The 113,987-nt window shown below is 43.6% G+C and overlaps 2 protein-coding genes and 1 pseudogene across 3 annotated transcripts; all 3 read left to right on the top strand.

Annotated features, from left to right (window-relative positions):
- The first annotated feature begins 9,365 nt into the window (after positions 1-9,365).
- Positions 9,366-23,445, top strand: LOC147684569 (PHD finger protein 10-like; annotated as a pseudogene).
- On the top strand, positions 18,279-102,058 carry LOC147684567 (metalloproteinase inhibitor 1-like). 2 transcript variants are annotated; one of them, XM_086940414.1, is made up of 6 exons: positions 18,279-18,396; positions 74,175-74,344; positions 88,373-88,446; positions 95,370-95,484; positions 98,619-98,740; positions 101,535-102,058. In XM_086940414.1, exons 2-6 carry the CDS (start codon positions 74,218-74,220, stop codon positions 101,682-101,684), a joined length of 588 nt encoding a protein of 195 aa, XP_086796540.1. In that variant the 5' UTR covers positions 18,279-18,396; positions 74,175-74,217; the 3' UTR covers positions 101,685-102,058. The 2 variants fall into 2 exon arrangements, with proteins under 2 accessions (XP_086796540.1, XP_086796539.1); XM_086940413.1 differs by lacking the exon at positions 18,279-18,396 and adding an exon at positions 69,963-70,162.
- On the top strand, positions 25,663-58,293 carry LOC147684568 (metalloproteinase inhibitor 1-like). The gene is made up of 5 exons (XM_086940409.1): positions 25,663-25,825; positions 40,516-40,604; positions 51,708-51,822; positions 54,990-55,111; positions 57,778-58,293. Exons 1-5 carry the CDS (start codon positions 25,693-25,695, stop codon positions 57,925-57,927), a joined length of 609 nt encoding a protein of 202 aa, XP_086796535.1. The 5' UTR covers positions 25,663-25,692; the 3' UTR covers positions 57,928-58,293.
- Positions 102,059-113,987: the final 11,929 nt, after the last annotated feature.

Here is a 113,987-nt window from a genome sequence, read left to right as displayed (position 1 = left end):
TAGGATTTTGTCTTAAATCTGTCTTAAGTCTGTCTTAAGACAAACTTAAGACAAAATCCTAACTTCTGTGAATACCAAAAGTGGTAAGTTTAGGATTTTGTCTTAAGTTAGTTCTGTGAATCGGGCCTATTTATTCGCTAGCTGGAGAGCCTTATCTAAGTCAAAATCAGGGTCCCCTAAATTCGTCATCCATGATGATTCAACTTTATCCGTGTTGAGTCTGTTAGGGCTTTATAAATTATTTTAATCCGAGCTACGCCTCCCAGCAGATACTGGATTATTTTAATTTTCCCGCCTCGATGGATACCTGGTCTCATCCCATACATTGTTTGGTGAATCTGGAGGTACTTAAATGTGTGGCTAGAGGGAATACCAAATTTAGCTTGAATATCAGTAAAAGTGAGTAGTTTCCCTGTGCCCTTATCAAAGATGTCCCCCATTGTTCTGATTCCTTGTTGTTCCCAGATAGCCCCCATCCTATCACAGCTGAATTGAGAAAAAACTTTAGAGTCCCATAGTGGCGTATAATAGTTTATTTTAGGAATTAATAATGCCTTCTGAAAAGCTTTCCAAGTTTTGCAAATACCATCCATAATTTTATATTTTGTTCTATTACAATACCCTCTTTCTGTTCGGCGTAACAGCAGCCCTTGCGTATCGCCACCCACTAGTAGTTCGAAAATAGAAGGGGGATCTAAGGGCTGAGTGTGGTTAGGAGAGGTATCAAATAATATAGCTATCTGGCTCATAAGGCATGCCCATTGGTAGAATCTGATATTAGGGGCTGCCAAGCCACCCCTCTCTTGCGAAAGTGATAGGTATGTTAGGGACCTTCTAATTTTGCCATAGGACCATAGAAAATTTGAGAATACTGCTTCTATACCTTTTATCCACCCCTCACCAACCGGAAGCGGAATTGAGCGAAAAAGGTAGAGAATTTTTGGTGAGTAGGTATTCCTATATTGATTGATAAAGGCAATGCGAGTACAACAAAATATAGTAGGGATGATGTTGGTTTCAATTGAGACACTGCTATCCACGGACAAAAAAGAGAGCTTGGATTAGGACCAAACTAAAATCTGGTTATGCATCAGATTGCAAGATCTCATGGGATTTGTAGCTCTTTAGAATTTTAAGTTGATGCATTGTGTCATCATCACTAACCTAACTAACCAACCTATTCCAATGTGTATATATCAATTCCAGAGGGCATATTTGTAGAACTCTGTGCAACAATGAGCTTGGTTTAAAGTTTTTCATATTTATTCCCATTATGGAACTGTGAGCATGGGGTCACCTGGCATTGATGGAGACCTGTGTGTCTTTGTTTGTACACAAATGTTAGGTGTAGTGTGGTGTTATGTTGTGGTATTATGACAAACCTCCTATAGTACCCAGTGAGGCCCAAGAATACTCTGACCTCAGTCTGGATTTTGGGGGGCAGCCACTCCATGATGGTTTCTATCTTGGCCATGGATTGGTTGCACCTTTAACCCGTCCCACTAAGTGTTCCAAAATTACACACAGACCCCTGCCATATCCGGCACTTACTGCCTGTTACAGAGCCTGTAGCACTTCCTGGTAATGAAAAAGGAGGTCCTTCTAGCTACTACTGAAGTCAGCTATGTCATCTAGATAGACAGCAGAGAAGACCTTCATGCCGACAAGGACCTGGATTACCAGCCTCTGGAAGATGCAGGAGCATTCTTTAATCCAAAGGGAATCACCCAAAACTGATTGTTGCCCTCTGGAGTGGAGAAGGCTGACCTCTCCTTGACTCCTTCAGTTAAGGCGATCTGCCAGTACCCTGATGGTAGATCAAAGGTACTGAGATACCTAGCAGCCCCTAACACTTGATCAGCTCATCAGGCTAGGGGGGTGGGGTGAACATCTGTCTTAGTCACTAAATGTAGCCCTCTGTATTCTACACAGAATCTCAGTTCAGGTGTAGTGCCTGGTGGGTCACCTTTTGGTACCACATAACTGGACCAGGGGTTACTAGAAGGTTTTTTCATCCTCAACTCCTGCATTTTGGATACTTCAGCCTTAATGCTGTAGCTCAACCTATCTGACAATCTTTAGGATGTATTCTTAACAGGGAGGTTGTCTTCAATGTCCACATCATGGGAACACAGAAGGAAAGTCCCAGGGATACGGGAGAGCAGAGAAGAGTACTGTTCCAACACTTGGTGGCAGCCTCTCTGTTCTTCAGGAGTTAGAGTGGGTCAAGGTATTGGCTTCCTGCAGGTCGCGCTGCTTTTTAACTACCTGTTTTCTATTTGCTTTGATATTATTTAATTGTCCCTTGTTTTTAGGCGTTTGCATCTGGGAATAGCCCCTAGCCCTCTTACCTGCATATAAAAGTGTTAAAGCACCGCCGTTCGGCGGGTCCGGGTCCCGGGGTTGGGTCGGTGGGCGCCATCTTGCCTTGGGCTGTGTAGATTTTTACACGGGCGCCATCTTGGAGCGTCTCTTCGCTCGTGGTGCCATTCGACTCGCCTATTTAAGGCGGACTTAGATTTTGCCATTTGGTCAAGGTATTGGCTTCCTGCAGGTCGCGCTGCGGTCGCGCTGCTTTTTAACTACCTGTTTTCTATTTGTTTTGATATTATTTAATTGTCCCTTGTTTTTAGGCGTTTGCATCTGGGAATAGCCCCTAGCCCTCTTACCTGCATATAAAAGTGTTAAAGCACCGCCGTTCGGCGGGTCCGGGTCCCGGGGTTGGGTCGGTGGGCGCCATCTTGCCTTGGGCTGTGTAGATTTTTACACGGGCGCCATCTTGGAGCGTCTCTTCGCTCGCGGTGCCATTCGACTCGCCTATTTAAGGCAGACTTAGATTTTGCCATTTGGTCAAGGTATTGGCTTCCTGCAGGTCGCGCTGCGGTCGCGCTGCTTTTTAACTACCTGTTTTCTATTTGCTTTGATATTATTTAATTGTCCCTTGTTTTTAGGCGTTTGCATCTGGGAATAGCCCCTAGCCCTCTTACCTGCATATAAAAGTGTTAAAGCACGGGGTTGGGTCGGTGGGCGCCATCTTGCCTTGGGCTGTGTAGATTTTTACACGGGCGCCATCTTGGAGCGTCTCTTCGCTAGTGGTGCCATTCGACTCGCCTATTTAAAGTCGTCCTTTCCCGTGCAGTGGGACGCCGTTGCTTAGCCGGAGTCGTGCCTGAGTCCTGCCCGTCTGCGCCCGTCCGCGCTAAGGACGCGCAGGACTCAGCGGGCACCTGTTGTTTCTGAGTGGTGGTCCCGGCACTCCCTGTCATGTTTGTGTACTCAAGCGAAACTCTGCGGGACATAGGACGCTCGACTGTATGGCTGAGATACCCGCCACCCCCTCTCAACACAATCCCCAAGGATGGGAAACCGGAAACGGTTCTGAACTTTTGGAAGGCGGGAGGGAGTGACCCTCCCGGCCGTATTTATTAAAATATGAAACAAAATCAAAACATTAAAATAACAGTTTCATATTATGTACAATTTCATTTCCACATTCCGATGTTTGGCTAACCTTAACAGATCTCTAATACAAAGATTCTCCTAGCCGATCTAACATCCTACAAAACATTTGACTTGAAATTGTACATCCTAACGTTAAGGGCCAACGGCAAGGTCGTAACCGGTGTCAGATCCCTAAACCAGAAATACAACCCTCACTTGTGAGAGGACCAACCGCACAGAGGCGTACCTCAAGTGCATCTACCAATTTCCCTTGGACTTGACGGGGGCCCCAATGAACTCGACGCCATTTAACGCTCGTCCGAGGACTTGTGTGAGGTGTCTAAGAGGTAGCGTAAACCCCCTCCCGAACCCCACACAACTTACCCATCTGCCGTCGCAGATGTCCTGGCCCCGGGAAATTCCCCAGGAGGGCCCGTAGCCCCTCCTATCCAGGAAGGGGCCTTGACCACCTTTCCTTTCCTTCCGGCGGCCTATCCTTAGACGGGACCGCCTCCCCGTTGAGGGGCCAATGGCCACCTCCCCCGAGCGCTCCCATCCGTAATGGGTGACGCCCCCCCATAGGGATCTTCCAATTACTGCTCACCGATCATGACCTTACCGCCACAGGCCGGATAGTTGACCGGCTATCCGGACCCCCCACAACAACTCCTGCCTAAAGGTCATGTTATAAACTCTTTAACCAAGCTATGAGGTCTCCTATGAGTAACTCATTCCCCACCCGGGACAAATGAACACCGTCCCCCAAATACATACTGTCCCCTTTGATACAACCATGCGAAACAGAATGCAGTGTACTTGAACGAAACAATCTACTCACTTTGTTATTTATTTTCCTTACTGAATGATTCAGAGCAGAAACAGAAATAGCCCCCCGCCACACTTTTCGTGGGATCATGTGGGACCATGCAATTGTGCACCCTGGAACTCTTCTTGCCAACCAACTTACTGTAGAAAGCATTGCCTCAAGAAGAAGTCGTCTACCAGTGGCCACCAAATCGTTGCCCCCAAGATGGACTATGATTATAGACGGCGGTGACCTTGTCCGCCCTAACAAACCCTCGAAAAAGGATTGAAACTGGTCAATACAGAGCCCGCCCTTTCCGTAGAAGGACACACTGTACCCGTATTCCCCAGCCACGTGAATCATGTCACCTGCTTTGAATACGTCCGCGGCACGCCTCACGTATGAGTGGCCCACGACCCACACCTCCTTTTTCACAGCCGGTGATGTCTGACCGCTGGTCCCCAGGTGTCGGGTCGACTGCACAGTCCGCCCCGCCTCGTAGGCTTGCGCAACTGAAAACCAAACAAAAAACAAGAAGCGTGAGTACATCATTACAGCTTCATAACATGTGCAACCGCACATACCTTTTATAACAGTTCGAGGACCAACGCCCCACACGTTTTACTTCTTCCACACTCAGACCCCTGGCTGTAGCCTCTGTAGCAGCCCCTATCCGAAAGGAATGGGTCCCAAACTCGCCGGGGTTCAAGCCCGCGGCCGAAATCGACATCGCAAGCACCCGCTGGAACTGAAACCTTGTCAGTGGGGTGGTGTCAGCGTGTCTCAAAAAGGTCCCCCCCCATGATGCCACTCTCTGCGCTAAATATTCCTCTACGCAAACCACAGGGCACATGGGGGACCCGGGAATCCTCTGTATGATTATGCAGTCCCCAAACGCACCCTGATCGGTTTTGGACCTGACAAACGAGACAGTCATTGTCTCTCCCTTGACCTGAACGTGCTCTCGGCACAGTCCCCCCATCGTATCCCGCTTGTTCCTCGCCACTAGTTCGCTTACCCGCATAGCCCCATGGAATGCTAGCGCAAAAGCGGCTCGGAATAACACTGTCTCATACTGTGATGAACACGTTGCAGGGAGTACGGATAATAACAGGGCCAACCTATCCAGACCTATCGGGCGCCTCTCATCTGCCTTGCGACCCTCAAGGCGTTGCCACCCCCGTAGCGCTTTCTGGACTACGAAAGACGCTGTCGGGTCCTGGATCCCATGAGCCCTTGCCATAAAGGAAATGGCGGCCCGATGCCTCTGGGCCGTAGCTACTGATTTGCCTGCCTGATGTAAAGACAGCAAAAATTTAACGACAAGCTCCTCCTGGCCCCAAAGCTCCCCCCTAGCAGAACCCAAAAAGGACCAATAGGAACGGAACGCCCCTTCGTATGCCTTCCTTGTCCTGGGCGCTAAACTCTCTCCCACGAGGTTTTGTAGTTCGGGGCACCGAGAGACCAGAGAGCTTCGGGAAAGGGTGCTGCCACCGGGTCCGCTGCGGGCAGAAAACCCCAAAAGGCCTGCATACGGAAACGAGAAAGCGCATCAGCCGCTTGGTTCAATACCCCCGGGACATGTCTTGCCCTAAAGAGCACATTCAACTGCATGCACAATAACACAATTTCTTTAAGCAGTCTCAGCATCCATTTGCAACGTGCTGCCTGACTATTGATACTCTCCACCACGGTCATGTTGTCAGACCAAAACACCACAGACTGATCCCGGAACCCCTCAGGCCAAGTTTTCAGGGCCACCAAAATAGGGAAAAGTTCGAGAAAAGCAATGTTCCTCGTCAATCCGCACTCATGCCACCATGACGGCCATTTTTGAGCCGTCCATTGTGTGCCGAATATGGCGCCAAAACCTATACTCCCCGCCGAATCTGTCCACAGCCCCAGCTCCTCAGAGGACACCGCCGGTTTTATCCAGACAATTCGACCATTGAAATCCGCCAGAAATGCCAACCAAATGCGCATGTCCTGGCGAACCTCTGCCGAGAGCCTCGTGCGGTGATGACCCTCCTTCAGGCCGACCATGGCTTGTGCAATCGAGCGGGAAAAGGGGCGGGCCATCGGCATTACTCTCAGGGCAAAATTCAACTGGCCCACCACTTGTTGTAATTGATGCAGTTTTACTTTAGTCTCACTGATACATGTTTCAAGGGATGCCCTGAATTTTTTCACCTTTTCTTTTGGTAGTCGAAAACAACCCTCTACCGAGTCGAGCTCGATCCCCAGAAACTCGAGGGAAGTTGAGGGACCCACGGTCTTACCTGGCGCCAATGGCACACCAAATTGGTTCATCAAGACACAAAATTCATTTAAAGCCTGTCCACATTCTGGATCCCCGGCTGCCCCCAAGAACAAAAAGTCATCGAGATAATGCATAACATGTTGAAAACCCATCTTCTTTGTGAAGACCCATTGCAAAAAACAACTGAACATTTCAAAATAGGCACAAGATATAGAACATCCCATTGGCATACATCTGTCCATGTAATAGCGACCCTGAAACCTAAAACCAAGGAGACGCTGATCGTCTGGGTGTACCGGGAGCAACCGGAACGCTGACTCGATATCTGATTTTGCCATCAGCGCCCCGGGCCCCAGGCGATTCAACATGGCGACGGCCTCATCGAAAGATGCGTACCGCACCGAACACACTTCCGGGTCTATCGCATCATTCACAGAAAGACCACGTGGGGCTGACAAGTTATGTATCAGCCGAAATTCACCCGGGTCCTTCTTGGGGACCACCCCTAGAGGGGAACAAACAAAATTATCAACCGGTGGCAAGTCAAATGGACCGGCGACACGACCTCGAGTCACCTCCTTCCCAATCTTTGCCTGTACCACAGCCGAATGCTGTAAGACCGATAGTTGATTCGTGCAGTTAGCTACACCCTGAAAATCCCCCACTGGGATGCGGAAACCATATGAAAACCCGTTCCGCAACACCCCAGCGGAAGCATGATCCGGGTATTCACTGAGCCAAGGAATCATTGCCATGGTATCAATCGGAGTAGGTAAAGTCGCCCCTCGGACTATTTCAGACCTGTTTGGCGCTTCCCTTACCACCGTTATCACCCGTTTTGGCTCTGCACATGGACTCAGGATGGGCTGGCTGCCCACACCCCCCACATTCATGTCTGAACTTGCATGACCCCTGGGGCCTCGTACATTTACCTCTGTTAAAATTCCAACAGATCCCCCTTTTACCTGCGTTGCCACTCGGCTTCGAGTGGTACTCGCTACCTGCACACGTCCGAAAGGGTGTCCCAGAGTATTGGCGGGAAGATTCACCCCCGCTACTCCCTGACAATGGCACTTTTAACATTCCAGTACTCTCCATTTTTTGCCATGACACGGAGTCGTAACAATCCCAAGTCAGAACTGGGTCGTGTTCCTTAGCTTTTCTAAAAATATTGTCATAGCAGAACCACTGATTGCCCCCATACGCTACGGAATACTCCATGATACGCGATTGATAAATAGGCAACTCGGTCAGCAACTCGGGCCTGCGCTCACCCATGATGGAGGTAAAAATGCCCCACGCTCTGCCCCAAGTACCAATGTTTTCGTCAACTTTAAAGGCGGCCATTTTTGCGCGCCAAACACTCGGATGCATGAGCTCTTTTTGGCTCTTAACATGCTCCATCTCGTAATGGTCGGTAAGCAAAGAAAAAATATTAACATACTTATTCGCCCAAATCTTTTCCTTAATTTCCAGTGGAACATGTTGAGCCACCTTCTCCCTTCGTGAAGGTACAGACCCTTCCCCCGCGATCGGCAATGGCCGCTTACCTGAACCAGAAGCTGCATTTGCCGCCGAACCTGGGCCTGTTGCATTTACCCCCGCCGGAACTGGCGGGGTAACAGAAGATGGTGCCTTCCCAGCCTCCCTAGATTCCCGCAGTTGTCTCATTACTGCCCGGGCGTCGTCAGCCGTGGTGCCCTCGCTATCTTTTCCCAACCACGCTGCCAATTGTGCCGCTAACTCGGGAGGCATATCTCCCCCGGTCACGGGGGTGACCACCACGGGGATCGGATTCCCCTCCTTCGGCACCGGGGTTGGCTCCTCAAGTGGGGTATCAGGAACCGGGGTTTCCCCCCCAAGCGCCCCCCTTCTGGACCTCTTGCCTCTCCCACCGGGGACTACTCCCGGCAAAGGCCGTTTCGGTCCTCCCTCCCCGTTCTTAGCCGCCATCTGCTTCTTCAAATCGGCTACCTCCTTCATGAGCATGCGGAGCATCTGATCGGTACTGACCCGCTTTCCGACTTTCTTAGGCATTCTCAGACGGGATATCTGTAAGACAAAAAGAAAGATTACAACGCTCAAAATTGGCTCTTCGTTCCGTCTCGAGCTCACGTGCAGCGGGGAGGTGCAGCTTCAGAGCACAGGAACAAGAAGATGCTTTCTTGGCTTGTTGCTTCTTTTATCCGTCTTCAGGGCGGGCGTCAACCCGCCCCGCCCGCCTCCGAGGGCGTGGCCGAGTGCGTCAGTGTCTAGGACAACCCACTCCAGGGCGGGAAAAGGCGCGCCCCGGCTACGCCGCTTCGGGCATACCAGCCGAGACTCGCCTCCCGCCCAAGATGGCTTCCCGGGGGGATCGTGGTACTCCACCATACGTTCGGGGGGACCGAATGGTCGCCCCTTTCCATAAGTTGCAGTCTTCCTCCTATACATCCTTTGGTTGGCCCTTATCATTGCGCTTGCGGCAGGTGGACTTTGGATCCTCCAACCTCGATCGTACAGGAAAATCCTACGGTTGCTCCTCGTAGCAATCGCCCTGAGCATGCCCTTCGCATCTTCAGTCTTAATGCCAGGTCTCTGGTGCAGCATCATCAGGCCGTGTTTGACCTGATACGGGCGGAGGCCCCGGACATCGTGGCCATCACAGAGACGTGGCTGAAGGATGACGATGCTGCTATTATCAATCTGGCATTCCCCTCGGACTTTTCTGTCTTTACCCTTAATCGTTCTACTAGGGGAGGGGGCATTGCTCTGGCCATGCGTTCCAGCTTCACTTGTAGCTGGTCTGGGCTGACCATTGCGGGGTGTGAAAGTGCGGTGTTTAAGATTCTGGTCACCTCACATTTTTCACTCTCGGGGATGGTGGTCTATCGCCCACCTGGTAGCGATGTGGCGTTTAGAGCTGCCTTCCCTGACGTGGTCAGCTCTTTGGCGGTAGGCTGTCCCAACTTTTCCATCCTGGGAGACCTTAACTTACACTTTGATAATCTTAACACCCCTACGGTAAGCGGTCTTCTTGCTGACCTGGAGGCCCTTCGGCTTGTGCAATTGGTTCAGCAGCCTACTCACACAGGCGGCCATACTTTGGATCCGTTTTTTACCAACTTGGCAGACGCTTCTGTCACCGCCGTTACACCCCTTGGCTGGACGGACCACTCCTTGGTTGCCATCTGTACCCCCTTGCCGGGAATGATTACTACTCCCCCTGCGAAGTTGGTCGTGAGGCGGCATTGGAGTAAATTAGGGCTAGAGGACTTACATCGCGTCCTCGCCGCTGAGCCTTTAGAACCTTTGGTAGCTGTTGACACTGGCTACGATAGGTTCTGCTCCTGGATCTCCAAGGCGCTTGACGCCCTTATTCCTATCACCGCCCGTAAAATCAGCTCCAGGGACTCAAGTCCGTGGTACGATGGCGCCTTACGTACACTCAAGGGTAGTTGTAGGCGAGCGGAGAGGGCTTGGCGGAAGGCGTACGATAACGGGAAAAAAGCTATTTATCTCGCCTCCGTCAAAACTTACCATCGGGCTGTTTGCCGAGCGCGGGCAGCTTACTACGCTGCTGAATTCGGTAACAGCTCTAACCCCTCCAAAACCATCTTCAAAGTGATGAAGGATCTTCTAGCAAAGCGAGCCTGTGCCCCGACGACTGGCTCTACCGCTCACTGTGAGGCTCTTGCTCTGTTTTTTTTGGAAAAGGTCCAAAACATCTATAAGACGTTCCCTTATACAGGGCCTCCAGTTGAGTCTCCGATCAACATCTATGGAGACGCCTCTTTGCACGTGCTGCCCCCATTGACATCTGAGGGGTTTGACCTCCTGGCTCAGCAGATTAAATCGGGGTACCCCGCTGATCCGCTCAGACCGACTTTTTTTAGAGATCTGTCGTTCGTGGGCCGGGCCGTGGTACACTCCTTGATTAATATCTCGTTGGAGTCAGGCATGGTACCCGCTAGCTGGAAGCGGGCGGTGGTTTCCCCCATCTTAAAGAAACCTTCCCTGGATCCAGAGAAACCAGAAAACTATCGGCCTATCTCCTTGCTCCCGTGGCCGACCAAAGTGTTGGAGGCCCATGTCAACAAAGTTCTCTCGGCCCACCTCATCCATGCTAACATCTTGGATCCCACTCAGAATGGGTTCCGTGCTGGGCACAGCACGGAGACCGCCCTTCTCTCCATGGCTGAACATCTTCGCATGGTGATGGATGCGGGGCAGACAGCGGCGCTCGTTTTATTAGATCTGAGCGCCGCGTTTGATACTGTCTCACATCCCATCCTGCTGCATCACCTGGAGGAGATCGGGCTGAGTGGTTCGGCCCTCCAGTGGTTCCGGTCTTTCCTAGACGATCGTTTCTTTAGCGTTGCCATCCCACCGTTCCAGTCCCAATTCCATCCTTTGAAACAGGGGGTACCGCAAGGCTCCTCGCTGAGTCCCACGTTGTTTAATCTTTACGTGAGACCGCTGGCTGAGGTCGTCAAGCAATGGGGCATGACCATGGTCTCATATGCCGACGACACTCAGCTAGCGGTTACGATCAGCGGGGATGCGGACCGGGATGCCCCCAGGTTTCAGAGTGGACTTAGGGCGGTGGCGAGCTGGATGAAGAACAACTGTCTCCAGTTCAACGCAAAGAAAACGGAGATCATGATCGTCGGTAGGAGGTCGGAACTATGGGGGGACAGGTGGTGGCCTGCGGAGCTGGGGCCGGCCCCCATTCCGGTCACAGAATTAAAGAACCTAGGAGTATGGATGGATCCCTCCCTCAGTTTTGTGGGCCATACGAAGAGAACCGCGGCCTGTTGCTTTGGTATACTACGGTCGCTGCGTCCCGTCTTGAAGTTCTTTGACCATCGCACCAGGCAGCTGATAGTCCAGGCTACAGTGTTATCTCGCCTGGACTATGCCAGCTCGCTTCTGGTAGGGGCCAATGTGGTGGAGGTTACCCGCCTCCAACGCGTTCAGAATGCCGCGGCGAGAGCCATTGTTGGCTTACCCCGAACATGTTCCGTCTCCGGCACTTTGAGTCCTCTGCATTGGTTGCCTATCAGGGCAAGAATCCAGTTTAAAGTGCTGTGCCTGGCGTTCAAGATTTTGAGGGGTGGGAGTCCTCAAATTCTTGCGGACCTTTTGTCCTGGTATGTGCCTACCCGGTCCCTGAGATCTTTGGGTCAAGCTCTTACGGTGATCCCCCGATACAGGCTGTGTCGGGTCGGTGGCCGCTCTTTCCGGGTCAGAGCGGCTGAGCTCTGGAACTCTCTCCCTGTGGAGATGCGGTTGCTTGCTGATCTTTTAGCTTTCCGTAAAGTTTTAAAAACTTTTCTGTTTGAATAAATTGCTTTTGTCTCCTCTTCTGTTTTGTTCCCTGTAGGTGTTGCTTATTACTTGCCATGCGCCAGGACGCCCCTTAGCTGGGGCAGCTGTGCGCAATACAAAAGTTCGTAACATAACATAACATAACACTGACCCATCCTTCTCCTTGATGTCTGTTGGATTTGTCCTTTTTGGCAGGTTTACCCCTAAACATTTTGCCTGTCTCCTAGCCTTTTCCCTGTGTGGTGGTCGTGGTTTTAGGCCTCTAGGCACTTTAGCACTGTGGCCCAGTGTAAGGTGCATGCGCTCTGTGTTACATTTAGTAAGGTTGGCCTGCCCTCCCATAGGAATGCATAGGGATTTCCTGGTCAGTGTGTGTCAGTGGTAATTCCTGTTACGAGAGGAGCAGTGTGGTCAAGTCTGGTATGTAGGAAATTGTGTGAATAAATGCTGCGCAATGGTGTGGGCAGATTTATTGTGGTTATTTTAGAAATGCCACTTTTAGACGTTGGCATTTCTGTGGGCTATGTGTCTGCCTGCCTGATGTGAAATGCATGTCTGGATTTTGAGTGACAGGGGATGGTGAGGTGTGGTTGGCTCTAGGAGGGACAGGATGAGTCGGTGCTAGGCTGAATGGGACATCAACATTTTAAGTTCTGGGAGGAGAAGTCCCTGGCCCCTGAATAGGTGTGTGCTGCCCTAGTGAATGCTGGCTTCGCCCCCCTGTGGTGTGTCTGATGACGAGCCCCCACCTAACAATAGGGAAGAGGAGCCTGGTAAACAGAGTGCTCCAAAACCAGTTGCATCGGTTTCCCAAGCCCTGTACTGTGACACAAGGAAAATGTCTTATAAATGATGGGGCTGTGGCCCCATGAAAGTGTGGTGTTGTTCCTGTGCTTGTTCTGATGCTGGGGGCTGCCGCTGCTGGGCTCCAGGAGGAACCGCCACAAGGGACTGCCTCCCTGCTGGAGGGCCCTGTGTGCTGGCCTGCCTGAGCCCAGCCTTGTGCCCCCTGATCTTTGCCCAGGACCTGGCGCCTCGTGTAGCGCTTCTGTTGTGGATTTGCATAACTAGGCTGTGACCTGGATCTTCCCCTCTACAGCGTGGGGAGTGGGTGCCCACCCTGTGTTTTTGCCAGGCTCTAGCGGGAGCCCACCCGCTGTTTTGTGCCTCCATGACGCGGGGACCTACCCCACTTTGTGCATAACTGGGCAGCGGGTGCCCACCCCGCAGTGTGTTCTTTGCAGGAGCCCAACCCGCATTTTTAAATTGCTGAATTCTTAAAAACCGAGCGGGTGCCCACCCCGCATCGGTGCCTTTAGAGCAGGTGCCTACCCTGCATGGGGTGCTTCGCGGGAGCCCACCCCGCACTTTGAATTTACTTTGAAAGCCGCCGCTCCGGGAGCGACCCGGAAGCCAGGTGGCCGTGCCTGGTTGTGGGTGGGGCCGCGAAACAAAAGCAGGAAGCCCGGAACCTTGCGGGCTTCACATCTAAGTCCCGGGTCCCCAAGGGGGAGGCCCGGGAGAAGTGAGGAGAGGCCCGGGCCAGAGGATGACATGCGAGCTGGCACTTGGTTGTCAGTGGGGCTCCCATGTCTGAATAGAGCCCTGCGTGCTGCTTCAGTCTTTCTTCTTTCCTGTGGAGGCATTGGTGCTGTCAAGGCAGAGCCGCCCAGGTCCTGTGTACCTCACCGGGAGACTCGCTCTGTGTGCTGAGCCTATCCGGAGACTATCCGGAGACCGAGTAGTGTGAGAGCGGCCCGGTGGGGGCCCTTCGTACGAGACCGCACGTGGCCACCAGAGGAGACCGGTGAGTGAGGCTAAGTGCCAGTGTTTGGGTAATCTTCACAGTGTCACTGCAGTCGCGTGCTGCTGCAACCCTTTGGCCATTTCCTTGTTCATTTCTGAGCCCCGGATGGGACTCCAACGTGCCCATTGTCGGGGCTGATTCCAGCAGCACCGCACCAGCGTGGGCAGCTGCAATGTTTTGGCGGCAGGGGGCGCGGTTGAGTAGGCGCAATTAAGTGCCAGTACTTCACAAATGGGAGTCTAGAGGGAAAGACAAACAGAACTAGGACGCCCTCCACTCTGAAAGCTAATAAACACAACAGTCCTAATTCTCATGGCAATATTCATTTGTTGGACTGTAAACATCCATGGTCGGAATTCGTTATCCACGGGATCTCTTTAGTCTAAAGAAAATCCTGAGATGTTTCAATCTATTGCCTCTTTAAAATGACAACCTCTCTGATTGATACAAACAAGACAGCACAGACAAAAAATGTGTGACAAAGCGAGATGGCACCTCACGGGCGCACCACCAATGGGAACCCTTGGTTGGTACTCACCAGGATGGCCCTGTTCTCATCATTGGTGCCATCAAGCTAAAACCAAAAAGACGTGCCTCGACCCTCAAAAAATAAAAGGACAGTGAATGGTGCAGTGGACACAACTTATATGTGACAAAACTAACAACATATAACATATTACATATAAGTCACTGAGCAACTGGGGCCTTAACTTTTTATTCTCATTCCCTTCTCTGTTGCAAAACAGTGAGCACACATATACTAAAAAAGAAGAGAGAAAATACTACCAATCGATTCACTCTCTACTTACAGCCTGTAAGGCCCCAGTTGCTCAGTGACTTATATGTAATATGTTATATGTTGTTAGTTTTGTCACATATAAGTTGTGTCCACTGCACCATTCACTGTCCTTTTATTTTTTGAGGGTCGAGGCACGTCTTTTTGGTTTTAGCTTGATGGCACCAATGATGAGAACAGGGCCATCCTGGTGAGTACCAACCAGGGGTCCCATTGGTGGTGCGCCCGTGAGGTGCCATCTCGCTTTGTCACACATTTTTTGTCTGTGCTGTCTTGTTTGTATCAATCAGAGAGGTTGTCATTTTAAAGAGGCAATAGATTGAAACATCTCAGGATTTTCTTTAGACTAAAGAGATCCCGTGGATAACGAATTCCGACCATGGATGTTTACAGTCCAACAAATGAATATTGCCATGAGAATTAGGACTGTTGTGTTTATTAGCAATTAAGTGCCAGTGCCTGTACCTTTGGTGTTGACCTCAGCTGCCTTGTGAGAGCGCAGGTAGTCGCAACGTGGGGAGCATTTCATTTTTCATTTAAGAGACAGGAGTGAGATACACTCCTTGGCCCCAGCGATTTGCGCCCTTCTCCTCGCTGCATTGGCAGCTATGCCCTGACTCTGGGACATAGGGCATTTGAGCCCCTGAGAAGGACAGTAGGATAGGGGGACTGATAGGTTTGTAGGGCGCCAGACCCTAATGTGATTTAGGTAGGTGTGCAGGAAATGTAATTCAGGTACTGTATTTATGCACCGTCAGTTATGCCTCTACTGATGTTTATGATTATGGGGTTTTGCATACTATGATTTATGTGTATGATAATGCTTAGTACAGTGTTTGCCAGTAATTACTGGTTGGGTTCTACGTTTATGATATGTCTTACTTTTACTATTTTTACTAAGTGATGATTCTGACAGTGATCCATGTGGCCCTGTCATGTGTATATTATCCTCTGTTAATATTGCCTGTGCCAGTTGGCATAGTGTAAATGTGTGATTATGCTTCTAATGTAATTATGACAATACAAAGGCTATTTTTATATAACCTTGTGTGGAGTTCCTTTCGTAGTGTGCCTAGGGTGTTGCTGCTGTGTGTGAGTGCTGCGCAAGCGCTTTACACATTGCCTCCTGGATAAGCCTGACTGCTCGTGCCAAGCTACCAAGGGGGTGAGCAGGGGTTATCTTTGGCATGTAAATCCCTTGCCCTGACTAGAGAGGTGGTTTCTGCCTGGCTTTGGCGCAAGCCTTAGCCAACCAGAAATCCCATTTTTAACAGTGTCCAAGAGGTCAAGCATAGATTTGCTCTCTTCTTCCTCTTCTCCATCTGTTACCAACATCTTGGTGAGCCCAGACCTCTCAAAGTGTGGTTGTAGGTGATTTACATGCAACACCATGTGGGGTTGCCTAGCGGTCTCGAGGTCCAACAGGTATATGGCCTAATCCTTTCTTTCAATCACCTCATAGGGCACATTCCAGCGATCCTGGAGGGCCTTGGGCTCTACCGGCTCCAACACCCACACTTTCTGACCAGGTTGAAACTCCAAAGTGTGCAGAATTTTTGTCATCCCATTCCTTCATGACATCCTGGCTGGCTTTAGGTTCCTAGAAGCTTGCTTCCATAACTTAACCATTTTGCTTATGAAGGCCAACATATAGCTCACTACATCCTGGAGTACCTTTCTGGGAGCTTGCTCCTACCATTCTTTCACCAAGCTCAGAGGTCCGCTGTCTGCATGCCCATGCAGCAATTCAAATGGGATGAAACCCACTCCTTTTGTGACACCTCTCTGTAAGCAAACAACAGGCATGGTAAGTTGATATCCCACTTTTTCCTCAAGGCCTCAACCAGGCCTCTGATAATGCCTTTCAGGGTCTTGTGGAACCTCTCAAGAAACCCATTGATTTGTGGATGGTAAGGGGTGGAGAACTTGTAGACTACCCCATACTTCTTCCAAATTGACGGCATATTGGCCAAAATTAGGTTTGTGCCCTTGTCAGACACAACTTCCTTGGGGAAGCCCACCTTGTAAAAATCCCCATCAAGCCCTATGATGCTGTTGGTGTAGTCTTGATCCTCTGAGGGATTGCCCTGGGTACCTAGGGCCCGATTCACAGAACTAACTTAAGACAAAATCCTAAACTTACTACTTTTGGTATTCACAGAAGTTAGGATTTTGTCTTAAGTTTGTCTTAAGACAGACTTAAGACAGACTTAAGTTAGGATTTTGTCTTAAGTCTGTCTTAAGTCTGTCTTAAGACAAACTTAAGACAAAATCCTAACTTCTGTGAATGCCAAAAATAGTAAGTTTAGGATTTTGTCTTAAGTTAGTTCTGTGAATCGGGCCCCTAGTGGCGTGGCATTATCCACCAGAACTAGGATAAACCTGTTGACTGAAGCAGTCTGGGGATCCATAGGTCCTAAAATGTCGATGGCCATCCGTTCAAAGTGGGTGCTTTTGAACACACAGGCAACCATCTTATAATGGCCATTTTACAAGCACTTTGTCAAAAACTGTTCGAAAATGGCAGTCCATGTTTCCCCATGCAGGCATGGACAGCAAGCCTAAAATGCCTTTGGCAATAGATCTGAGCCAACAAGATCTGTTGGCTCTGCTAATGCATGTTTCATTTTACTTTCAGTTTTTTTAAATTGTACTTTTTCCTGGGGATGTTCCATTTAATTTGCCTTATTTTTTTCTTTTCATAAATTATTACTTATCTTTGTTATTATCTTTTTAATCGCTGTTTCCAGAAAGTATTATCTGCAGCCTTCTCTACCCAAGGTCGGACTGGCCATACTGGGCATTTGGTGTTTCCCAGGAGGCTGGAAGGGTGGAGGTCCACTTTTGAAGCTGGGGCCCAGTTTTGTAGCAGTGCAGCAGTTTTAAAAGCACTGCAGAATTGCTCCTATATCCTACAGTTTTCAGGCAACCATAAAAGTGCTAACTCTCATGTTTAATGTACTTGCTGGAGAGAGATCGGAGTTTTGTCTAGTGGTAGTCTTGACTCATCTAAGGTTGTTCAGAGGATTAATATGCCTGCTGCAAAGAGAGTGTACTATGGAGATCACAAACAATATTTTATGTGCATAGCTCAGTGGTTTACCGCTTTTGTCACAGATATTCTTTTGTTACTGTGCAAACCATAACTTACAATCCTAATCTAGGTTAGATAGTTATGTATTTTTTGCCAGTCTTTCATTATCCTAATTGTGCTAATAAGGTTTGTTTGGGTAGAAATAAATTCTTATTAGTAGAGTCCACCCTAGCCACTGTGTTATGTTCTGAAACCTGAGTTTGTGCTTCCCCAGACCAAGCAAGATTTTCACATGTATGATTCATTGCCTCTGTATGTGTGTGTGGTGTAATATGCTCCGACAGCCTATGCGGGGTGCTGTGAAACAAATGAAATACATGTGAGAGGGGGGCTATGGAGAGATGAGAGGCACTGTTGGAGGGTGACAGTGAGGGAATCATTGAAGAGCCCAGAATAAAGATTGCTGTATCCTGGTGCACTGTAAGGTCATCATAACACTATGCTTTAAAAGTGAAAACGATTGAATATATAATGAAAAGGTGCTGTAGAATGCACAATTTTTTTCAACTTTTCCTAGGGGGAGAACCCCCCAAACGCCTTGTAGTGGTCAGGCTAGCTTGCTGCGCTGGCTCCCTATGCACTGTATGGGGGCTGGACTGACAGCATTTGACAGGGCTGCTTTGGGTTCCCAGTCTGTCACTACCTTGCAGTCTTCCCATTCTATTGCTTGCTCTAACTTTGATATGTGTCATATGGGAGGAGCAGCATGTTGATGTCTGCCAGCCAGCCTCTCCCACTGGAACACGTTTAGCCTGCCTGCTCATCGCTGACTGTCTTATAAAAGCGCACTAGACTCATTTAAAACCCAATCAGCTCTCGAAAGGACGCAAAAGCTTTTGCACCATCGGACATCAAGGTGGTAGAGCCGAGCTTGAAGAAACAGGTAAGGTAGGTCTATATAAATATTAAGTGCATAGATACACCAGTAAACTTCTTGAATGAAGCAAGGAAAGCTATAAAATGTCAGACAGAGTTTATATATGTATTGTAGCTTCTCGCCACTCCACCCCTATTCCCTGCCAGCCACTACTGTTGAAAGGGAGTGGTTAATTAGTAAGCATAAAAGTTTAGAAGCTCAAAATGGTTCTTAGGTGCCCTCTACTGGTGTTCCTGAATGCCAGGGTTGCTTACACGAAGACTGATACTGGCTAGTTTTCATGCCATCTCTTGACTCCTCCCACCACCCTACACTTCCTGTCCTTTATCTCACTCTTGCGGAGTCTTTTTCATCACTGTTTCTCCATTTGTCATTGAGCACCTCTTTATATTCCTTCTTCTACCTCCTTTTTCTTCCTTTCCCCCTATTTCTCTGTGAACCCGGGTCTCCAAACTTGAGAACAGGACATGACGTTTTCTGGTGATAGAACCTCCATTGCGTCTGTCAATGGAAATCATCTCCTGACACCAGGGGGGAGGGCCTGTAAAAGGGAGGACATTGAGCTGCCTGTTCTATTTAGGGCCAACTGTGTAATGTATTTTTACATGTCCATTCAGTAAAACCCTGGTGGTGAGAAACCATAAAAAAATTATTCCTACTCACTGAAAGAAAATTCCCAGGGTGTGGGGTAATTTTTTTTTCTTTCAAAAACAAACTCCTGCTTTTGGAGTTTGTTTCTGAAGAACAAAAAATTGAAAAAGTTTGGTCAAAACTGATGGCCGCCATTCATCAGCGTTTTGTTCATTGAAAGAAACCGCTGTGATTGTGCTTCCTTTCAATGTTTAGAGATAATGCTGGGATGGGGGCTGTCTTTTAATATGGTGGAAGGTATCCCCTCATAGTGATGGGGGTAAATTCCTCCGCCATCCTGATGGACTATACTCTGTCCATCAATTTAACAATCAGTCACTTAGTGTGACTTGCAGGATATAATGTACTCAGCTAGGTATGTGTAGGAATTACAGCTGTGCAAGCTGTATGTCTGTGGACTTACTCAAGACCAGGCAGAATATTAACCCCTTCGATGCTCATGACGAGCTCAGCTCGTCATGAGGCACGGTTGAGCTGTGCTGATGACGAGCTGAGCTTGTGATGAACAATGGTAATCAAAGGTTCCCAGCACAGGAGGGGATAACCATCAGCAGCGATGGTGTTAAACGATGACAGTGGTGTCGTGTCTTGGCAAAAGTGTGTATGATGCTTTACCTTCCGGTCGTGTTTTCTGCCATTGCACAGATGAATATACATCACAAGTAGTAATTGTGCAAAGGGATGGGAGTTTTTTTTAAAGCAGTATGGGGCAGATGCCAGCTCTGATGCAATATCAGGTTCTTCAGATTGAAAGATCGAACATCTGATAACAGTTCTGGAAACATTATGGAAACATTATGGCAGCTGATGCAAACAGTGGGTGTGTATAGGGTAAACATGTTTGACACACTGTTATTAATATACTATTTTGCATAAGATTTCTCCTTCTTGTAACGCACGAGCATAATATGTAAGGAAGCCGCTTAGATTATAATATTAGTGAATAGACAAATATATCATCTAATGTTTCTAGAAAACTCCTGTGTGCCGCCCTGTTATCAGTAATCAGGTACATCTAAGATTTGTCTCCTTTGTCGCGCATCGGAAGGATCTGTTAGAAAGTCTATTATATTATAACATTAGGTATATTGACGATTTCTCTTAGTAAAACATGGTTATGGTAGGAGTCCTCTTATATGACAAAATTAGGTAATATTTCAAAAACAGAGAACCCTGTAGAATTAATATAACAACTCTGCTGTGTCAGAAAAAAAACAATGTTTTTCTTGTGAAATCCTCACCCACCAGGGTTACCCCTTGGTGGCATGCTTCATCATTGGTCCCATGGTGATCTGCTGCGTATCGGGGCGTGGTACGACCTACGGTCTACGTGGGAGCACTTGTTGGTCTTTATGTGATGATAAAGAAGATCTTGATTTGAAAAGGTAGAGCGAGTGGAGAAAGGTTCTGAATTATGCATGCATAAAAAGACCGGGCCGCTCTATCTGGAATGGCCATTTTATCTCGGCACAGGTTGGGTTCCATAGGGGTATATTTTCTTTATAGAGGATATTAGGAAAAAACAGACGGTATATGTAAACACATTTGAATGTCATTATATCACCATTTCTTGTCTTTCTTACAGTCAAGGTTGTAAAAACAACAATGAAGGAAAAATTAAGGCAAAAAATCTAATACTCGTGAAAATATCACAGACCAAATGTTCAAAATGAAAAAATGAAAAAAACAGGGGGGCATATTACCAATGGTGGCGATAAGCAATTATCGCTGCTTTAGCGGCTGTTTTCAGCCGCTAAGTGGTGATAATTCTATTGCTCTATTATCAAGCTGGCACTAACAGCAGTTAGCGACAGCTTTTAGGCGATAGCGAGCGGTTTGGGGCCCGCTTTGCATGTCAGCGATATTTATCGCTAATGACATGCAAAGTGGGCCTACCCAACTAACGTCGCTATCGCCTATTAGCAAGGTAGGCGCAGCGATGGAAATATTTGCGCTAAGCGCAAATATCTCCATAAACTAACACCTGCTCAGGTCAGTTCTTAGCCATGTTATCCAATGGGAGGTGGATAACATGACTAAGAGCATTTAGTCACTAATGCGTGTATATCGCTGTATTCTCAGCGATATTCACGCTATCGCCGGAAAAGTTATCGCTTTGGAGATAAACGTTGCTAATAGCACGTTATCTCAGCTATAATTTCCGGCAATGCTCAGCGATTAAAATATCCTCGCTAAGCCTATTTAGCGATAAATATCGAAACTTGTTGGTAATATGCTCCAGGGTTTTTTGGCCTATCATAACAATGCATTCACTACTGTCATTGTATTAAGTGAAACTGCTCTACAGTATATTGTCATTCAAGCCATTTATATGTTTTGAACTTGAACACCCAACGTTGTTCTCTTTATAGCAGCTTTCTTTATGAATGTATTGTGCCCTTTACTTGTTCTAGGATCACACACTGGTAATCGAGTACTGTGTAATGTGAGGGCATCTTTGTAGTTGCGCGCCCACACCTGAAATTGCTGCGGTGTTTGCATATTCTTGTTTTATCTTCCTCGTTGTCTGATAGAATATAAATCTCATAGGGCCCGATTCACAGAACTAACTTAAGACAAAATCCTAAACTTACTACTTTTGGTATTCACAGAAGTTAGGATTTTGTCTTAAGTTTGTCTTAAGACAGACTTAAGACAGACTTAAAACAAAATCCTAACTTAAGTCTGTCTTAATTTTGTTTTAAGACAAACTTAAGACAAAATCCTAACTTCTGTGAAAACCAAAAGTAGTAAGTTTAGGATTTTGTCTTAAGTTAGTTCTGTGAATCGGGCCCAGAGAATATAAATGGCCTCCTGATGAAACGGGAGAATATTACGTGCTTCAGGAGCAAACCAGTGAATATGTGGGTGTGACCTCCTTCATCCAGATTTAGAGCGACGAGATCGCTCCCACAAGGAGAAGATCTACCTGAGAGAAATGAAGGTCATCAGAAACACAGTGTACTTTAGGTCTGTCAGCTTTGTGAAGTGATGAAGCAATTGATCTAATGATTAAAGAATACCCAACCAAGCATGCATAATGTTCAGTTATCCTGCAGGAGAAAGAACGACAACCAATCACTGATCACTACAAAGAACTTGCAAATGCAACACCAGAATACTCAGAGGGTAGAACCCAGCAAAGTTCCAGAATCCATTAAGAAAGCTGCAAAAAAAGCTGCAGAGTTTAATAGCAATTTAAATCGAGGGAGAATGGAAGAAAGACGTGGCAATTTTGATTTACAAACACATGGTATTCAAGTCTCTCAAGGAAAATACAAAGTTTTACCATCAGAGAGAACGAAAGTTGGTCTTACCCAGTGTCTTTAATTCCAGGGCAGTTCCAAGAATATTACAAACTAGGGGGCATAATATCAAGACCCGAGTTAAAATTATTGCCGGTTTAGCGGCAGGAAACTGCTGCTAAAGCGGCCATAATGGGCTTCATAATATGCCCTTGTGAATTCCAATAGAAGCCCATGTTCATACCAGAACATGGGCTTCTATGGGAATTCAAAAGGGCATATTATCAAGATCATTATAGCCGGTTTAACGGCAGTTTCCTGCCGCTAAACCTGCGATAATTTTAACGCTGTTTTTGATAATATGCCCCTATATTCTCTAGATGAGCTTTGTTACCTGCCTATAAAACAGCCCTATATGAGCCACCTCTCGACCCGCTGGCCCGAACTTCTGGCTTTAGACAGCGAGGGAGATTCAGCTGATGGAGAGGAGGGTCACGGTGACGCCCAAAAAAAATAAAAGCCCCTTCAGGCAACTCCTCCGGCCATGCGTCGGAAGGTGAAAACGTGACTGACAACCAGGAGGAATCTTTCCAGGGAAAACCAAAAGCAAAGAGGGGTCCAAACGTTCTGCTTTGTCGAAATCTGTTCCTGGGTACAAGCTGAAAGTCAGCCCAAATGCCCTGTGTGGAATTTGTCTGAAGGGTAAAGAGCAGCCACGGTCCGTGCAGGTAACAGCGGCGGGGCATGGGGCCGGATGGGGGGGAATTTTGAGGGGCGATGCAGAGGGAAAATTAAATAAATAATACATTTTCCCTCATTTTCGTCCATCAGATTACCCCCCACCAGGCTCCACCGCCCCATCGCTGAAAAATAGAGAAAGGAAAGTCTGAAGCATAATTCAAACAGCGGGCATCCTTCGTGTTTGGATATGTCTTCAGAATATGTGTCTGTTATTAAAAAGTATCGTTGGCAATGTATGGAATGTAAAACGTGCATCATATGTGGCCACCCTCATCATGAAGAAGAGATGATGTTCTGTGACACTTTCTGCGTGGGCCTTGGTGCTATTCCCTCAGGCCGCTGGATTTGTGATTGCTGTCAAAATGGTCCACCGATCCCCAAAAAAGGCAGAAAACCAAAAAACAGCAAAGAAGGATGATGGGACATTTTTAACAATTAATCAAGCTTTACACAACAATGGTGCTAAAAGACCAATCAGTTTCTGTATGTGGTGCAATATGATAACTATGACACTTTTTCACATTTCTACAGCAAATAAAAAAATTAAATTCCACGGGAAAAAAAATCTTCCTCGTCGTCATGCCTACATAATGTAGATTGCATGGGCAAGTTATTAGGTATACACCATTTTAGGTATTGCAATTTGTCTGGTTCCTAAGCTGTCAAATCACATTATTGTTGAAAACAATTGTTTTTGTTGCTCTTGTTAGATGGCATACACTGTATGTACCACAAGGTCATACCGATTAGAGGCAGGAATTAAATAGATATACCTACTAGCCAGGTATTTCTAAATGTATACCCTAATTCAGCACCTTTATTCACTCCCTCTACCTTTTCATATTAACACCTTTTTTATCATTTCATAAAGACCAACCAGGGCTCCCATGTAGACAGTATGTCGTACGATGCCCCGATCAGCAGCAGATTGAGATGGACCCGATGATGAAGCGTGCCACCAAGGGGTAACCCTGGTGGGCGAGGGTAACGCAAGATAAACATTGCTTTTTTTGACACAGTAAAGTTGTTATTAATTCTACTGGGTTCTCTGCTTTTGATATAATACATTTGACTAAGGAGGACGAACCCAGGACAATCCTCTTTCTCCCCCTCTTTTCCTTTGCTAAGATTTGGTAATACACCAATATATCTTATGTTAGTAGGAAACTCCTGTGTGCCACCCTGTTATCAGTAAAGAGGTATATCTAAGATTTCTCTACTTTGTAAAGAAGAGGTATGGTCTGTTAGGAAATCTCTTAAATTATAATGTTATGTATTAGGGTTATGTAAGTTTTCTGTTTGTAAAACATGGGTATGATTAGCTAATATGATGAGGTAACACACAAATATATCTCATGTTAGTAGGAAACTCCTGTATGTCACTCTGTTATCAGTAAAGAGATATATCTAAGATAAGATTTTTGTTCTTTGTAAAACATGAGTATGGTTTATTACATTATAACATTAGGTTATGCACAAATACATCTAATGTTCATCGTAAATTACTGTGAGCCACTGTTTTACCAGTAAAGAGGGATATTTAAGATTTCTCATCTTTGTCACATGTGGGTACCTCCCCATAGTCAACGTCATGCAGTAAAAGATTAGGTCATATCATGCAGAGTTACTCCTATTGCAATACCTGTACACAATCCATACCATTCCTCCTTATCACGATAGGGGTGGGTTCAAGTGCAGATTGCAGACCATCAACTCATATGGAGAGATGGAATGAAATGTGTCCTTAATCCACCTCTGGTTCTCCTTTAGCAGACCCGGCTCAACAAAATGTTGCCACCTGAAGGGTATCTGGTAGGGAACAGAAGTGTCCACTGCCTGCATTGAAACCCCATACTCCATTGTTATGGAATATATGAAGAATGGACTATAGATTTACACTCCAACTTCTCCAAAGGGGAAACCAATTTAAATCTAAGCATTAACATATGTGTGCCCCTTAAAACCAACTACACATCAATGCTGTTCCCATGTGGGAAATGTATATCGAGGCGAGGGCCTGATAGCATCAGCAGGGCCACCTATCCATCCCTTTGAGGTTCATGAGAGCCAATACATATATGAGCATTGGGTGCATGCACTGTTTTTTTACTTGTGGCTAGCTAGGCTGGAAATGTGAGTGCACATCAGCAGTTGCCACCTGGCCCTTCTTCTGCCTGCATGTTCCTTATGAAAATTGGGACCTGTTGGCTTTGAAACTTTAGCTGCACACTTGCAATGGACAACAGCCTAAAGAATTGGGCCATCAGCTCCTCAGCAGTTCCTACACTTAAGCGGCATACCTACTGGTCTTTTGTATCAGAACTAGATGCTTTTCTTGAAGTTGAGCTTCATCTTGTGCAGCATTAAGTGATCATGAACAGCTTTTAACAAAAAATTACCTTTGTCAGGGACAACAAAGGCTCCTATAAATCTGGCTAGATTCGTTGTGTTTGCAGTGGAAGCCCAGATCAAAGAAGAACATTAGGACATTTCAGGATCAGCGTCACTCCTAAATAAAAGACAGCATTGCTATGTTGCTGTGATGCAGTAAAGGGGTTAAGCTTGACGCCCATACCCAACCTCAACTGTTCAAAATTAAATTGATGTTGCCTATTTTTTTCTCTCCATTAGAACATTCCCAGCAGAGGTACAACCACTGACCTTCATGAAAACCATGCACACCAAGAAGTATATATCCTTTATGGCAGCTCTGCTGTTTATGGAGATCTCTAGCCCTGTTGACGCTTGCTCATGTCTTTCATTTAGTCTACAGACCGCGGTCTGCAATGCAAAAGCTGGTGAGTATGCAAAGAAATGAAAAACATATATTTGTTTCCTTTTTTATTGAGATGTTTCCTTTTTATGTCTCGCATTAGCCAAGACCTTTTGAATATACTAAAATTATATATTATATATATTTACATATAGGGGCTTACAGCTAGCCATCTATTGGTTTGTTGTGTCATTCATACTTTCCTTCTACCCACTGCAGCATACTGCATGGGACAATGGGTCAGCCCACATCAACCAATGACAAACTGCACTGTGAGTAACAGCAGACAGCCCTATCACAAAGAGCACATGAAGTAGTTCTCTTCAGTGCCAGGAACGACTATGACAATTAGTGTTCATTTAGGTGAATATATATATATATATATATATATATATATATATATATATATATATATATATATATATATATATATATATATAATTTTTATTAAAAGTTTTTAGCCCAAACTATAAACTAATACAAGAGGACAACATTTAAGTAAAAAATACAGCACTGTATGCTGAAATTAGGAATCTGTTCATAATAAAATGTATACAGTACTCTGCATCTCTAGATATACCTTTGTTTAAAGGAACCACAAAATGGAGCAAGTAGATTGGCTTCGTAGTGTAGGCAACTGAAGTGTAAAACTTATAAAGTCGTTTGATAATCAACAAAAATCTGATTTGGTGCACATAACACCATTTTGTATTATACATTCATTATTTCACTTCAAAAGATCAATCTTATTTAGTAATCGAGTTAGCACAATGAATAGAATACAAGCATATATATACAGTGTGAAGTGCAAAGTATTAGAGATCATTTTAAAATTAAAAGCTAGAGATATAAAAGGGAAAAAAAGGAAGAAAAAAATTTATCATCACAATATCCCATCAAAACAAAATTACAAAGATATAATATCATTGCTAATAAACATAAACGTTTTGCAAGACATCAGCAGGTTGTATCAAATATCCATTGTGGCAATAAAGAGTTATGGAGGTTTAGGAACCTCTTCAATCCTAAGGTTATGCAGGCAAGTAGATTTTGCAGCGGAATCCAAGATAATCTTATCTGATAACCAAAGCAGATCTCTTGTAATAGCCAGAGTAATTGGATTGACATATGCTCTATATAGTCTGTGATCATAACAGACACCATACCTCTGAGCCGGGAAGATCCGTTAGTATGGTTTTTACATGCTTTTGTAATCTGTGGAAATGCAACTGCCTAAAGTAAATCTAGCAAATGAACAGTATCTGAGTGAGACGACCAATCTTATGAAATACTCCCAAGAAACATATTGGTGACAGTAAAGTGTGTGTGTGTGTATGTGTGTAAGATATTATTTATCTGTTTCCAGACTTGTTGCTAAAATTGATGTGTAGGAGGGCATTCAAATAACATCTGTTTAAGGTTGGATGAAGTATTATTGCAGGACCAACAGGAGGGGGTAGTGTAGGATTAATTTTATGAAGACTAGAAGGAGGGATCAAGAGTCTATTGTAGATAAAAATTAGGTTTGGATGGTGTTAGATGCTCTAGAGAATTTCCTTATTTTGATCCAAATTTTGTACCAAGTATATATTTATACCTCTATAAATGTATACATTTCATACAGTAATACTCTTAATTTCCATGTTGATGAGTCTTATTTAACATGTAGTATGATCTCATAAAAGTCTTGTAGAGAGCACTGTGAAAAATCCTGTAGGGCTAATGTCATGGCACTGCAAAGGGTAGATTGTCATATTTCATAGTCCACTGGAAAGCTGGAAGGAGGGGTCGATTCTGTGAGAGATGGTCTTCGAAGAATGTTGAGAAGAGCTCTCATATATGGTTGCACGATGGAACAACGCAGGGAACTACATCGCATGCCATAACCATGTAATTTTAACCTTTAATTTTTTACAACTAATTTGCCTTTACAATGTATGCCATTACCACGCATTGTGTGTATATATATATATGTATAGATATATATATATATATATATATATGTGTATTACCTACTGGCGGTCGCCAGTAGGTAGATATAGTTAGGACCTAGTTTCCATAGGAAATCCGCAACATTCTATTTGGAATAACTTTTACGCCGGTCAACGATCTTTGCGAAATTCTCTAAGAAGATGGGGCGCTCTGCTTCGCTCCTATCCTGGAAGTTTCGGGGTGATTCGTCAAGCGGAGGCTGAGAAAAAAGGGGGTCCCAAAACGTGTTTTCGCCATGCAATTTTCCATAGGGACCTTTAGACACGGCTACAGCCCGAACTGCTGAACGGAATTACACCAAATTTGACAAAAAGGTAGAGCTTGGTTCGCAGATTAAGCTTAATTTTAAATGGTGTAAATCCGTGCAGTAGTTCCTAAGAAAATCAAAAGTAAAATCATAGATATATCTATGGATGAAATACGGTTCCGAGGACTATACGCGTACCATTATGAGAACAAGCTACATGCTAACCAGGAAGTGTTGGCAGCTATCTTGTGTCTCAGTAGAAAACTGAAAAACAAGTGCGCAAAAGGCACAAAGGTGGCAGGGTAGAATCCCCCTGACCCCCTAGGCCTGCTCAGGGAGTTCCACAAGGACCCCCAAGGCCAAAAAAACATTTGTTTTTTAAATCGCGGGATCCTGATACATTTGTATTTAGCCTCGGGAGGGCCAAATCCGAGGGGCAATGTGGGTAATTACAATGGGGGCCTATAGGGGCCCCCCGGCCCCAGGGAACACCACCCCCGGGGCTTCTTTTTTATTAAAATAATGGGGGCCCAGAGGGAGCCCCCAGCCCTGGGGACCGCCACCCCCTGGGCTTAAACATTATGTATGCGCGGGGCTAATGGCCCCCCACACCCCCAGGGACTTCTTTAAAAAAAAAAATGTTTAAACTTGGGTGGGGTAGCTCAAGTCTCCCCACACGCCCAGGGACCGCCACCTCCCTGGGGCATTACATTTTTCAATTGGGGGTCCGTGACGGACCCCCAGCCCTGGGGACCACCACCCCGGGGCTTTTAAATGTTGGGAGGGGGGCCGTGCGCCCCCCCTCCTGGAGCCTTGTGGTGGCCCTGGGAACCGCCACCCCCCAGGGCCGACTCCTGCAGTGTCCCGGGGAGCCTACCCCAGGACACTGAAGTTTGCTATGGTAGGGCAGGAGAAAAACACCGGGATCGGGGTGGAGGCCACGCCCCCTCCCTGCACCACTCTGCAAACACGCCCCCCTGGCGCATTTGCAGAGGGGGAGGTAATTCCCCTTGAATACTTGGGGTCCCTGGGGGTCAACTAGCCCACCAGGAACCTCCAGTATGTGCCAGGGGGGCTGCGTTCCAGAGAGGTGTAATGAAGCCACGCCCCTTTTTACACCTCCTCTGCAACACAGCCCCCTGGCGCATACTGGAGGTTCCTGGTGGGCTAGTTGGCCCCCAGGGACCCCCAGTATTCAAGGGGATTTATTTCCCCCTCTGGAGACGTGCCAGGGGGAAGTTGGCCCCCAGGGACCCACAGTATTTAAGTGGATTTAGTTCCCCCTCTGGAATTGTGCCAGGGTGCTGCGTTGCAGAGAGGTGTAATGAGGCCATGCCCCTTTTTACACGTCTCTGCAACACAGCCCCCTGGCGCATACTGGAGGTTCCTGGTGGGCTAGTTGGCCCCCAGGGACCCCCAGTATTCAAGGGGATTTAGTTCCCCCTCTGGAAATGTGCCAGGGGGCTGCGTTGCAGAGAGGTATAATGAGGCCACACCCCTTTTTCCACCTCTCTGCAACGCAGCCCCCTGACGCATACTGGAGGTTCCTGGTGGGCTAGTTGGCCCCCAGGGACCCCCAGAATTCAAGGGGATTTATTTCCCCCTCTGGAGACGTGCCAGGGGGAAGCGGTGCAGAGAGGTGTAATGAGGCCACGCCCCTTTTTACACCTCTCTGCAACGCAGCCCCCTGGCGCATACTGGAGGTTCCTGGTGGGCTAGTTGGCCCCCAGGGACCCCCAGTATTCAAGGGGATTTAGTTCCCCCTCTGGAAACGTGCCAGGGGGCTGCGTTGCAGAGAGGTATAATGAGGCCACACCCCTTTTTACACCTCTCTGCAACGCAGCCCCCTGGCGCATACTGGAGGTTCCTGGTGGGCTAGTTGGCCCCCAGGGACCCCCAGTATTCAAGGGGATTTATTTCCCCCTCTGGAAACGAGCCAAGGTGCTGCATTGCAGAGAGGTGTAATGAAGCCACACCCCTATTTACACCTCTCTGCAACGCAGCCCCCTGGTGCATACTTGAGCTTCCTGGCGGACTAGGTGGCCCCCAGGGACCCCCAGTATTCAAGGGGATTTAGTTCACCCCCTGGAAACACGCCAGGGGGCTGTGTTGCAGAGAGGTGTAATGAGGCTAAGCCTCTTTTTACACCTCTGTGCAACGCAGCCCCCTGGCGCATACTGGAGGTTCCGGGTGGGCTAGTTGGCCCCCAGGGACCCCCAGTATCGAAGGAGATTTAATTCCCACTTTGGAAACGCACGAGGGGGCTGCGTTGCAGAGAGGTGTAATGAGGTCATGCCCCTTTTTACACCTCTCTGTAACACAGCCCCCTGGCACACACTTCAGGTTCCTGGTGGGCTAGTTGGCCCCCAGGGACCCCCAGTATGCAAGGGAACTTAATCCCCCAACTTAGAATAGGCTATGGGGCGCGTTTGCACAGTGGAGAAGGTAGGGGGCGGGGCTTGTGGTGATATGTGTGCAAACATGCCCTGTGGCTCGTTTTAATTTGGGGAATTAATTCCTCTTCAATCCAGATGTCCCCTAGGGGCCAACTAGTCCACCAGGTTCCTCCAGTAAGCGCCACGGAGCTGCTTTGCAGAGTGTTATAAAAAGGGGGCGTGACCTCTGAACACCTCCCTGCAACACAGCTCCCTGGCGCATACTGGAGGTACCTGGTGGGTTAGTTGGCCCACAGGGGACCTCAGGATTGAAGAGGAATTCATTCCCCAACTTAAAACGCGCCACAGGGCATGTTTGGACACATGTCACCTCAGGCCCTGCCCCTTCCTTCACTATTGAGCAAAATATTCCTGTAAAATCAGCCGAACTACGAATTCTGATTTACTCATCTGTTATCACGAGATACCTCGGTGCTGCATCTCTGAGCCCAGTAGGGACCCTGAAAAGTGAATCTAAGCGTACTTACCAGTAACTTGTATTTCCTTCCATAGGAATCTATTGTGTGGTTTTCAACAGAAAAGTTTCTAAGTGTCTATTTTTGAACCGTACAAATATTCCTGAAAAAATCAGCCGAACTACGAATTCCGATTTACTCACCTGTTATCAGGAGGGACATCAGTGCTGCATCTTTCAGCCGACTACTGATCCTGAAAAATTATTCTAACCATACTTACAGTAACTTGAATTTTCTTCCATAGGCTAACATTGACTGGTTTCACTTGGAAATTCTTCTAAGTGGGGAGTTTTGGAACTTTAAAATATTCACCTAAAATCATCGGAACTACGAATTCCGATTTACTCACCTGTTATCAGGAGAGAACCCAGTGCTGCATCTTTTAGCCCAGCACTGACCCTGAAAAGTAATTCTAACCGTACTTACATTGCCTGGTTTTCACCGAAAAGTTTGTGTCTATTTTCACAAACTAAAAATGTTCCTTAAAAATCGCCTGTATGACTTAAACCCATATGGCCGGGATGCCCGCCACCCCCTCCCAACACCAATTCCCAATGGGAGTAGACAGACACAGGTTTGAACTTTTGGAAGGCGGGGGGGAGTTACCCCCCCCCGGACGTATTTATTAAAATATGAAACAAAATGTAAAACATTAAATAAAAGTTTCATGAATTATGTACAATTTTACATTTATTACATTTCGATGAAGACATGTTCTTTGGCTAACCTTAACAGATGTCTAATACAAAGGTTTCCTAGCCGAGTCTAGCATCCTGAAAATGCATACATTCTAAATAAAAATTGTACATCCTAGCATTAAGGGCCAACGGCAAGGTCTTAACCGGTGTCAGATCCCTACTACCAAAATCCCGCCCTCACGGTGTGAGTGGCGCATGCGCAGAGGACTTTACCCTCACTGCCAACTGTAACTTCCCTTGTCGTGGGGGCCCCCTTTTCACTCGACGCCATCTTAAAGGTCGTCCGAGTTCCCGTGTGAGGTATCTGTAGGAAGGACAGCGTGGACTCCCCCCCATCCCCACACTCTCTATCCGCCGTCGCGGATATCCGGCCCCCGGGAAATTCGTAGGAGGGGCATCTAGCCGCCTCCGCCCTGGGAGGGGCCTATGGCCGTCTCCCCCTAGGCGACCCATCCTGAGTGGGTGCCGCCTCCCCGTGGAAGGGGCCAATGGCCGCCTCCCCCCGGGCGCTCCCATCCATTCTGGGTGGCGCCCCCCTCTAGGGACCTTGAAATTACTGCTCACCGATCATGACCTTACCGCCCGACCAAAAAATAAATACGACAGTTGTTTTACCTACTAAGGGAAGAAAAAATTCTGACATAGCCTTGATGAGTCATCAACTTAATTTCCCTACAAAGGGAAACATTATCCTAAAAGCAGAAGCCACATCATTATATGAAACGTTCCCTTACTTCTCTACAAAGGGAAAAAGGCCTATACATTTCTATCTAATCAAACTTTATTTAAACAAACATTGCCATAAGGGGCTGGTGGGTGGGTCAAAATTGCCGCTTGTTCCGTCGAGGGCTCACGAGCAACGAGTTGGTGCAGCCTTCAGAGCACAGGAACAAGAGGACGCTTCTTCGGATTCCCGCTCTATTTACTCATCTGCGGGAGGGCGGGGACCCTCCTCCGGTATGCCTACTGGGCGTGGTCTTCCGTGCGGGTGTCTAGGACAACCCCTCCTGGGCGGGAAAGGGCGCGCCCCGGCTACGCCACTTCGGGCATACCAGCCGAGCCACGCCTCCCGCCCAAAATGGTTTCCCGGGGGGATCGGGGCACCCAACCATACGTTCGGGGGGACCGAGTGGTCGCCCCTTTCCATATGGCCGGGATGCCCGCCACCCCCTCCCAACACCAATTCCCAATGGGAGTAGACAGACACAGGTTTGAACTTTTGGAAGGCGGGGGGGGAGTTACCCCCCCGGCCGTATTTATTAAAATATGAAACAAAATTTAAAACATTAAATAAAAGTTTCATGAATTATGTACAATTTTACATTTCTTACATTTCGATGAAGACATGTTCTTTGGCTAACCTTAACAGATCTCTAATACAAAGGTTTCCTAGCCGAGTCTAGCATCCTGAAAATGCATACATTCTAAATTAAAATTGTACATCCTAGCATTAAGGGCCAACGGCAAGGTCTTAACCGGTGTCAGATCCCTACTACCAAAATCCCGCCCTCACGGTGTGAGTGGTGCATGCGCAGAGGACTTTACCCTCATTGCCAACTGTAACTTCGCTTGTCATGGGGGCCCCCTTTTCACTCGACGCCATCTTAAAGGTCGTCCGAGTTCCCGTGTGAGGTATCTGTAGGAAGGACAGCGCGGACTCCCCCCCATCCCCACACTCTCTATCCGCCGTCGCGGATATCCGGCCCCCGGGAAATTCGTAGGAGGGGCATCTAGCCGCCTCCCCCCTGGGAGGGGCCTATGGCTGTCTCCCCCTAGGCGACCCATCCTTAGTGGGTGCCGCCTCCCCGTGGAAGGGGCCAATGGCCGCCTCCCCCCGGGCGCTCCCATCCATTCTGGGTGGCGCCCCCCTCTAGGGACCTTGAAATTACTGCTCACCGATCATGACCTTACCGCCACAGGCCGGATAGTTGACCGACTATCTGGCCCCCCCACTCCTCCTAAAGGTCATGCTTCCTCAAACCCATTAGCCATGCTATGAAGTCTCCTATGAGTAAATCATTTCCCTCCCTGGACAGGTGAACCCCATCATTCAGATACATGTGATCACCCCGAATACACCCGTGAGGAATGCTATGCAACTGCGTGGAGCGAAACAATTTCCCAATTTTATTGTTAACCCTTTTCACAGAGTGGTTCAACGCTGACACTGAAATGCCCCCCCGCCAACTCTTCCTGGGGATCATGTGGGACCAGGCAATCGTGCACCCCGGGACTTTTTTAGCCAACCAGCTAACTGCCGACAGGATGTGTTCTAATAACACTCGTCTTCCCAGTGTCACCAAGTCATTGCCTCCTAGGTGTACTATGACTACAGATGGCGGTGACCTTTGCCGCCCTAAAAGACCCTCAAAAAACGATTGAAATTGGTCAAAACAGAGCCCGCCCTTCCCATGGAAGGTCACTCTGTACCCGTATTCCCCAGATGCGTGAGTCGCGTCACCTGCCTTGAATACGTCCCCGGCGCGCCTCACATATGAGTGGCCCACGACCCATACCACTCTCTCTCCAGTGGGTGATCCTCGACCGCTGGTCTCCTGATGCTGGGTTGACTTCCAATTCCGCCCCGCGTGACAGGCTCGCGAAACTGTAATTCAAACAAAAGACAAGAAGCGTGAGTGCATGTCAATTGATCTTTACAACATGTGCAATCGCACATACCTTTTGAAGCAATTCGAGGACCAATGGCCTAGCTGTTTTACTTCCTCCGCACTCTGACCCCGGGCTGTAGCCTCAGTAGCAGCCCCTATCCTAAATGAGTGGGTCCCAAAATCGCACGGGTCCATGCCCGCGGCAGCGATTGACAGTGCTAGCACCCTCTGAAACTGAAATCTCGTCAGTGGGGTGCCATCCTTGTGCCTAAGCAAGCTCCCCCCCCATGTAGCTGCCTCAATGCCAAATATTCCTCTAAACACTTTAACGGACAAGTGGGGGACCCTCGTGCGCGCTGCACGATAACACTATCACCCATAGCTCCCTGGTCAGTCTTGGACCTGGCTATCAAGATTACCATCGAATCACCCCTTATTTGGACGTGATCCCTGCCCAGGCCTCCCTCTATATCCTTCTTGTTCCTTGCGACAAGTTCGCTCACCCGCATAGCCCCATGGAATGCCAAGGCGAAAGCTGCCCGGAACAGAACTGCTTCGAAAAGGGAGGAGCACGTCTCATCTAGCTTTGCTAAAAGTAGAGACAATCTGTCTAAACCAATCGGGCGCCTCGTATCCTGCTTGCGACCCTCGAGGCGTTGCCAGCCGCGGAGTGTCTTCCTAACCAAAAAGGAATCCGTCGGGTCTCTTATGCCATGCACCTGTGCCATGAACGAAATGGCCGCCCTATGTCTATTGGCCGTTGCCGCTGATCGGCCTTCTCTGTGCAGCGCAACCAGGAACCCCAGGAAGGATTCCTCCTGACCCCAGCTCTGTCTCCCTGATGGACCCAAAAATGTGCAGTAGGAACGAAACGCTCCTTCGTGTGCCTTCCTTGTTCTGGGAGCTAAGCTGGCTGCCACGAGGTCTTGTAATCCGGGGCACCGATTAGCCATAGTGCTTCGGGGAACGGTGCCGCCACTAGGTCCGCTGTGGGTAGATAGCCCCTGAAAGCCTGCATGTGTGAACGAGAGAGTGCATCAGCTGCATAATTCAGTACGCCTGGCACATGTTTTGCCCTGAACTGTACGTTCAATCTCATGCAACGTAATACAATTTCTTTCAATAATCTCAAGATCCACTTGCAGCGGGCTGCCTGCTGGTTAATGCACTCAACCACAGTCATATTATCAGACCAAAACACCACCGAGCGGTCCCTGAAGTCGTCTGGCCATGCCATCAGAGCAACCCAAATGGGGAATAGCTCCAAGAACCCAATGTTACCTGTCAGACCGCTGGAGTGCCACCACGTCGGCCATACTTGCGCCGACCATCGGTTACCAAAGATGGCGCCAAATCCCACGCTCCCAGCTGAGTCAGTCCACAGACCTAGTTCATCCGAAGATGCTGGTGGCTTGTTCCACACAACTCGACCGTTGAAGTCCGCCAGAAATGCCAACCAAATGCGCATATCCTGGCGAACCTCTGCCGACAGTCTCGTACGGTGGTGTCCCTCCTTGAGACCAACCATAGCTTGTGCAATAGAGCGTGAGAAGGGGCGGGCCATTGGTATCACCCTTAAGGCAAAGTTAAGCTGACCCACTGTTTGCTGTAACTGGTGCAGGGTCACTTTCTCCTTGCCCAGGCATTGTGTCAAGGAAGCCCTAAACTTGGCCACCTTTTCCATCGGTAAACGGAAACATCCTTCCACAGAATCGAGCTCAATTCCCAGAAACTCCAGTGAAGTAGATGGTCCAACCGTCTTACCTGGTGCCAATGGGACTCCGAACTCCCGCATGAGGATGCAGAAGTCCAGTAGCGCCTGCGCACTTTTCGTATCGCCGGCTGCTCCCAAAAACAGGAAGTCATCCAGATAGTGCATAACATGCCTATGCCCTGTGGCCTCGGTGAATGCCCACTCTAAAAAACAGCTGAACATTTCAAAATAGGCACAAGAAATGGAGCAACCCATAGGCATGCATTTATCCATGTAATAACTCCCCTGAAATGCAAAATCTAGCAAGCGCTGATCTCGCGGGTGTACCGGAAGCAACCGGAATGCTGATTCGATGTCCGATTTCTCCATCAGCGCTCCGGGGCCCAGGTGATTTAACATGGCCACGGCATCATCGAACGATGCGTACCGCACCGAACAAATATCTGGGTCAATGGCTTCGTTCACCGAAGAACCCCTTGGGGCAGACAAGTTGTGAATGAGTCTAAACTCCCCTGGGTCTTTCTTCGGGACCACCCCTAGCGGGGAACACACGAAATCCGCCACCGGCGGGCGATGAAAAGGCCCCGCCACCCGCCCCAAGCTGACTTCTTTGGAATTTTCCTTGCAGCTGCGCTTGGGTTATGTTGGACAGATAACTGATTTTTACAAAAGGAGTCCCCCCGAAAATCCCCCGCCGGGATGTTGAAGCCATATAGGAATCCATTCCTCAACACCCCGGCGGATACATGATCAGGGTATTTGTTCAACTAAGGAGTCAGAGCCATGATATCGACAGGTGTAGGCAATCGGTTACAAAGCATCACCTCACTCTTGCTTAGACCCCCCTTTTCCTCCCGTTCCGCTGTTTTTAGATCTACAGCTACTCTCCGGGTGTGAGGAGTTCCCACAGCCCGCATACGCATGCCTGAACCTACATGTTCCCTGGGGCCTGCTACAGTATCCTCTATTGAAGCACCAACAAACCCCCCGCTTGCCGCCATTCCCGCCGGCCTTGGGCTGATATTCCCCACCGGCGCCCGCTCGAAAGGGCACCGCGGGCTTTTGGCGAGCTGACCCCGACCCGCTCCCGCCCGGCGAGGATGTACCTGCCGCCCCAGGCAAGAGCTGCTTGTGCCATGACACCGAGTCGAGGCAATCCCTGGTCAAAGTAGCATCAAACTCTTTCGCTTTTTGGAATTTCATATCGTAACCTTTCCACTCGTCCCCCTCATACATGGTATAAAAATCCATAATCCTATTCTGATAACAGGTCAACTCGGTCATGACTTCAGGCTTTCGTTCCCCCATGACTGCCGTAAATATCGAAAAGGCCTTTACCCAATTTGCTACCGTCTCATCGACCCTAAATTCCGCCATCTTGGCCCACCATACACTGGGGTGCCATAAATCCTTCTGGGATTTTGCATATTCCATCTCGCGATGGTCAGTCAACAATGAAAACATATTCACATATTTCTCCCCCATATCAGTTCCTTTGTGACCGCAGGGATGTGCTGGGCCACCCTTTCGCGCTTTGAAGGTAATGAACCCTCCCCTGCCATTGGCAATGTGTGCTTACCAGGTTCGACCGTCGTGTCTGTCGCCTTTTCCTGGCTAACCGCAGGTCCTCCCGGCGCCACCTGTGGGGGAACAAGAGGAACATTCGCCGTCGCGGCCTCTCTCGACTGCCATAACTGCTCAATTATTAGTCTAGCCTCCTCGGCCGGTTCCCCCGCGGCCACTGCCCCCCCCGCTTTCTTCTTGAGCCATGGCAACACTGCCGCTAACTGGATGGCCAGTTCCGGGGGCATCTCCTCATCATTAACAGGAGTAATTACAACCGGGATCGGTAAACCTATATCTGGGTTTGGTACCGGGCTGTCCGCCGGTGTGATGGGGGCGACTGGGGGTACCTCAGGAACCGGATCTTCCCCAGAAACCGCCCTCCTCTTAACACACTTCCCCCTACCCTCAGGGACGACTCCCGGCAAGGCCGGGCCTATTACCTTCTTAGGACGGCCTGAGCTGTTCTGGGCCGCTAACTGTTTTTTAACATCGGCCAAACCTCGACCGATTGAGTCGACTTTACCGAGTTTTCGGTCCATGATCGCCATTCGGTTCGACAAGGTGCGCAGTACCTTCTCCAACTCGGAGCTCTTTCCTGCTTTCTTGCCGGCCATAGCTTCGTGTACTCTGCGCTAGTTGATCAACGAGGTCCTGGATCTTTCGTACTCCAAATAACTGAAAGAGAAACAACAAGATTACAAGTTCTCAAAATTACCTCTTGTTCCGTCGAGGGCTCACGAGCAACGAGTTGGTGCAGCCTTCAGAGCACAGGAACAAGAGGACGCTTCTTCGGATTCCCGCTCTATTTATTCATCTGCGGGAGGGCGGGGACCCTCCTCCGGTACGCCTACTGGGTGTGGTCTTCCGTGCGGGTGTCTAGGACAACCCCTCCTGGGCGGGAAAGGGCGCGCCCCGGCTACGCCACTTCGGGCATACCAGCCGAGCCACGCCTCCCGCCCAAAATGGTTTCCGGGGGGGATCGGGGCACCCAACCATACGTTCGGGGGGACCGAGTGGTCGCCCCTTTCCATTCTTTCAACTGTTTACAGGAGATGCATCAGTGCTGGATCCAGGATCCACAACTGAGTAAGAAAAAGTAATGATAACACTACTTAACCTGCTAAGTGAATTTCCTCCCATAGTATAACATTGGTGATTCTATGTGAACACATTTTATGTGTCAACTTTAAAAATACAATAATATTCCTTAAAAATCACTACTGTAACTAAAACCCTTTTAATCAACCGTTTACAGGAGATGTCCAAGGACTGAATCTAGGTTCTAGTCCTGTGGTTAGAAAAGTAATCCATAAAGTGACTAATTGCATTTAACTAGAAAAAAACATTAAGGTCAATGTTGCATTGTGTTTGAAATTGCATTGCCCATTGCAACAACTGTAACTACTGTACTTAAAAGTCTATTGCCTATTTGCAAAGTATTTAAACTAAAGTAATTCATTCTGAGAAAGTATACTTTGTAATGTATTGTATAATGTAAATACAATGTAATTTAAAAAATAAAATATCTAAATATAAATAATTTAAAAAATGTAGTAAATCAGTATAAAAAATACATACCAACTAATACATTTAAAAATTGTCATTTACAAAACTTTCGAAATTCACTGAAAAAATCATAGGTTTCAGGCCTGATATAGTTAATAATTAGCATTTAAAAAAACCTTTAAAATTCACGGAAAAAAACATAGGTTTCCGGCCTGATATAGTTAGGAATTGGCATTTAAAAAACCTTTGAAATTCACTGAAAAAAACCTTAGGTTTCAGGCTTGAAATAGTTAGGAATTAGCATTTAAAAAACCTTAGAAATTCACTGAAAAAAACGTAGGTTTTAGGGGTGTTATAGTTTGCTGGACATTTCACTCGTACAAAACCATTGAAATTCCTCCGATATAGTTAGTTACACTAACTATATCTCGCGCGCCCGCAATCAACTGCTGATGATGTCCTATATTTCATCATTCATGACATGGTCAGTGACAGAAGAAGGATCACTATACAGCCCAACCAGGAGCTTGGAATATGGCCAGTTTAATAGCAGTGAATAAAAAGAGGTTCCAGGAGTTTACTCCATCCTTCGATGTTTTCATTTAGGACCTTCACCGGGATACTATCTTGTCCCTTTGCTGCTGTGTTTCTTGCTTTCCTTATATATAAGGCAATTTGCTTTTCTGAAGGTGACTTTTTCTGCTGATCGATCTCACTGCAGGTTCCAACCATTAAACATTATCCAATGTCAATAGTTGACCGGTTCTTTCCACACAGTTTAGACAGATAAACAGCCTATTCTTTTAGTGGGACTGGTATGGCTGTCGGGGGCATTTTGGTTCAACTGGTTGCTGCAATTATACCACAGAAGGCCTCTGGTGTTCTTTTGGTGCATTGCTTCTTGAAGATCTACCCAATTTCTGTCCATTTTTGTTCTGATATCTTTCATGTGGAGCCTTTTTCGTTTTTCTTTAGGATTGAGATTTCGGCCTTCCCGGCCGGTGAGAAGTTGATAAATTGGAGTCTGATTAACTTATTTAATTTTTCTGAAAGATGATTGACTATGAAGCCTTTCTTTTTAGGGGGACTATTGTTAATAAATGGATGATTCCTCTGTTTAGTACTAGATACTGAGATCAAGGTGCTTTCAAAATAGGAAACTGGATTGGCTCTTTTGTTAATTTGTTCAAGCAACTGGAACTCTATTATCCTGTTAATTTCTTAATTAGTTAGCTTCTGGTTCCCGCTGCTCCAAAATAATTGGTGTGGCTTTTGTTGGATTAATACCTATCCCCTTCCACATGATAGTGACCATGATGAAACTGGCTGTAAACAAAGGTCTGTTTCCAGGAGAAGTATTGTGTGATCTCTACTTTTCCTTAGCCGTTTAAGTAGTAATAAATCCTTAACTAATAAAATGTTTTGTTGACATGGTAATTTGGTGCTGATTGTGTCTTTTTTTTGTCTGACAGTACTCCAAGTTAAATTCTTGGAACCCTCTGAGAGGCCTGGAGCCAGCCCTGCCACCCCAACAAATGGATATAAAATTATAATCACCAAGGTAAATTGTTTTTTGTGTTTTACCTAATTCACAACTTGAGTGAAGGGTGTCACTAATATTTTGTCAGTATAACTTTCATTAGGAGTGGGACAACAAAAGTGGAAGAGTTTGCATACTATGCCATTTTCACCTGCAGAGAGTCAGGAGACCTGTGGTAACCATGCTGCTGATAACTACCCAAAACACTACTGTTTTCTACCTATGAAATACCTGAACTGAACTTCCGCTTGGATGTATTTGAAGAACATATCTCACTGAAAAAGTTTACACTTAAAGAATGAAGCCCCATATTTGACTGAGGTGCACAACGTATTGAACACTTAGGGGCATATTACCAACAACTAGCGATAATTATCGCTATGTTGGCTTAGCAGCAATATTTTTATCGCCGAGCTGCGGCGATTTTTATCGCTTAGGAACCTTGCTATTATCAAGGTTTATCTCCTAAGCGATAAAAATCGGCCGAAATGCATGAATATCGCTGAAAAGTCAGCGATATTCATGCATTACCGAGCTAATGCTCTGAGCCATGTTATCCACCTACCATTGGATAACATGGCTAAGAGCTGCTCAGGGGCAGGTGTTAGCTTTTGGAGATATTCGCACTTAGCGCGAATATCCCCAAAAGTTGGTAATAGGAGATAGCGATGTTAGCGACTGTTTCCAGTCGCTAACATCTTGGCACGCCCACTTTGCATGTCATTAGTGATAAATATCACTGACATGCAAAGCTGGGCCCAAGATGGTCGCTATCTCCTACTAGCTGTCGCTAACTGGTGTTAGCGACAGCTAGGTAATAGGGAGATCATTTTATCTCTGCTTTCTTGTCTTTTAAAGCCAAAAAAGCAGAGATAAACCCCCTTGATAATATGCCCCTTAGTTGCTAGAGTGGAATATTTGTAATCAAAGCATGTCAGGGTCATTGGACGTCATCGTTAACAGCACATATAAGAGGCAGTTAAAAAGCAAATACATCTTGACTTTCAAAAGCAGAGCTATTTGGAAATCCTTCTTTTGAAAATCACAAGACACATGCACCCGCATGGCTGGCAATCTTGCAGTCAGTTTTCTATTAAAGAAACTACTTAACCCGTAGAAAACATGAGATGCAAACATGACTTGCAAGGGGCAGCTGGTGAATCATTAAAATGGTGGGACATTAATGACTTTCAGCTCTACTTTTGGGTGTGGGTGTGTACTCACTCCTAAGAAAATGTCACTACAAAAATACCTGATGGTAATTTCTACAGCACATTATTCACGTAAATTGAAGAACTGTCCAGAAGTTCCAAAGGGACAGTAATAAAATATCGCAATATTTTATGATGTGCTACGCAAACCACAGTCTACCTAGGGTTTATAGGGGCATACCCTTCTCAGGATTGATAGAAAAAGAGTGGATTTTACAGCCCAATGACCCTAAAAAATGGATAAGACCTATATGTATTAGGGACAGTTTTCAAAATGTGATTCCACACGGCCCATCATTAATCAAAAAGTTATACAGCATGTCTCTTTATTTCATTTTTCCATCTTGTACCTTTCAAATAAATTTACAGCCAGTTGTAAAAGACAGTTCTATAACAAATCTAATAATATCGACCAGCAATACTATTTAATTCACTACATAACTATTACTACATTGTCAAAATAATTATTTGAGCACCGTTTATGCCTCCTAATTTACTTACCTGGGCTCACCATGCCATGCAGTAATTACCTCAATGTAGTGGAAGCAATATATATCTGATGCAATGTAACAGGCCTACCATCCTTGTATCATATGTTCATCTTATGACTTAGAATCTTCTTGGAAAGAGTAAGATGTAACAATCAATCCATACAGATTTAGCAATCATATAAGAGTGACACCAGTGATAACTTTTTTGCCGCAGCGTGAATTCGGCCGCGGTGCGGGCAGGGCTAGGGGGTGGATGTGGCGCTCCCTTACTCATGACGGCTCCACACCGTCATGAGTCACGGGTGGAGTGTGCTCATGATGGCATGGAGCCGTCATGACTTCGCCCACTCACTAATTCGCCCGCATAGGCGGGGAATTAGTGCCACGCAGGCGGAGCATGGGCGGAGCGGCAGTTGCATTACGGCTCCACGCCGTCATGAGCACACGCCACCCGCCGCTCATGACTACGTGGAACTGTCATGAGCATGGAAAGGGTCAACAAAACAAATGGGCCTATAAAGCACGAAGCGGAGCGAGTGGGGCAGGAGCGGAGCAGCAGCGATCGCTCCGAGGTTGGCAGACAGGCTCGTTCTCCCGAGGTGAAGGAGGAGAGGGCAGAGGCGTTCAAGATGGCGGGCGGCATTGCGCCGTGGACTCTGCTGACTCTGCTGACGGCGGCCGCCGCTGGAGGTAGGATTGCGTCCTGCGCTACCCCGGCTCGTTGAGGCTCTCGCCGCAGCTACTGGCATTATTTCCTCTACCTTCACTTCGGTGGAGACCCCCACCGAGGGAATCCTCCCAGCGCCTGCCTGACCCTAAGATGGCGGCCGGAGGCGACTTCTGATGGCGATCGCCGCTTCCACTGGCACGCCCCAACTTTTCCCCGGCCTCCTGCTAATCTTGTGGCCCTCTCTGGGACTTTTGGCCTGCCTCCCGACCTGCTGCTGGTTTCCTGTTATTTCCACGCATAAGAATTAAGATGGAAATAATGTGCTGTGGGAATTTATGACCTTGAGAAAAACTTTCAAAACAACGAGGCTTCCTGAAGTCTGTCACGTGACATGACCAGTGCGAGCCGCCTAAATCCAAAATACTAGACTATCACCAAGCGCGGAGAGAAACTTGGAGACAGAGAGCTCACTTGGTTGCTGCTGGGTTTGAGATTTCCGTCATGACTTCAAACAAATTAGTTGTAAAGGGGCAGCTGAAATTCCAGGAGCCTAGTCCCGACAGCTCGACGACTTCGGAGGGCTGGAAGAGGTCCCCCGCTACACGGCGGAGGAGGGCACTGGACATCGAATGCTGTCTTATGTAAAGCGCTTTGATAACCTAATCGTTTCAAGATCCTGAAATGTGCAAAGTAACTGATTCTATGTAAACTGCTGTGATAACATGTAACGGAACTGGTGCTATGTAAAGCGCTCTGATAACCTAATCGGTTCAAGTTCGCGCTATAGAAAACTCTAAAAATAAATAAATAAATAAATTGCTCAATTACAGTGGGCTTTGCTCATGAAAAATATATGGATCTAAACTCATTTTTGTATATTTCACACACAGTCACAGTCATTTGTCTGCAAAAACTGTGCCAGACATGGATTTGCAAGCATCTTACTGTGAAAGTTATGTGACAACTCCAGGGGGAGCATTATTCAAAGCACAGAAAGAAGCCCCCTGTGCAATTTCACATTTTGTCTCTGTGGGAAAATACTTTCCCCATGTAGAAATTCCTTCAATTACATCCCCACCAAATCTGGAGGATATACATTTTCCTTGATGTCTTGGAAGGGGGGGGGGCTACTCCAGCCCTTGGCTACACTAAGGGCCTGATTTAGATTTCGGCAGACAGGTTACTTCGTTACAACAGCGACAGATATCCCATCTGCCGAAATATAAATCTCATAGGATAATATGAGATTTATATTTCACCGGATGGGATATCCATCACCATTGTGACAGAGTAACTCGTCTACCGAAATCTAAATCAGGACCAAAGTCTTCAACTGTTTACGGGAGGCATGGGTTGGAAGGGACTTTGAGAATGCTCCGAAACTCCTGGCTTGCTCCTAAAGTTCCTAGACAAATCTTGCTATAGAATCATAATCAATATAGAAAAAATATTTCATTGTAGATATTTGATTACTCTAAAAAAATTATGTACCTGTTAGTTCTCAAAGGTTATATACATTCTAATGTCATCACTTCATGCATCTTTTCATACCAGTGCTGGATTTGATATCTTATATTGCAGCACCAAAAAACTCAATGTTGTAATTTCAATTGAAATCTGAATTGAAAAAGATTAAGGGTCTGAATTATCTTATGTTATGTTATGTTACAAGAAGTTATTAAGCGCCCAAATACCCATAGGTGTCCCGGCGCTAAGTGCTACAGAAGGTAAGGCCTGGATTAAAAAAAAAATATTAATTGAAGAGCCACAGCGGTATTCGTACAAGTGCCTTGAGAACCTTGCGGGTGAGTAGTGCGCTATACAAGTATCAATTTACTTTTGTATTTATTTTTTGAATGACAATAGAGTAGGACTGGCTTTAATCTGTGAGGGAAAAGAGTTCCACAGCTTAGCTGTGGCAACTATGAAACACCTGCCGCCCCAGTTGGATCTGTAGGTCCTTGGGACAAAAAGAAGGTTAGCACCTGCTGAACGCAGGGATCTGATGGGAGTGTATATCTGAAATGAATTCTTCAAAAATGTTGGCCTCTAAGACCATAATGAATGGCCTTATAGGCAATACAAAGTGCTTTGAATTTTGTACTGCTTCTTATAGGTTGCCAGTGAAGCTGTCTCAGCGCATTAGAGATAGACTTAAAATTCGGAGTGCCCGACAGTATCCTAGCAGTCGCATTCTGCACCAACTGCAGCTTACTAAGAACCATTTCCTGTGCATTGATCAAAAGGCTGTTACAGTAATCAACTTTGGACATAACCAAAGCAGATATAAACCTATAAACTTTCTCCTGACACCGATGGCGATAAACGGAAGCAGTTTTTTAACCATTTTTAGGACATAAAAGGCTGAGGAGACCACTGTGTTAGCATGATATTTAAAAGACAGCTTATCGTCAAGAATAACACCCAGGTTCTTGGCTTTGTGAACGGGATTGGGGGCGATCCCAATTTACCCAGCCACCAGCCTGAAGACCGCCCAGGAGATACATTTCCAAAAACCATTACCTCTGTCTTGGATTATTTTAATTTAAGGCAATGTCTTGACATCCAGGTACTGATGGCCAACATGCCATCATGAAAGCTAGTCGATACAGTGTCCCTGTTTTATGAACGGCAAGCACTAAATGGATGTCATCTGCATATGACATGAGAGCTAATCCAAAAGATTTCACCACACAGGCTAAGCCGATGACGTAAATGTTGAACAGCATCGAACTTATGTAGGATCCCTGCTGGATTCCACATGGAAGTGAACAAATTGGAGAATTGAATTCGCCCAGGCTAACTAGAGGGGTTCGTTTTGATAAAAAATAAGGTTAAAAGGGATTTTGCCTTGTTCTTATTGCCTAGTGCAGAGACACGGTTGATCAGCAAAACATGATCAACTGTGTCAAATGCTGCTGATAAGTCCAGTAACAAGTACTGCTGCACCTGCTTTGTCCAACAAAAACCTAATCTCATCAGTAGCTTTGAAGAGTGCGTTTTCTGTACTGTGGATTTTCCTAAAGCCAAATGGTGGTTCATCCAACAGCTTATTCTCATAAATATATTGGGATTTTTGATCATTCATAATTTTTTGGCAAGTTTAGCAGGCAAAGCGAGACGCAAAACTGGTCGATAACTTTTAGTATCCCCCGGGTCCTAATTAGGTTTTTTAGCAGTGAAAGGATAGAAGCCTTTTTCAATTGAGAGGGATAGATTCCTGGGCTAAACACGAATTTGAAAATATTAGCCAAGTTAATACCTATAAGGTCTGAAATCAGTTTCAGAACCGAGGAGAGACAAGGATCAAACAGAGATCCCGATTTAACCGTGCTTACCAGATTGGTTATCTGTTCAGCGGAAACTGGCCCAGATTCCCTGAAGGCAGAGCTGTATAGCCCCTGACTGTTTAAATCCAGTTGACTCATAACCTCGACAAAGGCATTACAGTCAGAGTAGATCTGTCCCACCTTATCCTGAAAACTGAGGGCTAATGAGTCACAAAACGCTGAGGATGAAACATTTGCATGGCTGCCTGATGGCGCTGCCAATTTAGAGACCAACTGAAACAGGTATTTGGTGGAATCTTGTGCAGTTTCTATTTCCCTTGTATAGTAGGTACTTTCTTCCTTTAGTAAGCGACATTTATAGTTAGCCAGTGCCAACTTGTAGGCAGAATTCTCCTGGCTGTCATACTCTAGGCGCCAGCGCCTCTCTTGTTTCCTGCACAATTGTTTCTCCAGCCTCAAACTCTTAGAGAATCAGGGGGCCGAGGGAGTACTCCTGTTTTTGAAAACTGTTTTATACTGAACTTGTTTAGCAAAGACATTATGGAGCCAGTACGTATATTTTATTGTGGCCAGTTCTGGATCTAGAACAGCTTCTGGCTGTGTATTATATAGATGCTGTTTAAGAAGAGCCTGGTCTATACTACTCCTAGCCTTAAACTATTCTAGGGGGTCTGACCTAGTGTTTGGGGAAGGGGGATGGAGAATACCGATATCAAATAGTACAGCAAGGTGATAAGACCACGTCAGAGGAAGGAACTCCTTTAGCGAGATCTGCTCGTTCTCCGTGAATAGGCCATCAAGCGTGTGACTGGCTGAATGGGTAGGGCTGCTGATTCTTTGATAGAGTCCTATAGAATCTACCTCAGAGGTAAGGGATATCGATTCCTTGTCCTCAGTGGTTTCCAGATGAAAATTAAAGTCCCCTAAAATGGTAAAGCTTGATTCACCAGCGGCGGTTTCCAGTAGGTTTCCTAGAAGTCTCCCCTGGGGCCCCGTGGGCGGCATAGAAGGATCCCCTTAAAAGATTGATGATTGATGATTGGAAAGCGTTATGTTATATTTGAGTGCCTCACATACAATAGAGGGGACCATATCTATCTTTACCATTAAGGTATTTCGGTACATGAGAGTCAAACCTTCCCCTCTTTTTTTTGGTCTATCACAAGCCGGCAGGAGTGGGAATACCAAAGTCTGGGCCCACTGAAGGGTCGGTCCACGTTTACATAATAAATAAGAGACCAAGATGATAGTTATCCAGAAACTCTGCTGTTTCATATTTGTGCTTTCAGGGAGAGCGTAAGTTAATGAGGGCCAGGTGAACCTAATCATTTTCGTTATACTTTTGAGTCTGAATATTACCAGTCACAGTTTGAACCAAGTTCAACTGTACCCAGTCTTGGGCCTCCAGTACAAACCCACCGGTGGAGCAAAGTACTTTGGCCCTCTCTGGGAGGTTTGCTGGATTTAAACAAGCGCAAATGGGCTGAAATGACTTATCATGCTTATTAAAGATGCCCAGTTCCATGTTGGTGGTGCCAACTACACATTGCCCCAATCCTGGAGGGAGAGGAGAGGGGTCCTGGTGCTAGACGAGAACCAACAGTGGATGGGCTTGCCTTTGGCATGCGTTTGGTTCACTGGCTGCACGTCCGCTGCACAATGGCGCCATGCTGCACCTTTAACCCGGAAGGAGACGGAAGAGCCCAGAAGAGCCCAGCAACTAGACCGCCAACCTCCCTGTGTAGAGGAAATGGCGGCAAGAAAAAGGAAACAACCATCTTCCCTCCCTCCACACAAACAGCACAGTAGAGCTGTGGGGGACCAGGGAGATGGAAGAGTCTGTCCAGCTACAAGGAAGCTGCTACGGTCAGTGATTCCCGAAGGAGCAATCATGCTTGGCAGAGAGGTATTCTGAGTACCTGGTACACCAAATCCTAGCTCTGCCTGCTTCATTTACAGATGGATATCCCTTGGGTTTTTCGACAGCAAAGCCCTGATTAGCTCTGTTGAATGAAAGCATCCTCCGACAGCCAATTGAAGTTTGGCCGTCAGAGGGAGGACATTACACTACCCACCCTATTTAGGGTGGACAGTGTGATGTTTTTTTCTGTCCATCACCACCAGTAAAAAGATATGGTTATGGAAAAAATAAATAAAATAATGACTTCCACATCTAAGAAAAAAAACTCCTACGGTGCGAGGGTGAAGTTTTTTTGGAAACAAACATCCTTTTTGAGAGCTTGTTTCTGAAAAACAAAAAAGTTGGAAATGATCGGTGAATGGTCATCAAGACCAATCTATCAAACATTTTGTTCATTGAAAGGAACTGCTGTGGCAGCAGTTCCTTTCAATGTATAGAGATGAACCCTGGACCGGCTGTCAACATTAAATTTGACAGATGGTAGTCTGTCAGGGAGGCAGAGGTAGTGTCCATCAAACTGTACATCATGGCCTAAAACCCTATAAATACGTACATAAACTGAGCAATAAAATTTACGGCTCTGGTGTAATACAACTAGGCAAATTTGTAATAGCTAAAATTACGCAGTTCACTCCAAAAGAGAGTCAAATTTGGGCAAGTCCTGATTCTTTGTATCCAGTCAGCAATGATGACATTTTGACATCTGAAAAGTAATGAACCATAAAATTAACGACTTTGGGAATATAGTGAATCACCTATATTGGATAAAAAATGAGTTTGTCTCAAATAAGCAGCACAAAAATATTTGCAACTCAATTGTAGGATTTCAATCCATAATTTGAGTACTGTCTTGACCGTGTTCTCTCTTTCCCATTTATCACCATTGGATTAGTAAATTTTCATGTGCATCCTGCATGAGACTTTTATACTAATATTCTATATTTTTTATCATGTCTATACAGGTTAAACAAAATTATTATTCGGCACTTCTAAGAAAGATTTTATAATCTATTTAATCTGAAAAAAGAGACCCAATATCAGCACTGTTTCTCAAAATAGCATTTTTAACCTGCTCCCAGTTTTTCCAAGTTATGTCAAAGTAAAAAATGAGGGTAAAGATAACCTTTTCTGATTTCTTGATAACCCCATGATTCAAGATTGCGGCCAAGACATTTATAGTATCCTAATGTAGCTAATGAAACTGTGACTTTCTAATATTATGGGGGGGTACTTTGAGGTTTTAATTAGTGTAGGATAGTCAATAGCGCATTTGCTAATTATAAATTTAATTTGAAAACCATAGTGACCAATAAAGCATGTAATGCCACTATGCTGAGCCAAGATATTTGCAGGAGCAGCACAATAATTTCATTGAAAAGTAGAGTAGACTGATCCACCATATTGTTTATCAATCTGTGTTATAGATAATTTGATATGCTGATGTTAACTCTTCCATATACATTTTGTGAACAATTAGAACTTTTCCCTCCTTTTGAGGAATAATAACTGTGGGGCATATTATCAAGCACAGCGTTAACATTATCACCGGTTTAGCGGCAGGAAACTGCCGGCGATAATGGGCTTGATAATATGCCGTGGAGAAATCCCATAGAAGCCCATGTTCACACCAGAACATGGGCTTCTATGGGAATTCACAAGGGTATATTATCACGCCCATTATCGCCGCTTTAGCAGCAGTTTTCTGCTGCAAAATTGGCGATAATGTTAATTCTGTTTCTTAATAATATGCCCCGAATGACTTTATTGTACACATAGGATGTGTACAAAATTATTTGGAAACCCGAATTTATGACTAATCAAAACGAATGACTGCCAAGTAATTAAACCAAAGGTCTTCTCAGTGTTGACTATAATGAAGTCGCTTTTGATGAATTTGGAGAAGAATAATGGATAGCATGAACAAAACAGTTATACTGGTCATGATTTTTCTAAAAAGCCATTCTGGTCTGGATATATTAATACTTAGGCTGCTTCAATGATTCTGTTTGGAAATAAGATTTTGCAAGTAATTTACATCACCTTTGTCCTTCCCAAAACATACTTTTGTGGGACTGTGTCTTCATAAGTGACACACCCAAAGAAGTGGTGGAAAATACAGATAATTGTAAAATAGCTATATCAGACCGTAGTCCAATGGAAACAAAAAGAAAATAACACTGGATATAGAGCTGCATCTCCTATTCTCATGGAAAATGAACAAAGGGATTCTGAAAGATCCCATGATGAATGCAGAAATAGGAAATGACATGTCTTGTTATCTGAAGGAAAACAGCCCTGTTGTAATTATTGATGGCATTCATTGGGATACTTTGCATGTAGTAATCAGGGGTCTTCTCATTGAAGCTTATTTGCACCTCAATAGAAGAGATTATTGCTGGAAAAGAAATAGAACTGAAGCTGGAAAACTAAAAAGCAGACCAATCCCAGAACGCCTGCAGAAAGTACAAACCCTTTAACACATAATAATCATAGACAAGACAGAACTAACATTTCCGGAGTTCAAGCAAAGTTTCTATGAAAGAGAATCAGCGAATCTCATAGCCAATAAATCCCATGATGGTTAAATCCAGACTAAAATAGATGGACAAGAGAAATGAAATGGAATGAGGTAAGCAAGAAATAAAAAGAAATTAAAGAAAATCTCTAATTACTATTTAGTAGGGTCCAATATTACTAAACAAATTAAGGAATATATTGACAGATTTAATGTTATGAATTAGGAGAAAGAGGTAAGTAGAGTTAATAAGAAATTCAAATTAAACAAAACCAAAGTATCTGACAGATTATGTTCATGGCTTTTAATAGCAACTTTGCAATGCCCCTGCTCATTACATTAGACTAGCTATTTAACTTTAAGATTAACCCCATGGTTACCTTTTCATAGCCTAAAGCAATAATCTTGGTCATCCCAAAATTATAGAAAGACCCAACAAAATGTAGCCCTTATACAGCAATTTCTATGCCTAACATGAATGCCATGTTTTTCACAAGGGTTATTGCATCGCGATTAGACGTATGCAAATGTAAGTTCACATTGCTAAATCACGGTTTATAAGGCGTGGGCAAGGTAGTGATAATATCAAATGAATATTACTTCTTGTAGATAATACAATTAAAAAATAAAAGAAGTGAATAGCAGACTTTGGATGGCAGAAAGGAATTTATTGATGAAGACAGAAGATTTATAGAGGGCATTTTGAAAGTACGACTATTTGGGGATACACTTTTGGAAATGGTAGTGGCTGAATGTTAAGCCTCTGTAGCCAGGGAAAGGGTTTATGAAATAATATAACTAAAATAGTTCAGTTGTCCAAGGTAAAGAGTAAGTGTTGATGTCTGTACTACTCCTTTTTGCCCTCAGCTTGAAACCACTGGCACAATTCATATGTCTCAGTCATCAAACATGGAGAATCAAGATTGGGCAAGAGACATTTATAACTTCTTTGTATGCAAATAATGTGTTAATGGATAAAGTTGATGTGCATATATCTCTCACATTGAAATTCACTTCTCATGCTAGGTACTGAAAGGCCATCAGGAATTGAAGTCAGTGACGTTCATCAGAACAATGAGCGGAACCACCTGCGAGTACCATCACAATCCCAATGGGTATAACAAAGAGTACTTGATCACAGGTCAGGCATCTCTGGTGTGGTTCTGAAGAATTTAGCTTCAAGCCATTTTTGAGAAGTGGCATTATGGGTTTCTGCACCTAATCTATCGCTCTATTCCATAGATAGCCACTCTGAAACCTTTGTACCCATCTTCTACACCCCTGACCACACACATACACTCTCACTATTCATACAAACTTGAAAAAAGTGTGTCAGTGCCAATAATAAACTATATGCTTACTAAAGTTTCAAAACACATGAAACAGGTGTTATTACTGGACTGAATTCCACCTAATTTATCTACTTCAAAATATGAATTAAAGACACAAGGAATCTTAGCTACAATACACTTTCTACTGTTGGGGGCATGCAGTTTATGAGTTGTATCCAAATAATCATTATTTCAGATAACTACTGCTTTTTGTTCCAAAGAGTGGAGAGAACTGTGATGCAGCTAAATAAATGCATTTAACCACCATCCAGAGCCGTACTATGGTGAAATAACTGTTAACTCATTAGTGGAATCGAGGCAAATGTTAGAACTTCAGAAGATTAAGCCAGCAAAATCATAGAGATGTACATAGTAAACTAACCATATCTCAGTCACTGGCTCCCTTCCAATGTATAATGTATAAGGAAAGGAAAAAACTCCACAAAGAAAAGCATGGGAAAAAGTTGCTTAGTGTTATCAGATAGGAAATTAAGAATATATTTTTTTTAATGACCAACTGTGACTGACCCTCTACCGAACAGGGTCAGGGAGAAGTTAGTGGGTGGTCTCATAGAAAGTTTAAAAATAGAGCATTTCCTAATGGTAATATTTGTTAAGGATGGCAAGCTGTCTCTTAAAAAGGCTCCACAAAGTTGGTTATTTGATTAAGGGGCCTAAATGAAACCTCAAATTTCCCACCAAAATAGCTCAATGAAGGTAAAATGCAAATTGACGCTGTCGAGGTGGCATCTGTTTCAAGTAGGCCTGGTAGGCTGGCTCAGTTTTCTAGGAGTAACAACTCTATAGTTTTTCACTAGGTCTGTAGCACTGCTTTCTTGGAAAAAAGCTCTCATATTTGAGGACTTTAGTTAATCATTCACAGTTGTGAGAGAGTTCCCACTCTGCTTTCAAAACAAATCCAAAATCCCAGTTCCAAAAGAGTAAATGGAATTTTTCATTGGAGGATGTCGTGCTCTTTCTTAGGACATATTGCACCTACCAGCTACCGAAGGAAAGTTCAGCACTGACACTCAAACATCTCTGGCAATACCTTAACCCAATTTAGTCCAGCCCTGTGAAACAGCAGAAGAGTGGCGCCACAAGTTCTGGGCCAATCCCCGCCTTTCATTGAGCCCAGGGTGGTGGTTTAACTAAGGAACCAGTCAGTCATTGGTAGTGAGGCCTAGCCATTCCCAATAAAATTCCCAGGCATCCCAGTTACAGTATTTCAGCAGAGGTTAACACTTCATTCTCTGAGTACACCCATCCAGGCATTAACAATTTCACAGTGTTTCATGCATAAACAATCTAACATGGAGACTTCCTTCCTCAACTATGTACAGCTCTCTCACCTCTTTCAAGACCATTATTTTCTCTGCCAGTTCTGCCCACTAAAATACATATGGAATATAATTCTCTGACAATGATTTGGTTCAGGCCACATGCACAGAGTGTCTTGTCTGAGTATTCTAGAGGCACATTTTTTGAATTAGGAAGGTACTACAGAATCTGTTCCCTCAAAAATGCTGTGCTTAAAAACCCCCAGTCTTTCGTTGCTCTTATGTTAGGCATTGTTTTGCCAGTAAGTTCAAATGTGAGCTGTCAGACAGAGCCAACAAGAGATGTGAATGTATTATGACCCCATATGAACAGTGTGTCTTTTGACATGAACTTTACCTGTTTTCAGCAAGAATGTGATTCTTGTCCCAAAATGGCTTTAAGGGTATGATTTATTTAATTGCACCACCTCTTTTGAGCTATATTCAGCTATATAATGACAATAAGGTTTAGATACAACTTTCCCACCCAAAAGTTACAAATTCAAGATTACATTGAATTTTCATGGAGTAAGGGCTTCTTGGAAAAAACATGAAGTCTAAGTGTGGGACAATTATATCCCACACTCCTAATTTCCATTCCGTCTGTATTATAACAGTGACAGGTGGAGTAATTTTGAAGAGAAGACATCAAGTACTGCTAGCTACCTCAAATAAACTCCACTGCGTACATGGATTTATTTAAGTACAGTTACGTAATACTTAGGTTCATATTAACATTTGTGGACCAACAGCAAGATGCACTAATTGTTTAGCAGTCGGGAACCCTGTTTTGTCGCAAAATGTATGTTTTTGCGACAGTTACATTGTTTTTCTTATTTATTAAACTATTTTAGAGATTCATTTCATTTTCCTGAAATGCTCAATTGTTTAAGAAATTGAATTTTAGAAGAGCGTATTTACGGTGTCGCCTACAAATAACAATTTGGACCCTGATCTGTAACCGTAATTCCATTTGCAAACCATTGAAAGGTTACAATCTCCAAAGGGTGGAACTGATACGCAAAAGTGAAGGAGTCCTCTTTGGGAATTGGGGAGGCTGCTTTAGAAGGAATAGGCGGTGGTCCAGGGAACCTCTTCAGTTTCCTTTAAGGTCTTTTGCAGGCCACCATCTGCAAAATGACAGTAGACCTCCTTCTATTTCCCCTGAAAATCTTGGCCGCTTAAAGTTTTGAGGAAACCACAGTGGGTAATGTGAAATTATGGGGAGCCTGACTGTATTTCATAGCTCAGGGAGGGAGGTTTGGGGTAGCTAGTCTACCCGTCTGTAACTCTGACGGGTGAATCTTCAGTTTGGCAGAGAGGGCACTCACTCGCCCTGGTGATGGAATATCCTCTCTGCCAAACTCGAAATTAGCCCTTACGGTAATAAAGAGACTTGATTGTGCTCCACAACTGTTGTTGCCCAATAATCGTTTGCAAGTCCCTCCAGGATGTACAACAATTCACATGTAGAAATAGTCACCTGTAAACATCTAGTGGAGGAGCCCTGTGCTAATAAGTGGAAGCAATGCATAGGGTATTTCCATTGAAATAGTCTTAACTGATATAGTCCCACCTTGAATGTATTCCTTCGAAGACACTGTTTACTGTAATGGATGTTAATGGAAGCTTTCTCATTCTCCACTCTCTCTAACCAGCTTCCAACGACGGTGGGAACCTCACAGTGAGCAGCTGCAGCTATATCGCAAAGTGGAGCGAGATGTCTCCCAAGCAAATCCGGGGCGTCGAGGAAGCCTACTTCAAAGGATGTAACTGTAAAGTGAGTGTACCTCCGGGCATGGGTCCCATCGAGCCTACCAAAGAAATAGAAAAAAGGTGGTCTTGTCATGGGGGCGGGACATGGGGCAAAAAAAGGTAGCGCAAGAGGAAGGTGGAGGGGAACAGAAGCAACTGGATGAAGAGCAAATCAGTGAACGAAATGGACATGAGAATATTCTGCATCAAATGCAAATCTCTTTTCCACCATTATTTGATTATCAATAATGTGGTTCTCTGCACTTGACAAGAGCAATTTACCTATAAGAATTATTCATTTTGTATTAACTGCTGGAATCTGGTTCTGGATTACTCCTATAGTGGACTGAATTTGTCTGTGCTTTTAGAAAATCTTATAGTAATATCTGAGGCAGGCTAAAGTTATAGAGAGCAACGTTTCATGCTTGTATGAATAGTACTCCTGAAATATCTCAATCAGCATAGAAAGCTGAAGTTAATCACTTTATACAGACATCTGTGTAATAATCAAATACATCTTCCTGGTGTGCCTCCTTGTCCATTATTTACACTTAGGATTACATTGTGGGCGCAGAAACATCATGGATGAAATAACATTGATGACAGGATGTACATGGAGCTGTTTGTGACTCATTTAGCCCATGACTAAAAATGGGGGTTAACATGCAAAAAATAGTTTTGCATTCATTGGGTGTGTAAATATGTCTTCTAGGTTTTCTACACTGACATTTATCAAGATGTAAATCAAGTGGGAAAACTGCCCTGGCAAACACTTGAAAGAATGGAATTATCCTCAAAAAATGGTTGTGAAGTGTTTTACCTGTTTTTCCTATTATTCTTCTGTCTTAGTGAACACCAAATACACTACCCTGAATCACATGATGTAAGAACTAAAACTGTATATCACATTCCTCAGTTATTGACAGAGAGAGAAAAATACTTTGTTCGGCCACTAAAGGCCATAAAAACAAACATTTGATAAAAAATACAATAATTAAAAAAAAATGAAAATATGCAGGTAAAAAAACTAAAACAGGCAGGTCAATTGGCTAAAAACCAGCAGTAAACACAAACACGTTTTTTGAAAGCCGTCACTGAGCATTATAGTAAGCATAAAATTCGACAAATAAAGTGCATGAATAGTAAAACATTAACTCAGTAGGTAGACTAAGGAGTTAATATACCGGTCACATGGTGAGACATGTGGTTCCCAAAACACAGTTTACAGATACAGCCTGACTACTGCAAAAACATTTTTTTCCTGTGTCCTATTTCCCCTCGTTAAGAAGCTTGCATCCCCAAAGCAAACCATAGGAGAAGACAGCATTTCAAGATAAAGTATTGCAGGCCTTACTTGAACAAAATGACAATTTCTGAGCAGGGGTAGTTTAAACTTTTGCATAAGGAAACATAAAAATCGCAAAAAAAGATGAAGTGTAGAGTGTCCTGTTCAGAAAAATTGTCACAAGAGCAGGGCTTTGATGCTCCAGGTTTCGTGTAGCCTTTGGGAACAGCTAGTAACCAGGAAACCAGATTCAATTGAAATCTGGTTAACAAAAAGCAATGATACAAGAAGTATGGCTGTACCTGTACGCTCAGGCTCAGTGGGACAAACCTTCTCCCAGTGGGTTTGGTTAACTTGTTACCTTCCCTGACCCCCAGCCTTTTGGCCAGAAACTATTGTCTGATGTCTTTAATAGCTGCCGGGCGCAGGGGCCTAGGGTTAGCATACAGGTCGGGGGACCCATCCATTTAATTTGCTCCCTAATATAATTTAGCCTGGGGATATGTCGGGCCCCCTCATGTGCGATGCAGTCCATGATGACAAGCTGATTTCAAGTGGGGGTGTGACAAGCTCAGATTCTCAACCAGCGCAGCAGTGGGGCAACAGCAATGAGGTCTGAGATATACCCCACACCCAATTCCTCATGTAGTATGTACACCGGGGTGGAGCGGGGAAGCGGCAGCAAGTTTTTGCATATATTTATTTTCTGCCCCGTGGATGTCTCTCTCATCTTTGTAACCCCAGATATCAGATCCCTACATAGCCATAGAAATGCACTTTTCTCAGTACACATTAAGCAAGGTGAGAATTGGCTTAGAGCCCAGCCTTTATGCAAACTCCAGGGTTGCCCAGGCTGCCCCTGCCAGAACCTTCTTTGTGTGCATTCTTTGCGCAGACCAAGACCCTCTATCATCAAACAGCACCCCCAGGTATGAAAAGGTTGATACTTTTGTTAGTTCTGCCTCTTTGCAAAAAAACTTTAACCTGGCAGACTTCCGCGGGCCAATCAACATAGTATGAGTGTTTGAAAAGTTGGTGGGTAGGTCAAGTGAGTCCATAAAATCTATAAAACCATTTAAAGGTTTTTGGAGACCCACAGCAGTTCTCACATTCCTCAGTTATTGAACTTAATTAGCTACTTTTTCCGGAAGCCATGTCCTAGTTTAATGATTTGGTGCCACATGCAGTAAGGATTACTGCTCCGTAACATTATGAGCCTTTTTGATCACCTCATTTAGTAGAGTTGGAGCACAATTTTTTAATTTTTGGACCAGACAGATTTAGTATTGTTGACTATTCCTCAAAAAGTCAATTTTGATGCTACCTTGTTTGAAGTATCTTTATCACCTTGCCTATAAAGTACATTTTAAAACCTTAACACTGCTGGTTTTTATTAACTTCAACAGATTGTGACGTGTTATTCTCAACCTTGTTCCTTGGAACCAAAGACATGCATAATTGAGGAGTACAAAGGTGGCAATGCTGAGAACCAGAAGAAGAACCAGGTCTGCATCCCTAAGAACAGCACCAAATGCATCTGGAAGACAATTGAATAGGATGAGCTGACCAGATAAGCCACCCCCATGTTCATCAACCCGTAGATGGTTAAAGCCCATCACCGCCATCCAACGGGTACAGGACTCATATTCAAAATCTAAGGACAGCGCCTAATTCTGAATAAATTAGTCTGTAGAAACCTGGAGAATTACTGTTCTAGACTGAAATATGCCTGTGTACTTTGTAGAATGTTTGCTATGTTTCTGATCCTTTTAGAATTTGTACACATTTATTGTCCACAGTTTGCATGTCTCTGAAGCCACACCTGTTAGCTATGTACCTTTTTGCTTCATACAGCACTTTGAGGATTGGTTCACACTGTATAAATAACCTAATAAAATAAACTAAGCAAATCTTCTGGAATCAACACAAGCATCACAAATTATAATCAAGCTGTGTAAAAATGCTTAGCCTTGTTTAGAGTTTGGCACACAAGATACACTGACACAAACATGCTGGAGTTTGCTGTCTGTCACTCTGATGGTCTCCACACTCTATTTAGAGTCAGGTGGACCATACTATTTCCAACAGTGGAGCCCCGCCAGCAGAAACCTTACAACAATGCTGCAATGGACATGCTGCCTGTTGGAGCACATGTTCTGAGATACTTCTTTTCTGTTCCGGACTGCAAGGAAAAGCCTGGTATTCCCGGACAGAAAAAAGAAAAATTAACTCCACACCCAGGTAAAAAACTTCCAATGTCAAGGTCAGTAATGTTCTTCTTTTTGTTTGCTAAGCAGCTGCATGAAACATGGTGGCTGCTCATCACAATTACATTGCTTTTAGTGGCACAGCTAAAGTCATACAGGTAGGTGGAGATCTCTTAATCTGGAAGGTAGTAATCTGTCAAGGTGGCAAAAGTTATAACCTTTACCTTCTGCAGGATGGCTGGCCACCTGTGTTATCTCTGAATAAGACCCTAGGACTTTCGCGTTGTCCATTATCTTGTTAAATATTTGTCAAACAACAATTTCCTTTGATATTGATTTTTTAATTGATAATCTAATAGCTTTACACCAAGTGTAGGAGTTGAAGGTTCAAGCTTCACTGTTTTCTCCTTCCCAGCTCAGCCTCTAGCATCCATTATAAATGCATTTTGCAAGATGTAATGCTCCTGGCCCTAAACAGTGCCTGATTCAAGAAAATGACGGTGTCATCAAACTGAATTTATTATTTTTCATAGGCAGAGCCTAATATAACTAATAAAACCCTTCAAAATAATTATACAATACCACCGAATAATCATTACAAATAGCTAATTAGTACAACTTTGAAAAAGTAATTAAAACATGTAAAACCACAATAACAAACATGTAGAGTTGAATGACCCTTGTTAAAAGTTAAAGCTTATTAAACAGTCCTAACTTGAGTACATGAATGCATCTGTTTTAAAAATAGTACCCCGGATAAGTTAACACAGGGTACAGAAAGAGGCATGAATGACATCTTGAAGTTCTACATTACATAGGGGACACAAACAGCCAGACGGGATCTTCCTCACCCACCTTTCCAGCACAGACATTAAAGGCAGACAGTATACTACTTTTCAACATTGGGAAGCAGCAATGGCAATGCTAATAGGCCTTAAGCTGACTGTTAGCGTTTTGGCTTTGCCAGTCCTTGTTTTGTTTTTTCATGGCTTTTGCTAAATGTTATTGTTGGGGAAGCTGCTGAATGCTCAAAAAAACATAAACAGAAGCAAAAATATGTGCTTTAAAGGCACACATTTCCAAAGCAATTTCTGGCACTGAAGGGATCAACTACTATGAGGATGTGCTCCTGATTGAAGGCCAAAATACCGTCACTCACACTGACGTTTTGCCAGCGGCTGAAGTGGGCTAGCCCTTGACCTGAAATGTGAATGACACAACAGCAGACGAATGGATGAAGAGCACTGACTGAAAACCATTATAACTAAGTATATTATGCATAGAATTTTAGTAAAATCAAAAAGTCTTGGCTAACAACAGACCTAAACAGTAGCGCACAGTGACTTTTTTCTAGGATACAGAAGTCATGTTGTTTCCTCTTTAGCATGCTACTTTCATAATAAATCAGCATGTTTCAGAATTTGTTAACAACCGTTTTCCTTATGGCACTTTTCACTTGAATTTCTGTGTTCCAGTTCAACATTTCAGAGAATGAGATTCTTTAAGTTTTAAAGAAACTTTATTGAAAAGAAAAATTGCCATAATGAAACTTACAAAATCATCAATACAGAGAGAAAGCAATAAATTCAAAGAGGGAGAATAGTACAATATAGGAAGAAGAAAAAGAAAGGAAAAAGATGGGGAGGGGAAAGGATAAAGAGCAGTTTATATATGGAAAGAGTTATAAGCATAAAACAAGTAAAGCTTCTGTACAAATCATCACATAATAAGAAGAAAATAGTCTGTTATTAAAAAGGAATAAAGTTATAATAATCATATCATGGGGGTTTAGGGACTTCTTCACGGGAAGGGGTATGTAGTGGTCGAGGTTGAGCAGATATATCCGAAAAGTTAGTAATTGGTAACCACAATAAATCACGTTTGATAGCAAGGTGAATGGGAGAAACATATGCTCTATCCAATTTGTGATTATAGCAAACGCCATACCACCAAGCTTGAAAAGAGACATTTGATGCGTTTTTCCAAGACTTAGTAATCTGTTGAAAGGCCACCGCTAGAAGAAAATCAATAATGGAAATATTAGAAGAAGTGTGGGAAGACCATATGTCAGAGAGGCTACCCAGAAAAATGTGGGTTAGTGAAAACGAAAATTGAGTGGAGAAAATAGAGTTAATTTGATTCCATACTTTGGTCCAAAAAATGTGAATTAGAGGGCAAGTGAAAAGCATGTGCTTGAGGTCGGTATGAGTATTGGGACAGGACCAACATGTAGGAGGGATAGACGGGTCAAAAGCATGCAGTTGAAATGGAGTGATTAAAAGTCTGTTATATACAAAAAATGGTGTCTGAGTAGTATTAGCGGCTCTAGAAGACTTCCTTAATGTATTCCATAAATTATGCCATATTGGGATAGTGAAAGAGACATAAAGATCAGATTCCCAATCCTGTTCTGTTTTAGATTTGTCACGGAGAAGAGGAACATCCTGTAATTGCTTATAAATTTGTGAGGCAGAGGAGGAAGACAAGAGAAAAGGAATAGTAGGAGAAGAAGGGGCAGGAGGGGCGGGAGAAGCGGAAAAAGAATCATAACAAGACTGAACGGCAGTGCGTAATAAGTTATACTTTTTAAGGAATGAAAGAGGAAGAGAAAAACGGGATTGGAGAGATGAAAAGTAAGCCAAAGGCCATCTTGAAAAAGTTGATGAATTCCAAAGAAGACCAAGAGAATGCCAGACTTCCAGAAGAATGTTCTATTTTTGATTTTAATAAGAGGATTCTACCAAATGGAGGATTGTAAGAAACGAGCTCGGTCATCAAGACCATGAACAAAGAGAGGAAGAAAAAGTTTCCTAGAATTTTTAAGAATAGGAAGAGACATCTTCGGAGGAACATGTGCTAAAGAAATCAATTCTTTAAAGGAAAATGGACGAAAAAAGGAGGATTCAAGAGCAACCCACAATGGAAGAGAAGACACATCATCGGTGGAATCCAATCAAAAAGGAGTTGAGTGGGAAAGAAAAAAAGAAGTATGGTAAGAAGAAAAATCTGAAAAATTAACACCACCTAAGAATTTAGGACGCTTGAGTTTTGCAAAAGACATCCTCGCTTTTTTGTGTTGCCATAGAAATTTGGAAAGGATAGAATAAATGGACTTAAAACAAGAATTTGGAATATTGACAGGAAGATTAGATAGGAAAAATAAAATTATCGGAACCAACATCATTTTGATGGAGTCTAATCTACCCCACCAGGATAAAAACAGAGGATGCCATCTGGTTGTGGAGTCTGTTAATGTGGTGAGCAGAATTTTAATGTTTAAAGCAACTGTATCTTTAATAGATGGAGTGAACCAAAGGCCCGGGTATTTTATTTTAGAGGGACTCCAATGGAATGAGGAAAGTAAAAAATCCGCATGAAAACAATACTTATTAAGAGGAAGGATTTCACACTTATCAACGTTGAGTTTATAACCTGAAACTGTGGCATAGGAAGAGACCTTGGATAAAAAAGCTGGAATAGAAGTGAGAGGATGAGAGATAAATAAAAGAATGTCATCCGCGTAAGCAGAGAGTTTTAAATGGGTGTCTCCATAGGGAAAACCGGTAATATCTTTGTTTAATCTAATTCTTGTTAAAAATGGTTCTAAGGCTAAAATAAATAAAAGAGGAGAAAGTTGACAACCTTGACGGACACCTCGAAAAAGAGGGAAAGAAGAAGAAACAAGACCATTAGCAAAAATAAAAGACCTAGGGAAAGAATATAACAGAGAGACATAGGAAATTAATTTAGAACCAAAACCAAACCAGGATAAAGTAGAAAGCATAAATGACCAGTTGACCCTATCAAAAGCTTTCTCTGCGTCCAAAGCGATAGCAGCCAGGGAATGAGAATAGATAGGAGATTTACTAAGCATGTTAAAAAAAAGACGAGTATTATCCGAAAGATGACGACCTTTGATGAAACCACATTGCTCTCTACCAATGAGTTGGGGAAGAATTTTATCTAGACGGAGAGCTAAAATGTTTGCGAAAATGTTGTAATATAAATTAATTAAAGAGATAGGCCTATAATTTTTACATAAAGTGTGATCTTTATTATCTTTGGGAAGAAGACAAATGAGAGCTTCCTGAAAAGAACCTTCTGATTTTTGAGAGGAGATAAAAAACGAAAATAATTGGTGAAGTTTAGGGACTAGAAAAGAAAATAAATGGGAATAAAATTCAATCGAGAATCCTTCTGGACCTGGGGCTTTGCCTTTTTTAAGAACATGAATGGCCTCTAAAATGTCTTTGGGAAGAATGTAATTATCTAGAGTGGAGAAATCGACATCCGACACTAGAGGGGGAGGAATGGAGGAGAGGTAAGTGTCAATATCCGAAGATAAAGGAGGAGATTCTGGGGTATAGAGAGTTTGGTAAAAATGTGTGAATTCTTCCAAGATGTCTTCATCTTTGTGGAGAGTGACATTGGAAGAAGAAACAATCGATTCAATTTTCGTGCGTTCTTTTTTAACTTTAAGGTAATTAGCCAGGACATTACCCGCTTTATTTTGTGCGGAATAGAACTCAGCACTAGATTTAAGTAAGACCAAATTGGCAGAGTTAGTTGATATTTTATTAAATGAAAGTTTGGCATTAAGAAGTTGAGCAAGGACAAAAGGAGAGTTAGAAGAGTAATAATAATGTTCAAGATGTTTGATTTGAGAAGTCAAGGTAGATAAAGATTGATGTGCAAGACAACGTTTCTTGGCAACATAGGAAATAATGAAATCTCTAGAAGCAGCTTTAAAAGTGTCCCATTTTAATTGAGAAGATGTGTGTGGAGATTAATTTTCTGCAAAAAAGGGTGGAGCAAAGTCAAGAAAGGCAGATGTAATCTGTGTGTCTAAAAGAAGGGAATTATTAAATCTCCATCTACGAGTACCCTTAACAGGAGGGAGTAAGTCAAGACCCAAGGAAACAGGAGCGTGGTCAGAGATTAGGATAGAACCAATATCTGAATGAGGCATGAGTTGTGTCAAAGCTTTGGAAATGAATAGGTAATCAATTCGTGATTGGGAGGAGTGTACGGGAGAGAAAAAAGTATACTCTTGTGAGGTAGGGTGGCAAAGCCTCCAAGAATCAACAAGAGAACGTTCTGATATAGTATTTTTAATCTGGGTATGGACTTGAGATGGAGAAAAACCGTCAGTGGACTTTCTATCTAGAAAAGGATCTATGACCATGTTGCAATCCCCACCGAGAATAAAATAATCATCAGTATGTTGCATGGACGTGGAAAGGATTTGAGGCCAAAATAACTTATCTTGTACAGTGGGAGCATATACATTGAAAATAGTTAGAGGAATTTTGTTAACCAATAATGAAACAATTACCCATCTCCCTTCGGTATCAGCCTCTTGAGCAATAAGTTGAACAGTAAGGCGTTTATGACACAAAACTGCAACCCCATTACGCGTACCCGAACCAGGTGAAGCAAAAACATGGCCTACCCAATTACGACGTAACTTTGAAATTTCAATTTCTTTTATATGAATTTCTTGCAATAAAACTATATCTGCTTTCAAAAGAGCTAAATGAGAAAGAACACGTTGTCTCTTAATAGGAGACCCCAAACCTCTAACATTCCATGAAACTACATAAATAGACATCTAGAAACTCATAGCGAAAATCAAAAAATATGAGGAAAATGCAACATTAATAAGAATAGTAACAAAGAAATAACCAAAACAAGGAGAAGCAATACAACTAAAGTAGGAATAAATATAGAGAAGAGAGAAGGAAAAAGCTGAGGCAGAAACGTAAGATAATATAAGATATAGTTGCAAAAAAGTATAATGATAGATGAAAAATAGAAAAGGTGGAAAAAAGAAAGAAGAAAGAGAAAAAAAAGAAGAAGACAAACAAAAGAAAGTGAGAAAGGAGAAGTAGGGAGAAAATAGAACACAACAGAGGAGGATACAAATAGAGCAAAAATCGATGAAAAAATAATACAACAAAAGACAAACCACAAGAAAACGAAAAGAACAGGGGTGGTGGAGCCACATGAGGGAAACGGACCGCCGAACAGGAAACTCCAAGACGGGATCATGAGGAGAAGAACAGCCCTCAGGAGGGAACATATGAGGTACAAGGTGATGAAGGACCACAAAACCGCTACCTAAGAAAGAAGGGAGGGAAAAGGAAGGAGTTAGGTAATAGGACACACCAAAAATGCATTAAACTTCGAATAACACAATCGCCACAAAATGGCAGAACAAATTACCACATAATACAAACAAAGGAAAAGAAACAGAAACGAAATACGACAGATTCATCAAAAAAGAGGCATTGGTCCGTTAAGATTGAGGTACTTCCATGGAATTGCCACTGCAACTATCCAAAAATTGCTGAAGTAATGCAGGATCTTCATACGTGGTCATCTTATTATTATAAGTCACTCTGAAGAGGCAGGGGTGGAACAGCCCATAGCGGGCATTCAAACTACGCAGAGCCGGCCTCATCTCTAAAAATCATTTTCGACTATCCACAGTGACCTTGGCGTACTCCTGAGCAAAAAAGGGATAGAACCATTCCAGGTGAGTTTACCACGTTGTTTCGCTGCATGAAGAACTTTGAGCAATTCCGTGTACTCCAAAAAATACAGGATAACACCTCTAGGTTTTGAAGAAGATGAAGCAGAATGAGAAGGCGGACCAAGACGATGGGCATGCTGAATATTCAGTGGTGGATTGTCGGGGAGACCCAGAAGAGGTGGTAAGAAAGACTGAAAAAAGGATATCAGGTTTGAGCCTTCAAGATTTTCTGCCAGACCGTATATACGTAGATTATTGCGCCTATTACGATTTTCCAATTGCTCAATCTGCTGTTTGAGATGAGATATCTCTTTAGACATGAGAGGGACTTGATTGGTAAGACCTTGAACTAGGTCTACACGACTTTCAAAATCTCCAATTCTCTGTTCAGTAAGCGACCATGAAGACTCCAAGTTTTGCAGGCGAGTATTAGTCTCTTCCATATGTGGCTTAAGAGCACAAATTTCCTCAAGAATGAGCTCCATAGATATTGTGGAAGACGAATTAGTAGGAGATGGCGGGTTAACTTTCACTCGCTTGCCTGAAGGAGCTGTCGATGTCCAGAGTAATTTAACAATTTGCTTCGAACCTGAACGGAAACCAGAAGATGAAGTTGAATTTTTAGACACATTGGAGTCTGTAACATTCTCTTCCATGGGTTCCCGTAAAACATCGAAAGGATTAAAGTCCTCTACGCCTGCTGGTTTAGCTTGAACGGAGCCTCCACGGTTGCCCCGAAACGATGCCATGAAGAGTTTTAGAAATAGAAGCCCTTCAAGGAAATGGTGAAGAGACTCACCCAAAATATGAGGCGATAAATGGGAAATGAAAAGTCAGTCAGCAGAGAGCACGATGAATAAACAAAGTTAAGAGATCAGCGAATTGAAGCAGGTCAAAAATATTCAGTAATAAAAAAGAAAGCCAATGTTACAAAAAGTATATAACACAAATTGCCCGAACCACAAAACCTCCACAAGCTTATTAAGAGGGAAAAGATCAATTTATTGTGATCCCCCTCGACATCCTACTTAGTGTCATTGTTTTTTATCGTTTTCAAGTTATCACAAGCTATATGACAGAAAACAACAATACATTAAATATTTACACACCTATATATACTTTGTACATACATGAAAAACAAATTCTTTACACAGTACAAAAAGAAAAATTATTGCATCAAACATTACAAAAAACTAAGAATACATCACAAACAACATTATAAAAAACATTACAATCAAAAAATGAGAAAAATAGGAAAAACCAATCCTAGGGGGTATTATAAGCAAATAAATGGCTCTTAAACAAATCAATACTGGACCAGCCGGTCCTAGTATCGTAGAGATGACATTATATTTCACCCTATGAAAGTGCCGACGCGTTTCGAGATCAGGTACAGTGTCGCTGATCTCTCATCAGGGCTGTTTTATTCTTTGTATCTGCAGAATGCAAAGAAAATATTTTACTCATCACTCTCAAAACCGAACTTCTTATAAGGCAATGGGCTGAGAAAGAAAATTGATACATACCGAACTTAATTATAAGTAGAGCAGGACATTAAGGCGTAAAGGATTTAAAACCAATTATTTCTGGACGTGGCCAGGCATGACAACCTACAAGAAATTTTAAGATTTTTTTTTTTTTTTCTGCATTGGTAAATCTGGCCAGCTCGTGGTTTCATTACTAAGGCGTCACCCAGTGCTACATAAAGCGTACCTTGCTATTGTCGACTGCCGCCAACCGGCATTCTTATATGTAATCCACCACCATGAAGGTAGGCTCCTAAAACAATAGTGACAAATGTTTTAGCGGTGGGGCTGTTGATTACAATGTTCGCATAGTGCAGGCATTATTAAAATACCGGGAGAGGCAGGAGTCATTTCGCCTACCTTAATGATGTATTTCTATTCCCTTTTTAATTTTTGGAATGTGCTCTCAATTGGCCGTCCTGTGTTGGCGAAAAAACAAAAAAATGAAACAAGCTACCGAGGACCGGTTTCTGGCATTTCAGCCGTCTTCACCCCGACTGTGGTGGCAGAGTTGGCTAAAGAACGGTGATGGATTAAACCCAGATCAGTTGACTGGGGGTGAGTGCTTGTATTGTCAATGCTCCGTCCATCATTTCCTTTGGTTTTTCTTTGTTCGCCATAAGTTGGCAGGGTATGCTCAGACGTGAGTCCCTTGCTCACTTTGCCACTGGATTCAAGCAAGCCGGGCTGAAGACGGCTGAAATGCCAAAAAACGGTCCTCTGTAGCTTGTTTCCGGTCCAGGGAAGGCATGGCTTGGCAGTTCGGGCTGGACTGTCCCCATGAGGCACAGGGTCAGACTGATTTACATATGGCCATGTCTGAACTGGGGTGGCAGAGTGGGCTAAAGTACAGTGATGGATTAAACCCAGATCAGTTGACTGGGGGTGAGTGCTTGTATTGTCAATGCTCCGTCCATCATTTCCTTTGGTTATTCTCAGCACCACACATGGCCATCTACTGGTACTGCAACACCAGCTGACAGAAAATAATGGAGACTGTAAAACTTTCCAATAACCTTTCAGCTCCCCCGCCCTTTGTAGTTTGAACTACTTGGTTTGATTTGCCCTTTGGATTTTATGAAAAGATTGTGGTTATTTTTAGAATCCTGTTTCTCATGCCGTTATATTCTGTAGCCCAGTGTTTAGACCAGTGGGGCAGGAGATAGTATTGTGGACATCTTCCAAGTCAATCTTGACAAATCCTTTATACTGATCTTCTGTGCACATTTGATACCAGGTGTGCATGCATTGGTCCTCTTTAGTAACATAAGCAGAATCTTTCAACTTCAGTTGTGAAGTTGTGTTCTATTCTCGTGTGGCATGATTGTTTATTGAGGATGGAATAGTTTGAAATTGGAAGAAGCATTATGCTATGCCAATTTACATATTTTGGATTAAAATCTATGTTTACTTCTATTTAAAAAGCAAAGGTTACAGGAGTGTTTTAGTTAGATTTTGATTTTACACACAAAACCATAGACATTCAGCAGTAATAGTTATCTCAAGTAACTATAACTCGTGCCCTAAGGTAACTATAACTCGCGCCCCTGCCATGCACAGTTTTCTCATCAATACTTTTACTGCAAATGTTGCAGTGATATAGTCAATGATATATTAGAAGATGTCAAGGAGATGCAATATTTGACATAAACAGCAGCGCATGGTGTGGGTGGGAGTCTCGCCATCTGCTCAATTAGTGAGCAGAGGGCATTACAGCTGCAGACTCCCAGACTCCTAATTAGCGTTAGTTTTGCCTACCCCGGCCAATCCTGGCACTGCTCTCAAGCAATAACAGCTAGGGAGCAGTGTCTGAATTGCCTCAGGACACACCAATGAGCCTCTGCTCCAGCAGTCGGAATATAGCCAATGACTGCATGAGTTTCTTATGAAGCCATGCAGTGATTGACCATTTCTGTACTTAGCTCTTTTCCCTCTTTGTAAGCAGTGCATATGGTAAATCATCATGCAGCAGTGCCCTCTGGTGAATATGTGTGTAGCAAGTTCAACCTGGTACTCACAGTGACTACTGTTGTTACTGATTATCTTATTTCATTTGTATTTATTTTACATAAACAGCCTGTTAATCCATCTTGTTATTCACACCTTACATAATAATTACCAGGAAATTATGCTCCAGAATAATTTCTTGAATCTTTCCTCATATGTCTAGCAAAATGGCAACAGCGCTCCCAGAATTTAAGTCTGCACCGGTATGATGTTAGTCGTAAATTAGAGTCGTAGATAAGCGCAGATATAGCAGGGTTGCGCTGACCCCAGGTGCAAGTGTCTAGCCAAATACCAATATTTTTTTTAATGGAATATGCATGTTTTTTAATTGGATGATTGACTTATGACAACGTTATGATAATTAATAACTGCAAACTAGCTTATTATCAAACTATTGTTTCAGAGCTTCCATCACTCTTCTCTTGGAGTGAAATCCTTCATTAAGTAAAACCAAAGAACACCCTACATCTTCATATGTTTGCCTGTGTTTGTGTGCAGTAATGACTATTTTGCTGTAACTTCTGTTCTGCTTGCCATTCTGCGTTGTACTTCAACAGCTATACTAATGTGCATAGCTCCACTTTACGAGGTGCAACTTGTATGCAGCTCACTAACTGGTTTTGCACTAAGATTAAAACAAGGCCTGATCCAGTTCCTTGGGGGCTTATGTTATGTTCAAGAAGACAAAGCATTGCATGACACAGACGGACCACTTTGAATTGCTACAAAATTGGAGCAAAAATTAAGCGATGGCAGTGTCAAATGGGGCCATTGTCTAAACTAGCATGACAAAACCAATCTAAGACTGCCACCCATGCGTGTACATGAGTGTTAATCAGCAGGCAGCCATTATGGAATGTTTTTTGTCAAGTAGTAACAAAATTAGAAGATTGCTCTGTGTGTGTGCGCCCGCGGGTGCTTGCTTGCTCAGGCATGGAGGACATTTTTTGCTGTTCCAAAATGGCTGCCCATGCATCCACATGCATGCTTCATCGGCCATCTTGAAATGCCTTTGACCATACATTATCCAAAAGCAAACAAATACTGGCAAACTCAATAGATCTGTTCCAACACCTTGAAGGTGAGATCTACTTGCTTTGACAATGCTTGTTTCATTTTACCTTCAGTATTTTTCAAATTCTACCTTACCTTTCCTAGGTTTGTTCCAATTAATTTGTCCTAGTTCACCTGACTGATTTCCTTTGTTGTTATTGTCTTTCATATCTCTTTATCGGGAACATCTCTCTTGCCAGCCTCCAGTATCTTGCTGTTTTCCTGACCTTTTCCATAGTGTATGTTGGATATGTTTCATATAGGAGGAGCAGCAGGTTGATCTCTGCCAGGTGCTTCCAGACAGCCTCTCCCACTGGAAAACGCCTCGCCTGCTTGCTCAATGCTGACTGACTGTCTTATAAAAGGACCTCAGGCTCATTCAAAATCCAGTCAACTCCTGAAACCGCGCAAAGCTTTTGCACCATCAGACTTTGAGGCAGTTGACTCCAGCTTGAAGCAACAGGTGGGGACAGTGTGTATATATATTTTTTAAATTAATACTTTGGTAATGTACTTTACTGTGGATTGATTGACTAGAAAGACAGCTAAACTTCTTGATCAAAGCAAGGACAGCAATCAAATTTGCCAGGCACTTTCTCTCAGAGTGCTTGGACTTTAACGCCTTAACGGCGGCCGCGATTTTGCAGCACTTCCACGAAACGGGCGAGGCAGCGCCGGCCATTGGCCAACGGCAGCACTGAGGAGGTAGTGCTGCTGTCGGCCAATGGCCGGCGGCAGCACGGAAGGGCTTAAGTATATTGCATTTAGAACATGCTGCCTATGAGGAGCCCAATATGGCTTCAACCTTGCCCCCGACAAAGTGATGGGCAAATAACAGCTCTTAGGATCTGAGCAGAGGGCAATAATTCTAAAGGAGAGTACTCGGAGGCTTCTTTAAAGGCGTCTTCCTTCTCTCTCATATATATGTGTGTATATATATATATATATGTGTGTGTGTGTGTGTGTGTAAATATATAAATATCAAGCAAACTCCTTGCGCCTTCTCTCCTCGAAGCGCTTCAGGAACGGAGGACGGACCACAGGGAGGTGCAACAAAATGTATTCTGCTCCCTTACACCACTTTGCCAGCATGACGCGTTTCGATCCCACAGGGATCTTGATCACATGACGCGCTACACAGTGCGAGATTACCTTAAATACTTTTTTTTGTTTTTTAAAGTGACATGTGCATAGAACTTCTCAATGTGCAATCTCATAGACATAGATAAAAAACTTGTGTTGCACGAGGATCTTAAAGGCCAGGTTTGTATAAATTACATATTTAAATATATTTTAAAACCTCCTATTAACCCTTTAAAACAACATATACATTTCAGATGACATTCAGTCCTGTAATATATCAATAGCTGTTGCATTGCTATCGCAGCATTTTGCAAATTCGAAATCTCACATTTTTTATGATACTTGCTGTCGATATATCTATATATGCATATTATATGTATACAAGTGTGTGTGTGTGTGTATATATAAATATATATATAAATATATATATACATATATATATATATATATATATATATATATATATATATATATATATATATATATATATATATATATATATATATATATATATATATATATATATATATATATATATATATATATATATATACTAAAGTCCTATAGGTCATAACAGTCGGCTGTGTACTGCTTCCCACTCTAGCACCAGGACTCAATCCAGGCAGTCAAGATGTTGTGATGCTTCTGAAAGTGGGTCAAACTCATGCAGTTGTATTCGAGTCTAGCAGCAGATTTCCGCACCACCTGCCATTTAACTAAACCGGCAACAACATTTTATATTTAATGTTCTGGTTCTTGAAAGGTGTGGTGACTGGCGCTGCGATGCAGGCGGCTGCTGCACTGCAGGTGAGGTGTGGCCAGTGTGCCTTGGTATAAGGCACTCAGGAGACTGCGGCTTGGTTCTTAGTAGTGGTGGTGCAGGTGGTCCCAAACTGGCCCCATCTGCCCCGCACCCTCATGTATTACTTGCGGCCCACGTGGTACGGGAGACCGCACCACCAGACGTGCAGGATGGCTAACACAGTTAGGAGGACCCCCCTGCGGCACATGGGTGCGTCCTTTAACTAAGTCCCACCAGTATGCCACTAGCGGGACATCACACAATTGATGGTGCATCAGGTGTGGCAATCGTTAGTTTTTCTGGAACGAACCACAGGTTTGGAAGTTTGTTTCTGAAAAACGAAAAAAAGTTAAAAATATTGTTGAACGGACGTGAAATCCAACGACGGCTGTCTAGCAAACACTATATACACTAAAAGGAACCGTCATGAAGGCGCTTCCCTTCAAGGCACAATAACGACCGCAGGGACAGCATTCGTCCCTAATTTTGGCGGAAGGCAGTTTGCCAGGGTGGGGAGGCAATGTCCTCCATCACCCTGACGTCCTCTGTTCCATCCGTAAAATTCACAATCAGACCGCATAATTGTGCATTTGCCGCATTTGCCAGGTAATCCATCATCTGATGCATATTCTGTGTATTTAAACAAAAAAAGTTGGTTTCTGGCTCAGACGGATCAAATGTTACAAAACATATGGAGAGTCGGGTTGCTGCGCACCTGAACGCGTGGCTGGCCATCTTTAGGTTACTTATTGCTGTATTTGGGTGTTAAATGGTTCCTGATATGTTGCCTTGCCCTCTTTTTCAGGTGTAAAATTGACAAACCATTGAAACAAAAATGCCACCAATTAGATTTTTCTTCTCGTATCATTTCTTTAACCCTGCAACATATTTTGTTCCTTCTCCGCCGCATATTTCGAGTGGCGCCACCTACTGGAGAAAAGGCACTGAAGTGGGTGCGTTGAGGTGTGTCTGCAGATGTACTCAGGGCTTGGCAGAATGGGAATGGTGTCTTGCTATAGGCAAAATTGTGGATGACGCATGTTTGCTGCCATTGTTGGGCACACAAGAACCAGTGAACGCAGCAGAAGATGTAAACATGCTGAGGGGAGGAAGTCTTGAAAGAGCAGAGTGAGGCAGGCGGGAGCTCTGAAGCAACATCCGTTCCTGCCGAGTGAAAGCTGGGACACCTGCTGACGACTCTGGAACCTGTTTTGCAACTGGTTTTGTCTTCGCCCTTGGCATCCTCATATGTAAACAGTGGGTGTGCGTAGGACACAGATGTGTTTGTCAACCTGCTATTAATAAATCTGTTTGCTAAGATTTCTCCTCCTTGTAACACAGGGGCATGGCATGTTAGGAAACCTCCTGCATTAGAACATTAGGAAAGAAACAAAATGTATCACATTTAAAAAGGAAACTCTTGTGTGCCACCCTGTTATCAGAAGAAAAAGTATATCTTAGATGTTTTATCTTTGTAACACGTGTCTCCTGCCCGTATTCAATTCTGTGTCGTATAATATTAGGTAACGTCATGCATAGTTTTTTCTCCATTAAGGACAAGGAAGTGTGTGTCTTTATTATTTCACCATACTATGTGGAAGGTTCAGTGCATGTATGAGACAGACCCCAACCTCTTCATTGGTCCAGGGGGTGGTGGCAGGTGCAGATTGCAGGGCATCCAGCAAAATTAAACATTAAATGTGGTCCTAATCCACCCTTATACTCTTATAGCAGATCTTACCTACCAAAAGGGCTGCACTTCTGGATGACGTCATGCTGGCAGGAAACAGAAGAGACCCTGTTCTGCATTGCAATCTCATGCTCCATTTCTATGCTATATATGAATAATGAACTATAGATTCACATTCCAACATCTCCTAAAGTGGTAGACATGCAAATCTAATCTTTGACATATATGGGACCCTAAAGACCTTTACATGTCAGCACTGTTCCCAGGTGTGAAGTGGATATTGGGGTACACCTGACGACGTCAGCAGCCCTCCTCACCAGGACTGATGCATTACGCGACACCGGGTGCATGCATGCTTTGTGACGTATGGATGGCCAAGCTGCAAATGAGAATGCAATAGGCACTCGCTACCTGACCCTTCTCCTACCTGCAGGTCCCCTTCGAGAAGTAGGACCTGTTGCCTTTGAAACTTCAGCTGAACCTTAGCAATGGACTAAAGGGCCTTTGCCGCAAACCACTGGCCATAGATTCATGAATCAGAGCCTCCAACCTCTCAGTAGTATTTAGACTCGAGTTGCATACCTCCAAGCCCCACCTCTCAGACCAGCATGCTGTCCCTGAAGTTGTACTTTAGCCTGTGCAGCCTGAAGTCATTAGAAACAGCTGTCAGCAAGGATGACCACTGTCAGTGACATCAAAGGCACCAGTGAATCTGGCCACCTTGATTACCCCTGCAGTGCAAGCCCACATCACACGAGAACATTAGGACATTTACAATATTCCCTAGAATACTGGGTATTTCGGTGACAGTGCAGTGAAGGGTACCATCTTGCCACCTGTACCCAACCTCAACTGTTCAAGATTTACAATGATGCTCTCCTTTTTTCCTGTCTCTGTTAGAACAGTCCCAAAAGAGGTACAAGCGCTGACCGTCAGGAAATCCATGGATCCCAGAAAGTGTATCTTCCTTGTGGCAGGTCTTCTGTTCCTGGAGATCTCTAGCACTGTTGACGCTTGCAGATGTGTTCCACCAGTTCTACAGAACAGTTACTGCGGTACAGATGTTGCTGGTGAGTTGAAAAAGATCAAAGAAAATTATATTTTTTACTTCTGATTTTTAAGAAATTGTTGCTTTTTGATGTCTGGCATTATTCAAGACCTTTTGATTTTACTTAAATTATATATTTAATATACTTCTATATAGGGGTTGTCAGGCACTCTTTATCCATTCGTCTGCCGTTGTGTCATTTGTATTTTTCTTCTTTTCGCTATACAATGCAGCACCGGACAATGGATCAGACCACTTCAGCCATTGGCTAAGGTCACCGTGAGTGATGGCAGTTTGCTCTTACAAAAGGAGCAGATCCAAACACAATCTAGTTCCCTTCTGTGCTAGGGTCTACTATGTCAAAGTGTCTGTACATTGAGACAAAAAACTTTTTTTTTTTGGTAGAGCTTATTGAACAGCACAGCTGTCTGCTTGTAAAATCCCCATTGTCATCTGTGCCAACTTGATGGAATCTGTTAACTCCACTAGTCCAATTCGGTCTTAGTCTTGGCCATGAGTAGTGTAACAGCTGCTCCTGTTCCAAGCATTTGGAGAGCTGCCCATTAATGAGCTTCTACAATATCTTTGACACCTCAGGTAAAAGAGAATTCTGCCTGAAATTTGCAAGCACTAATTTGATAACAGTAATTTATTCAGAAGCAGGTTGATCACCTTCAAGCTAGCAATCAAAACCCATGGAGGACATGGATCATCAGGTGAACCAGATTTAGAAGAGTTGTTTATACATTCCACTGCTGACTTTTAGCAAACATTTTTTTCCTTTATCTTAAACACTTCATGAGTGTGCATGTCTTTTCCATCTGTCTTGTTTGCTTCTCTTCCCCACCCACTCTTGCATTGCTTTCTCTTGCCTGTAGACAATGCTTAAGTTGTGAACTTATAAATGGTAGGGCCCAAAGTTTTTCTCAGACGTCTGCTGCCGGGGTGCCAAATTCAAAGAATGTGTAATATTGATTACCCCGCATGCCTCTTTAATCTGAGGCATGAGGGGGACATTTGTGAAGACAATGCATGCTCTTCATCACATTCTTGAGAGTATTTTTTTGTTACTCCACTCTCCCATTGTCCTATTTTACATCTTTCCCTACCTCCTTCTTTCATCCTTTTTTATATTTCGTTTCTTGCTCTGGATCAAAGTCTTCGAAGGAAAAAATAAGTGCCAGTGTGCCCCACCTGCAACCTTCAGTTAAGCACTGCTCATATGTTTGTCCCACACCTTCCCTAGCAGTCCACTTTACGAAAGATCTCTAGTTGCTTCTCTGCCCAACCTCCTTGTGCTTTTATGACGCCAACCCTCCCAGTTGTTTCCCCGTGTATCTTCCCCCAACTTTCCCCTAATTGCTCCTCCTTGAACAGACCCTTTTACAAAATTTCTTTTTTTTTACCAGTCCACTGTGAATTGGTGAATAAAAAAGAAATAAAGGCACATGTGCCTACAAAATAGCACATCCACAGCAGCCATATGATCCCTCCTATTTTTAGGCACGCTGCACATCATCAGTGATGGTAAACAGCATGGAAAAAAACATTTGCAAAGCCCACAGTCCCCAAAGGTAAAACTACTGGCTTTGACAGTGATTGCTTTCATGTTGGCGAAAGCTAGAATGCTCCCTCTATGGCAATATGTTTTTAACAACACAAAAAGAGCACTGACAAAAAAAAAGAGGCTGACAACCAATTCTAGACATATAGACTTTGCCAATGCTTCTTTGGTATTGTTAACAAACGGAAGTTCGTTGCTTCTCCAAGGAATAGTAATTTTACAACTGAGGAGACCTGCAGTCGGTGCAGTGACCTCTGCAAATAAAAAGACAGGACAGGCCTATCTTTTTATATGTGGAGCCTCTGCGTCGAGTGCAGAGTCTCGGCAGTGGTAAAATTACTATTAGCAAAATTTAACTCATAGTTTGTGAACACCCAAAAAATAGTAAACTTGCACAAAAGTGTATGTTTACCTTTGTGATTCTGGCCCCTAATTAGAAGGAGTCTCATTGTAATGGCCCGCGGTCCTAAAAGTCCTTCATCAGAGCTCTTTCTTTTCTATTATGAATGAGAGTTGTTCAAAACCCTGGGCTTAGTTTGCGTAGTAGCGCTATGCTTAGCTAAGCAAAGTGCACTTCGCAGTACACTCACTACGCATAGCTACACAAACTGCGTAGTGCGGTAGGGAAATGCTGTTTGCAATGATTGCACAGTGCCGAATGATTGTCCTCACTGTGCAATCATTGCAAACGGCATCATGCACAGTGCAAGCGGTCGTTTTCTGCCGCTCAAGTAGATTGGTACTCGAGCGCCAGCTTTCTCAACGCGGACTGGTGGTTTCTCATCATGAGCGGTCGTGAGCATACGTGACCACTCGCAATGAGAAACCTGACCTCCCCGCATTGGGAATCTCGCCGAGAGGTTTATTTTCCACGCTCGCGATCGGCAACTTGATGGTGCCAATCGCGAACGAGGAAATAGTCTCACCAGGGTGGTGATTTTGCTCGCTCGCGGTCGCCTACTTGACGCTGAGGACCGCGAGCGAGCAAAAAATGCCTGCTACGCATTTTTGCACTGTACTATGAGCGATTTGCGTAGCGCGTAGTTGCGCAAACTACGCACACTCCAGGAGCGTAGCGTAGTATTCCGCCCAGGCCTACTTTTTCAGTGCTTAAGTTGAGCCGTGGTTTCCAGTGCTTTGCACCAGCACTTAAATGTCAACACCGGCCCTTATGACAGACTATCACATGGTGGTTAAGGGTGGGCGGAAAATCCGTTACGCTCGCAGATTTTGTGGATTTTCGGTAAATTCGTGATCCACGAACGCTCGCGCATTTACCGAAAATCCGCAAATTCGCACGCAGCAGATTTTTTTTTCTTGGTGATACAATTTTGCGGCATGCGGTGTAAATTCGCAATTGCGAACATGTAGGTGCGGCGGGCAGCAACAATCTCGCACTAGCGAAATTACAAAATTTGCAATTCTGCACAAAAAATCCACTAGCAAGCAGCCTAGACCTTCTGAAAATGATGATTTTTATCAGAATAACTCCTCAGGTTGACATTTGCCTGACCTTTTTGGGATTTGAGGCCTTTTGACTTTCTTTGGATCACTTTTGGATTAGAAATAAACTTTCACAAGTAAGTTTGTTTGGGGCATTACATTTGCTGTTCTGCAGAAAAACGAGTTTTGCTAAACTGAAAGCACTCAGCAGCAGGTGCAAAAGTTCAAATTCATCATTAGTAGCCATTCCCTGTAGTGCTTCCTGACTGGGGCCCCTCCAGAGTTCAGTTGCTAGTTGCAACAATTGTATGACCCTGCTCTGACCCTCACAGCCAGATCATAGACTAGCTACAAGTAGGCCACAAAGGTCCTGGAAAACAAAATTGCACTGCAACAGAAAGCAAATTACAGATAAGGAAGCAGGTGCCAGACTGGAATTTTAAAAGTGACACATTAATAAATCAACCCCAAATTAATTCATGTCAGTTGAAGCAGGGCAGGTGTGCTTGCTTTTCCCCCCCATAATCTACAGTGATGATGATGAATCAGAGGGTGGCATTGATGTACCAGAGGGTGGCATGGGTGAAACAGAGGGTGGCAGTGTTGAAACAGAGGGTGCTGTGAACCTATGATGATGAACCAGATGTAGAAACAACATAGTCGCGACCGTTGTGTGCCGACAAGTAAGTTTGCAATCGCGAACTGGTACAAAATCCTCGCGAACTGGCAGAAACCCTTGCGAACACAAAAAAAAAAAAGCGGCAAATTCGCGAGAATTCGCGGATTTTGCGGATTGCGAGTTCGCTAATTCGCAAAATTCGCAAACGCAAGATTCGCAAAATTCGCCCATGCTTAATGGTGGTGTTATTTGTCTAATTTAGAGAAGAGCACAAAAACAGTTACTTCAATGTATATTATCAATGATAAATACTTGCTGCTATAGCCATTCCTATTGCTTTGTGAGCCTGGAATAGTCAGAATTAATACACATGTAGAGTGTAGTGGCTAGTAGCTATGTTGGTACTTGCATTGGCAGCGTATGCAGGTGTAATGGATGGTGCAAACTAACTTATTGTTTTACAAACTTAGCACTACCTTTAGCGCAATATCATCATATTCTATAGAGGTCATTATCCAAAGTTCTTTAAGGCTGACTTGCCACAGTAATGAAAATGTTAGGTGGTCAAATTTCACAGACTACTGGAAGAAGGCAAAGGGTTACCCAGATTATGTAAGGAATGTTATTCAAGAAATGATAAGATGACCTCTAAAACATCTTGCTGGATACCTGACAATCAATGTGAGAATCCATGATAATTGTTGCTGTGTACAGGCTGGATGTTTTTCTGTATAGGAAATATGTGCTTGCAATCATTACAGACACATGTTTTGTGAGATTCCTTCTCAGGGTGTGATTCCCTGAAGTAGGGAGCGTCAGGGTATTTTAGTCTGGATCTCTCCAATCCCCAGTCTCTGGGCAGGAATACACTAGGGGCCAGATGTATGACCAACATAATTGCGCCTCACAAATTGCGACTCAATTGCGAATCACAATTTGCGAGGTGCAGTTTGCCATATACAAGAGTGTGTTTAACACTGTTTGCGATTCCCAATGGGGTGGCAAATTGCGAAGCCCATTATTATTAATGAGCCTCTCGCAATTTGCATGCCCATTGGGAATGATAGGCCCTCCCAGGGATTGTGGCCTGCTGGGCTCAGCAGACCACCATGTCTGGGACTGCATTTAAATACTGCTTTTGTAAGGGCAGGTAGAGGTCCCTGGGAAGCCTCCCAGCCCGTACAACTTTTTTTTAGAGATTGTCACAGAGTGGAAGAGGTCACCTGGGAACCCCTTCCAAATTGCGACTGCATTACCACCCACTTGAAGAGGGTGGTAATTTGAGAGTGTTCTGCAACCGCTATTGCGGTCACAAAACATTTGTACATTGATTTACAGATGCAATTAGGAAGGGAACGGCCCTTCCTAATTTCGACTCTCAATTCCTAAATAGCGAGTAGCACATAAATCGCGACTCGCTATTTAGGGATTTGACATAGCTCAAACACATTTTGCATGCGTAAACGGGTCGCAAATCCATTTATGCATGCAAAATAGGGTCGAACATCTGGACCAGAGTGCATGGCTCAACGAAACATAGCTGAGCCAATAGGCATCTAAGGCCAATCAATGGAACGGCAAATCAAGGAAATAATTATGTGATCAAGTTTTAGGACGGTGCCTGAGTGGTCAGCAGCTCCACCGCCACCTCTGTTCTGCAAAAAGGTCTGCATTTTGTTAGGAACTTGGGCTTTGTGTTTCTTCATTTATGCAAGACCCAGAAACAGCAGCTCATATGTGTCGACAGCCTCATTCATTGAAGAACAGTGCAGTGGTATCCATAATATGAGGTAAGGATGCACCAGCCTTGGGGCATAGTTTAAGTTGCAAACAATAACTACATAGAGATCAAAAAAGTACCTTTTTAAGGCATGGACAGCGAGCAAGGAGTCAATGTTCTGTTTACCTAAAGCATTAAAAATCCTAGCATGATTCCTGCCGAAAAGTGGGTCACAATCAATTTCATAGGTTTAGAGAGCTGAGAGATGTTTTAAGTCCCCAGGCAGGAGGAAAGGCATAGTTTCAGGACAGAGGAGAGGAAAATAGCTTATGGATCGCAGACTTCACCTGAGATTGAAGGGGTAAGGAGTGCATGTCTAAGCTTTCTATGTAGTGCCCTCCTAAGACACATGGCGAGATTTGACATAGTTAGGAGGACAGATGTGCACGCATCTCCAGAAAGTATGTTTTGTGAGAAAGTCAGACTTGTTGCCCTGATCACCCTAATTGTTTTGACTGATACTGGTGGTTACTGACTCTGGTTGTGCCTTGGCCTCTCCTAACCAGGGGCAGGCCAGATCTCTCTTTAAAAGGTATATGGTAATTAGGTGCAATTACAATTGTCTCTGACATCCTACCTGTAATTCCCTAATTTATGGTAGAGCATATATGTTTACAGACGTCATTGGATTTACTACATTTAGGTGTGCACTGCTCTGGGGCCTGCTGTCATTTTAAATGCATCCCTGCTTTGCAGGCTACTTTTAAAATAAAACTATGTCCAAATTCTGGACTTAAACGCACTTGCAAAGTCTTAAACTACCTTATTCTGAAATATAAGTCACACGATAACTTGCCAATATTTATTATAAGTAAGCAATAGTTTTAGAACTGCTTTACTAAAGTTACCTCAAATCATTCCTGTAGCAGCCTCTTCTGATGGCCAGCCTTTGACAGGCTGAGCCAAGCTTCCTTGATTGGGTGTGAAGTGGCCTAGGCTGAGAGACAGACCATGTGATGGGAGAAGATCGGCTACTGCAGATGCAAGGACAGAAAGAGTAGCCAAACTGGTCTTCAAGGGGTGAAAGACAGTCCTCAGCAGGACAGATGGTAGCAGGCAGCAGGGTAGCACTGTAGAAAAGCTGTTCTTCCAGAGCAGGAGTTCAGCAGAGTGGCAGGACTTGTAGCAGCACAGCAGTCCATTCTCCTAACAGAGTTCTTCACTGGTCCAGTAGTGTCTGAGTTGGTAGGGTCAGAGTTCCAGTACTTATAGCCAGTTATGCCTTTGAAGTGGGGGAGACTTCCAAGAGACGCCTTTGAAGTGCACAGAATCTCTGCCCTTACTCCCCTGGCTCCAGACTCACTACAGGGAGATGTGCAGCCCAGTGTGTGTGGACAAGACAAAGCCTATTGAGATGTAAGTGAGGCAGTGGTCAGTTCTGCCCCCAAGCAGCCGTTTGATCGCCCATCAATTCACACCTAAACTCCTATTGTGTGTTGCTCGCAAGAGGGAATGCACAAAGCCCAGCTGTTACCCAAGCTGGACATGTATTCAGAAACAGTCAGCAGGCACCAATTGCTAAAGTAAGAAAATGCCAACTTTCTAAAAGTAACACTTTCAGAATTACAATTTACAACCCAACTGCACAATAAGTTGTGATTTTAAATTGTGATTCCAGGGACACCAAATTGGGGGTTCAATCTCTTTCCAATTGGAAATTACACTTATAAAATGTAAAAAGCTAATGCTAATGTTATCCTATGGGAGAGATAGTCCTTGCAGTGGTGAAAAATCAAATGTAGGGGTTTTTCACTGCCAGGGCACGTAAAACTCAAAAGTATATATCCTACTTTTTAAATAATGTTAATGTCCAGTATTTGTAAAGCGTGAACAATTATCCGAAGGTGTCAAGGCGCTGGGGGCCCCTGGGAAGATTAAGCAAGCTATTACCCATAGTCACATGGTGATGGGCTGATCTGCCACTGGTGCCGAGGATCGAACTGTGAACCCCCGGGTTCCGGAGACAGTTGTCCTTGCTGCTGCACCATACCTCTTCCAGAAATACACTGCCCTCTGCCCTTGGGCTGTCCAAGGTCTACCTTAGGGGTGACTTATATGTACTAAAAGGGAAGGTTTAGGCCTGGCAAGGGGATTAACTTGCCAGGTTGACGTGGCAGTTTAACACTGCACACACAGGCTCTCCAGTGGCAGGCCTGAGATATGATTAAGGGCCTACTTAAGTGAGTGCGACCATCAGTGCTGCAAGTCCACTAACAGCATTTGATTTACAGACCATTGACACATGTAGTGCACTTTACAAGGAATTTATAAGTAAAAGCATATAACATTTGGTAATGAACCAATGTTGCTATGTTTAGTGTAGAGAGAGCATGCATGTTAGCTCCGGTTAGTAGTGGTAAAGTGCTCAGTGTCCTAAAGCCAACAAAAATGAGGTCAGTAAAACAGTGGAAGGAAGACAAAAAGTTTGGGGTGACCCTTCAGAGTGGATGATTTTCCAACAACAAGAGAACAAATAGCCAGGAAATGAGCAGTGGTAGTAGCTGAGATGGAACTTCATGCTGACTCCTGACCTAACTGGAGTCTCAAAGGACAGTTTGTTGGCTAAAATAACATCAGAACTACAGGACGGACCAGGAATTAGTCCAATGACTGGAGACACCATCATATGAGAGCATTGGCCTTAACAGGTTTGAAGGGGAATGGGTGTCATCAGACATGATACATCTCAGGGAAAGCTCAAAGAACACATAAAAGGGGAGAGAATGTGGCCTAATGGCTAGGGTGGATGACCTCGGAGCTGGATAACTGGGTTTGAGTCTCGGTAGGGATGCTTAACATTCTCTGATTCTGGGTAAATCACTTAATCTCCCCCTGCCTAACAAAATAAATGATGTGCCCTGGGAAGTCTTTACTGTTATCCGCTCTTGCTGGTGGCGCTATATGTCCCAACACAGGACTGTAGACTTTCCTAAACAACTTGACCCTGGACTTGCTCCTTTACAACACAGAACCCTTGCTTTCGGGAGGGGACTACTTGAAGGTGCCTGATACAGCACTAGACTGATCGACTTGGCCCATATTGAATACTAATGCGATAGGGGATTCCAGAACCCTGTGTAAATTGGCCACAGATAATCAAGTAGGTGAACAGTGGCAGGCACACCGCCTAGAGAATAGAACCTTATTTAGCCATTTAGGCTTATTTGCCCTGCATAACAAAATTGATTTATTCTGCTGAATATTAGAGGCAGGTTGGAGAGTGATGAGACGCACACTGTCGGATCACAATCCCCTCAAACGTTCACTGTTTTGGGCCCACCATGCTCGCCTATACTTATGTTGGTCCAAAATATAGAGGCACTGAAGGATCAAGGTTTCAGGTAGTAGTGGGGATACACATTGACCAATACTTTATCAAAAACGAGCATACTGCCTCCACCTCACAGTGGAATGGGATGCTTTCAAGGTGGTTATCAGAGGCCAATGCCTCAAGGCCACATTTGAGGCAAGTTAAATGACAGTAGAAGATCTTATAGGGAGTGTTTCGGTAGATTTAATCTATAGGGAATGTGGAACACGTCAACACGAGGATGGTGACAAAGCAGGCCGAATATCAGCTTGGCTGCTCCAGTCGGAACAAACTACATCTCCATCAGATTCATCCACACACACCAGGGAGATCTAGACAGCACCCAAGAGGTCATTATTACTGCCTTCTGACCGCCCTGTAGTCTGCCCCAGGGAGACACAAACAATCCCTGGAGGATCACTGCCCCGGCTCACAAAATGCAGATCCTTGATCTTGAGGAACCAACCTTCCTTGAGGAAAATAAACAGATATTTAAACAAATGGTCAGAGGTATGACTGTGGACAACAACGGCTTACGAGTTGAATTTTATGTAGCATACACCTCAAGTATAGCACCGCAGTTGCTATTGGTACTAGAAGTATCACAACTTAGATGTCTACTGCCTGCCCTCCCTTATGAGAGAGTCCTTGCTGGTAGCCCTCCCCAAACCTGGAAGGGACCCCCCTAGAGGTCAGATACTACTGATCACTGTCTTTACTAAACCTCGACTGCAAGATACTGGGAACATTTCTGGTGAACCGGTTCATGTCTATCATATACGTCTCAGGGCAAAAAGCTCAGAACAGCTTCATACAGATGCAATACATTTTGTAACCTATTGAGGCTCGTCATGTTCATGGACTGGGCCATGGTCGAGAAACCAGACCACTCAGTGTTCTCCTTAGACACATGTAAGGCCTTTGATATGCCAAGCTGGCCTTTACTGATGGAAGTTCTCTGCAGAAAAGGGATAGGCCCGGGTAGGATGAGTCTCCTCTATAGGCAGTCATTGGCATGGATCCACACTGAGTAAGTGGTGTCTAACAAAGTAAAAGTCCGTATTGAAAATGGAGTATACCAGGTTGCTGGCTCTCACCACTCGTTTTTGCTCTGAAATGGAGCCCCTAGCAAGCCTTGTATGGGGTTAGAATCTGGACTGGGGTCTGTAAATTGCGAATCGATGTCATATATTCTCACTGCATATCGACAATGCTCATGTGTGCCTCCACAGTGACCACCATAATTTACCACTCTTGATGGCCTCCATGAACGAGTCTGGAGAACTATTGGCCTTCGTATGAACTAGGGTAAATTATGCTTATTCTCTCACCTCTGATTGAAATGCAAATGCGCTTGATACCAATGGTAAAGATGCAATGGTGATATGACACATTAACATATCTGGGCGTTACCATGAGGGGTGCGACCTACTTGATGGTAAACTGGGCAGGGTGGTGGTGACAGTGTGATGCTCAACTCCCATCTGGTGATCCCTGCCTCTATCTCCAAGTGGTAGTGTCGATATCTCCAAAATGCTCATTCTTCCTCATCTGTTATATATTTTCACAGCTCTGCCGGTTGCAATTCGGCAACCATTTTTCAGGGAATTGTGCTCTCTGCTGACATAATTAATATGGGGCTCTGGAAGAAGCAGGGTGGCTCGATCAAGACTCTTCCTGCCACTAGCGGAAGAGAGACTTGCTGGCCCTAACTACGAGCTGTATTTTGCTACATCCCTGTTTCAGTGGCAGATGCGCTGCATAGCCGATACCTGAAATCCGGAACGGGATGACATCCTGACATGATTAGACGACTCTGACATTCTGCAAGGGCTCATGACATGGGGAGGGCTGACATTCCTGGCAATGCACTCATGGTAGTAGGGAAATGGAACTGGGAAACAGATATCAAACCTTATGGCAGGAAGACTCCATATGCACCAGAGATTCTGCTGTGGACCCTCCCTGACAGCTTTTTGACACCATCACAACACAAGATCATGGTGGGAGGTGGTGGTGCACAGCTGGGGAGGCCTGTTTAACAAGGTCCTTTTGATTCCCTTTGAGGAATTGAAAAAAACAATATGACATAGGCCCTACTACACTGAACACAGCAGACCCACCTACAGCTAAACTGCAACACTGTGCTTAGGGAATCAGTGGTCTTGACAGGTCTGAGGGTATTTATCACACACAGGAACCACACCAAAGCCATTACAGTTCTCTAAACAGCAATATTGTAGAAGAGAGACATCTTGATGTCCTATCTGCCACATAGGTGGACAGACAGTCTGCATTTGGAGATCATAGAAGCTAAATGGGGAAAAGTTTAGGAATTGTTCAAATGGTCTTCAGAAATGCAAGACTAACATTCATGCAATTTAATTACTTAATTTATGTGTATTTGACCCCAAAATGCATAGGTCAAATGTATCAGGGTGCGACAAATTACTGCTCGCACTGTGCAAAAACGGAGGTGGATTTCATCCACAAGGTCTGGTACTGTGTAAGGTTGTCTATATACTAGGAAGTTACATACACTCTGACAGACATCACAAACATTGATCCCAAAACACCATTTCCTCTGCCTACTAAGCCCAGTGAGTCGCACAAAAAAGTCTAAAAATCTGTGGAACTTTGTGGACCTGGTTCTAGTCCTGGTGAAATATTGTATAGCAAAGTCTTAGTAGGCACTGGTGGTGCCTTGCGTCTTGGACTAGTTACTTGATGTGGTTACTTAATGTGAATAAATGGACAAGTGCAGAGCTTCTCTCCACCCTCGATGCAGGGGAGATCAGTGGGCACAGTATTGATGTCTGGAATGGGTACTTATAAAAGGTGGAATCTAAAATGGATATACTTCCCCCTTGACTTCTGTGACTTATTGTTAGTACCAGAGGTAATGATGAAGCAGACTGCTATACTCCACACACGGGCGGATCTGTGGACTGCGATCATGTCTCATCATAAAGGATGCCACATTGCTGTCTATCCCCCTCCAGTAATACAAGAGTAAGGGTTACAAGAGGTGGTATTGGTGGCCTTTGGCCTATGTTTATGTGTAACAAACTCAAATTTATTGTTGAAACCCAATAAAAATTGAATGAAAAAAACACATCATAGACGTCTTCACAGCAAAAGGCTGCATTTTCTTACCAATTCACTGAACCCCCCCCCCCCGCCCTGCTGTTCGGTCCCTCAGTAACAAAAACAAAGTTCCAAAGGGGTGCAAATAAAAACACTAATAAACTCAACACCCTTGAGAATGTCTATCCTAAATAGGCATGTATGGCTGAACGACGCGTACTTTTACACCGCGTGCCGTTACAACGCGGTTTTTTCAACGCAAGTCGTTACCACGCTTTGCGTTGGAGGGGGTGCGGACTTAGGAATTTTTTAATTTACTATTCCAACACCAGCCTACGTACAGTAGGGAAGGTGTTGGGTAGTAAATAAAAAAAATCCTTGTCCTGCAGCGCCCTCCAGCGCAAGTCGTGGTAACGACTCGCGTTGAAAAGACCGCGTTGTAACGGCACGGCGGTGTAACAGCCGTGTCGTAAAGGCTGTTCCCCCTAAATAGTCCATTCATGAGGCCATCAATCCAAGGTTTTTGCTGGCAGAGTCAGGAAGTGCTCTGCTACCAGAAACATGATGGTTGGCCTGAATAAAGCACCCTGTCCACCAAACTCTATCTATAGAAGGTCATTATATCTAATATTTAACATAACCTTAACACCTAGCAAGAATCTAGCCTTCCTGGATGTATTTGAAAGCACATCTCCTATTGAAACTATTTTTGAGAAGCATGCATGTTGCATACAGTTCTCTTCCAGTGTTATAAAATTTCTCATGATCAAGGGGAGAGAATTTGAAAGATGGCCATCCAGTGAACAATGTCACAATATATCACACACCCCAAAATAACATCATCAAACAAGACTGCTTATCGTGGTGTTTGTTTAAGATTAGTGCTCCCGGTTTATAGTATTTTTTTTAACCTTTCCATCTGTATTTATCCATATTTATTTTTTTGCCACCTTATTGGTATTATTCCATATTTATGTTTTGTGAACAGATGATCAGATATATCATATATTTCCACATATATTTAACAGATAAAAGTGCACTCATGTTTATGCCTGTCGGCTTTTAGCACAGCACACTGCCAAAAATAATAAAAGAATAAACCCACATTAATAAATTGGCATAACAGCACCAATGTGAGATATACCGTATTTTAAGCAAATGTCATCGAGATTTGTAACTCCCTTGCTGCCAAAATGTACAGCTGTTGGCCCAAAAGTCATCGGCATAGAGAGTCACTCAAAAGAAGCCGTTATCTGTATTTTTCCGCTTTTAAAAGTAAATACAAACAGGAAACAGTCTGTATTTATCTGTAAAAACGGAAACAGGTAGCCCTATTTCAGATGCAGGTCTGGATAAAGAGGACTTTTGGGGCCAGATGTAGGTGGCAAAATACCGGTCGGTAACGGCTGATTTCGGCCGTTACCGCCCGGTATTAGTACTTCCAGATGTAGGGGGCCTGAAAAATACCGATTCTGTATATTTACCGAATCGGTAATTTTACCGAATCGGTAAATTACCGAATCGGTAAATGTACAGAATCGGACATTTGGGATGTAGGTGGCACTGGAAACAGTGCCGCAGGCCCTTAGAAATTCGTTATTTACCATGAAACACAATGGCATGCTTAATAACGAATTTCTGTGTACATGCACATCTGTGCATGTACACCTGCGCCATGTGGCACACATACATGCCCTAAGGGCATGTATGTTTGTCACATTGCACACAAGCCAGAATCAGGGGTGCAACAGGATGTCAAAGTGACACCCTGTCTCCCTTGACAAAACAGTAAAATTACCAAATCGGTATTTACTGATTCGGTAATTGACATTGATTCCTGTGGGCCTCAAGGCCCATAGGAATCAATGGCAATTACCGAATCGGTAAATACCGATTCGGTAATTACCGAATATTACCGATTCGGTAATATTTAAATAATTATTACCTACATGGCATTTACCGAATTGTAAATACCGAATTGGTAAAATTCGGTATTTACGATTCAGTAAATGCCATTTACCTACATATGGCCCTTGGTCCCTTTAGGAGAACCCCTCCTGCACTTGCATACAATCAGGCCAGGTTCTAGTGGCTCTTCCCAAAACCAGAAAGCTAGATGAAATTGGCATCAATCTTTCTTTAGTCTTTCAGGTAGCAATAGATATTTTCCTTGGGATGGTAATACTTCCTTACTTAATAGATATGGGCTTGTAATTTGGTGCTGATTTTTTTTTTTTTGTCTGACAGTTCTACGAGCTACATTCTTGGAACCCTCCCAGGATACGGATGGGGCGAAGGGCTATAAAGTTAAAATCAACCAGGTAATATCTTTTTTTCTGTTTCTCATAATTCACAGCGTGAGTGAAGGGCAATATTTAGACAATATGTCTTGCATTAGGAGAGGGATAACAAAAGACAAGCAACATTTGTATCTCAGATCATTTCCCTGTTCATTAAGCATTAGTAGCCTCCTGGCTGATCACAAAACCAAACACCACTGTTAACATCCAACTGAACCTCTTCACTAATCCTCCACTTGGATGAATTTGAAGAATATATCTAATCAAACATCTTAGAGTTAGAAGAAAGAAACCCTGTAATTGATTGGGGAATACATAGAATGGAAAGTCCCAGTTTCAATGTTGGCAGTCTGGCTGTCCTCTGCCATGGCAACAAAGTAAAATATTCGTTGCCCTGATGGGCGTCCTGATTGCCAAACTTAAAAATGCCCATCGGGCCGATGGACATTACTAGCATTCACGGGAACCGCTGCTAAGGAGGTTTCTGTGAATGCATTGGAACTTTGTACTACGGCATAAAATAAAAAATAGCTATAAAAAGAGTTTTCCCAAATAAGCCCACAAAGGACCGGGAAATATCACAACCAAAATAGAATTCCTTTCTGTGTATTTGAATTTAGGTGCTAGTATATATCATATACAATAACATTAGTTTAGAACAATTTCATCCTCATATCCCCATACAGTGTCTTTAAATCAAAACATAAAATTGTATGTAACTAAATAGTTTTTTTATTTATTAAAAATGTTTTTCTATACTTAGTTAAGCAATTAGAAAAATACACACACCTACCTACTTAGGGATAAAGGGTTTGCCTGGTGGTGATGGACAGTAAAAAACAGCCTGCCGGATTCAAAGCGCTGCATTATGGCAATTTTATTATGTCATTAACAGCAAATAACACAGGCTTTAGCAGAACCAATATATCTTGGCTTTAAAAGGCCGAGCTATTGACTTTGGAAGTGATTTGTGCCACTCGCTAGATGCATGCCCACTCTTGTCTGGTGATCTTGCAATGGGTTTCTAATAAAGAAAACTCATTTTAAGTCGGATACTGATGTACATGCCTGTGTAGACACATGCACAAACATGGGGCATGAAGATTGCATACATATGCAGTGTGATGCATGGTTGCCATCTTTATTCCATTGTTCTGATATGGAGGTTGGCCGCGTTAGAAGAGTTACTTTAAACTGAAAAACAAGTCTGAATAGAGCACAAATAACGAAGCATGTACATTCGTTGCACTTTTCAGTTGCTTGGACTTTATGTTAAATAAAATTGTAAACAAAAAAATTAGATATTTAACATGAAAAGTGGGACAGGGAGAGGGATGGCAGCGAGGTTGTGGCTTTGGGAAGCTGCGGAGCGGGGTGGGGGTTGATTGGAGAGTAACTGGTAGGGAGAAAGGCAGGGGAGAAAGTAGGAAAACATATGTGCTCCAATGGAGTGCTGCTTACTAAATAAACAAACACTGGAAAGGGCAATAGATCTGACCATAGCTGAACAGCTTTACTTTATTGCCACCTCGAAGTTGTTAAAGGCCATGAGGACTAGATTTTGTTTTGAGGTGCGACCTCGATCTTTTATGCTTGGGATAACACACAAGACCACATGACATTAGTGTGCAAGAGCTAGCCTGAGAGGCAAATGAATAATGGGATGGGAGAAGAAAAAGAGAGAGAAAGGGGAAAGGGAGGGAAAGTACAAAGTAGAACCGAGCAAAGGAAAAAGGCGAGGGGGAAGAAAAAGAAAAAAAGCAGGGTAAGAAATTGAACATAAGTGAAAAAAAATAAAGCAGAGGAGAATGGAAGAAGAAGAGGAAAGAAGAGGCAGAGAGAAAGAAAGTGAAAAGAGAGCCGGGAAAAAATGACAAAAGCATAAGGAGGAAAGAGCCAACTCGAAAGGTATACATTGCAAAACACAGAATTAAAAGAACCATGAGAGAAAGTGAAAAATGAATAGGGAGTATAAGAGACAGAACATGTAATGAGGGAAGGGAATATGAGGCAAACAGAAGTATCATACAAAAAGAAAACAAGAGGAATGAGATTCATGTAAATTGTGAAGAGAGGAGAAAGGATGCAAACATGAAGGAACGATTTCTAAACATAAGGAAAATAAGGTACAGAGAAAGAGTGTGAAACAGGAATACTGAGAATGAATGTATTGGCTACTAGCAAGCCTCTGGAGAAGCTTTACAACAATTTCTATTACCTAGCATTGGCAAAGCCAATAGGTCTGGCCTTGGTAAGCTGTTGCAATGACTACTTTTTAAAAAACATTTCTTATTGCAAGCTTATGCCAGACCCATACAAAAAGAATAAAAGATATGCCAGTCAAATGCTCTCTATAAACATTTTAAATAAATGATAACCGTTTCTTATATGTGAAAAGAACAGTAGCGACACCTCATATCAAGCAGGCGTACTTAGAATAGGAATAGAAAGTATTTTTAGCTTTCATGGATGTCAGAGGAAGGTATGGTTCTAATTGGTTTCAGGAAAAGACTGTAATGGTTTTGAATTACGGTAACGTGAAGACATCGTTTAAACACACAAGGATAACAATACAATTCAAAATTTGGCTAAAAAATGAAAAGGAAAAAAACATTGGCAAAATGAACTATTGGCCCACCAGCAGTAACATTGAAATGCATTTCTTTTAGGTGGATGTACACACGTGTGCGAGTGACAAGGACAAATATCGTCACTCACAGTGAGTGACTAACAAGAGCCAATGGGTGAAGTCATTGCTTACTCCATGCTTTATGGTGTGATGGGTGGAAGAAAAATGTAAATGACACTTAAAATTACAAATTAATGAAGAGGACTAATCCATAGTCCCTCAGTGTGTCATGAGGCCTTCAAGACATTCAAAGCTGTCACTAAGCTAGACCTAAAGAATACATACATATACACATGCATAGAAGGGCTTTGGGTCAGTCAATTTATCTGTTAAACTGTCATTCGCGTGTTGCTTCCACTCACCTTTTCAATGTCTTGATGGCCTTGTGTTTCCACTCAGCAAAGCATACAGCAATGGGTAGAATGCAACAGAGTCCTCTGCCCGCTAGTTGGTCTGCCTGCGTCATTTAGTGAAGGGCCGACCTTAAGTTGTCGTTCGTAGGAGCCCTGTTGACGGAACGCTTCCTCAGATGGGCCAGTAGGGTAGGAGCAACCAGAGGAAGGACATTTCAGTACCAGCCTATTTTTACTCTGAGGTGAACCTGTGCCCAAGCTAGAGAGGCAGTATTTTATATATATTTGTATTTCTTTAATTTTAGTATTTTTCTCAGCAATGTCAGTGATAATTCACCCAGCAAGGTGGGTTTAAATGATACAATAGATAAAACCATTGTTCAGAAATTTAATAGGAAAGACTCCTTACTTTACTAAAATGACACGCAGACCCTACCCACTCCTGACTTTGTAGTAATCTTTTCTCAAATAACCATCTGGCAATTGAAAGTCAAAATCTACATAGTTCTATTTCAATCTTAATAATGGAATTATCTGATAATTCTCTGCAATTAAGCAAGATTATTGCTTTCAAAATCTACTAAAACGCTCTACATTAAAAAATGACATTAATCTTGTGTTATGTTACGTTAATAAATTTGTAAAGTGCACTCATACCAAGGTAGGTGTCTTATTGCTAGTGACATGGACCCTAAGCATTGTCAATAGTCAAATACAAAGCTATCCAGACTTCTGTGGAGTACAGGCCAGTTAGTCTAAAGAAAAAAGCCAGGTTTTTAAATCCTTCCTAAATTTCAAAAGGTGTGATTGAGCTCATAGGTGTTTTGGCATTAGATTTCACCATTTTGCTACAAATAAAGCTTCTCCCACCCCAATAGGCTTCTCTTATTCTGGATACTTTGCTGGCAATACTAGACCGCAAAGTACGGAGTTGAGTACCAGTAAACATTTCCTGCGAGAAAAATGGCCTGTCTTGATGTAGTTGCTTGTGACCCCTATAGAGCACTTTGAACTGAATACGTTCCCCAATTGGAAGCCAGTGAAGTTACCTAATGGAATTGGAACCTAAGCAGAATTTTGGTAGATTCAACAGAAAAGAGTCTGAAGTTTATTGAGAAGCAATACTTGGCAGCCTACAAATTGTGCATTGCTATATTCAATTTTTGAGATGACCTGCAGGGCTATTCCTTCTGGATTAGATGAGACTACTACCACTAACTGTGTATCATCAGCATATAAACAAACCGAAAAACCATATGCTCTGATCAGGTGAATAAGAGGGCGTACACATTAAAAAGTGTTGGACTTAAAGAACACCCATGCGGGACCCCACAGAGAAGTTTAAAAGAAGTTGAGGTATATTCTTCCAGCATCACTAATGGTTCTCTATTGCTAAGAAAATATTAGAGCAAGTTGACACCTGCTCTTTTTATGCCAGTCTACACAAAACGGTTGATGAGTGCGAGACGGTCCACCGTATAGAATATGGACGATAAGTCTAATAGGACTACGGTCGCATTCTCTTCTTTATCCACTATGAATGTGATCTTTTTTGTAGCTGCCAGAAGGGCCAATTCTGTGGTATGTCTTGGCCAAAAACAATGTTGTGTGGGATCAAAATCGTTATTAGAGTTTAGAAAAGAAATAACCTCTTTATCCATTGCTTTCTCCAACGTTTTTGCAGGTAATGGTAGGTGAGAGATAGGTCTATAGTTTTGGGGGATTTTACTCCTTATTTTTTTAGAGTCCAGATTGGTTGCCTGTAAAACATTAAAATCTGCTCCAATGATCAGATGGCTGGAACCATGAATATATTTAACAAACAAGGGGCATATTATCAAGGGGGTTTATCTCCGCTTTTTTGGCTTTAAAAGCCAAGAAAGAGGAGATAAAAGTATCTCCCTATTACCTAGCTGTCGCTAACACCAGTTAGCGACAGCTAGTAGGAGATAGCGAGCATCTTGGGCCCCGCTTTGCATGTCAGTGATATTTATCACTAATGACATGCAAAGTGGGCGTGCCAAGATGTTAGCGACTGGAAACAGTCGCTAACATCGCTATCTCTTATTACCAACTTTTGGAGATATTCGCGCTAAGCGCGAATATCTCCAAAAGCTAACACCTGCCCCTGAGCAGTTCTTAGCCATGTTATCCAATGGTAGGTGGATAACATGGCTAAGAGCATTAGCTCAGTAATGCATGAATATTGCTGACTTTTCAGCGATATTCATGCATTATTGCTGATTTTTATCACATTTGCGATAAACCTTGGTAATACCAAGGTTTTTTCTGCTATAAAGATCGCCGCAGCTCGGCGATAATTTTTTATCTCTAACCAAGTAATAGAGATAATTATCGCTATTGCTTGGTAATATGCCCCAAGTTTTGTAGTTGTAAATGCTAATATATATATACGAGGGAGGTTGCGTTGTGGACAGCGAAGCTGGGAATGCATCATCATGCCGGTGGTGTGTTCCAAGGCGCACTTTGGTTCATTCACTCACGGACGCACACTGGTGTGTTACATCACTCCACCCCCCCAGCAACAACTACCAGAGACTCTCGACGGGGGACTATGGGACTTGTAGTTTTTCCCCTAGTATTTGGGAAGCTACTCAGGTGTGCTGCCTTGATGACCTGGGGGCGGTGCGGACTTGAGCAATCAAGTTAAAAAGAGGAGGAACTGCAGCCAGAGTGCATACTTACCCACGGAGGCTTTGAGACGCTGACGACGGAGAAACATCCAGCCAGAAATGCATCCGCCATATGGACACAATAAAGCCTCCCAAAATTTCCCCAAGGGTCTCTATTCTCTTTTTTCACGGAAGGAGTTTTCTTGTATATATATATATATATATATATATATATATATATATATATATATATATATATATATATATATATATATATATATATATATATATATATATATATATATATATATATATATATATATATGCTTACCACCCCTGACATGTTGAAATGCTTTACATGCTGGGCAGGACTCTTCACCGAAACCCAAGGGCAGTGGTTAGCCCATAATTATTGAGATTAGACTTGTGTGCTTAAGCAAACCTTACCATACATTCACTCCAGTTTCTATGAGGTGGATTACATTAATAGGAGTGAGTTGTGATCATCAGTGGGGGCCTGTATGTGTGCTCATGGAGATGGTGCCAACAGCATCACACATATCCAGTACAAATTTTAATTTTTGTTAAATATAGCTCATGGAAATGCAATCTTAATCATGCAAATGCCTAAAAAGCATCCTGCAATCACTACCATCTTGCAAAGGAACAGGACAACCTTCTTTAACTTGGTCTTGCACTGTATTGTGCTTTTACGCATAATGAGGCACGCTTTGCTATACTTCTGACTCACAAGTAACACGCCTCAATGCCTTGCAAAACCAATGGAGCATCATAAAGCTGCGGAGTGCATTTAGCAGCACATTGTGACTGCAAACATAAAACTTGTAAACGCAAGACAAACTTCCTTTAATTAGCAGTGTACCATGTTCAAGGGCTTCTAAGAGGTGGTCAATTACTGGCAATGCCACATGAAGCCTCCTTCTAGTGGAGAATGATAAGAACAATTGGAAGAAGTGAACATCAGGCTTTGGATGCAAAAAGGAATTGGATCATGTAGACTGGAGATTCATGGAGTGGGCTCTTTGGAGGTGTGAGTGTTGGTAAGTGTGTGAATAAAAAGGCTCTGAGGCCAGGGCAAGGGCATATGAAATTACATTGCAACATGTTCAGATGTCCAGGGTAATTAGAACGTGTTGCTGTCTGTTCTGGTACTTTTGCCCTCAAGCCACTGGAACAATACACACGTCTCAATAATCAAATAAAGGTAACTGGACAAAAGACATTTATGATGTTATTGCCTGCAAATGTGTTAATCTATTCAGTTAATGTGCAGATGACCTCAACCTTATTATTCACTTCTCATGCTAGGTACCGAAAGGCGATCAGACAGTGAAGTCAGTGACGTTTATCAATTCGATGAGCGGGAGCAGCTGCGAATACTATCACGATACCGATGGGTTCAACGTTGAGTACTTGATCATAGGTCAGACATCTCTGGTGTGGTGCTGGGGAATGTAGCATTAAGCAGTTTTTTAAGAGGGAACATTTGGACTTTCTACAACTACTCAGTTGGGCTGTTCCCCAGAAACACTCTGAAACCTCTGCACCCATCTTGTACAACCCTGTGCACCCCTGACCACACACCTCTCACGCTCACCCTACATGCACAAAGGTTTGCTAGCACCAGTAATAGCACATGTGTAACACTGAGCTTACTACAGTGTTATTAGTAGACTGAATGACACCCAATGTATTGACTTCAGAAACATGATTTGGAGACACAAGGGGTCTGAGCTGCAATACAGTTCTGTAGTGTAGAGGGCATGTGGTCCAAGAGCTGTCTCATAGCATCAATAATTCAGATAATTCTCTCTTTATGTTACAAAGGGTAAAATATAACAGCTTTGTCGATGCAGCTAAATAAATGTATCTAGCCACCATCCGCAACTTTACTAAGATGTTAATTTTAATATTGTAAACGTCTTATATACAGCTATATGTCAGAACTCGAAAAGATTTGTAGCAGAGAAAATCACAGAATTGAACACAGGGAACAGCTTCTTTTCAGTCACTGTCTGCATTAACCCCTTGCATGCTGATGACGAGCTGGGCTCGTCATGGCGTAGCCTCCTCGCACGCTGATGACGAGCCCAGCTCGTCACGTAACATGCGATTTTAAAAATCTCAGCGTGCGAGCGGAATTCCGCCCGCACGCATGCGGTTAAATGGCAAGTGCTCTAATGCTTGCAAAGATGCACAAGCTGAAATCTCTGCTTTTAAATTTCGCATTCACAGTCCGAAATTCACAAATCCCTATATTCACAACAAAGGCTATGTTTGGTACAATATTCATGTAAAAGCATCATTTACATGGGTTACAATGTGTTCCTCCACCTCAAATGTGTAAGAAAAAACTCTTCTGTTGCAAAGGGAAAGGTGCTGTTGCATTCCTAGTCCTTACTTATAATGCAGACTGCTCTAACAATGTCCTTCTGGGCCACAAGGAACAATACAGTGCTAAGCTAGAGGCTATAGTCTGATCTCTTGACTTATGGCGTGACTAGGATTCTACAGAGATCAAACACTTTGACCCACAATTGCAAACTGGTTCCTCTGAGAAACACCAGATTCATCCTTGGTACCCTGGAAGAAAATAGCTTCTCTAGAGAAAATTAATTCGTAATAACTGGTACATGTACATTTACAGAAATTTGCCTAATGCTGATACCATCATTAGAGAACTTAAGAGACCTAAACTACTTTAGAGAATATCACCAACAACGAATAAGAAAAATTTCACAAATTAAAGAGAATTGGATGTAATATATACAAAATTACAAAGAAAAGCTTAGAAAAAAATTCCCTCAACGTTAAGAATATTTTGAAAAAATTAGACCCACTGCGATTGACCCGCTGGTGAATAGGGTCAGGGAGAAGTTGGCGGGAGGCCCTATTGGAAGTTTTTACCTTTAAACTTTGAAACTTTTCTGATGGTCATATTTTTTTTTACATGGCAAGCTGTCATGTGTAAAGGCTCTGCAAAACCAGCTATTTGGCAAGCAGCCCAGAAGCACATGTTTCCCACTAGAAAATATCATAGAAGGAAAAATTCAAATTGAAGCTGCTGAAGTGGCATTTTTTTCTGGAAAGTTTGGTAGGTTGACCTAATCTTCCAGGAGTAACAACATGTCTATAGTTTTAGCCCAAGTTCGGCAGCACTGCCTTCTCAAAGAAGAGCCCACCGATGTCCAGGACTGGTCTTTTAGACTCCTGTTAACCCCTCACAGTTTTAAGAGAGGCCACTCAACTCAGCTTTCATTTCCTCAAAAATCCAAAATTCCAGTTATAACCGAGACACTGAAATTCATCCTTTGAGGATATTGTCCTCTTTTCTCAGGACAATTTATACATACCAGCTACTGGAGGAAAGTTTGTTACTGACATTCAAACTTATCTTGCAATCCCTAAACCCTATTTAGTCGACAGAAGACTGATGCCAGCAGTCCTGGAGCCACCTATCTCCTTTCAGTGAGCCTCTGACAGATGGTTAAATGATGAAGCAGTCAGCCTTTGGTAGTGAGACCTAGCTAATCCCAAAATGTCTTATCTGATTCTGGAAACGCATCCTCTGATTAAGGAAGGGGCCACAGATTCAGTCCACTCACAGATGTTGTACTTGACAATCACCAATGGTTTCCTCCCTCCGATGTAAGGCATGGTGTTGAGAGTAATTTCAAATGCAAGTTGGCAGAAGGAGCCATCAAGGGAGCAAATGCATTATGATCTCTTATGAAAATTGTCATATGGCATGAACTTAACCTGAGCTAAGGGATTGGTTAGAGAAATCATCAGATCTGCAGAATGACCATTGACACTTGTTCATATTTCCCCTATCTCAGCTGCTGAAAGATTTGAGGAAATCGAAAAACTATAGGGAGCGTGGTCTGGTACTTCATGGCTCAGGCGGGGGGGTGGGGGGGGGGTGTAGCTTATCTGACTAGATGTAATATGAGACATAAGTTGGACTTATGGCTATATAATCCGCAAAGCTAGAGTTGGAGCCCAATAGCATTTCTGAAGTTACAGGAAGAAAATCAGGGTGACTGAACCGAAGTAGTTATATTGTTCCGTTGGCAAAGAAGCTGTTTTTCAAGATGACTGCTCAGTCCTGTCGCTGTGGTGTGTTCAGTGTCTGTATGCTTCTGGAGTGAAGATTCCCTCACACCTTAAGCAGTAGAGCCCACAGCCTGATTTCATTCAAATCATTTTCCCTGGTTGTATGGGTCATCACAAGAGGGAAAATGAATTAAACTTGTGGCAAATAGACGGGATTGCTCCTCACATCTATTGTTGGCCAGCAACTGCATCCAAATTACTGTAGGATATTAGTAGCTGCGCCATGGATCCAGGTTCAGCGAGTGGAGGAGCCCGGCGCTAACCAGTCGAAGCGTTGTATCAGAGAATTTCCATTGAAGCAGTTTTAATTTATTCAATTCCACCTGCAATTAATTGCATGAAGAAACTCTCAGTTCACCTGTTGACACACTGTTAGTGAGAGTGAGTACTCCAATGAATGCTAATGGTAGTTTTTTTCCTTTCTCCACTCTCTCTGACCAGCTTCCTATGACAATGATGTCCTCAGAATGAGTAGCTGCAGCTACAGCTCGCGCTGGACTGCGCTGACTTCCGGGCAAATGAAGGGTGTTAAGGGAGCCTACCAGGAAGGATGTACCTGTAACGTAAGTGTGCCTTGGGTCATGGGTCCTAACCAGGCTACTAAACAAGCATTAAAAAATGGAGTCTTACCAGAGAAGGGACAATAAAGGAGTACAAATAGGAATATGAAGAGGAACCGTATGCTTGGATTGACAGAGAATCAGGGAAAGAGAAAGGACAAAGAGCACAAGACATAGGGCACTCAAGAGAATATATCCTGAATAAAATTCAAATCTCTTTACCTCAATTGTACGAATATCAACAATGTTGTTCTCTGCACTTGACCAGAAGAATTTCCTTGTAGGATTTTTTAAAATTTGAATCATTGATAGAATCTATCTCTGGATCAATTCTACAGTGAGGTGAATTTGTCAGTGCTTTAGAAACAGAAGTCACCTATAAACCCAAAAGGGCCTCCAGGCAAAAATTCTCAACGCGTGCGGTCAGGTTTCTCCTCCCGAAGAAACCTTCTGTTCGCGTTGAGAAAGCTGCCACTCGAGTAGAAAACCTACTCGAGAGGCAGAAAAAAAGCAGCACCACCTTGCGCTGCGCATGGTGCTATTTACAGTTATTTTACAGCATGGAACAAATACCCGGCACTGAGAATCAATGCGAAGAGCATGACCAAACGCACTCCGCCGCTTGCAGAATCCCACGTGGCGTGGCAGAGTCTTTGGGTCCCTCCACACAGGCCTAGTCATTAGAAGAAAACAGCTTTGTCATTCTGACAATTCTTCAGGCAAATGTACTGCATACATAAATAAACTACAAAAAGATATGGGTAGCAATAATCCCAAAACATTCATATAAATTGTAATCTTATATTCAATCGATAGCAGCATCAAATATTTGGTAAAGGAAAAGTGCTTGATGTATAAAGTTAACACACAGTGCTCGTAAAACTCATGTGGGTGGCCCAAGGTGATAGAAATAAAATAAAGTAACAACAAAAAGAAATATTGATCCAGTATTGTGCATAAATTAAATTATAATTTAAAAGTTCATGTATGTATCATTGCACAATAAATATCTTTTTCGGGCGGTATTTTGTTGAGGGCATTCTGATCTTTAGCAATTTATCAGGTCATAATCAGGGCAGCAAGGGCACAAAGCACCTGATTTCCTCATAAAATGGACAAAGGAGGGGAGGGTGATAAGAAAAGGAAAACTGAAAACGGGGAACATGATTAACACCTTCGACGCTCATGACGAGCTCAGCTCGTCATGATTAGTAGGAATTACAGATTTTCAGCACAGGGGGGGAAAACCATAAGCGTTGATGGTGTTAATCCACGGACATGATTAATGGTTTCAAAACTGGGGAGGGCCATATCTATAGTATCCAGAGGATACTGTAATACTTAGAAAATCTCACAGTACCGCCTCAGGCATATTTATTAGAAAAAAGCAAAGCGTAGATGTCAGTATGAATAATATTCCTGCAATGTCTTAATCCACATAGAAAGTTCAAGCCTCATCACTTCATATGGAACTCTGTGTCAATAATCTCAACGGCGTGCCTCTTAGTCTATTATTTACAATTGGGAGTAAATTACGGCTGCAAAAAACAGCATGGAGGAAATAATACTAGTGATGGGAGGCACCTGCAATTTGCAGCACATTTACACCTGGGAGTAAAAAAATGAAGATTCCTAAGCACACACGACTTCTGCATCCATAGGATATATAAACACTACTAAACAGTTTTTTCCACCAGCGGTAACCACAAAAAAAATCTAGTGGGTAACTGCCCCGGCAGACACAAAAGAGCATGGGGCCTCATTTATGAGGCTGTGCGTCACTTTTACGCCGCCGGTGCGTCCCTTTTTGTGATGCACCAGTGGCGTAAAAAATGTGCCTTGTTACGCCATATTTACAAAGTGACGCATCTAGGTAGATGCGTCACTTTGTAAACCCCTGCGCCACATTATACCTGCGCCAGTTATAATGTATGCAAGGGGGGCGCATTGAAGTAAGGAAGGGTCGTAGAAGGGACTCAGTGAAATCTAGGAGATTTCACTGCGTCACTTTTAGGACGCCGTTGCGTCAAAATCTTTCGTCTGCCTCACAGCAGGCGTAAGACTGAGGCAGGCACTTTCACATGGGGCTTGCCCGGTGTGAAAGGACGCATTGCTGGAGTTGCGTCACTTTTGTGACACACTCCAGCAATTCGTCACTTTTGCACTTACAAATAATTCAGAAATACAGACGTATCTGTAACTCCTTGCAACATGATGCGTCATACATTAAATATGACGCATCAGGAATGTCGCAAGGAGTGCGCACTGAGAAGTGACGCATCGCTGCTTTCACGCAGCGATGCGTCATTTCTCATAAATGAGGCCATGGAATTTATGCTCATCTCCAAATGGGAGTACCTGCAAACATGGACATAAAGCGTTTCAACACCTTTTCACAGGTCGAAATTATCTCCTAACACTTTGAAAATGAATCACATGATTTCAGAGCCAGAACTCCATTGCACATTTCTTAGTTATTGAATGCAATTAGCTTTTTTTTCAGGTGGATCTTTAGGTAAATGATCTCAAAAGTCATGTCTTGATTCCATGGTTTGTGGGCACTTGCACTAAATACCAGCTCCGTCTCTTTTGATCACCTCATTTGGTTGACTGAGGACACATTTGTTCCATATTCTAACGAGAAAAAATCATTTTTTAATAATCTAATTAAAGCCAACTTTTCTTGAAGTTTCTTAATCAATTTTGCTATGAAGTACATTATAAAACCTGAACACTGCTGGTGGCTACTTTTGGGCTTGTTGGGTGACCTGACTATTGTTTTTTATGTCTTCAACAGGTAGTGACATGTTTTTATACACCTTGTTCATCGGGGGAAAAAACATGCATACTTGAGCAGTATGAAGGCGGTAATGGTAAGAACCAGATCGAGAACCAGGTCTGCGTCCCTAAGACCGGCACCAAATGCATCTGGAAGACCATTGAGTAGGACGAGCTGACCAGAGAAGCCATCTCGATGTTCAACCACCCATAGATGGTTGAAGCCCTTCTACACCATCCACCTAGTAAATGATTAATAGTCAGGAAACAAAGTGCATCTTTTACATCTGAGTAAAGCAGTCAGTAGAAAGTAGGTGAGCTACTGTTCTGGAGGTCCTCTGTGATATACAGACTTGCAGATTGTTTGCTACATTTCTGATCCTTTCAGTACTTGTACACATTTTCTGTCCACAGTTCACATTGCAAAGTTACCTGCATGTCTCAGTAGTCCAGCTTTTTAGCGATGGATCTTGTTTCATAATGCACTTTGTAACCTGGTCCACACTTTATAAATCTTGCAGTAAAATAAAGCAATTAAAGATGTCTTTTAGAATCAACACAAGAGTCACTCCTTATAATTAATCAACATAGGAATTATGAGTCTTATTGGGAGATTAGCAAACAGGGGACACCAACAAACAGTTAGTGGACCACCCTATCTGTCAAACTGATGGCCCACCCACTTTACATAGAGTCAGGTGGACTGTTATGTTTCCATCAGTGGAGCCCTCATTGGCTCCGTTAGCGGAAACCTTACACCAATGCCCATATGAACATGCTGCCTATTTTGAACAGGCATTTTGAGGTATTTTTATACGGTTCAGCACTGTCAAGAAAAACGTAATGGCCCCAAACAGAAAAAAGAAACAATGGCTTCATGGTATCAGGGTCATTACAGTTTTTTTTATTTATATAGTTTTGTTTTACTAAACGGCTGCATGAAACTTGGTGGCTATTCGCTAAACCTTTCAGGGTGGCAGAAGGTATAACCTTTGCCCTTCTGCCAGATCACAAGCAGCCTGCCATATCTCTATTAAGAACCTAAGTCTTTTACATAGTAAATTGTATTGGTAATTTTTTGCCAAACTGAATTGTCCTTTTCAATGAGGTCATCTCTGTTAATATGACAGCTCTACAACTACCGAAAGAGCAAGAAATATGAAGGTGCACTGTTTTCTCATTCCCTGCTCAGCCTCAAGCACTCCACTGTAACAACATATGCCAATATTTAGGCTTGTGTGGCTATACACAGTACCCCATTAAAACAAATGAAGGTTTCATCATACCTTAATTCATTTAATGGACAGTTCAGTTCATTTTAAACCAGCGGCACGAGACCCTCCGAACAACACATTCTACAAATCTACTCAACAAAACATACCGAACAGTCGTGAGAAATGGGGTTGGTGGTTAAGTCAGGTGTTAACCCTGCTTAAGCAACAGTTACAATTCCTGTCAAGGTGAACCTCAAAAGAATCAAAATGTACCTGTGCCTATCCCTTTTGTAGCTTGGCACATAAGCATTGGGGCTTAACCAAGAGGTAATGTGTAAAATATTACACAAGAAAAACTCCACCTCAATTAAGAAAAGTAGAGTCAATTTTAAAAACAAAATGAGAAAAATCCAATCAACAGAACTAGAGTAATGATTTTTTGAAGTTTAAGGTAAAGGCTAGCACCGTAAAGATCAAAGCCCCAACTACAAACATCCTGTTGCGTGAGAGCTGGTCAAAGTCGAAAAATATGGGCAACCATGCGTGTCAAAGTTGAAAGATATGGGCAACCGCGATTTAGTGCCAGGTGGATATAAGAAGTGGTTTGGGCCAAATTGATTCTTACCTTCGACTTAAAAGAACTTTGATGAAAAATGTTCTGAGAAGCCAAAGTTCAGTAGGGCAAGGTTGCGGGTGCTGTCTGAGAAGGGAGCGTCATTGTTGGGGTGCTGTGAAGATTTCATCTGTGAAGATGGACTTGCCGCAAAGCCAGATCAAATGGCGATGTATCTGAGCAGATAGATGGGCAGTCTGGTTCTGGTCTCCTCTTGAATCTCAAATCAGTTTTTAGCCAAAGCATTTTAAATCCCACGTTTTTGATTTTTGCTATCTGGCCCATGACTGGGTAGCACTTGGATGGGGGTTAGAACTCACTCAGGCTGAGTCTAGGTGCAGGCTCAGATGGTTAAAACCTTTTCTTTCCCTGAGGCTCTTACTGGGAGGCCAGCCAATTAGCCCTTGGAATTCACTCCGCTAGTCTTGGGCTCAAGTGGTGAAACAGGACTCAAACAACAGGCCAGTCACTGAGGCTTCAAGACAAGCTCCAGGCAGCAACGCAGCCCTTCCAGGTGCAGCAAAGGAGTCTTTTGGAGTACACAGCAGGTGCCAGCAGCAGGCAGGCAGTCCTCTGAGTCCTTCTACATGTACATGTATAGAAGGTGTACTGAAAATTGAGTCTAAGTGCCCTATTATTATACTTTGAGCCGTCTTTGATGTAGGAGAAGTTTAAAGAGATTTCCCTTTGAAGTTCTAGTAGTTTCCCACTTCCATAGTTCTGGCTCTAAGCTGGCTGCTTAAACAATGCAGTGATTACAAATCCTTTGTGTGAAGGTAGAGCACAGCCTATTCAGTTGCAAGTGAAGCTGTGCCCAGTACCACCGCCTCATAATGACAATTGATGGTCCCTCCAGGCAAACATAATACCACTATTGGGTGGCTGTCTGGGAGAAATAAACAAAGTCAAACTGACAACTACACCCAGTCATGTGACCTAGTAAGAGGCACCAAATAGTTAGATCAGGGAAATGTCAACTTTCTAAAAGTCATACATATACAACTTGCTCCCCTCACACTTCTTTTCTGCTTGATAATTTGAAGCACACAAATCAGGACTACTTCTGAATATGTGGGTTTATTTAGTTTCACCCTTCACTTTTCAATTTTCAAATACAAAAATTCTTTCATAGCATGTTTGAAAAAGACACGCAACATGTAACACTAAATGACAAATATGCAAAACAAAAATTACAATTTCAACACATCAACAATGAACAAAAATGAAACATATATGCACATTAATTTCATATGGCGGCAATTATTCAAATCATCAAGTTTGGAATGCCGATATCAAAAGATACTCCTTTCTATTTTTGTAGGGTCATTGAAGGACTGAAAAATTTTTGAGAAGAGGGCCAACTGAATACAAATAAATGAATCCAAATCGCAATTAATCCTGTTTCTTTCGTGGCCTTCTTAATGCCGACGCGTTTCGAACCCGTTAAATGAATAAACGGGATCTCGTCAGGGCTTTGTCACTTCTGTATCTTTATATTCTGTGCAAAAAGAGAGAACAACACCTTAGTTCTGTTGTTCTCACCCATTTAAAATCACTACACCTCTGCCTTTGAAGAAATCTGTACCTGTAACTTTATATGTAGCCGGGTTCAAATAGGTTCGACAGCCTTCTTATTTTGCTTCAGTCTCTGGGAACCCTGTAGGGATATTTGTGACTGTTAGAAAGTTGGGGATTGATTGGTGATCTCCCTAGTTAGTGAACGGTGCTTAGAAATCATACCTTTTTCGAGCACCGCTGCTCCTTAAGAAATGTCCTCTCTCCACCTGAATTTCTGTCTTCAGTTTTTTGTTTGTTCTCTCTGGCTTGTGCTCCCTATTTATAAAGAAGTCGGGGTTATTTGTCAAATAAGTGGTCCTTCTTGTTTTTGGAGTTTATGGGTGCTCAAAAAGCATTTACCTTAGAGGGGAGTCCCTTGGCAGCCGTAGGTTTGCTCTCCCGGCGGGGCGATAACGTGTGCCTTCAATCTATTGGAGAGATGGGGGATTAAGTTAATCTGACTTGCGCTCGCGTTTGTTTTGTGGCATGTGGAAGTACCACGGCCGGTACTGACTCCTACCTTTAATCAGAGGAGGGGGGTTGAGGCATCTGGCAGTCTTCAGCGCTCCTGTCGCTCTGAGCTTCCGCGTTGAAGCCGGCGTTCAATGGAAACACCCATCTGGTGATCGGCGTCATGCATTGTTGTCAGTGACGCGGTACGGGCATTGTGGGATATGTAGTTCGGAATGTTTAAAGGCCACATCCATGAAGAATGTTTGCCCTTGTGGGTTGGAATGTTTGGGCATGTTGGTCATACTCCGCCACTTCTGAGCAGTTTCTCCTTATCCTAAGGAGCTGACCATAAGGAAGGTTCGCTCTGAGATTTCCGGGATGGTCAAACATTTTGTGGAGAGATGACCAACAGAGGTTACCCCAAAAAACTCCTCAAGCATTCATATAAACGAGCACGATACACTCCCCGTGAGTGCCTATTAACACAGGATAAGCATAAACCAGAGCTTGAGAAGATGGTATGTGTGACCACATATGGCCCAGATACGCAAAAAGTCAGACAGATGGTCCTGAAGAATTGGCATCTCCTTGAGGAGCTGGAATGCCCCTTCCCGAGGCCAATATTTGCATACAAAAAGAACCAAAGCCTAGGCCAACAACTGGTACGTGCTGATGTGCGAATTCAAAAACCCAAAAGTGATCTGCTCTCCCAATGGGGCCTGAAACCCATATTGGGGAATCATAAATGTGGGAATTGTGTTTCATGCGATACCACGATTGAAGGCACTGAATTCATCCATAAGAACACCAAATGGAAGAATGTAGGTTTTTCCAATTGTCGGACAAGAAATGTTGTATATGCAATTTTATGCCTGTGTGACAAAATTTATATCGGGAAAACAAACCAACAAGTGAATACCCGTATCACACAGCACAGATCTAGTCTTAAAAATAAGGTAGCGAATGCGCCCATGGTGCAGCATTTCACAGAGGGTAATCATCGAGAAACGGAATTCAAATGGACAGTTCTGTACAGCATTAATCAGACCAAATGTCCCCCAGATACTGAAAATGTCCTCTTAACAAAAGAGGCATATCTGATCCTCAAATTTAACAGCACCCAAAGCGGGTCAAATACATTGTCAGAAGTCTCTAGGCTTTAACTCCTTCTTTCTCACAAATCGTAATACTGAAATAGTGCTTCGCGCGAGCCAATACTACAGTGTAAAGTCTGAATAAGAATCCAACCCACAAGGGCAAACATTCTTCATGGATGTGGCCTTTAAACATTCCGAACTACATATCCCTCAACGCCCGTACCGCGTCACTGACAACAATGCATGACTTTTATCACCAGATGGGTGTTTCCATTGAACGCCGGCTTCAACGCGGAAGCTCAGAGCGACAGGAGCGCTGAAGACTGCCAGATGCCTCAACCCCCCTCCTCTGATTAAAGGTAGGAGTCAGTACCGGCCGTGGTACTTCCACATGCCACAAAACAAACGCGAGCGCAAGTCAGATTAACTTAATCCCCCATCTCTCCAATAGATTGAAGGCACACGGTATCGCCCCGCCGGGAGAGCAAACCTACGCCTGCCGAGGGACGCCTCTCTAAGGTAAATGCTTTTTGAGCACCCATAAACTCCAAAAACAAGAAGGACCACTTATTTGACAAATAACTCCGACTTCTTTATAAATAGGGAGCACAAGCCAGAGAGAACAAACAAAAAACTGAAGACAGAAATTCAGGTGGAGAGAGGACATTTCTTAAGGAGCAGCGGTGCTCGAAAAAGGTATGATTTCTAAGCACCGTTCACTAACTAGGGAGATCACCAATCAATCCCCAACTTTCTAACAGTCACAAATATCCCTACAGGGTTCCCAGAGACTGAAGCAAAATAAGAAGGCTGTCGAACCTATTTGAACCCGGCTACATATAAAGTTACAGGTACAGATTTCTTCAAAGGCAGAGGTGTAGTAATTTTAAATGGGTGAGAACAACATAACTAAGGTGTTGTTCTCTCTTTTTGCACAGAATATAAAGATACAGAAGTGACAAAGCCCTGACGAGATCCCGTTTATTCATTTAACGGGTTCGAAACGCGTCGGCATTAAGAAGGCCACGAAAGAAACAGGATTAATTGCGATTTGGATTCATTTATTTGTATTCAGTTGGCCCTCTTCTCAAAAATTTTTCAGTCCTTCAAAGACCCTACAAAAATAGAAAGGAGTATCTTTTGATATCGGCATTCCAAACTTGATGATTTGAATAATTGCCGCCATATGAAATTAATGTGCATATATGTTTCATTGTTGTTGATTGTTGATGTGTTGAAATTGTAATTTTTGTTTTGCATATTTGTCATTTAGTGTTACATGTTGCGTGTCTTTTTCAAACATGCTATGAAATAATTTTTGTATTTGAAAATTGAAAAGTGAAGGGTGAAACTAAATAAACCCACATATTCAGAAGTAGTCCTGATTTATGTGCTTCAAATTATCAAGCAGAAAAGAAGTGTGAGGGGAGCAAGTTGTATATGTATGATTTTGAAAAAGGGTCCAGCCCCCCCACGTCCCGGGACCTAACTCCTTAAGCTTTGAACTTTCTAAAAGTAGCATTTTCAAAATGATAATTTATAGTCTGAATTTAACATGTAAGAAGATTTTTAATACAATTTCTCAGACACCAAGCATGAAATGTTTAGCTGTTCCCAATCAAAAGTTAGCACTAACTAAATGTAATAAGACAAAAAACCATTATCCTATGGGCAGGTAGGCCTCCCAATGCTGAAAAAACAAATTAGGAGTTTTCCAGTACCAGGAAGAGATACATCTTAAAAGTTCAAGTCCAACATTTCAATTACTTTGCACCCTTCACCGAGGGTTATCTAGGGCCTACTTTAGCGGTGAAGTATTTGTGATAAATGGGGAGTTTAAGGCTTGGCAAGGGGGTTATAATGCCAAATCAAACTGACAGCTGAAAACTTTATTCAGACTGAAAAGCCAAACCTGGGAAATGTTTTAAGGAGCTACTTAAGTAGGTGGCTCAATGAGTGCTGCAGGCCCACCGGTTGCATTTAATTTACAGGCACTGAGTATTTGGTATAGTACTCTACAAGGGATTTATAAATAACATAAATATTCCAATCAGGTGTAAGTCAGCATTACTATGTTCAAAGGAAAGAGCACAAGAACTTTACACTTATTAGCAGGCATAAAGTCCTGGAGCCATTCAAGCAATCAATCATGATTTTTATAAAGTGCAACTATTCACCTGTGAGGGTCTCAAGGCGCTGAGTGGGGGTGAGGGGGGTGGAGGGTCTGCTGTTCAGTTGAAGAGCCAGGTCTTGAGGTCCTTCCCGAATTGAGGAAGGGATAGTGATTGCCTGGGATGCAGAGGCATGTATTTCTAGGTCTTCGCAGTGTGATCAGAGGAGGATCTTCCTCCAATCATTGTCTTGTGGATCTGTGGGATAGTGGCCAGTTGGGAAGAGTGGAGATGTCTGGTTAAAGTGTAGAAGGAAAGGTGGTGGTGTAGGTAAGCAGGTCTGGCGTTGTGGAGTACTTTGTACGTGCACATGAGGACCTGAAGGCAATTCTCTTGCTGATAGGTAGCCAAGGAATGTCTCTCACGTGGCGGTGAGGTGGCTGTGGTTTGGGGTGCTTCAGGATGAGTTTGGTAGAGGCGTTTCTGTCCGACATCTTAATGAGCCCGTAAATGTGACAGGTAGAGTGCCAAGTCGACAGTTTGGAAGACCATTGAAAAATCGACGAGGGACCTGATCCGCCAAGATCTAAATCAGGTCCTAAGTGTTTGGGGACCCCCCTTTTTTCTCGGCCCCCTCCACTAGATGGATCATCCCAAAACTCTCAATGAAGGAGCTGAGATGGATGAACTTTTTGGGGGAAAGATTTGTGTAGATTTGGCAAACGTTATTAGCAAACCAAAAAGCGCTCTGTCTATGAAAAACCAGATCTAACTAAAACTACCAAGTGGGAACTTCCACCCGTATATATATATATATATATATATATATATATATATATATATATATATATATATATATATATATATATATATATATATATATATATATATATATATATATATATATATATATATATATATATATATATATATCCTACCAAAGTGCCTCTGAACACAAGGACGCCACTCCGCTGGTGCAGTTTTACAAAACTATTTATTTTCAAGGCTGCATATTGTGTCTGGTTTCTTTTCATCTCCCCCAACGCGTTTCAAAGCTCCTGCTTCTTCCTCATGGGGTCCTAGGCAGCACGTGACAGAATTAACCACAGCTGTCACTTTTATTCACCCAGAGCGTACTCTTCCTGGTGAGGTATGCTGGGGGCTGTAGTCCAATTACTTCCCTTCAATGGGGTCCGTGATGTGCCCTAATTCAATTGCCTTAGAAATACATTTTCAGCCCTCCAGTGGGCTCCAGGCACACAATGCAGCCCTCGATTATGAAAACACCAGCGCTGATTTCAGGCAGAGAAATCCCCGCCTTCAGTCCCGTTACGGAAAGTCCTGCCAGGTGGTGCATCCTCCGCGGCTGAGGCCGCCGCGTAAAACATCCTACCAAAGTGCCTCTGAACACAAGGACGCCACTCCGCTGGTGCAGTTTTACAAAACTATTTATTTTCAAGGCTGCACATTGTGTAGGATGTTTTACGTGGCGGCCTCAGCCGTGGAGGATGCACCACCTGGCAGGACTTTTGTAAAACTGCACCAGCGGAGTGGCGTCCTCTCCTCAAAGTTGGCGGTGTGCGCGCTGCGAAAGCTGCTGGGAAATGTAGTTTTGTTTCCCTCACAGGCCTGGCACCAGAGATGAAACCGGCAATCTGCTATAACCGACAATCAGCTCTGGCACAAACAAGAAGAAATGTTCAAAGGTTCCTGCGCTGCGGGAGCCCTGGCCGCTATTTGAGCCCCTCCTGGCACTCTTCTCAACATTCGCGTCATGTGCACTGTGAAGGCAGCAGGGACCAGAGCCTGGGACCAGAGATGAAACTGGCAATCTACTATAATGGGCAATCCGCAGCATGGATACCATACGCATGTGTCGCCAGTGTCTCCAACCGGCTTTGGGTCCGGGTGCTAGCTGCCTTACACAAGCAGACTGCCAGATTTCTTTACAGTACAGATCCATCATCACCACACGAGCATCATTAGACCTCACCTTCTGCCGGAAGGTGGGCATAAGCAGCAGCTCATTTCAACTGCTGTCTTCAAAATTATGGGGTGCTCCGTCAAGCGGGGGCCAAAAAAGAGAGGGGTTCCCCAAAAGAGTTTACTCCAGTTAATTTTCATAGGAACTTTAGACACGACTACAGCCGAAACTGCTGAACTAAATTATTCAACATTTGTCAGAAAGGTAGCAGGTGGTGCAGAAAGCAACTTTTAAGTTAAATGGTGTAAATGAGTTTAGTAGTTGCTGAGTTATTTAAAGAAATGTCCAGGTGTATACCCAGGGACAGGGAGAATCTGTGACCCCTTCCAATCTCTTGCTGAAATATGATTGGGTGGCAACAATTAAATACAATAAACAAATGGAGAGAGTAAAGGGATTTTTATCCACCTCGGTGGACGGAAGAGTACTCCTGATCCCCTAGGCTCGGTATCAATATAACAAAAAAGGAGGAGTACCACCATAGAAAAAGGCTCAGAGGGCGATTTTTGGTGGGATGAAATTCTAATGAGGAAAAAGAAGAAAGTCCTTCTTTGATTTTAATAAACCCGTCACTCACCGACCTGGTCGGTGACATGCTTCATCATCGGGGCCACCTTGACAGCCGAGTGCCATCAAGGTGTGCTGCGACACCTGGAATACAGTGGAGCGGGTATGTGAGTGATGAATGCAAGAGTAAAAGTATGTGTGTTAAAAATTGTCCTGGTATGGCTTATATATGAAAAATGTATTCTTAAGACTACTGGACAATGATAAAAACAGTGTGTGTCGATACAATAAAAGTTTAATTATGACCAAGTGTATCTGTAATATATGTGCAAGGTCTACATGTTTCAAACCGAATGGAAAATGCCGGTTTTTCTTCAGGACCGGAAAGGAAATGGGTGGTCAGGGTACACTAACGCCCTGCCATACCTGCAATCCTTTGTTCCCTGGTAATAAAATTGGTTACAGGGCAAGAAAAAGGTAACCCGGGGGTGGTTACGTTAATAGCAAAAAGTCTGTAAAGAAAGAGAATGTATAAGTCACAAAAACTCGTTACGTGCCTGCAACGTAGTGAAGTGACGAAATCTGCTCTCTCTGTGAATCATCCCACACTCAATTAATGCGGACTATTCTCTGCAAACACGTCTCCTGGCACAGTACTGGTTGGGGGAAGAAGTTAATATTACTCCTGAGGGACTTTGGCCACCAAGTAGCCCTCCTTGTACCTCCTGTAAGTCATACGCAGTGGAATTTGTGAGCGCTGGTCAGAGGCCCAGGCTCCTTTCTGCACCAGTCTGCAAACGTGACTACTAAAGTTAGAAATTAACATTGAAAAACTTTACATATTCACAGAAAAACCTTAGGTTTCATGGACGTTGTAGAAACTAGCATTTAAAAAACCTTGGAAATTCACTGAAAAAAACATAGGTTTCAGGAACGTTATATTTAGAAATTAGCATTTAAAAAAACCTAAGGATTTCACACAGAAAAATAGGTTTCAGGGACGTTATAGTTAGAAATTCGCATTTAAAAAACCTTGGAAATTCACTGAAAAACCAAAGGTTTCAGGGATGTTTTAGTTAGTTGGACAGTTCATTCATACAAAGCCAGAGAAATTCGGCCGTTATATTTAGTTGAGCTAACTATAACTTGCACCCCCGCAATGAGCTGCTGATGACGTAACATATTACATCACTCATGACATCATCAGTGACATCACTGATGAGATCTCAAATTACATTGACAGCAACAGAGATACAATGTACTCACAATGTTATAACATTATGATGCATCTGTGTACAGTGAAGCAAAGAGGATATTGGGCCAGACAACACAGACCCAGCCACTGAGTTCTAATTTCAGTTTCTCCAAATACAACAAAACAGAAGTAGTTGTGTCACAGTAGTCATGGAAACATTTGTAGACCAAATCTATTGTGGATTTGAAATAAGCATGGACCAACAACAATGTAGGATACAGTCACCATGTGTTGACTGGTGCAGCTGCAAACAATTACCAATCCGTATGCGTCTACGGTCATCTTTCGAGAATGTCATTCGCAGCAAGGCAGCATCTAGCTCCTCAGGCTGCAGTGAGTGTTGCAAAATTATTATCCCATTTTGAATATGTAGATTGTGTCCTGCACAGCAGTAGGAGTATGAAGGAGTGTCAGAGCATAGGATTCAAAAATAGTGTTGGTGTGTCTAGTGCACAGGTCATTGTGCAAAATATGCTACCAGCACGGGTGAGGATCAGTGGCTCACAAACACAATTACCATAGTCATCCTCAAGCCAGGGGATGTGGGTACATCTGAAACACTGCCCAAATATATATGTAAACATCAAGGAGCCATTCAACAAACACATATTATCATCAGGCCCTAGGGCAGTATTTATTAGGCACAATGGGGGCCCTCAAGGACACACACAAGTACTACCCTTGCAAAACAAGATCAGAGGTACCAGAAATTAGAGATTGCAAACACTTATGGAACTGGGTGTACTGTTCCAGTGTCACATGTGTGTTTGCTTATAGTGCAATGAGTTTTCCTCAGCACAGCCAGAGATATCTGGTTGTGCTGAGGCTGTACCCCTACAACGAATACTCTGCCATCTAATTTTCTGTAATCATGACATTGCAAATTTGGCAATCACCACAACCATCCCAGGGCAGTTTACAAGAGTAAGAATGACCAATAACTGAGTACAACTACCTACCAATGGTGATACACCACATATGCCAACACAAAACTCAGACATGGCAAGGCTAGGTGGAGCCAACTTTCCCTGTGATGCCAATAGGTCTTGCAGTTGACAGTGTACTCAAAGTGGCGATTAAAACAATCATTCATGACCATCCCTTGGCAGATAGGAAGCTACAGACAACATATTTTTTTTGTCATATTTGCTCAAGCAACTGTTTCTGACTACTTACATACACAAAATCTACACTACCTGTACATAGCAACATCACCTTAGGCCCTGCATGAACTCTACTTGTACAGGTATGACCCATCTTAAATCCACCTCAAATTACATTCTCAACTTTCCAAACTAACATAAACACAAGCACATCATAAGCCCCCTCTGTTGCAGCTAGATAGACAAACATGGTTGCCACGCAAGCTACAACCTTGTACTCCACCTCTTCAAATCCGATTCTCACAATCTCACACTGGCGCTGCCCTTGTCACATCAACAGCACCACTCTTCATCGCTATGTACACAACAACTCTCACATATATTACATGCACACAATGTACTGTACTCATCACTCCCTCATCAGACATAATACGTAATATGTCAAAAGGACCATGCTTATCACCAGTTGCACCCTCACTAATGTCTTGGACAGCACTCATATCACAACATGCAGCATCACCGCCCAGTCAGACATACACACTTTACACATAACCACATCTCACAAGACACTTACATTT

The sequence above is a fragment of the Lissotriton vulgaris genome, chromosome 10 (assembly GCF_964263255.1).
Source record: "Lissotriton vulgaris chromosome 10, aLisVul1.2, whole genome shotgun sequence".
Classification (NCBI taxonomy): domain Eukaryota; kingdom Metazoa; phylum Chordata; class Amphibia; order Caudata; family Salamandridae; genus Lissotriton; species Lissotriton vulgaris.
This window is presented reverse-complemented; position numbering and strand designations above follow the sequence as displayed.

Coding starts and splice junctions, on each gene's coding strand:
- LOC147684568 (XM_086940409.1), top strand. CDS start 25,693: ATGAAAACCATGCACACCAAGAAGTATATATCCTTTATGGCAGCTCTG. Junction 40,605..51,707: donor ATAAAATTATAATCACCAAG/GTAAATTGTTTT, acceptor TTCTCATGCTAG/GTACTGAAAGGCCATCAGGA. Junction 51,823..54,989: donor CAAAGAGTACTTGATCACAG/GTCAGGCATCTC, acceptor CTCTCTAACCAG/CTTCCAACGACGGTGGGAAC.
- LOC147684567 (XM_086940414.1), top strand. CDS start 74,218: ATGGATCCCAGAAAGTGTATCTTCCTTGTGGCAGGTCTTCTGTTCCTG. Junction 74,345..88,372: donor CTGCGGTACAGATGTTGCTG/GTGAGTTGAAAA, acceptor TTTGTCTGACAG/TTCTACGAGCTACATTCTTG. Junction 95,485..98,618: donor CGTTGAGTACTTGATCATAG/GTCAGACATCTC, acceptor CTCTCTGACCAG/CTTCCTATGACAATGATGTC.